This window comes from Triturus cristatus, chromosome 3_1 (genome assembly GCF_964204655.1).
Source record: "Triturus cristatus chromosome 3_1, aTriCri1.1, whole genome shotgun sequence".
NCBI lineage: Eukaryota > Metazoa > Chordata > Amphibia > Caudata > Salamandridae > Triturus > Triturus cristatus.
In genome coordinates, this window is record NC_140583.1 from 637,979,118 (window position 1) to 638,123,296 (window position 144,179).

The 144,179-nt window shown below is 45.3% G+C and overlaps 1 protein-coding gene across 1 annotated transcript; it reads left to right on the forward strand.

Annotated features, from left to right (window-relative positions):
* The first annotated feature begins 31,347 nt into the window (after window positions 1–31,347).
* On the forward strand, window positions 31,348–102,965 carry SNAPC5 (small nuclear RNA activating complex polypeptide 5). The gene is made up of 3 exons (XM_085644618.1): window positions 31,348–31,658; window positions 89,867–89,944; window positions 101,916–102,965. The coding sequence occupies exons 1-3, from the start codon at window positions 31,569–31,571 to the stop codon at window positions 102,042–102,044; spliced, it is 297 nt and encodes a 98-aa protein (XP_085500744.1). The 5' UTR covers window positions 31,348–31,568; the 3' UTR covers window positions 102,045–102,965.
* The last annotated feature ends 41,214 nt before the right edge of the window (window positions 102,966–144,179 follow it).

Sequence of the window (144,179 nt, forward strand, 5' to 3'; positions counted from 1 at the left end):
CCACAGTCAAGTTCATGGCAGGAGGCCAGGCCTAGACTTCACTCCTGCCCCCACTGCTCAGTTACGTGTCTATCGTAATGAAAGGCCAGACCTTTTGGCTTCGCCATTCGCCAATGCTTGTGTGCCCTGGTTCTCTAATTAGTTCATTTCCCACATATAATAATTATTGCAGTCTGGTGACCGATTTATACAAAGTGTATAAGTTTGACGGGTCTGAATGACACGACCGAGGCCCGCGAGCTCGTAAAATGGCGGCGACGCCAAATAACACTGCCCTGCATGTATCTGAAATCTCCAGCTGCCCGGGCCGCGCTGTAATGAAATGCATGACTAGGGCAGATAATAATAATTGCGGCAATAGCTGGTTACAGCTCCCAGATCAGATGATTTGGTGCTGTCAGGAGTGCACTGTCCAGTGACACCCCAGGAGGCGAGCCGCATCCCCGACTGCAGTGCAGGCCCTGATTGGAGCGGTGAAATATTGCCGGCGAAAATTAAAAGGTCTCCGTGTTAGACAAATATTCATCATTTCACAGCATCATGACTTCATAATTAAGACCGAACCCGTGCAGCACGGTAGCAAGAAAAGAGCGAGTTAGACTGTGCCCTCTCCATACAGCGGCCATGAAAGCTGCATGCTAAGCATTGAAAAAAAATATATATATATCTCCGTCCTCTGAAACAAAGTTTTTTTACATATTCATTATCCAGCATTTTAGACACTTTTAAGTATCAAGCACTTTTGCACATATGGTTTGCACATTGTGACTGTATATGAGAGCTACGTTGTCGAATCAAGATAGTTGATATAGCCATTTGAGGTCTGTAAACTTTGTACTTGCAGTATTTGCACAGACATTGTTATTTATTATCAACTATTTATATATAATATGTATTAATATTTATATTTCTGTGGCTTTTAACTGTACAAAATATGACTATTTTTACGAGGTGCTGCAGCACGGTGATTCAAGCATGTGTGCCATGATATTTACGACAATGGGTATATGCTGTTGTCATCTCAGGTGCACCATCAAATAAAATGATTTTACTAACTGAGGTTTTAATACATGACATTAATGTATTAATTACCCAAATGTGTTTTACTAAGTTTGTACAGTATGATTATGCCACAAGAGAGAATGTTTTTTGTCACATGCACAGTCAGGTGGTGGTACTATCACCAATAAAAACTCTTAATGTACGTAATGCGGTCATGTGACCAAGAGCTAAGTGGCCCGAAACGCGTCATGAAGGAGCTTTGCACTCAACTTGAATAAATAAAAGAAAATCTGGCACCAGCTCAAGAAGTTGTCCGTACCTGTTTTTGTGCGTCCAATGCACAAGGGAGTGTAATTCGATATAAGTATATATATTGGAGAGCTCGCCTTCTATTCCCACAGGCCAGAGCAGCGCTCTACGGTTTGATGGACCGAATGACAAAATGATGAGCTCTGGAGATAAGTTATCTAATCATTTCACGGTGATCGATGGGCCACTTATCTCGTCTAACTTCCCTGCCTTGCTTCATAGCCATTTCTTAATACACATTTAGTCACTCTGTGTAGTTTTGGAGAATTACCTCGTGGACCCTCTGCCGCACTCAAAATTCTGTGTGTAACTGTCAAAATAATTCACGATATCCATATCTCCCATTCTGATGAAACGGCTGATATCCGGATTAGCAAGATAATAAAACTGATCAGGCTACAGTTAAACAATTTCGGCTGAAGGATCGTTCATTTATTTTGCAGGTGTCACTGACTTGTCAGATCACGGGGTCAGGGTAGGATGAAAGGCTCTCCCCGTCCCCGGTAACCCTCCGCTGATTCGGGACTGAAATATTTTTCATGATTTGCCCAAAGTTTTCATCAGAGCACTGCCGGAGAGCATTACCAGAGCGGCCTGTATTGTGACATTCAAATCCTGGGAATGACAGGTTATTAGTGGGAGAGAACTGGCTGTACATACATTAGGCAGCATATCTCTGACCTGTAATTTGAACTGATGGCAGCATTGTAATTGAGTGAGTAGAAAAAAAGTGAATACTTTATTAAAACACAGGGAGATGAGGGAAGCATTTACTTCAGTACTATTGGTCAGACTTCCCGGCCTCCCCCTCCCGCATACGAAAATGAATGCCCAGTGTAACTTCGAAAACATTCTGTCTGTATTTATCATTATTTTTTTTTTTTTATTTATTTATTTTTATTTTCAGTGGCAGAGGCATACAAAATACAAGGATGAGAAAAACATTTTAAACAATGACAATCATTCGCATAATTGCTGATACATTATTAACAAAACCAAGTAAGAAATAAATGAAAAAGAAGAGAAAATAAACCGGTGAGACATAGAAAACATAAGATATCTCTTTTTACAGATGTGGTCGTTATTAGATTAAATCCAGTTATCAATAGGAGACCATAGTTTCCTAGCAAATATCTTCTTTCTGTGTCCTTTCAATTTGTACACTGCTTTATCCATTCTATAAACATTTAACAACTTTCCCAACCATTGCTCGAATGATGGTGGATCAGCATCTAACCATCTTGAGGTAATACAAAAACGGTAAATGGACATTCCAATAAAAAGAAAATGTTCTTGATCAGCAGATAAGCTCTCAGATGGAACATATAAGCCAAAAATAATCACAGATGGACATAACTTGATATTAGTATTAAGCAAATTAGTCAAAAACTTTTCTATCCTATTTATATATACAGTTAGTTCAGAACAGCTAAAAAACATATGACATGAGTCTGCTGCTAAAGTTCCGCAACGACTACAATTGATACCCTTCGTAGCTTTCCATTTGGCCAGTTTTGCCGGTGTATAGTAAAGATCTAGAGATGCCATGAAATGTTGACTTTTAAGAGAACTGTTGATTAATGTTTTATTGCTAATCTCAAACGCCCTTGCCAGATCTATCCCTTCTATACACAGTTTCCTTTCCCATTTCTGGGCTTGTTGGTCGAGATCATCATGCAGCCTGTTGACCATTAGTTGATAGATTGTACCAATGCGACTATCCCTCCTGCCGCTCTCCATAACAACATTGGTCTCCATTGCGTCACTATATAAGAGGTTTTTTTTTTCCAGAAAACTACGAATTTGTAAGTATTTAAAAAATTCGTTTCTGGAGAGACCCAATATATCTTGAAGTTTGGAAAAGGACATTAGAGCCCCATTTTGGTACAGTTGCCCAATTGAATGAATCTGTCCCAGACGAAATCGATTCGTGGGGATATCTTGAGAAATACCAGATAATGAAATATTGCAACAGATGGGTGTATAAAAATTATATTTTGAGATTATCCGTAAAGCTTTATTAATTTGTCTCCAAACCAAAAAAGCAGAGAGAAGAACCTTAAATTTTGTTTTTTTGTAATAACTCGGCTCCGTAAATATCAATAAACATTGGCGCACATGAGCACCCATAAGCATTTCAAAAATGGATGGCGACATAAAGGTTTCGTTGACATGATCATAAAATAATAAAACCTTAATTGTTTTAAGAGTTATAGCCCAATAGTACATTCTAAAGTTCGGAAATCCCAACCCACCACGCCCTTGCGGTAAGGTGCACCATTTTAGAGATCTTCTTGAGCGGCGATACCCCCATAAAAATCTGGACAGCATCGTATCTATTTTATTAAAAAGGGACATAGAGAAAAATAGGGGAATGGTGCGAAAAAAATAAAGAAATTTTGGAAAAATCAACATCTTAATGACATTGGTCCGTCCAAATAAAGATAAATGTAGATTATTTATCCTTTCTAAGGTTCTGTTAGTGGATATGAGTAAAGGATCCAGATTTAGTCCAACAATGTCATCTATTTTAGATGATATAGTTACACCAAGGTATGTAGCAGTATCATTTAGTAGAATATCAGTGGGTGTACCAGTTTTAGAATGTACAATTTGGGTTTTTGAGATATTTAATTTGTATCCAGAGAATTTACCAAATTCACTAGCAATTTCTATTATTTTAGGTAAGGCGGAAGAGGAATCAGAGGTTACAATGGCCACATCGTCTGCGTATGCTAAGACTTTGTGGTCTATCTCATGGAGTCGGACAGGTGGAATACCGGGTTCTATAATTAATCTATTCAAATAGGGTTCTAGATAAAGTGCAAATAAAAGTGGAGAGCAGGGGCACCCTTGCCTGGTCCCCCTGGTAATTGAAAATGGACTAGAGATATCCGTGCCTAATCTTATTACACCCTTTGCATTAGAATAAAGTGACTGTATAGCTTTAATAAATTGTGGTGGAAAACCCTTCCATTTTAGTACAGACCAAAGGAACCCCCAGTCTACTCTATCAAACGCTTTTTCAGCATCGAGTAGAATAACTCCGACTGGGGATTCCTTTGCTTGAGCCCAATCCAACAGTGCAATAACACGTTTAACGTGATCTGTAGTGTCCCTGTGTTTAATAAACCCGTGTTGAATATTAGAAACCAAACCCGGCATAACATCGTTTAGTCTATTTGCAAGAATTTTAGAATAAATCTTACTATCAGCTGTAATCAGGGAGATGGGACGATACGAGCCTAATTCCTTTGGATCCTTGTTCTTTTTGACAAAAACAACTATAGTAGCTGTGGACCAGGAGTCAGGAGCTTTGTCTTGAAATGCTACATTAAAAATTTTAAGCAACTCTGGTTTCAGCAAGAGTCTAAATGTCCGATAAAATTCAAGAGGAATCTGATCGGGCCCCATAGCTTTACCAGCTGCAAGACTCGTAATAGCCCTTTCAATCTCTTCCCAGCTTATTGACCTAGAAAATAAATCTATATCATCTGTGCACAAAGAAAGTTGGTTAATGTTTTGTAAATAATCTGTGGGATTAAGAGTCTTGTCAGTTTCATTGTTAAAGTCGTTATACAGCATCTTGTAGAAGCCCTGAAATGCCTCTAATATTCCTTCCCTACTTTCGTGAAGGACCCCATTTGTATCTTTAACACATTGTATTTCGTTAAAAGAAGATTTTTGTCGTAAGCGCTGTGCTAGAATTTTTCCCGTACGTTCGCTAAATTCGTAACGTTCCATTTTATATTGTTTAAATTTTGCAGCTACTTCTTCAGCAATATGTGTACGAAGACCTGAGCGTTCAATAGTTAATCGTGTTTGTACATCCTCTATATTAGCATTGTTTTTACATGCGGTAGATAATTCCAGCTCGACCTGCCTTATCTTGTTTAACCTGTCCCTGAGATCTGTTTGGTTTTTTTTCCTCTTATAATTTGCAAAACTGATTGTCTCGCCACGTACAATAGATTTGAAAGAGTCCCAGACTACTTGTGGAGAGGCAGTATCGTTATTTATTAGAAAATAATCTTTAATAATATTAACCATAAATTGAAGGTATTCTTCATCTAATAATAAATTTCTTTGAAATGACCAGGATCTAGTGGAGTTTTGGCAATCAGTAGAAAATTGCATCTCAGCAATTATAGGATTATGATCTGAAATGACTTGTGGTAATATCTCAATACGAATTTTCTCCAAAAAAACTGAGGATACAAAAAAATAGTCTAAACGGACAAATTTTTGATAAGGAGTAGAAAAAAAAGTATATCCGGGGTCATTATAATGAAATTTATTCCAGACATCAGTTAACCCATTACTTAGTACCAGGTCTCTAAGTGCTTTATAAATTTTAACCTTTCGACCCGTATATCTCTTCTCTGATTTAATATTCCAGTCGGCTGACATATGTATATTTAAGTCTCCACAGACTATAATCGGTTGTGTCCAAGTGGATAGCTCTGTATTCATAGTGTTAAACAATTCGGCATCGTCCAGATTGGGACCATAAATACAACATAAGGTAAATTTGCAGCTTCCAATTTTTAGCTCAGCCAGTCCCCATCTGCCCCATTTATCAGAGAGTGTTTTTAAACATTTCCCTATTCCCTTTCGCATGCAAATTGCAACGCCTCTTTTGATACCCATTTGCTTAGATGTAATCAAAACTTCCAATCCCAAATTATTCAGAAGAAAACGTTTATCCCATGAAATGTGAGTTTCCTGTATACATAGCAGATCAATATTCAGCACTTGGAGCATTGTTCGGAACATAGCAATCTTCTTTAAATCATTAAGACCATTGATATTAATAGTACATATTTTCACCTTTTTATACATATCAAAAGTGATAGAAAAAAATTATCGACCATCATCACAAGTATTTGCTCTTCAATGTTATCATTTAAATGCCTTATATTCATCCCTGTGTTGAACACCTCTGCCTTACACCCCCACCACCAACCCTTGCCCTTGCCCACCCCCACCCTTGTTCCCAGAACCCCTCCCCCCACCCTCCCCACTATATGAGGCACAGGAACTATCAGTTCCTGAAGCGTATGGATGCCGTGTCCCTAGCCCGTGGCGTCCTTACTAGAGAAAAAAAAGAAAAGAAAAAAAAGAAGAAGAAAAGCGAGAGAAGGAGAAAGTTCAGAAAAGAAGAAAGGAGAGTATAGAGATAGAGAAACATAATGGTCCTGCATTCAAATAATTATTAAACAGTATAATTATTACGCTCAAGTTCTAGATTTATCATACTATACATCGAAGATCTTCTTGTTTATTCAAAGAGATTCCAAGTACTCCTTAGCTTTGATTATAGAAATAAAGTATTTTGTTTGGCCCTTGTATATAGTCTTTAGTTTTGCAGGACCTTGAAGAAATACTGCTACTTCTTTCTTCTGAAAATCAGGAATTAGTTGCTTCAATTGCCATCGTTGAGCCACAGTAGCTTGGCAGTAGTCTGGTCGCACAAAGAACTGACAACCTAGACCATCCGCTTTCTTATCTGGTCTGGCGTTTACAAATATCACTTCGCGGGCAAGGAAATTATTGAATGACACCAGAATGGCCCTAGGATAGTTTTCTTGACCTTGTCGTGGTTTCCTTGTTGTGAAAGGGAATCTATGTGCTCGTTGTATTTCCCGAGCCCAATCCCAATCAGTAATTTCAGGAAAAGCATCGTTTAGTAAATTAATGATAAACTTCCTCGGGTCCCCTCCTTCTTTATTTTCAGGGATCCCCAAAAAACGCAAGTTGCTTCTACGGGCCTGATTTTCCAAACTAGCTAGTTTGTCAGATAGGTCATCCTTTTGTACTTTGAAATCTCCCACTTCTTGTCTTTGAGCCATACATTCTTCTTCTAGTACAGATATCCTGGCCTCTGCTTCAGTGACCCTATCAGCAGTCTCTGAGCATAATTTGATTGCACGTCGTACTGCGTTTTTGACTTTGGCACATGTCATTTGCGTGCGTTGATTCTCGGCCTTACTCTCTGCTCTATGACACATCATGGTATCAAATATTGTTTTCAGTGTAATCTCTACGTTGTTCTCTTGCTGTAGACTAGGATCAGGTATAGCATTATGGCTAGACCCCGGAATATCATTGGCAACAGAAGCGGTGGATATTAAATTAGAAGATAGGGGATTCATATTGTTTGGTGAATTAGAAGCAGCCTCTTGGCTCATTGTGCGAGAAGATCTCTTCTTCCTCCGCTTCTTTTTTATAATGGTTGCCGCATTAGTATTATCAGGACTCATACTGATCTCACCCTCAGAAGATAGGCTCTCACCACTAAAGTCTGCCCAGTCTTTATTAAGACCCGTCGCTTCATCGGATGAGAGTTCTGATAGTGAATACAAATTTTCAGGGAGCTCTTGATTATGTTGATGCCCAGTAGTTTCTTTTACACTTCGTGATTCGCTTGGTGCTTCATTTGATAGTAATACCAGCGATGGAAGAGAGCATGCTCTATTGGTGATAGCTCCACCCGGAGCTGGAACTGCAAATCCCATAATACCCTTCCTCGAAGAGTCGGTCGGTATCAGAATGGGTATCAGAGTAGAGGGATTATTAGAGTTATTCTGATTATCACCGCTTGTAGATGATTGATTAGCAGACTGTGCTGCGGTTATATCAGTGCTTTGATTATCATTATCAATTATTTTCTTTTTTGCAGCATGCTTTTCAAATAGATCTGGTAAAGTTTGTAACGCAGAGCTTTTTATGCCGGGTATTTCATTAGATTTAACAGCAGCCCCCTTATTAGAGTTCTTACCCTGTTTGGTGATGGTTTTACCAGGGATCAGTGGTGTTGCCTCTGCCATCTCGGTCTCCTCGTTCTCTTGCTCCACGTTGTTCAAATCAGACCCAGGGCCGGTTTTTCTGTTGCTGCGTGTGGCAATAGAAAGTGGAAGTGGCGTCCTCTTTTTCTTCCGTGAGCCACCTCTGCCGGGAAAAACGCTGCTCTGTGCCCAGCACAAGCAAAGTGTAGCATGCCACAGCGGAGACCGCCGATTGAACTCAAAGAAGTTTAGCAACATTCGTAAGCTCTGCCTGACGCAAGGATAGTTTGTAGCAAATTGTTATTACTATATGCTGGAATAACGCGATGTGATTATTTCTTCTCCGTTTTTGATACGTTTTGTCGCCGTGGCTCTGTGGCTTTGTCTGACCTGCACGAGCCAAACTCCGGTGAAATCAAAATCAATTATTGGACACTTTCCCCGCTGCTAGAATCTACTCGGAAATGGTCGACGCCTCTCTGCCTCTCTGCCAGCGCGGAGCTTCGGATCCAACCCTCCGGTCAGGAAATGGAAAAAACACCTTTCAGGTTTCGCGCTGCTCCGTTTTCCGTCTCTCCGAGTAGCCCAGCCCAGCCCGGGCGGCTCCACAACAGCGATAGTAGCAGCAGCTGGCCGATACTGACCAACGTGTTCCACGGTCACCGTCACCAGGTGAGATGAGCCCAGGTGAAATGAGCCCGTTTAGCTGTAATTATCCATAACATCGACACGAGAACCCCGTAGCCGGTTTTCGCACATTTAGACTCGTAGAATAGCTAGATTTCTCCTTCTCTGACGATGGAACGATAGAACGCCAGGAGCGAGGGAGCTAGCTGCCTACACAGCCTTCCCCACGGCAGCCATATTTGCCTATCCTGTCTGTATTTATCATTAAAGGCAAAAAATGGGAGTCTTATTTGGGTAGATTTGTCTCGACGCCATGTTTTCACGAAGTTTCGATAAATTGAGAACTGGAGCCACGTAGGTGGGAAACACATATTGTATTAGGACCTTGCATATTTTGTGTTTTCTTTGCTTTGTAATTTGTTGTGCAAGTATTGTTGCAGCATTTTGCTCAAAGTATCACAAGGGCATGTTTTTCTGCTTTTTACTCTGAATTGGAACATTAGTAACACAGCCTACCTGTTTCAGTGATCATGGAATTGTACCTTCAGTAAACAAGACGTGGCAATGATAAGCATCACTTCTATATATAATTAAGGACCAATCATTATAATGTGTGAAACACTGAGTAACACAAGAGGGTATTTACTGTTAATAATTATATTGAATTTGGAATTAAGTTGAAGTAAAAAAGAGCTGATGTAGTGAAGTACAATGAATGCACATTTCCTCCCTCTGACTCAGCTAAAGAATCTGCAAACAGCTATTGTGGCAACAAAGGACAGATCTTGATTTATTGGGTTAGGATTTCCAGACTTTTATGTTGACAGATCAAATGTATATGTGTGAAAATTCATTGGTGGGGAATGTGCTCCTATTTCCACAGGCGTTAGTTGAGGGAAATTAGTGGGAACCGGGGCATTCCTGGAAGGTCGTGGCCATCAGGATTGTTGTAAACACCTATAAAGTCGGATCTTTAAGTGGCGGCTGCTGAACTTTCCTACAGTTGGGAGTAAAAGGTGTTGAAATTCTAACGATCGAGCATAGCTGCTCTGACTGCCTCTAAGAGGCAGTGTATTTGGGAGCAGTGGTAAAGTCATTCTCCATTAATTTTTCCTATATCTTTGTCTACATCTTGTAACTTGTAACTCGCTGATCCTCATGTAAAGCGCTCTGATACCTCCGGGTCTAGCCAGTGCTATTTAAAACTCTGCAAATAAATAAATCAACATCAGGTAAAAATTGAAGCGTTATGTTTTCTCCCCCCCAGTCTTTGTTTGATTACCCTAATGTTTCAAAAAGAAATTGTTATATTTTTATTTTCAGCACCTGGTAAAGCCTGAAACATTAACTGGAGCGGTCCACTGCCTAATTTGTGGGCAATTTTTGGACAGAGAACAGGAGGACCCAACCTCCTTTGCTGCTCTTTCATCCCGTCTACGACCCAGCAAACAACAGTGTTAAAGGTAAGGAAACTGATGATATCTTTTTTTAGATTGGAATTAGGGCTATGTTTATGGTCACTGGTCACTCTAGATGGTGGTTGGGGTGGGTGCACATTCTGAAGATTGTTCTCTCAGTATATAGCATTTACTAATACTGAGCCTTAGCCCTGTGCTTTGGGCAATAACGGTTGTTAAAGGCACTATCTATTCCTTCCTTGCCTTGTTCAAGGCCCTCAAACAGTCTCTTTTGCAGTGTCTTCAGCAACCACTATGGCACACAGAGGCAGCAGGCAGTAAGGCTGTATTTTTAGCAGTCCTGTTGTCCAAAGGGGAGCTTTGGAGATATATTGCGATAATGCACATGATAGATGTACTTATACTGAAATTTGATATTATTGCACCAAATCTTATACGTTGTACTTTGACTATTGACAGGCTTGTTTCTATTGGTAAGGACAGCATCGACATCCATGATGAATACGGTAGAACAATTAATTACACGGTCATTCCATGCACGGCCACTACAAGATAAACTACATATAAAGAGATTAGGACCTGATCGGCCAGACCTACAACTACAACAAGTTACCCAGGACAGAGGAAAATTGTACACACGTACATTCTCAAACACCTGGTACACAAAAGCTGAATGGCTTACAGGGTGTCCGTCAAGAAACAAACTGTTCTGCTTCCCCTGCTTGCTGTTTAATGGTGATTTTCCTTGGACAAGAGAAGGAGTGATAGTCTTGAAGCATCTGTCTGAAAAAATCAAAAAGCATGCACACACAAGAAAGCATATGGAAAACATAACAAGACTGGGAATGTTGGGAGACACACCGATTGAGCAGCACATAAACAGTGCATACCGCCAAACAATACAGAAACACAATGAAGCAGTTGATCGGAATAGGCACATACTATCAAAAATAATTCATTGCATTCGTTTCTGTGGTGCTTTCGAACTGGCATTGCGAGGCCATGATGAATCTGAAGATTCCACAAATCCAGGAATATTCAAAGGCCTTGTGGATTTAATAGCAAGCATAGACAAGGAAATGGAAGCACATTTAGCAACTGCTACAGTCTTTAAGGGCACCTCTAAAACTATACAAAATGAACTCCTTGAGTGTATGCTCGAAATTATGAGAAGCCATATTGTCCAAGAGTTGCAAAACACAGACTTTGTGGCTATTCAGGCTGATGACACCACTGATGTGGCCACACAAACACAGTCTGTATTAGTCTTTCGGTACCTGGACAATGACAATAATGTTGTGGAGAGGGTCTATGGTTTCACTCATTTAAGAGACTCTACTGCAGAAACCATTACTGCAGCTATACTGCGTCAACTGAACTTCATTTTTCCAGAGGTGCACCAAAAAAAAAAAACTTATTGCACAAAGCTATGATGGTACGTCCGTAATGAGTAGAAGCCTTGGTGGAGTACAGAAAAGAATTAGAGATGTGTACCCTTATGCTCATTACGTGCACTGTTACGCCCAACAACTTAATCTTATTATGCAGCAGGCAGTATCAAAGATCTCTGAGACACAAATTTTCTTTCAGGATGTAGGAGGCATGGCAGCATTCTTCTCACGTTCCCCAAAAAGAACGGAAGCACTTCAGGAGATTGTGGACAAAAGGGTTCCAAGGGGATCCTCAACTCGTTGGAACTTTAACATACGTACAGTCCAACTAATATATCAATATAGGGAGGACCTTGTGAAATGTTTTCATAATATAGAAGTCAATGTAACCTTTGATTTCAAAACTCAAAGTGAAGCCCGTGGCTTTGCTAGAACACTAGAAGATAGAGAGTTTCAGTTCTTTCTGTTTTTATTTCAAGACATAATGTCAGCTGTCGAAAATTTATACAATCAGTTACAAGCACGAGAGATCGATACTGTCTCTGTGAAAAGAAATACCGCTATGTTTGTCGAGCGCATAAGCATAGTGAGAAATGAGGTTGACAATTTAGACAGCAAACTGCCAGAGGCTTCAATTTTTGCAAACCACAGGAAAAACATCACCACTCTGGTCCGAAATGCAAAGGAGATATGTGACATTGTAATTGTGCATGCACAAGAACGTTTTGCTTTCACAAAACATTTGGTGAGTGCCGCATTATTGGAAAGTCAAAACTTTGCAAAATATGGTGAATCCTTCCCTGAGCATGCTCTGCATGAGGCTGTGGAAGCTTATCCTATGCTCAACCAAGAGGACCTCAAAAGTGAGCTGACTGTACTGTACTCAATGCCTGTGTACCGAAATGCCAGAGATGCCAGGGCTTTGCTGACTTTAATTCATAAACTTAATATGGAAAAGACATTTACAGAGACAGTGACTTTACTTAAAATTGTCATAACCACTCCTATGACAACAGCAGAGGCAGAACGATCTTTTTCCGCCTTAAAGAGGATTAAGACATTCCTAAGAAACACCATGCTTCAGGAAAGACTGAATGCTTTGGCAATGCTCTCTATAGAGAGCAAGTTAGTTCAAAATATCTCTGATTTTAACGTTCAAGTAATTGAAAAGTTTGCTGCTCTTAAAGACAGACGTGCTGATTTTAGATACAAAAAGTAAACATATGTATGTTCAATGCTGCTAGTTTCCGACCACCTGTTTAGTTGTTTGTTAAATAAAAAACACCTGTGAGGTACTCAGAAATGCATTATATCTCAAAGTCTGTTATGAAGCTCTGAATAAGCAGCTACCTATGTTATATGACATGATCTCTTTATTACTGTAATAACTGCACTTTCTTCATTGCTTTATTAACCTTTCTGCTTTCTCAAATTTGCTTGAAAATGCACCATTTTTCCACTCTTTTTTCAAAATTTTCTCCGGGGGAGAACGCCCCCGAACCTCCCTAGGTTGTTCGGGATCGCTCGCTACGCTCGCTCGCTATGCTGAAGTATGCCAAACATTTTACGCCCCACCACTTTCAAATGTCACCGTCCGCCACTGCGCAGGCATCACTCCGATAACCATCTGGAGAAAAATGCTCCTGCAGCGCCAAAAATCAATTGCTGTTTAGAGCTAGATAGCTGCATGGGTGCGGAGATTGCTGTGTTCCAGGCGCGTGGCTGCCCTCAGAAACATAGGAAAATATGGTCCTGGTGGGCTACATATCGGGGTATTAATCTTCCCCCGTTCCTTCCCAGACCCCTTGATGAGTAAGCTTCCCCAAACGTCCTTGGCCACGTTACATCGTACTCAGCATTCTTACTGTTACCTACACGTGTACTCATCCACGCACTTATACTGTATGAGGAATGGAACTGTCTGCATAAAGTTTTGTTGTTATATAAACATCTGTAGTAAATGTGATTTATACGTTTGGTACTTTGGCACGATCCTGTCTAAGGTGTAACTGTCGGACTGCTACCCAAATGCTACCAATAAAAGTCAATAAAATATGTTTTTAAAAAAATCAATTGCTGTTCCTCCTAAAGTACTTTTGGATGTACGCTGCCTCTGATACAATGTAATCCAAGGAAAGCCTTTAAAGCAGCCTCCAGGTGACAGAAATACTACTGCGTACACAATATCTTTTCTAAACCAACGAGGGTCCAGTCAAGTGGCTACTAGGTGCACTTTAATTTAGATAAAAAAATCTCCCTTGCAGGCCGCACTTTACAAGAGAATAAAAAATATGAATTACAAAAGTGCTGTTACATGTTCTACTACTGCGTACGCAATATATTTACTTTTGTAAAGAGGCTCCACTCACACGGGATACTAAGTGCATGTGCAGTAACAAATTGATTATTCGAAAAAATAAATATGTGCACATTTTGTATGCACAATAAACAAATATCACTAGTACAAAATTGAATAAAAGCATTTGATACAAAAGCACATGTAAAACAGATTTACACAGAACACAAAAACAATTACAACGCTTACAACACACACACACACACATTGAAACACATTCCACTGCATTACAATGATACCATTCATCACATATTAAAGGCGTGACCTGTTGGCTTTGCCAGTGCTTGCATTGGCATAGCTAATAGGTCTCGCCATTGGGACCTTATAAGTGTTTTAGCCATGTAACAGTTGATGTTGTTGCACCAAGGATATTGTGCAGCATAACTAAATACTTAAAAGGTCCCAAAAGCGAGACCTATTGGCTTGTTTGCAAAGTGAGTAGCTGTGGATGTTGAACCCTAGCTCAATCACCAACAGATCAATCAAGGTTAGCAGAATTCCCCTCGCATGGGGACCACGGTTTGAACTGTTCCTGTTGCAGGAACTAGTCACAGCCACGCAAGTGGCGTGGTGTTTTTATCGGCACAAGTAGGGTAACTGGATTGTAGGAATTTTGAGGATTGCCGCGGATTACGGAAGTTTCCATCACATAAATGTAAGCAAAATGTGTCATTTTAGGCATAGTTTGAGGTTTGCAGGGCATTGTGGGTAAGACACCTCATGGAATCCACACAAAGCACACTACCCTGGAACCCCCTGGTAGTCTAGTTTTTAAAAATATCTGTGATTCGTAGGTTTCCAAAGGTGGCGGCCGAGGATGGCCCCAAATCCAGCAGCTACCCCTATTGCTGATCTCTCCACATTTCGCTTTAGGGCCTTTTGTGTCAAGGTCTCTTGGCCTACCCACACAAGGGAGGTACCATTGTTATCAGAAGACTTGGGAGAATGCTGGGTGCTAGGAAATTTGTGATTCCCCGCAGATTCCAGAGGTTTCCTCACAGCCATGTGAGGAAAGTGTGTGCTTTTACTCAAAGTTTGCAGGTTTCAGGACTTTGTGGGTAAGAGAATGTTGGGGAATCCATGCAAAACAGACCACCCGGGACTTCCCCGGGTGTCTAGTTTTCAGAACTGTCTAGTTCTGGTAGGTTTTTCCAAGTGGCAACCTACCCAAGCCCAACAGGTGCAGCCATTCACCATTGCAGGTGGAATGATATTGGGAGTTAGCCAGACTCTCCTGACCCATAGGTAAAAACAACACCCAAAGGAATCAAATGTCCACTCATTTGCCAATGGGATGGGATTTCTTAGTCTGCAGGGGAGCAGAAAGACTGTTGAGGCTTTAAGGGTGAGGGTGGGGTAGATGTTAGGATGGGCAAGACCCACCCTATTATTTTATTTAAAAAAAATATATTCCTACCATACAGTGGACTTTCTGGCACTCGGGCAAATTGGGATAAACCTCTTGTCTGCCACAGACTGGTTTGTTCCTTTTGTAGGGGTGGGGTGAGGCCAATGCCAGAATGCAATACCCGCACCACTTTCTTTTGCCACAATGGCAATATAACTGGTGTCAGGTGGACTTTCTACCCCCCGGGGGCATATTTGGGACAATCTTCCCAACTAGGACAAACCTCCTACCTGCCCCAGGGTACAGAAATACACTATTGCCCCTTCTGGGGAGGGGGTTATGCTCGATGCCAGGATAGGCCACACTCTCCTTTTGTATTGGCTCTTTTTGAAATGTCTGGTGTTTAGTGGGCTGTCTCGGGCCGGTTGAAGGCAGAAATTCTATTGGGCTGCGAGGTAGGGGTGAGCAGCCCCCCCCCGCCAAAAAAAATAATGCATAAATATAGTCCCTGGTGTCTAGTGGGCTTACTTCCACACCAAGGGCGGCAGAACGACTGTCCCGCTTCTTGTACTGGTGGGGGCATGGCCACCCCCACGGTGTGTAGCCTCTACCCTTATACTCTTTTTAAGCGATCCCTGGTGTCTTGTGGGCTTTCTGCCACCTGGGGGCAGATTGGGGATAATCACCCATGTCTGCCCTCCACTGTCACTGTCGTTTTTGGGGGTGGGGGTGTTGGCATGGCCATGCCCATAGTGGGCAAATAGACTCTATAGAGCCTACTGGGCTTTCTGCCCCCCCCCTCCAGGGGACATATCAGAGGTAATTAGCCCCATCTGCCCCTCATGGGGAAGAAAGACCGTTCTTAAAGAGGGTGGGGGAGCACAAGCCCTTGCCTAAGGAGCCACTCCCCCAAAATCCCTGGTGTCTAATGGGCAGATCCCTGCTTGGGATCCACTGGTAGATATATAATTGGAATGGGGGAGTTTCTCCCATTTCAACTGATACCTCCCCCACCCCATTCAATGCTTAGGAGGCTGAGATATGTTCCTGAGCACTGATGCAGTGAAAGTAAAATAAGCCCATCGGCAGGGCGAGCTCGGGAAGCTCTCCTGATCACCCCGAGGTTAAAAGATAATAAAGCAATTCCTCTAGCACTCACACCAAAGGGGCCTTTATTTACCTCCCCAGTGTCGGCCACTGGCCAACAGACACACTGGGGAGGCAGTCAATCGACACCTGCACTAAAGGGGCAAATAGTCATTGTCAATAGAGTATTTTAAATAAAGCATTTAAATTCAAGCAGAAACATGTGTCTTTTAGCACGATCTAGAGACCACATAATGAAAATTAGGACAAACACAAGGGGTTCTCTGACTCCAGAGTCCAAGAGCAAAAGCTTCAACTTGGGGAGTACTTGAACATGAAGTGACTTGCTTGGGAATCGTAATTTCCATGCTCCCAGAAACTTAGCACAAATTTGCAAAAAACATTCCTGGGGAGCCGACACATTTCCTGAAGATGCCCCACAACACACTGGGAGAATGTTAGTGGTGCACCCGCCCATTCTAGAGCACCACTGAGGCAATAACAACCTATGTAAATGGCCCCTTGTAGGGCATTAAGGGGTGCTGCCTTGCTGAGCTGTGAATATGTGATTAGTGGGTTGCCGCTGCATACTTTCTTTCGATTGTGGCCTTGTGCCACATGGTACGCGTTTTGTTTGTTTATTCTGAGTGCCCCTGTCCTACCTGGGGCACAAACAATCATGGTCATTCGCTAGTGGCTGGGGGGGTTAGCGCCAAGGCCCTGTGACCCAATGCACAGAAACTGGCAACTGTTTTCCTGATCCTGCCGCAGGGGGAGCAAGCTCCTTTTATGTGTGCATAGTCCCCTGCCTGCAGGGAGTGCAGGCAGGGACATATGAAGCTGGTGCATCTGCCCCCACAGACATGGGCACGGGGGGGACATGCTTCTGCCGTTTCTCTGTCCCAGGGTATGAGGTAGTAGAACATCTTTACAATGGGCTCCAGGGAAAGGGGTCCATGGTGACAAAGAATTATTTTGTGCATAAATCCATTTAAATGGGCTGTTTTACCAGAAAAAGACATTTGGAAAACAATTGACAATGATATTCCTTTCTTGTTGGTCTAATGGATTAACTAGTGGCTCTGAAAATACTAATAGCACGAGTTCCGGACTGTTGGGATCTAATATCATTCCTAGTTCTCCTTGGTCCCACCAACCAGGTATTGATGGCCCCTTTACAGCAAATAACTTGCACTCTGCACTTCTGTCCCCAAATTACAATTTCCATGGGATCCATGTTCCTCTGCTTACACCTACCCAACCATCAAGACTAGGCTGACAGCTAGCTTTGATCGTGTTGTCCGCCCAGGCTCAAGAGAGAAGGTCTGAAGCATTTCTCGAAAATCCCAGGACTTGCCATTAAGACCTGTAATCCTCCACACCTTGAGCTGGAGAGTGCCATCCATTGTCAAGTGGTGGGGATTCCTAAAGGGATCCTTGAGGAGATGCAGAAATGGGGGTAGACGGACTGGAAAATTCCAAGAAAGTTCCATCAGAACTGGAAATCAAACCTGCAACTTCTAAATCGGGGTCACCACCACCAGATCCGCTAGCTGCCTACGAGTTTGTACAGCGAGTCTCATGATCATGGCAAAGGAAGGGAAGGTATAACCTATCTCTGCCGACTAATCCTGAAGGAAGACATCGGTTGCTACTGCACTTTGGTCTGGTCTTCAACTGAAGTATCGGGGAATATGATGGTCCAATCGTGACGCGAAGAGGTGCACCGCGAAAGAGACCTTGCTGTCTGAAAGGGCGTGAAAGAGGGCTGGAAGTAACTGCCAAAGACTCGCATCTCTTAGGTGTCGTAATTGCTATCAGCTACCTGGTTGGCTGTGCCCGGAAGATGTTCCGGCATCACAGAATTGGGGTTGTTGAGGTAGTATACCCAAAAGCTTTTGGCCAGATCTGAGGGCTCTGGACCTCGTGCCCCCCCCAGATGATAGATGTAGCAGACTGCCACCACTGTGCCCATTTTTAGAAGGACACAACATGGCGCACGTTCCTAGGTCTAGCACTTCACCGCAAAGGAACTAGCCATCAGTTTGAGGCTATTGATGGGCATGGACTGTTCAGCAGCCGGCCATCCGCCACCGATTAATTTTCCACAGCGCGCTCTTCAAACAGTGCCACTGGTATCGGACTCAACCATCAGATCCAGCTGTGAGCCAGAAACTGGGCACCTGTTTCAGGCCTACATATGTGTAAGCCACCACTGTAGATCGTCCTTGGCGTCGTCCATCGGGGAACGTGTTGGGAGTATGTGAGTCCATGGCATAAGTGGGACACCTTCAATCGCTGTAGAGCCCAGAAGTGTAGGGGCTCGGGTGGAATGGCCTGAATAGAGGACGACATGATGCCTACTATATTTTCTCCCGCAGTGTAGGTTGATGATCTGGACAGGGTTCTGCGTACTTCGTGTCGTATCTTGTCCATCTTCCTGGATGGAAAACTCAGAGTCGTCTCCAAGTAAGCCCAGAAATGTGAGAGTCTGGGATGGGGACAGGGTGGATTTTTTACGAATAATAATAAACCCCAGGGATTGGAGAAGAGAAATGGTTTTTAGCAGGTGTGTCAAAAGCGTCTGTGGGCATTGGTCTTTAAGGTGCATATCGTCCAGGTCCACTATCATGCTTATCCTGTTGGCCTGTAGATGTTTCACCACGGGTCTGAGGACCATGGCGAAACACCAAGGCGCAGAGGATAGGCCAAAAGGGAGGGAGTTGAATTCAGCGGTCTGACTCTGCCGCTCGAATTATATCAATCGACGATGTGGTGGGAAGACTGGAATCATCAGGTAAGCATCCTTGAGATCCAAATTACCAGCTAGTCGTTAGGTCTTAGGATGTCTCGAATGCGGTGAATGCTCTGCATCTTGAAATAGCAAAAGATCAGCCATTTGTTGAATTCCCAGAGGTTTATCACTGGGCGGGGGCCCCATCCCCTTTTTCAACCAGGAATAAGTTGCTGAGGAAGCCCGAGGGATGAGGCGTGGACGGAGAGATGGCTCCCTTGGAGAGGAGCTCCTGGTTATCTAGTTGGATATGGGCGGATTCCATCTCCAAGAAAAGAAGGGGTCAAGGATGGTAGGGTTGGAAAGGGAATTCACAGAACTCTATGTGGAAACCCTGAACTATCTGCAGGACCCAGGCATCGGATGTCAGAGTTTTCCAAGTGTACACGAAATGAGCCAAACGGCCCTACAAATACCTGTGAGAAATGACAGAAACGCTCACCGTGTGTGTTGGTGGAAGGGTCTCCTCCTCTGGAACCACCTCTGGATCCTCTGTGGCAAGGGTACCCCCCTGGTAGGGTAGAAACCCCATATTTCTGGGGTGTCCTCCCATTGACCCAGCTTTGAGGTGTGACCATAATGTAGGCTTTAGACTATAGACGCCAGCCCCTGAGAAAGCCTGTGAGGTGAAGATGCGCTTGATCAAGGACTGGGCCTTGCCCAGGGAGTTGAATGTAGAAACAAACCTGACGAGCTCTTTGATGAAAGGCTCTCCAAAGAGCCCGCCCTGCTTCCGAGGTCGATAGATCTCGCAGCTTTGGAACTATATTGATTAGGAGTGATCTGCACCTCTCAGTAGAGATGGCACAGTTGATGTTGCCCGTCCTTCACCATATCAAAGATTTTTGTCAGGGGACCCATCTTGTCCAGGAGCTTATCCTAGTATGACCAGCAGGGGCAGTTGTTTCCTTTTTTTGGGTCCCTGATGTGCTTGGCCAGTAACGTGGCCATTCTTTGGTCTATCTCGGGTGTTGAAGCCGATTTGGCATCCAATGACGGGTGGCGGCACTCCGCCATACGGCGGTTACGTACCTCTTTATCTAGGGGCTTGCGCATCCTACCCGCAACACTTGTAGCAACCTTATCAGCGTGGGTCCAATCAAAGGAACAAGGGTGCAGCCGTTCCTCAGGGTCTAGCATATCAGACTCCGTGACACGGGCCACATCGTTAAAAGGGACAATCCCCGTTGAGGAGGTAGCCGATGGCCGCCATGACCTATCGCGGTCTGAGTCCCCACTGGACCCTGTAGGGGATCCATCGGAGGCAGGGTGTGAGAGAGGGGGGCTGGCCCCCAAGTGGGTCTGGCATGGGAGGTGGAGACACAAGGTTCATTAAGGCCTTTTAAAGCCTGGTGAAAGCATTCAGGTCATCCCCCTGCAGTGGCGTCACTAGGGTTGGTGTCACCCGGTGCGGGTAACTCATGGTGTCACCCCCTCACGACTTACCACATGGACCTCCTCCGCCCCGAGTCCACTAGTGGACACAGTTGGCAAATAACGGGACCATACAGAATCCTTAGTAACGTTTGTAAATGTAGGTCCTATATTTACAAAATGTGCCTGTTAACAACAGTGTGATAATGACTCATTAATCAGGTTGTACAGTGGGCTACCTGTTAATCAACAGTTTATTGGAATTTATAATATCATAGGTATGGTACTTTTTACTGGTGTGGTGTTCCCACTATCCAGCAACACGATATATCAGTGGTCGAAGTGGGGGGAAAAAAGTTGGGGAACTGTGGGCGGAGAATCAGAGGGCGGGAATAACCCAAGGATTGGATCAGTGGGCAGAGCCAGAGGCGTGGCCAGACTGCGCAAACATCCCAATTTTTTGTATTTGTTTGGTTTCACTGCCCAGTTTTATCAACCAATGGATACACTTGATTATTTACGGTTATAATGAGTTATTGACAGTAAAATGTGTTCACAAAGTGGGATATGCTTCTAATCACAGAATGTCCCCAAATACGATAAAATGTGGAAGCACAAACTATTTGTCTCCGAGCCATGGAGTTTCTGTCATCAGCACTTCTCCCTTTTCCAAAACAGCAGTTCAAACATGAATGGCTAAAAATCCTAGTTTGCAAATGTTTTCTAAATAATAATGGCTCTGCCATATTTGCCGCATAATGCAAGATCTGCAGCATGATCTGACCATTTAAACTAATAAATTGTTTGTAGCTCAAACGTATCAAAAGTTAATAAAAAATGTGACTTGTGTTGCTGCGGAGTAGATGACAGTTAATAGCTCACTGTTCTATGTTAGGATTTTAACTTATAAACTGCAAGTAACAAAAGGATCTCTCTAACAAAAGCAGTAGCCCACTGGCCTATTTACATTATGTGCACTTTGTGATCTGCATGGTACATGTTCTTTGCAGCAGGTATATTAACCCTCTGAGCTACCTTTCCATGAGTCAAATCTTCCATTAGACAAAATTCCGATCTCTCTCTAGGAAGAACATTAATCACCAGAGTCATCATGACATTTTTATTGTTACCGAAAATTACTGGAGGCAAGGAAGGAGGCAGCAAGCGCTTTTAAAACCATAATATACTTGCAAAAATGATGCCTCCACCTAAAGTGAGCACCGGTTGCACCGCCCTAGAGCTGGCCCTTCTCAAGGGTCCGGTGATCTCAGTGACAGGGTCACTGTTCTAGGGTGTACTGGATCTGCAGGAGTTTGCGCTGGTTCTCGGGATGTCTGCCGTCAGGCTGCCCTGGACGTAAGGGGGCTAAAGGCACTGGTAAGTCTTTCTTCGGAGGGAGGGGCTATAGGCACCTCTGAGCCATCTCTAGAAGTTTCTTCTCAAAGGACGTCACCACTTACGAAACCGCTTTGTGGATAGAGGCATCTATTGCCTCTCAGAACTCATTAGTCCCTGGGAAGAAGGAGATCTCCAACTCCTCAGTTTAAGAATCCTAAAACTCTTGTATTACATGTAAGTATGGGTATACACCTATAGAAGGCAATTTTACACCTGGGGGTACCCAGAGAACCGCTTTGTGGATAGAGGCATCTATTGCCTCTCAGAACTCATTAGTTCCTGGGAAGAAGGAGATCTCCAACTCCTCAGTTTAAGAATCCTAAAACTCTGGCATTACATGTAAGTATGGGTATACACCTATAGAAGGCAATTTTACACCTGGGGGTACCCAGAGAATCAGGTTAGCGAAGTGCTACGAGTAGGTTTAGAGGATGGAGGCTATGAGCCTCACAGGACACCACATGCACTCTGTGATTGACTGGCCTTAACTGGTGCCGCCTTGGTTGGTGTACGATTAGGAGGAAAGCAGGCTACTGCTAAAGCTCAAAGAAATTAAAACCCCTATGCGGCGCTCACACTCCAGGCAGTGAGGGGCACGAACACATACACTAAGTGGTCAGAGTTACTCGGACTGACTGAGAGGGGAAGTGTTGATGCGCAGTCGGTTGCGATCGAGTTGAGGTGAAGTGCAAATGCACGCTCTGACCCGCAGAGGTAGGGAGAACCGTGGCACAAGAGGTGCACGCCCTCTAGCGGCGGCAAAAGACCGCTGCGTACTGGCCCCACGGCCCATTCAAAGTTGAGGAAATTGACCGAGGCAGCAGCGAAAGGAGTGTCGGACCGGTCACGCGGTTGACTACCACATAAAATGTACACTGTAAAAATACAGTACAGTACAATGAAAAGCAATAATGAGAGAAAATAAATGACCGAGGTCCCAGTACATATCTTGAGGGCTGCTAAAGCAGCGAAGAAAGAGGGGAAAGACAGTTGACAGGAGCATATGAAGGGGATTCGTGTTCCTGATTGGTGGATAAACCTCTTCCTTTTTCCTGATGGTTCATGGGAAACGATGTTTTTGTTTGGTTGAATAAGGGTGCTACCTATCTTGAGTATTGTTACAGTGCATTATAATGTGGGCCCTAATCATTTCAACTATGTAAATTCCCAAATCTACAGGTTAGAGACAATTTCTTCAATGCGGAGACAGAATCTTCAATCTTCTCATTGGCACCCTGCTTCCTATGATAAAAATTATACCGGTCAATAGCAACACATACTGTTAAAGAAAAATATTTATCTAGTTCTTCAAAACTGTAATGCTTCTAATGGCCTAGAAAGCATGGCAGCGCGAGCGCGCTAAATAACACACGGGAGCCGGTATAATTGTGTTACACACGCGGCTCCGACTGACTTGCCGAGGCCACGCCTCTTTATTTTAACTCGCTAGCGTCTGACGTCACGCGTCAGCGCTAGCGCACCTCGGCAGCGCGGAAGTCTAGAACGCCTCGCGCGTGCCGAACACTACACTCCTTCCAACCTTTATAAACATTAAGCAAAACATAAAAGCAAAACGATGGGTCTGTTACCAGTCCGCCAGTCCTTACGGGTCACACCATATAGTCCGCCAGCTGGGATGACGGTGCCGGGTTCCTCCTCAGGTTGTAGCGGGACGGGCCGCCTCTGGAAGGGACCACCTCGGGGGTTCTGCGCCTTGGGGTGTTCGGCTCTACCCGGGCTGGGGAGCTGCCAGGCGGGTTACCCCCTGGGGTGGCTGGGACGGGCTGGGAACCCCCATCCTTGCTCCGACCGTCCTCCACTTCCTGATCTCCTCTCGGCTGGTCGGGATCCGGCACCTCGGGCTCGGCCCCGGGACGTGGCGGTGTTCCTGGGTGGACTTTTTTAAAGAAGGACACATCTCGCGTGACTGTTTCCGCGCCTCTTTGAGCGGTCACCATCGTGCCTGTCCGGCGGGTGACCACCCATGGTTGAGGTTCAAAAGGAAGTCTGAACTTGCTGCCTGGGTAGCGGTCCCTCACGTATACTCGATCCTGCTGTTGTATCCTGGACTCCTTCGCTCCTCTTCGCAGGCTGGCGTGGTCGTTCGAGCGCCTCCGGTTGGCTAATGTCTTTTCGTTGGTGGCTTGTGCCGGAACCCAAGTAGGGTGGTGTGGGATCGTGTCACTTACGATTCTCCCCATGGTGGCTGTTCCTGGCGCTGCCTCGGTCGTGACATGGGGGGTCAAACGGTATTCGCGCAGGAAACTGTAGATCGCTCTCTCCAGTGGAGATCCCTCAGCCATGGCGATGCAAATGGTTTTATTGAGTGTCCTCATAAACCTCTCTACCTCTCCATTGGCCTGGGGCCATCGTGGTGTTATCTTGCGGTGAGTGATCCCCCAGCTCTTGAGATACTCTGCGAACTCCTGCCCTTGGAAAGGCGGTCCGTTGTCGGTCTTGACCACCCCGAATATGCCGTGAGTGGCACTGGTTTTTTCGAACTTCGCGATCACCTCCGTGGCTGTCTGGCTCCCCACGATTTCGACCTCTGGGTATTTGGTGAAGTCGTCAATGATGACCAACGCATAACGCCCATCGGGGAGAAGTCCGAAGTCGGCACTCACGCACTCCCATGGTCGCCGAGGATTGTCTTGGGTCGCCACTGGGTGCGGGCGCTCCGGCGGTCCTGCGGCTTGGCACCACGTGCAGGTTCTCACCGTCTGTTCCACCATCGCATCCATGCCTGGGAACCATACTTTGGCTCGGAGCCTGCCCTTTGCCTTTACTACTCCTTGGTGTCCCCGGTGGGCGAGGTCCACTGCTTGTTGAGCGAGGCTGGCCGGCATGATTAGTCTTGGACCCCGCAGAAGACATCCTTGGGCGTCAACGGACAGCTCACTTTTCACCTTCAGGAATGACTCTAGTGTCAGCTTGGCTTGGGGTGTCCGTCTGTTGAGCGAGGCTTGAATTGTCCTCCAATCCCCCGATCTGACGGCCTCCGCTGCTGCTCTCACACATTCATCGCCTTCTGATGCTTCTATTATTGCGGCCAGGCTCATTGGAAGGGGTCGTGACCGCTCCGTCACATACCGGACATACTCCTCCGTATCCTCGGCCTCCTCCTTCTCCTCTGACGTGGCTTTCCGCGGGTGTCGTGACGGGTAGTCCGCTGGGTTCGTGGCCCCTGGTTTGTACTCCACCCGGTAGTCGTACCCTTGCAGTTGGAGTATCCATTTTTCAATCCGGGGCGGCGGCTTCGAGGACGACCCTTGGAATAGAGGAATGAGCGGCTTGTGGTCGGTTGTCACTGTGAAATGATGTCCATACACGTACACATGAAAGTACCGGCATGCCCAGTGGATGGCGATGGCTTCTCGCTCGATTTGAGAGTACCGCTGCTCTGTTTCGGTCAGGGACCGGCTGGCGTAGGCGATGGGGGCCCATTCCTCATTGTCCTGGCGTTGTGTCAGGACCGCTCCCAGCCCAAACGGACTCGCGTCGACTGCCACGTTGGTGGGCTTTGCCGGGTCAAAGTATGACAGGGTAGTGTCCGCGGATAGGGCCGCCTTCGTCGCTTGGAACGCCTGTTCCTGTTCCAGGCCCCACTGCCACGTGGTGGATGACTTGGTCAGCTCCCTGAGGGGTTTAGTGAGGTTGGAGAGGTCCGGAATGAAGCGGCCGCAGAAGTTGACCATGCCCAGGAAACTCCGGGCCTCCGATATGTTCGTCGGAGCTGGGGCATCTTGGACATCCTTCACCTTATCCGGGTCTGGGGCCACCCCTTGGTCCGAGAAGGTATATCCGAAGAAACTGATCTTATTCTGCAGGAACTGACACTTCTCCCGGTGCAGGGTCAGGCCTGACTCCTGAATCCTCTTGAGGACCCCTCTCAATCGCTGGTGGTGCTCCTCTATGGTTGACGCGTATATGAGCAGGTCGTCACTCACGTTGAGCACGCCGGGGAGCCCACTGAGCACCTCTCTGATGGTATTTTGGAATACCTCGGCGGCACTCGAAATGCCGAAGTTTAGGCGCCGATATCGTCTGAGGCCCACATGGTTGGAAAAAGTAGTGATGTACCTCGAGTCCGGATGAAGTGGTTGCTGGTGGTAGCCTGACCGTAGGTCCATCTTTGAAAACCACCTGGCCCCGTTCAGCTCTCCCAGGATGTCATCAATAGTGGGCGTCAGGTGTCGCTCTCTCTTGACCGCAGCATTGGGGAGGCGCATGTCCACACAGATGCGGACTTGTCCTGGCTGCTTCAGCTTCCTGGCGATGACGATCGGGGATACCCACGGGGTTGGCCCACTGACCTTTTCGATGATGCCTTGTCTCTCCAGGGCCTCTAGCTCCTCCTCCACCTTCTGCCGCAGGTGGAAAGCAATCCGCCGGTGCCTCAGCGCCACTGGCTGGACCGACGGGTCGATGTGTAAGGATACTTCCTTTCCTTTCAGGCATCCGATGCCTTTGAAGACTTCTCCAAACTCTTCCAGGATGGTGTCCAGTTCTTCCTCCAGAACTGCCATGGCAAACGATATCAATCTCAACTCTTCGGCCGATTGCCCGCTCAGCAGCATTCCGCTGCCCTCTTCCGTGACATAGACGGTGGTTTTGATGCTCCTCTCGCCATGTTGTAGCTCTGTTTGGAAGCACCCGATGAGGGGAATGGGTGTCTTCTGGCCGTATGCGAACACTCTAATCTTCGCCTCTCTCAGCGGGGGTTTGGCTCGCAGTTGGTGGTAGACGTTGGCGGCCATCAGCTCGATGGAGGCCCCAGTGTCGATTGTCGCCTTTACCTCTTGTTGTTGGACTAGTATGCGACATTTCGGAAGTCTGCGCTTCTTCTTCTGTGGTTGATGGCTTGCAAACACATAATGGACTGGGTACTCTCCGGTGTCGTCGTCCATGTCTTCACTGTCTGCCTCTTAGCGTACCGCATGGGCTGCCTCCTTCTTGGCTCTGGTGGACCGGCACACCGCCGCAAAGTGGTTCATCCACCCGCAGGCGCCGCACTTTTTCCCTCTGGCCGGGCAGTCTTGCAGGCGGTGGGGTTGGCCGCCACAGTACCCACAGTCTTTCTTCTTTGCCTCCGGCTGTCGTTTTCCTCCAGCTTACCTCCCTTTTGGCCGCACTACGTTCACCGTTTCCGCCACTTGCACTTGCTCTGTCTTCACAGGGCGATGTAGGGCTGCCTCCATGTGCGAGGCTCTCGCTTGCGATAGCTCCTTCGACCGTCCGAGGGTGAGGATGTCCGCCAGGGGCTTTCCTTCTTCCTGGAGGACCGTGACGCGAAGCTTAGACGAGTAACACCCCTGTATGATCTGCCCTCGGATCTCTTCCTGTTCGTCGCGGAACCCACACGTGCTGGCTAGCTCCTTCAGCCGGCCATGGAACGCATCCAGAGATTCGTCTGCCTCTTGTTTGGCCTGACGGAAGATGAACCTTTCATAGTCCCTGTTCGCCATGGGCTCAAAGTGGGCGTTGAGCGCGTTCAGCAGTGTGTGGTACGTTTTCGGCGTGGCTTCCACGAGAGTTTTGTAGATGCGGTGGATGTCTTTGCCTCCTAGGTGGAGCAGCAGTGCTCTGCGCCTTTCCCTCGCGATGCCAGCCCTTTCGAAGTAAAATTGCAGGCGGTCTGTCCAATCCTTCCAGCGCGGGGCGAGGGATGACGGGGCACCATCAACGACAAACGGCTCAATGGCGGGGATCGACGCCATCTTGGCACGTGCGCAGCACGCGGTGGAAGCTAGCTTCCTCTCCTCTGCGTCGACGCCACCAGGCGTGCACTCCCTCCGGGCGTTGCGTGTTGGCCTTCCTCGCGCTGCTGCACCAACTGGTGGGCGCGCCTACCTCCAGACGTCGTCCGCGGGACCCTCAGGCGCTTCTGGTTCGAGGCAATCACCCCCGGCAAGGGCCTGGATCAGGAGGAGGGCGCGGCCGTCGTCAAACACCTCGTGGGGGCAGGTGCGGCATCACCTGGGCGAGACATACCCCTTCCAGGCTGTGGATTGGGGCACCGGGGCACACACAGCGTCACCTCCGATGTCAGGATGGACCCTCCGGGCACCTGCAGTGTTCCCCACCAGGCCTCACAGTAGGCTCAGCCAGGGCACCACGAGGGGAGCAGCACACATAGGCTCAGGCACCATGGGAGGACAAGGTGTGCAATGTGGAGCACCCAAAATAGCACAGCAGGGCTCAATTGACCCCTCGTCGCCAGTGTAATGCTTCTAATGGCCTAGAAAGCATGGCAGCGCGAGCGTGCTAAATAACACACGGGAGCCGGTATAATTGTGTTACACACGCGGCTCTGACTGACTTGCCGAGGCCACGCCTCTTTATTTTAACTCACTAGCGTCTGACGTCACGCGTCAGCGCTAGCGCACCGCGGCAGCGCGGAAGGCTAGAACGCCTCGCGCGTGCCGAACACTACAAAAACCATGAGAAAAAACACCACCTTTATCAAACGATCTTTTTTTTTTTTTGCTAAACAGTTGTAGATTTTGAGTCCACCTGGACCTAAACAAAGCAGGAAGATGTTTCCCCCCACTTATGGAGAAAAACTGTTATCATCAAAGGTCGCCAAATATTCCACACAATATTCTTTCAATTCCTCCCATTTCATTGTAGGGTCACCTTCTGTCATCATGTAAGGTTGGGGCAACAGAAGGTGTAACTGATTAATTGTGGTTAAGAATAACAGAATAACAAAATGTACCAAAACAAGACTACCACACCACAATAGTACCACACGAAACTAGCAGGATGTATGTTTTGGATACAGTGCACACAGGCAGATGGCAATTCCACAGAAGGATTAAGTGTTGACCAGTGTACACTAGAGTCCCAGTTCATCATATGAAGATTCCACTTTATCTTGATAAACGAATAGCATGCTCCCAAAGCGCTCCAAAAAATGCAAAGAAGCTTGTTAAAAAGTACAGCAATCATAATTTGACTGCATAAAGATGGCAGACAATGTTGCCTTAGGCACATGAATGCATGTTCGACAATGTATCAAAACCTATAGACAAACATAAAAGGCCTGCCAACGTTGCGTCCACATGAAAACGGCGTGCTCCTGACTTGGTCAGATAATTTAGGGCCGACCTAAGATGGCTTCCCTGGCCATCTAGTGTTCAGAGGCGTCGGGTGGGAGAAGGACGCGGGGAGCTCACCCAGCGCGCTCCAAAGACGTTGCATTAATTGCAGGCAACAAAGAGTTGACTGGTGCAGCGCAAGGAAGCCCTATGCTGGGAAAAGCGGTAGGAGGTACAAAAGTGGATACAAGCCTCTTAAAAATTACCCCAAGCGACAAAACATACCTTCCAAGCGGGAGGCCTGAAGTCCGCTAATGAAGATTAATCAAGGACGATCAATGTAGTCCCACATAATTATCCAGTTCTGCGTGGGCCGCAGGCTTGATAGTTCGTTTCCAATTGTAAAGTGTCAATAAATGGTCATAACATCATTTTCCAAAATTTTGATTATGTCTTCTATAGCCTGTAAGGAGCACAACCATCTGCCGAGCTGCCAGTTACACTCTGCTACATTCCACCTGTCATACGGACCTCTGGAATGTTAGCAAGCGCAGCTAACCAGACTCCACTATAACATGCGGATTCTGATGTTTATTGCACCAAAGTCGCAGAACACAGTTAATGCCGTATGCTATTCTCCGGTTACATGTTAGCAGGTTTGACATACTGAAATTTAACAAAAATTGAGGTATTTAATGCACAGTTATCAGATGTGTTAAATACAACCAAAATTATAATTCCGACCTATGCGCTAACAGGGGTTTACGGAAGGGTCGGAAAACAAAAATCCACTCGTAATGAGGCCCCAAGTCTCCTGGTTCCATGTTTCTAACAAGTCCATGACACCGATTAGGTGGCAGTGATTCTGATGACAAGCCCCAGGGGCTGCCCAGTCAGGGTAAATGCTTCTCTGTTGTGAGCCGTCCAGGTTTAGAATGGGCAATATGCATGGTGGATAACGATATTTACCATTGCTCTTTCAGAGTTAAGACTATTTCAACTCTATTTTGATACCAGAGTTGTTCATTTTCTAAAATGGTCTCTTAATACTGCCAACTGACACAGCGCCACTGTGTATCAAATTATTTCGGCTCCTTTCTCGCGGTCACCCGGTGATGAGCCAAAGTCATACGGAGGCAGGGAAAACGAGCTGAAAACCACTGTAAAAAGTGGATTTCCAGCTTGTTTTCTGAGGCTGTAAGCAGACGATGTCCATTAAAAGGTGTGAAAACGCCGCAGGACATTTGCCACAGCTTCGATGACACTTTGCCTTGGTTTTTTTTGAGAGGGGGTGAGGGGCAGAGTGCCTCTTTGATAACTCTGGGCACCAAGGCCCACCCCCTCCTCACACGGTGAAGTAATTTTGTACGTTTATTTATTTATGCGTTTTTATATAGCGTGAACTTTACCCGAAGGTGTCAGAACGCTTTACAATACAACCAGTTACATTGCATAAGGGCTTCAGAGTACATGAATTACATAAAAGATACGAAATAGATAAACTCTAAACTCACATAAGAATGGTAGTAAGTACATACATCTACTACAGATACCAGTGGTTAGAGTTACATATATACAAGTTGCGAATTCACTCAAGATTATATTTTAAGAAAAGTTGAGGCGATTATGGTTGGACAAATATATATTACATATTTACAGAGCAAGAACTTCTTGCCATTGCTGGGGTTTTTGCGGTGCTCATTTATCCAGGCCTTCAGGGTGTTGTTGCAATCACAGGCGGCGATCTAGGGCCTGGAGGGATCCCCGAGCTGGTGGTGGACGGAGGTGTAGAAGGCCGGGTTGTGGGGGGCGAAGACGGCTTGTTGGGCCTGTTCTTGAACTCGTGCTGGGTGACAACTATTGGAAGGGGGGTAGCTTGGCGCTGTAGGGCATGAAGGTTCCATAGCCGGTGTGAGGGAGTTCGTAAATGGAGGAAAGGTAGTCATTGGTTCGGTGCTGTGGGAGAGAGACTGGATTAGAGGGAGCCGGCCAGTTTGCGATGCGCCACGAAGTGACCCCCTGAACGGGGTAAATTGAGTTGGCAGGTATGGTCTCTTAAAAGTAGCAACACCAAGCAGTCAAGGCCAGGTGGTGGTAAAGGGATTAGAACCCAAATATTATGAGGATAGTAATTAAACTGGAAGTGCAGTCTCCGGCCGGATTTTATATCTTAAACCAGCCTAATTTCGATGGGGGTGTGAATTTCTCCCCACGTTCCCAAAAAAAGACTACGCTGTTCACAGTTCTCCCTGGTCCCCCAATAACGTATTTTGGTCCCACCGCGCGCGCAATGTGTCCTGCGATGTGATAATGGGAAGTTCGCCTCCCTTGCCAGTCTCTTGTTGCAGAGCACTGAAACACAAAATACATTTTCCGCTGATTGGTCCTCAGCCGGGTTTATCTACCGTAGACACTCGTTGCTGGGTTGTAAGTAACCAGCGTAGAAGTTTACCGAACTTCCCTTCACTCGCGGTGGGTGTCAGTGAATTAAGTCTTTTTTCTCTGTCTCTGGCTCGGTGACGTTTAAGTCACGTGTCAACCCCAAACGAACGATGGTGTTTACCGGGAGGCGTCTGGGGTTTTTGACTGGCGGAGAGGTGGGCTGCTGACTCCCGAGGGTGAGCCGAGGGGAAGAGGATGCTGAGCCGCCTCCAGGAGCTAAAGCGAGAGGAGGAAACGCTTCTCAAGATCAAAGCAGCATTGCACGATCAACTAAATCGCTTAAAGGTATGTATTTGTACTGAAAATAGTATAATTCCTAAACAAGGGTCTTTGTAAATTATATGGGCATGTGATGAGCGAAAGCAAACTCCCGCAATTGTACCCTTTATTTACCTTGGGAAGTCGCACTACCGCGATTGAGGCACAGATGCAGTCCTCTAAAAAAAACCTCTACGTACTTTGTTATTGTCTTGTGACAGTCAGTTCCATATACTCTGCTTCTAGCCTTGTTCTTTGGGTCTTCAAGTTACACTCTTCAGGAGTGATTCGCACTGACTTAGAGGTGAGATACCTATCTCACCTCTAAGTCAGTGCGAATCATCTTTCTCAGGGAAAAAAAGTATCTCTTTGTGTTTTGCCCCTTTTGGAAAGGCCACGTGCTGGTAGAGAAAAAAATAAAATGTGTGTAAATTGCTCAGCATTCTTTTGTACAATGACGAGCACCCCTCTTACTTGCTTTAATCGTTTAGCAATTATTTAGGCAGCTCCCTAGTGATTTCTTCATGTGTTTTTTTTTGTTTTTAGGTCGAGCACTCGAGACCTTTTGTATATACTTATTATATACTTATATTATGTATTTTGTGGGCTCTGGAGATCAGCCCTAGGACTTGTCTTGTCTGCTTCCGCTTAGGGACTTTTTTTCTGTTCAACTGCCTCTATTTAACTGATAAAATACCAGAATCACTTTAGCATTGTCTAGATTCCGGTCCATAGAAATTGTCTTCCACGAGCACCTGTAGACAATAATAGTTTTTTCAAATCTTGTATTTTCAGTGATATGACCACCGAAGGCCCTGATTTTATATTAAAAACAGAGCTTTGGACTATACCATTTCCTGCTGAAAGGCAATATTTCTCTCCATTTGTTCCTATACCTGGCGTGTCAAGCAGTTTGTAGCTTACTTTCCCTCCATGTTAAAGAACAGATGTTTCAGCACCCAGGTTAATGTGCTGCATAGCTAAATACATATGAGGTCCCGAAAGCGAGACCGATTGCATTGCAAATGCTTGTTTATTTTAGGTTTACATTTCAAGACGGAAAACGATTAGATTGCACTGTTTTTCCATTTTTTTCCTTTACTGGCATGTTCATAAGGTCATAGCCCAGGCCAGTAAACAACAGAATGGCCAGGTGGCAACTTCAAGGTCAGGACAAGTGCTTGCTCAAACCAGGCTGAATCCAGGGCCGGACTGGCCATAGCGGGCACCGGGTGTTTCCCTGGTAGGCCGCTAGGGTGGGGGCTGGTTTTGGTCCCCTGGGGGGGCCGGTTTTGTTACCGGGGGTCGGCAATATCGGCCCCCGGTAACAAAATCGTCTGAAACCGGCCCTCGCAAACTTCACGGCTGCACTCCCCCTCACTGCAGGGGGGGGGCAGCTGAGCAGTTTGCCAGGGCCGGTTTCTGTTCCCAATCCGGCCCTGGCTGAATCGCACACCTTATGAGGAGGGCTAGTAACAGAATTTAAAACGTGACTTTGCTTAGACCTCTACTTTGTGCTGAGCTGCTTTTTGACTGCTGAAGAGGATGCAGGAAGTTATTTAATCACAGGATCACAAAGCCCAACCCACCTGCTGAATAGCTCCTGAAGTCTAGCCCCGTACATGATTAGTTTACCCAGTACAAGTTTTTTCTTTGCATTCTGGAGTATGTAATGCTAATGGATCAATAGGACTCCAAATCCAAGTATATAAAAAAACACATGGACGAGCATCTAAACCAGTCTTGAAAACTTGAGCGCTCTCTGCTCAAACATGTAGCAGACATATGCATCTCATTTTCCATATTTTATCTGGTCACATGTGGTTATCAATTCAGTGCTATTGTCATTCTGTTTTAACAAGTGTTTGATGTTTCTTCACCTTATCACATTTATTTAGTTTTTAAAAATCATTTTAGCGACGTATTGTAATAGCTTTTTAAAGCCCTTTCTACCCCTGTGAAAGGATAAAAGCGTTTTATGGCGAGTAGCTTGCTACTCCAGAAGCCAAGGTTAGTTCTTTATTTGGCGTTTTGTTTATTGGGGTTAGGCTTGTGTTTTCAAAATTCATCCTTCTATGTATTTACCCCCTTTTGTTGTGGAATTAAGTTAGATTTGATTGCTAGTGGGAGATTCAGGGGTATGCTACTTTGTGTGAATGGGCAATGTAGAGAAGGATTAGAGTATTGATAGACTGCAAGCAATCATTTATCAGTTTCTAAAGATAGGAGGTATTGTGGGAAATGGATTAAGATGTGGGCAATTCACAAAAATAAAAATGGAATGAAATTCAGAGGTCATGCAGTATTATCAAGTTGAAAGAAGAACAGAGCAACTTTGGATAGGACTCTCATCCTACAAGTATTGGTTGTAATTAGGGCTCCTTGTTTTCCGTTTTTACTGATTCATACTGATAAATGCAAACCGAAAACCATTTATTTTCCTGTCTGTATTTATTTTAAAATGTGGATAAAAACGGAAATTGGGTTGTTTTTTGAGCGATTCTAAATGCTGTCAATCATGACTACTGTTGATCGAAAGGTAAGGGGGTTTTAAAAAAAAAAGTCGCACTATCGTGATTGAGGCACATATGCAGTCCTCTAAAAAAAACCTCTACGTACTTTGTTATTGTCTTGTGACAGTCAGTTCCATATCCTCTGCTTCTAGCCTTGTGCTTTGGGTCTTCAAGTTACACTCTTCAGGAGTGATTCGCACTGACTTAGAGGTGAGATAGGTTTGCCATCTCTCTCAGGCGAAAAAAAAGTATCTCTGTGTTTTGCCCCTTTTGGAAAGGCCACGTGCTGGTAGAGAAAAAAATAAAAATAAAAAGTGTGTAAATTGCTTAGCATTCTTTTGTACAATGACGAGCACCCCTCTTACTTGCTTTAATCGTTTAGCAATTATTTAGGCAGCTCCCTAGTGACTTCTTCATGTGTTTTTTTTTTTGTTTTTTTGTTTTTAGGTCGAGCATTCGAGACCTTTTGTATATTATTTTTTTTTTTTTTAATAAAGAGCCTTAAACAGCAATAGTTATGCTCATTTTAATATCATGCACATTTTAATATCATGGTTGTGCATATTTTATGATCTGAGTATGTTTATATCCCTGAAACCTGTCAGTTGTTCATGCACGAGTGCATATTTATCGGACAAATAAAGTAGAAATGTACTCATTTCAGATTCATTTTTTCACAAAACCCCAAATAAATATGGGTAAATACATATAAAATTAGCAAAAAATAAATATGGATAAATACAGACGGAAATGCCCAAAAAATAAATACCATATAACAGGGAGCCCTAGTTGTAATCCATTTCATAAGCAATGTCTAACCAACGGTACCTTGGTATTGTCTCTACAATCAGATTCCTCTTAAAATTATTGTTATGGTCTGGTTCCTGGTTGGCAGTGCCTAGAAATGGTTTAGGTGGCAGAATTGCACTTTACCTGTTTCTGAAATATAACGGCATAAGTATATTTCCTTTTCAGGTATTGTATTCTGTTTGCAAAACAACTGTTCAGATTAGATTTTTCACTTGGGCTCCAGAATTTGAAATATAACTGCATAAGTATATTTCCTTCTCAGGTATTGTATTGCTGTTTGCAAAAAAACTGTTCAGTATAGATTTTTCACTTATGCACCAGAATAAAAAAAATGTCTGAATGAGCTACTCCTCGTGCCCGTTTCTGAACAACTTTTCTATGGTCTGCAACAGAGAGGAGTGTGGGATCCTATGCATTTTCCCCACTAGATGCATCATTCCATGTTGGCTATCCATCCTTTTCTGGATTCCGCTTTGCATTTTGGCACTTTTATTTTTTGCAAGGCTTCAAGTATGAGAAGGTTAAGAAAGATAAGCTTCTACTTCGAGAAATAGAATAGGGGAAATACTTTGAGAAATAGGACAAATGGAACATCTGTATTGAGGATGAGTGACTGGCATAGGGGTGGGGAATGATGTACCTTTTTGTATTTTAGATATCGTGATATTTGCCATTGAGTCGAATAGTTGAATAGACAAGCATTGGTAGTGTCAGTTGGGCTTGCTGACCTTTACATTCATCCAAGACTAATTGGTATTGCCAATGCTTGTTTATGTTAGTCTTTTAATGCCTGTCAAGATCGATGTTGTATCTTCTACATTTCCGCAGCAGTTTTTCTAGTGACTAATACGTGGCACTGAAATGCAACAAACTGAGGTTGTTTCAAGTGGCTCGGTTTTCTTGGATGCAGTGGAGTTTGGAGCAGGATAAATAATAATCTTCTGACGGCAAAACCAAAAATCTCATGTTTGTGGATCAAACACAGGAAGAGGGAAGCGCAAAATAATAATGGCACTGATTGTCACGAAAGCCACCCAGTCTCGAGTAACAATTGGATTTGTGGTGTATTGTTTACAATGCTGTGTTCAACAGACAGCTGGAACTGTCTGCAGCAAAACAGCAAAAATGAGTGGGGGGTTAGTTTGAAGAAATAAGGGAGGCTTGACTTCATACAAATTTTGACTTGCATCAGTAAATGAAAATGCTTTTTTCTCAATCTATATGTTATGTAATATGTGTGAGAATCCTGTAATTTCTGGATGTTTCTATTGCTAAAGAGTGGAACCTCAGGCTTGACAAATTCAGTTAGCGTTACTGTAGGGTGACTGATCCTAGGAAAATACTTTTGATCCTGAACTGGAAACCAGGCATTTGAAAGCTACATTTATCTAATATCTGGTGTGAATTATTAAGAGTCTGCATGCTGGTACTTGCAGTTTGTTTCTTATTTATAAGTTCAACAGATGCTACAGTACAAGCATCATGATGTTAAAATGAAAACAGAAGTGCAGGACTACTCTCATCTATCATAGGACACCTTTAGATTATACTCCCAAAATGCATCCATACGAATCTGCAGTGATGGTGTTTTACTTAAAAAATGTAAGCCAGGCTTTAGTTTCTGTAGGAATGCCCAGGACTAAATGTCTTTTTAATGGGTTGGAAGTTCTTTTTTTCTGCTTCTATAGCAGTCGGTAACCTGTCCGGTAGTGTGATTTTACCGGGAATGTCCCAGGACTTGGGTACTAATGCACTCTAAATGAAAATTTAAGTTAATCCCTGTGTACACTTGATTCTCGAAGGGTAGCAACGACTGTGTGAACTTTGCATTATTCAAGTAAAGATTCAAAGTACCTTTACCACATTAACCGAGAGGTGGAGGGTAGGCCACTGAAGGTCTTCCCCACCCCCGAGAATTTATGAAAACACAAAATTGAATACCGTAGCATCAGAAAAGACGAGAGAGACACGATGTGGTGTTTCATAATCGTACAGCAACCATCAGGAATCCACAATTTTTGGATGTCACAGGACTTCTGCTGTGCTTATGAGGAAAGTCATCCTTTATGGAAGAGGAAGCCTCACACACATAACAGTGTCATGCTTCATCATCAGCATCCTCTCCCCACCCTGGTGGGTCAGTGCCACTGGGGTGGACTCAGCCTCCTCGAAGACATAAAGGAGGGAGGTAGTTCGTTGATTAAAAACTACTGGACAAGGCGGGATCCACACTATATAAAAATATCTCATAGTTCCTTGGTATTTCACCTTTATTGGTGGGGAGCCTGGGTACATCTAAAACCAAGAATGAGCAGGTATACAGAGGATTGTGGATCAAAACAGTCTCCTATCTGCCAACATATTTCTGTCCATCAATTATACCCTAGCAGGTCTGTGACATTCTTCAGGACTTATGGATCCCTTCACTAGCGTTAATGGCCTCATAGACAATTGTTGCTATACAGTATAAGCTACCTTTATCCCAGGATATCCTACCTGACACTTTTGATAGGTTAGCCCTAGACTTTAGCAGGTATCGGCTTCATGGTCAAGGAAAGGGTGATGTCCTTTGGAGTCACACATTCGTCAGTTGGTACACCACACGGGGTTACCTACTTGTAACCTTTCCCGACAGATTCAAAGTACACCACCACTGTGACTAGTGTAATGTCCTTCACATTTTGCTTTCATATGTTAAAGAGACCACTCAGGCGTATCAAAAGTTCTTTTTGAGAAGGGCAGGTCAATGTCACGTCTTGAAAGTGACATCAGGAGATGGCAGGTGGGGTGATCACTCAGATATTTCAGTGATTTTTCTTTTTTTAAAAACCCTTATTAATTTTATAATCATTAGTCTTCCTTCAGTTTCTTTATGTGGCTTTAATAGAGGCTCTGTAGACCTAAGTGGGGTCAGGGTTCCCGATTTCCAGACCAGTCATGGAAAGTAAACACCTCTGAGGGCAGTGTTAATGCGCAAATTGACAATGATGCCGTTCGTAGGTCACGGTTGTCATGAAAATCAAAGTTGGAATTTGTCATATTCTGCTTCTGGTTCTGTTTACAAAATTGAAAATAATTATGTTGTAGGTAGGCCATTGTTCAAATCCATATATGCAGTATGTTCATGGGTGAGGACCCATGGGGGTGAGAATTACCTGCTTTGTATTGAGTGGTTCCGTTCTCTATCGTTTATTTCCGTGAACACACCTTGCAACTAAATAGTTGCTGTTCGATAAATAATGTTGTACACAACTTGATGATCTCCTGTGGTGTTATAATGTTGCGGACGCGCTCCCTTACTTGGCGTCTTCATAGATTAAAAAGTTTTATTGCAGGAAATATTCCTGGGAAGACATGGGGACGTAGCATGATTATGTGGTGCCCTAAAGTTTTCAAATGTTGTAGTTCAATCAAAACTCTGATTGGGATTGAAGGCTATGGCATTGGTCAAGTTGGTTTGGCCCATTTGACTCTAACGTAAGACTCAGGGGGATGAGGAAAAATATTGTCCAATTCTGGTTTGGAAAGGAGACCGTTATGCTATGGGGTTGGCCTTTGTGATGATGATGGGCCAGTCAGGGAAAGATGCAAGATCATCAGACAACAAGCCTTCTTAATGTTGATGTCCTCGAATAAGTTCTGGCCAGCTGAGCAGGAAAGACTTTGTAGCTCTTGGGCAGCTCATCACCTCGAGACGAACTCTGCATGCAGTCTGCTAGGCCTTGCTTGTGTCCTCATGCTCCAGCAGTACACATATGCTGAGCTCTGCTGAGCTAGCAGCAGTGCTTCTTCTTGAAGGATGTTCATGATTTAGATTAAATATGAATCGGTGCAAACCTGCTCTTGTAAAAACTTTTTCCATAATTGTTTCAAAAAGAATGACTTGCATCAGGTTGCAGGATCCAATCTGTTCAAACTTGCTCTGCCTTTGCTTTTGAGGGTTCCCATTTATTCCCGCCACCCTTCTTATATTTCTTTAAATGTTACATTTAATAATTTGTGACCAATGTGTCAATTTTCTTGATGCTTTTCACAATACATCAAAGCTTGAACTCTCTGTGTAGAAAACTATCTTTAATTTTCTTATTACAATCTGGTTGTGACTGGTCACTTGCAGTAAGACAGTGATTTTGATACTCCGCTGCAATAGTTTAATAAAGTTGAGTTGTGACCTATTAATGCCTGCTGCAAGAGCCAACAGACCACGCAAGAAGAAGGCCATGGTGTAGAGTAAAAAATGTCCTAAGAATTAGTTTCAATTCCATTAAGGGCACAGAGAATTATGATTTTATCTAATTTGTCTCAGTAGCCATCTAAACCATATAAACATCCACATCAGAAGACTACATATCTCTTAGTGACAAAACAAATCGAGACAACTAATAGCAGGGCAGTCAGCACCCATATAACAGACCTCAAGTAAACAGTATGTCCTCTTACTATGTACAAACAGAATCTATCTTAGATGCCCGTTTCCTAATTACTGAAAGCCATGCTTCTGCTCCATTTCTTAAAAAAAATTAAGAAATATGTTTAATATTGTAATTGTCAACATACCTCCAAACCACATGTAAACTAAATATATTAGCACATAGCAACCATCCTAACCTCATGAAATATAATGACTCCAGATTAGAGGAATTTCATTAACAAAGAACAGATACTTACATTAAGAAATACCCAACCCAACTCAGTTGTCATCATTTCTTTTCTTGAAGGGTGTGTATGCTGATTATCAGAAACAGGATGGGCTACTCCTCTCCTCTGTGTCTTTAATAGAAGTGAAGCTTTTCAGCACAATAAGTCTGCCTTTTGTTAATCTAAGTCAGGGCTGGAAGTGAGACGTATGCAAGTTTAAAACGTACCTGCCACCAATCACGCAAGCACCATCACTGACTTGAAATGAAACGTTAAAATAATTGAGGACCAATGAGCCCCTGTTAGAATATCCTCTAGTCGTCGGCTTAAAGAAAAGCCATAAGATGCCTCAGCACGTCTGGTAGAGTTTGCACTGAAAGCAGAGACATCTATGCCTTCCTAACTTATAACCCATTTTACCTGTATGGCAATAGTCGGTGAGGAGACTGGACCAAAAGGTTTCTGGGTGGAAATAAGCCGTTGATGAGGTCTCGGATCCTCCACCATCTTCTCGTAGGCCTTGAGGCACCTTACCACACAAAGTTTAGGGCAATTCGGGAAGCTTCTTGGGCCACTCCTCAAGTATTGGATTTTATTCTCCCTTAAATGAAGAACATGACCAATTCAGAATGCTTCCTAGTTGTGATCACCAATGCTTGAATGTCTGAGACTCTCTTACAGGACATGAGTCAAGCAACATGGCTAACATGCCTGAAAGTCTTCTCCTAGAGAGAAACTGATTTTCCACCCAGGACAAAATTACTTTATGGACTGAATTTGCATCCCAAAGATTGGAATATTTTGGCTCTGGAAGAAGGGAAAGATGACCCCCGGTGGCCTCCCCCCACACCCTTCATTAACCTGCATACGAAAGAATGATTGCGAATGGGGAGGCCATCAATTGGCAAATAGCCCACCGAAATTACTGATCTTTAGGCATTGACCATTCTGCAAGTGAAACTATTGCATGTCAGCTCGGAAAGGAAATTCAGTATGTTAATAGTTCTGGACCCACAGGTTCAAAATCCTGTCCCAAGTGCCAATGGGACCATGTTCTCCAAAATGATTTGTATTGCTTAACTGTATACTCTGAGCAAGTCGTCCTGATGTAGTCCATAGCTTGAATAAAAAAGCCTGGCTTGCTAGCGTTACCTGAAATCCTCCATGCCATTAGGCAAATTGATCTCATCGCAGTACCATCTGGTGAGTTGCCTCAATTGTCCCTGAGAATGTTCGGACAATTGGGGGTGAGGTGTTTTGTACAATCTCAAGAAAGCTCCAGAAGAACTGGAACCAAGCTTGCGCTCTCAAACACCATCAATAGGACCACCTCTGCTTCCATCTCCTTACCTGACATGATGATGGAGAATGGAGAAAAGACATTGGTGAGATCTTGCCTCCAATGTTGGTGAAAATGTCCGATGCCTCCACTATTATATCTGGCCTCCAACTGTAGAAAAGTGGCAATTGGCAATCTAGTCTAGAATAAAAAAAAATCATTTTCTTTAACCCCTGAAACATATCCTTGTCCAGTCTTCATGAACTGGAATCCCTCCGGCATCTGGCGTTCCAGATGACAACAGTACTCTGCTTTCCTGACAGATCTTTGTCTGACACAGAAATCCGATTGTCAAGGCAGAAGTGTCAAATTCTTGGGCATCTATGCCAGAGCAGTGTACCTTGTTTCATCCAATCTGTTGATGTGTCACACTGCCTTTACGTTGTTCATCTTCGATACATCTGAGTATGAAGCTTTGCACTTCATCATTCATTTTATTGCGAAAGACCCTGCTAAAAGTTCAAGGCATTATGTGAAGATTCTGTTCTTGCTTGAAACACTGACTTCCAGTAATAATACCTCCTGATCGACCCCCCCCTTCTCCTGCCCCCCCCCCAAGTGGACTTGCGCCTGACTCGTATCACTAGATCCAGAGAGGATCCGGAAATAGCTCCATCATTCCAGTCCTCCATGTGTTCCAACCTCCATCGAGTTTCATCCTGGCCTCCAATGCAGTTGTATCTTCTCCAAATGGGTTAGGCCTTTATAGTTATGTTATGTTATGTTACAGCGTTCTTTTATAGCGCACGGCTACTCGAAAAGAGTGTCCCGGCGCTTTCCACCTGCATCTCAGAATAAAAATAACACAACACAGCAAAAGAATGAGAAAAAGAACTGAAACTGAAGCAATAAGAACAGCCTAAAGATTTAAAAAGCCAGGTCTTCAGGCTCTTCCTGAACTGGAACAAATTGACAGTGCTGCGCAGCGAAAGAGGAAGCGAGTTCCACAGCTGTGGGGCTTTGCAGCTGAAAGAGCGCCCTCCCGTGCGGGCCTTCCTCACCCGAGGGACCACCGCTTTGTAAAGGGATTCCGAGCGCAAGGAGCGGACTGGTCGATAGAAGGCTAGTCTCCGCCGCAGGTATCCAGCCCCTGATCCAAACAGGGCTTTGTGCATCAGAGTCAGGGATTTAAACTGGATCCGCTTCCGGACAGGCAGCCAATGTAGCGCCTGAAGCAGCCCGGAAGCTCGGGCTCGTCTACGCAGGCCAAAGATAGCCCGGGCGGCAGAATTCTGTACCACCTGTAGGCGCTGAACTAGGTAATCAGGGAGGCCAAGGAAGAGGGCATTAGCATAATCAAGCCTCGAACCGACGAGAGCCTGCACAGTAATACGCCTGTGCTCCTCAGACAGCAGGGGCAGGAATTTACGGAGCATTTTCAAAATTCCATAACAGGTGCCAGCCAGACCCAGAATGTGTGTTCGCAGCGATAGCTGGTTGTCCAGCTTGACACCCAGGTTTTTAGCCACCAAGGAAGACTGTGCAGGAGGGCTCATGTCGGACGGCCACCAATGCTGCCACTCCGGATCGACACCGCAACCAAAAAACAGAACCTCGGACTTGCTCGAGTTGGCCCTTAGACTGTTACGTTGGAACCAGTCAAAGACCAATGTAAGACAGTCCCGAATTCTCCCTCCATCAAACTCCTGGTCTTTCCCGCATGTGAAGAGGAGTTGCGTGTCGTCGGCGTAAGAGATGATCTGGGCCCCATATGCTTCCACCAAGGCCGCCAAAGGGGACATAAAGATGTTAAACAACGTGGGGCTCAACACAGATCCCTGTGGAACCCCAACTCCCAATGGCGGCATCTCGGCAGAGCTCTGGGAAACCCAGACCGTCTGGCGGCGGCCTTCAAGGAAGGATGTAAACCACCTGAGCGCCGTCCCCCTAAGGCCGATGTCATAAAGCCTCGCTAAGAGCGCCCTGTGGGGGACGGTGTCGAAGGCCGCCGATAGATCTAACATGACCAGCATCGCCCTCCCGCCGACATCAAGAGTCTCCCTGATGATCTCAGTGACCTCTAGCAATGCCGTTTCCGTACTAAAATTAGGACGGAAACCGGATTGAGATGGATGGAGCAGATTGTTAGCTTCCAGAAAGCGCGACAGGACACCGTGGATGTGTTTTTCCGTGATCTTCGTGAGGGCCGGAAGAAGTGAAATTGGCCTATAATTGGCCAGAACCTCGACATCGAGACCCGGTTTCTTTAGGAGGGGGATCACCATCGCTCTCTTCCAAGAGCTGGGGACCCTCCCCTCCCTCAGCGAGGCGTTGAGGATGGGATTAACCAGCGGATTCACCACCTCCGCCATCCCAGCCAAAAATTTGGCGGGGCAGGGGTCAAGTGGCGAGCCAGATTTCAAATTGGCCAACAGCTGCCTGGACACATCGCTGGAAACAGCAGGAAAATCAGACAGCACCGCCGTCGGTGTGTGCGGAAATCCGCACCCAGCCCCGGTGACGCCGCTTCCATCCTCCGGTCCTTCCACAAAGGAGGCCTGAATCGCCTTGATCTTATTAGTGAAGAAGCCGGCCAGATCACCTGCCCACGTATCTGAAGAAACTAGAGGGGGCGATTGGGAACTAGGGGTCGTGAACTCCTTCACAATGGTGAAGATCTCCTTACAGGAGTTCGCGGATGCCTCGATCCTCCTAGCCAAATAGTCCCTCTTAGCTCCCAGAATGTCCCGATGGTAGGCCTTCACCACCGCCTTGTAGGCGAGTTTAGCCTCCCCATCATACAAACGTCGCCAGGCCCTCTCGGCCACCTTACATTGGCTGCGAGCCACACGAAGAGCCTCCGTAAACCATGGTGCAGATTGCCGTGCCACCGTGGATCGGAGGGCTACCTTGGGGGCCAGATCGTCCAGCCTATCAATGAGCCACCGCTGCAGAGCCTCAGTGTCGCTATCCAGATCGCCCGAAAGATGGCATGGGTGATCCAGAAGCGCCTGTTCCAGCATGTCAGGTGTCACTCTGTGCAGCGCTCTCGAGGTCGGTCTAGACAAGACTGAGGCACTGTTATCCGACCGCGCACTCTCCAGCACCGAAAATCTGATCAGCCTGTGATCGGACCAGAGCACCGGCAGGGTGTCAACCTCCGTAAGAGGGACAGATGAAAACACCTGATCCAGGGTATGCCCCTTCTCATGGGTTGGCCCCGACACGAACGGTAACAATCCCAGTGGAGATGTAATATCCAACAGTTTGACCGCATCCGAGTCATCCGCTACGTCAAGGTGGAGGTTGAAATCACCAGCCATGACGCAGTGCTGTGAGGTCAGCACCAACTCAGAGACAGCTGTCTGCAGATCTTCCAGGAAGGAACCCAAAGGGCCTGGTGGCCTGTAGACCAACAACCCCTTCAGGGCCTGGCCCGGGGACAGTCTGAGCGTGAAGGCGAGCGACTCAGCGCTCCCGATGGAATTAAGAGGAAGAACTGAGCAGGAAACGCTCTTTTTCACCACTACCGCCACTCCCCCGCCTCTACCCTTCACTCTATCCTGCCGGAAGATATTGTACGCCGGAGGAATGGCTGAGAAGACATCCGGATTGGAAGCCTCTCCCAACCAGGTTTCGGTAAGTAGCAGGCAAAGGGGATTTTCCCTAACAAGGAGATCGTAAATATGCAGGGCATGGCAGCCTACCGACCTTGTATTCAGCAGCAAACAAAGATGCTGTGCGCCAGCCGTTGCAGGGCGAGGAACATTAACATGGGTCCAGAAAGGCGTCCAGCCACAACACGGACAACGGCGTTTACCCTTAAATCGCCCCGGGAAAACGGAACGGCAGGAGCTAGAGAGGCCCCGCAAATCCCGCAACATCACAGAGGTATAACAGATCATCTCAGCCAGTGTGTCACCGGACCAGCTTCCCCCGCCGCCCCGTCGCCTCCGGGACGCTGACGGGCAGGACTCCGGCACGACTCAGGCTAAGCGAAGGCGTCCACCTGCGCGTCACGCTGCGCGTGAGGGTGCGACTTTAAATAGGCTCTCCAATCAGCCCTGAGCGTGCGAGTCCGCTCCAAGATGGCGGCCGCCGCTGGCTGAGGTGTCCCAAACAAAGATGGCGCCCAAAATGACCCCCAGGACCCGGACCCACCGAAATGGTGGTGCTTGGCAGGCAGAAAATGCCGTTTTTTAAATGCAGGTAAGGGGAGAGAGGGGCGCAGGCTACAGGCAAGCAGGCTAAAAGCAGGGAAAAATCAAACAGAAAAACGAACCTAAATACAAAAACCAGGCAGCATTAAAATACTCTGTGCTAGTATCAGCGCGAGTGCAGCGATGTGGTAGATGGTAGTCACAGTGAAGCCTGGACTTTCCAACAAATGAATAGTCTTCTGAAGATTACCCATCATTTGTTTCATGAGAAGGAAGTCTTCTAGGTATATGACCCTCCAAATCTCAAGGCTTCTTACACTGACTTCAGTATCTTGGTGGAGCACAAAGTAGCTGGGGAGAGACCAAAGAGAAGAGCTACCAATTTGTACACCTGCTTCCTCCACACAAACTACAGGAACCTTCTTTGCAGTTTAAAAATGGGCACGACGGATAGGCATTGTACAGATCAATCCTTGCCATCCTTGCCATCCAGTTGTTAGAAGAATGTTTCTGAGGTGATGAATTCCCCCTTCATTTTTTTTGTTGAAGTGGTAGTAAACCAGCATCTCGTCAAACTAGTGAAGATTGAGGTGTGAGCAGTACCCTCCCCCACCCCTCCTTTCTTCTCCACAAGGAACAGATGGCTCATGAATCCTTTCAGGTGCAGCTTTGTAGACACTATAGCTCCTTTGAGAAAAAAGGCGTTGACGTCTTGGTCTTTAAGATAGTGGTCTTCCTCTGACTATGTTAGGGGTCTTGGATGCCTTGATTGCCTTGGAGTCTTTAGAACTCTATCTTAAAATGCTGGATCATCTGAAGAATCCAAGCCAGGCCTCAAAATCTACTTGCCCACTCACAATGGCGAGACAGATTTTATCAGGTCGACCTACTGGTCCATTCTGGTGAGTGAACATAATCTGGAAAGGAACAGGTGTTCCGTTTATTCAGAAAGTGAATGAGCAATAAAGACTCCTTTAAATCTTGTTTTTATCTTGACGCATTTGCTATCTGCTCAAGGAAAGAGGTCAAATGCCAGTTTTATTTTTCTTTCTCTTACTATAGCTAGACAATTTTGTCTCTGACCATCATTGTGAAACAAAAGGCTGCAAGATGTCATTTTGTTTTCTAACACGTAACATTTAAATAGCTTTTAAATGAATAGTATAAATATTTCAAAATAGATCTGTAATTACAAAAGCAAATTTTTTGTAATTGAGAAGTGTGATGCAAACAAAGATTTAAAATGGAGCAAAACCAATCCAAACGCTTTGTGGTGATGTGCAAATGACAAATATTGACAAACTCAATTTCTAAACCTTGTTTGTACACTATATAGTTTTATCAGTAAAACCGCAGTGAGTGGGAAATTTTGTGGCCATTTCAATGTGAAATCTGCTGAAGGCAAATGAGTATGCTACCACTTGATGTTTTAGTTATGTATTTATTTAAAGTGATAGGTTTTAAACATGATTTCAGAAACCTGCCTGCCCTGCTGACAATGCTGTTAATAAACTAAGAGACAAGTTGAGGGTCATGTGTATTCTACATGTGGCTAGATTTGTATTATATATGGAGCAAAAGTTTAGTCTGTTAAATCAAATAAAAGTTTTTTTATTGTACAGCAGACATGGTGAACTGGCATATTTGAAGGTGCCCTCATATGCGATAATGAAAAAAATGGCAGTTAAGTGAATTAAAATATTTGCCCATGATCACATCATTTGGAACCAGTTTATGGGTCAAGCACATTACAATTAGGTCGAGTAGATTATTTAAGTCATTAGTTCTGCAGGTCTAGTAAAAGGTTTATGATTTTTTTTCAAGGCCCGCAAGCTTTTTTAGTTATGTTGCTATTTGTGAACAAACCAGCTCTGCCTCTCTCCCTTCCACTCGTGACTGGGGAAAAACGGTAATCTCTCCCTGAGGCACCTTCAGGAGCACTGGTGGCACCTCTGAAAGTTCTATGTCTCCCCCTCGACCGCTGCCAGTCACCCAGGTGGGGAAGATGCTGAAAGACAACCTTTGGTCTTGCCACTGGGTAGCCCTCTTGGGAATCTGAACTCTGTGAAAGGTTGGCATTAGAAGTCGGTCGGTCATGCACCCCTCACTTCTACCAGCCCCTCCTAAAACCTTCTGGTTAAAGGCTTTTTTTGATGGATTGCTGAGTCTTGTCCAGAGAGAATTTGAGGATGAAATTCCCCAGTTCCTTGATGAGGGGTCCCCAAAGAGAACACAGTCTGCTGCTGGGCCTGCCTCTGAGGGTGCTAGCTCACACAGTTTAGGATCACTTTTTATATGGCGCAAACCGTGCCGCTCATTAGATTTAGCATAATTTGCTTTTCCTAAGAAACGTATAGCCCTTTGTGCCCAACTAGACAGAGTATCTGGAAGAATTAGATTGTGGATGACTATGACCTCTTTGGCCATATCCAAAATTTTGGTCAGTGGGTAACCAGATTGAGTCGCTTGCCTTGGCAAACCCTCCAGGATTGGTCGATTTTTCTCCCCTTCCCTTTTTTTTATTTTATTTATTTATCTTTGACAAACTTGTCCAGAAAGGTGGGTGTCTTTCTATTTCAGGGGTGATGGCAACTTTGCCCTCTAAAGGTTAACTTGAGCATTTTCACCAGAAGGCATTTTCGGACCTCTTTAGAGTTTTCTGCAACCTATTACTTCGAATAGATTCCAGTGGAAAAGTCAGAGTCCTACATCTGTATCTCTGGTGTTATGTCTTCAGGATCTAACATTTCGGACATTCCTGTATCCAAATAAGAGCCCTCTGGTGACTTATCCTCCTGTAGGGGACATTTCACCTGTGCTTTCGAGTGCCGTGGTCTACTAGGGTGTGGCTCATCCCCAGACTCATAGCTATGTTCAGAGCTGACCCTGGCTTTTATGGATTTTTGGGAGGAGAAATTGTTTCATCAAAGGGGGCATTCCAAGAATTGCCTTCTTCTGAAGGGGTACTTGTTGCAGTTCTGCGTGTTTTAAAAAAAATGCCTCTCGCTGGTGTTCAAAGGCGTTATTAGGGGGCGGAGGGGAGGGCGAGTGGGCAAACTTGAATTTGCCTTGCATGGCACATTCTGAAATCTGTGGGGTTCAGAGGTCCAGAGGTCCTAATAGGCCCCCAAGTCTTCCTCCTGTGGGAGATTAAAACCTCAAGCAGCTGCCAGGGTTAATAGCGGTCTTCTCAGGTACTCGAAAGTAGACAAGAGAGTAATAAATAGCTTCAACCTGGCCTCCCCCAAAGAGGAGTAGATATTGCTCCTCAAGGTTTTCCTCCTAGAAACTTGGTTGCTAATAACCTGCCATACGTAATTAAATAACTGTACCTACACAGCTGTGAGGAAATCTAGAACAGAGGACATCTAGAACTCATAGTAAACAGCAGTGTTAACACAAAGTCTCTACATGCCCCTTAGGAATCATTGGAGCAGTATCTATCCTAGCAAGGTGATATGATTGCATTAATCTTGGAGAGGATGTGGCGTTCGGCCAGAGCTGGCGACTTTGGTACTCTGGAACTGGGTTGAGTCTGTGCGTCGGCTCAACATCCTGCAATTCCTGCTAAATCACTTACTCTCTCCGCCTTAAAAAAAAATGTATGTGACCTTGTATAAGGTAACTGCTGCACGTGTAGGAAGCTCCAATACCTGCTAGTCAAGTTTGCGCTATATATAACTGCAAACAAATGCATACTTATCTGAATGGGTATCCAGTGCATACAGTAAGCGGTTGTAAGAAGGGAGGACCCAAACTGCTGCTAGTGTCCTCATGGTGCGACCACAGTGTCACCCAGCTATCTGGATCTACACTTCACTGAAGCATGTATGTCCGGCCTTCTAGAGCTCTGAGCCCACGTTCTCGTCCTTTGACTGACTAGGTAGCCGGACACTGGGTCACAAGCTGGCTTGAAATGCATGGATCCATGACACCGCTTTTAACCTGATAGATGTATAGGCTGTGAAGATCTGACCGAGGCCATTCTTCCCCTCAAGGGGAACGTCGCCACAGTGAGAAACGACACAAATAGCTGTTAAGGAAGAAAAGAACATTAACGAACGAGGCATTAAAAACGCGCCTAGTCCCTTGATAAACAGCACCTGCGCCTGCAGATTTGTTCAGTTATAAACATCAAGAAAAATTCACTTATCTCACTGCTGAGCATTGAAGAGTTAGCTTTTTAACTCTGGTGATCATTTTCCCTAAAATGAACAGTGAAAGATCGAAAGATTTCCCCCATTGGTCGTATGAACCTTTATTCGTTGACCTGAATAATTGAAAGGGAGAATACATCAACGATATGTTTATAACTTGTGTAGCCAATGTGAATCCACAATAAGGACCAGGAATTGCCAAATATAGTTAAAGGGTTTTATTTGGATTGCCAATCAATCCCGTATATATGTAGATCAATAATAAGTACAACACAATAGGTAAGCTGAAATATATCTGTTGATTGAGGCGCGATAGATTGAAATTCAGAACTGTGATAGCCATAATTCTACAGAAACTAATGAAGGTAAACAGGTGTTCCATAAAGAAACTTCCCTTCGCTCTTCTAAATGTGAGTCAGATATAGGGTCATCTATCAAGGGTCTCTAAATCGGGAGCATTGAAAGTATCAGCATGATCAGACTTCAGCGGAAGTCTTGGAAAAAGGAAGTACATGTTTAGTGTAAATCTGCACACTTGCAAGAATAAGGCAAGCAGAGAGGTTTTTCCCTCAAAGTCTAGAGGGAATCTTCGTGACTTCCAACTGTGAGAACACCAATTTAAAAGTAACGAGAGACTCAAACACTCTTACCTCATTTCACACACCAGGAACAAATAAAATGATTACTTGAGCTCATTTGCAACATCGCTTCAGTTTCCCAACACATCGAACTGAGACTGCAATTCTCAACCTTGAACATCCCTACATCCTGGTACAGACTGTCTTTTTACCTATTAATTCTTCACACTCACTGCCAAGTTCTTCCCACATGACTCTATCAGCAATCTTAATACAGCTAACTCTAGCTAAGGAGAGTTGTAATAATATCCCTGCAAAGAAAAAGAGAACATGCTGGCAAAGCAAAATGCATTTCAGTTGTGGCCTATTTAACTAAGCATTTAATGCGTACTTCAAATACATAGTTATAGATGCAGACATGTAACTTGAAAAAATAAATGCAAAACTTGAGTAAAAGAGTACAGATTTACATATGCAAATATAGCTTGAACTACAAGTGTAAAAATATGAAAAAAGAATGCACGCTTTCATGTTTAAACTGAACATAAGTGCACATGCTTATAAATCTCTACAGTGAATACATTTGATAAATGCGTTTAAATGTCTTGCACACGTTAATAAAGCTAAGGCACACAGTGACTATGTCAGTTATATGTATGTAATTGCATTTCAAATTAACATATGAATCTTCTCAAATGAGACCAGTCAACACTAACATATTTCATCTAGAGGTTTCTAGGTATTCATTTGGTCATAAATCTGAACTAACTCTCCTTTAGTTCCACATCCATTCTCCTTCTTCGTATTCCCTTTCTTTCTTGTTCCTTTCTTTTCTCCTTCATAAACTTGTACCCTTTAAAGATTACAAACAGACAGCTTGCAGAAAGGGCAATTATCCCAGGGAGTCTCAAAATAGAACTCACTATTCCACTTCCAAGGTTTCCAAACCATTTGCCTACTGCAACAAATCAATTTCCAATTGCTTCCCAAGCACCTGTACCTTCCAACTCTTTTAAATCTTCCTTTAAATCTGTAATGCTCTTAATGTATCTCTTCACCGCCACACTTTTGTCGGATATATAGGTACAGCAGTGCTGAACCTTTAGCATCTTGCAAACTCCGCCCTCCTGTGTGAGAAGGATGTCTAACGCAAGGCGATTCTGTATCACCATTGACCTTATAGCTATCATTTCAGTGTCCACGGCTAACAATGAATCTGCAGTACTGCTAGCTAACTTATCAACCATAGTGAGTAACTTTCTGTTGGAAAACGAGGCAGCATCTGTGAGGCCTGCACAAATAATATGACTACATTTGTCCTTCACTGGGAACGAAACACCCAATTGTAGCGCCTGACTCTGAGGGTAGCGTTGCAGAGCAGTCTGAGGCTTACTCAAGGGAGGTGGTGTGGGCTAGTAATCGCCATTTACAGGTGCACAAAAATAACACTCCATAATTGATTGTCCAGTCTGTACTTTGCCTTATAAAAGTAAGAGTACATTTATTAAACACACACACTACTCAATACCATACACCAATTTACAAATGTACATAAGCTGTTCGAATTACTTTGTGACATTGCATAACATCTCCACCCCTCCCGCGGGGGGGTGGGGTCTAGTACCACCACTCCCATGTATGCACATCAACTTGCCCCCAATGCAGTTAGTTAAACATAACCTAGAGCGAGGGCCCTGGCACTGGCACCATTCCAGTGGCGACCCACCCCATTACCTCAACAAGCATTAAAAATGCAATAGGTCTCGCCCTGGCACTGGCACCATCCCAGTGGCGACCCACCCCATTACCTCAACAAGCATTAAAAATGCAATAGGTCTCGCCTTTTATTTAAGTTAAAGCCATTTGCTATGCTATACAATACCATTAGCAAAGCAAATGGCTTTAACTTGATCAAAGGCAAGACCTATTGCATTTTCAATGCTTGTTTTCAGCTGTTATCTCCACTTGGGAAGAGAGAGGAGGTCTGGTGCAAGAATGTTTAAACTCTCAGATTAAATGGCCTGTTGCTGTTCAAGTGCTCCTTTTTCCCCATAAAGCAAAAAGTCATTTTTGGGATAATTTCAATCTGGGACCACCAAGTGGTTGTCTTTGGTGGCATGCTAAAGATGCTGTTGTTAATGATTGTAATGTTCGCTGCCATGGGGAAGGGAGGGAGACTGAGCTGGTGTTGCTTCCGTGTAGACTCGAGCCGCTGGGCCACACTTCTGGGCTCTGCGTGGGAGCAGTGATACGCAAGAAGAAGCGCCATATTTGTTATATAGATGGACCGGTATGTTCTATTCATACTCTCGTGTAAACTACTTTGAAAGTGTATATACTGTCAATAATGCACCTCCTGTACTTCCTGTGAGCTGGCCTTTGCCTAATGGACGTCAGAAAAAACAGTTTCTGTCACCTAAAAGGTGAAGTCTAGGTTTCAGGGAGGATTGGTTCGGGAGAGTAGCTGCAGCTTGTGGCAAGCCCGGCGCTTCCATAAGGCGGGATAAGACACCACTTAGTAGTTGCACCAATTTAACCCACTAGAGCAGAAAACAAGGTTCAGATCTCATCACAAGACGTGCATGGTGCATTGTGGGCCATTCAGTGAGGGGTCCCTGAGTGTCACAACCCTCCTGGCTTGTTTATCATGGGGCAGAACAGCCACCGCCCTGGGAGGGGAACCAGCAGCTCATACCATTATGGAGGCCAAAGTACAGTCCTGTCTCGAATCGAAGGATGACCAGGCTTCGGCGATATCTCACAGCAGATCATGTTTGAGGGCTCTGAAGGAGATACCCGGAAGAATGCGAGGGCACATGGAAGGCGCTCCCAAAGCCCTCCAGGGTGGACCTTTGTGCACTCTAAGATTTGTCATCCTGTCAAAGAGAGGATGTGGTGAGAGGATGAGTGGTAACTGCCAGAGCTGCCACCTTGGAACTGAGGAACCATGATCAAGTCTCGACGTTGTCTCAACATCCTGTGATTTTGGGCAAATCTCACTGTGCCTACAAAAAATGAATGTGTCCTTGTACAATGTAATCGGTGCTCATGTAAAGCGCTCGAATACCTTCGGGTCGAGCTTGTGCTGTATAAAAACTGCAAAAAAAAGATTGCAGGGAGATTGGGGCACAACAATCAGCTTCCAGATGCTAGGACAGGAGAAGTGCTTGCCTCGGGGCCCTCTCAAACCATGGACACCCACCCATGAGCTGCCACCGCACCGGACACTCTGGAAGGCCCATTCAGTGGTAGCCGGCCACTTGGATCTACAGCCCACTAGATACACCCCCAGGCTGACCGCCTGAGACACTCCCTGGCCCCTAGCTTCCTGTCTCTGTGCCCTGTTCCAATCTTCTGATTCTCCAAGGAGGGCACTGAGGGGTGTCTCCTGCTTTCAGTGACCAGAGGAATGAAAGTAGTTACTGTGCTAATCTTATCAAGAAGAAATATCAGAAAATACGGGGCCGAGCAGTGGGAAGGAGGGGGCAGCTCCACCCCCCAATGAGCTTTATTACCTGGGAGCTGTAGTATAGATACCACTCCTCAGACGAGGTGTCATTCTAGCGTCTTGCTGAAAAGAACTGAATTAGGAGACTGACAGAGTCCCTGCAGAGTTCCACTGAGCTACTGCTTCATAGCTGAAAAAATGTCAGTGCTTAATTTGTAAAAATGCGAGTCCGGTGGACTACGTCCACTTCAGATACATTCACCTGCACATGTATCCCGCACTTAAAATTTCGCCCACTGGTCCGCTTTTCCCTGTGGCTCGGTTGCCTCCCTAACCGCAGAGCCGGTACACAGATATTTATTTATTTAATGCATTTTTATATAGCGCGGACTTTAACCGAAGAGTGAGAGTAGTGGAGCGGAGGAGGAGAGGCAGGTCCATTCAGGACACGGGAGGAGTGGACGAGAGCGAGCAGAGAGGAGTAAAGGAGGGAAGTATACTGACGAGGGAGATTGCAGGGCAGTGAGGCTTATGGAGGGAAGAGATGAAGAGGAGGGCAGAGGCTAGTGGTGATGAAAGGGAGGATGAAAACATTGGAACTCTCCGAAAAGAGGACAGCAGGGGAAAAGGGGGAGCGTCGATGGGTAGCGAGGGGACGGGCTAATGCAGGCGGGGTGGGAGAGTAGTGGAGGAGGAGAAGGCGGGATGGTAAGTGAGGTAGGAAAAAGTTAAAAAAGAAAGAGGAGTGCGGGGAGAGGGAACAGACCTGGTGGAAGTCACGAGAAGGGAAGGGGGAGAACAGCTGGGTTCAGGAGATGAAAGGACGGGAGAGAAACATAGGAAATGACAGTAAGGGTGTCTAGTCAGGAGAATGCGCGAGGGCGATGGTGGAGGAGTAGAGAGACACGACATAGAGGAGGCAGTGGAAGACGAAAGTGCATTAGAGAGGAAAGAAGTGGGGGGGTGTCAAACTCCAATACCTTTGGGTCGATGTGGCGCTAAATAAAACTGCAAAAAAAAACCACACAAAAAGCCGCTTGATAAATAGAGAAGAAAGTGTAGAAATGAACGGAGAAAGAGACAACAGAAGATGTGAGGGAGCGAAGACAAGAATCGGGGAGTAGAGGGTGTGAGGTGTAAATGAATGAAGGAGGGATGGAGTCGAGACGGGGCGTGGACGAAGGAGTTGAAAGAAATCATACAGAATTTGAACAACAACATAAACGGAGAAAGTGAGTCATTTATAGAGCGCTTTATTGGCCTCGAAAGGGCCTCTTGGTGCTACCGTTGAAATACGGTTGAAGGAAATAAATGGCTACAATTGAAAGCCACATCAGAGAGGAGGGGGTGAGTTTTGCCAGATGAAAAGTGGGCGGAGAAGAAAGACATCACGATGAGAAAACAAGGAAGACAAAAGTAGCGTGTGTCTTCCCGTGGGCGGGAACGCGGGCTTTGAAGCGGCAAGGGGCGGGGGAGCGCATTCCAGGCGGGGGAGCGGACGCTTTGAAGTAGGTGCACGCGCCAGTAGGCTGAAGCGCTTCCCAAAAGTGGATTGCATGGCGGCACGATGCACGTGATTGTGCGCGTGCTCGCTATGCAATCCACTTTTGGGAGCACTTTTGGGAGCCCCTTACTAGAGTCTTGCATAGCGATTGCTACGCAATAGCTAGGCGAGACCTAAAAAGGGGTAAACCTGCCTTGGTGACACATGACCCTGACTGAGCATCTCCTACTGACCATAAAGTATGCACCTCTATATCTTAAGGGCTAGCAGTCTGGAGTCTTCACTTAAGCGCAGCAGCAAGAATCCATGTTTACGCACACTTTAGAATGACAGTACTCATTACCTTAGTGGATCATTTGAATGCATTGCAATCACAGATGAAATCACAGGATTACGCATATACAGCCAGACACCCTAGCAGGACTGTCTGACAACATAACCCCTCTTGGCTTATGGCATCACCTTACACCAGCACATCACATTAAACAAATGAACTTCAGTCCCTCTGAAAGAAAAAACTATTAGTAAATGCATTTCGGTGCAGTTACACCACTTCACCTCCAGGGGGATGCCCTTCTCCAGACATCCCCCAACTCAGCCCTTCACTCCATGATGCACATCGTCGTACACCCTCAGCTGTAGAACATAAGTTCCAGCCCAGAAGGTGATAAATGCTGGCTGAGCCCTTGAGGGGTTATTCTTTCAGATGCCCCATGAAACTTATGGGGGGGCTGTCCTCCTTTATGCTGGGGGAGGCTGCGGTGCTCCTGCAGCCCCCCTGCACTTCTTTTCACACATGAGGGGGACCCCCTCCTCTGTGGGCCACCCAGCGCCAAAAACGATGTTCTCCCCATGCCTTGCAAGGCATTATGGGGCGCTTCGAGCTCCTGTCTATGCATAATAGATGAGCGGCTCTCCCGCTGTGCCGGGGAGAGCCGTGCTGGTGGCGCTGGTGGCTTTGCCGGTTCTTCCTCCTTCGGTGGGGGGCCCGGTCCCACCAGGACCCCCAGGTGATGATTGGCGACTCGCGGAGCCCACCCCTGGCCGCTCCTTCCTGCTTCTGGGGCCTGGCCCCTCGCGCCTCAGTTCTTCAGGTTCGGGGTCCCACGTGGGACCCCCGCATGCCTCCTAGATGGAGGGCAGCCTGGGGAGCCCACCCCCGGCTGCCCCCGCTGGCTCCCCGCCCGGCCAGCACCCTCGCGTGCTGCCGCGGGAGCCGGCCCGACTCTTCTCGTCTGCCCGCAGACACGCCGCACCCACCTTCTCCTCACTCGGGGCCCGGGGATGGGGTCCCAGGCCCTGAACATCTTCGGGGGTGCGCGACGGCACGCCCCCTCGCGTCTCTTCGGCGGGGGCCAGGGTGGGCTCCTGGCATCCCGTGAGGGAACCTTCACGGGGTGCCCAACTTTCCTTCCTTGGGGGGCAGCCCCCGGGACCTGACCCACCCTGGGGGCAGTTTGCAGACCGGCGGCGGAGCCCCACGTGCTTCATCGTCGGTCCCGTCAAAGGTCGTGTACCTTCTGGGGGGCATATCTCAGCCCCCAGGGGTGCGATCTCCTCCATTTTCGTGTCCTCTTGCTACTGGTGGCGCCCCCCAGCCACTGAGCGCACTCTCCTTCGCCCTCCGGGTCTCCAAGAGGGTGCCTTCTGCAGGGAACGGTCTTCACTGGCTCCCTGCGCCAGCCTTTCGTCTGGCTCTCCTTCGGGGCCTCACTTCTCCTTGCGCAGAGGCCACTGTTCCTGCACACCGGTCCTGGACTCTTCTTCTGGTGCTGTTTGGGTCCTGGGGGCAGTCAGGGGGTCTCTCCTTCCAACTGCCCATTGCGCCAGGCTCCAGCACCTTCAGCCTCCGCCGACCACACCCCAGAGAGAGCTTCTCTTCCTGTGCAAGCACTTTTTAAAAGTTGAGTAGGGGGCTGGCAGGAAGTCCCTGTTGGTCCTATCAAACAGCGACACATCACTTTCCTGCCCCTGCTCCCTCCTTCTTGTCCAGCCTCTGGGTTTGTTCAAAATGGCGTTGTCCAGTGTCTCTGGCCACATGGCCTCTGAAACCCAACTCCTTCCCTCCTTGGTGCAGCCTGGTGCTTGGCACCCAGTGACAGCAGTTGATGGATTGGCCTGCAGCCCCACCCATCTTCTCTTCGTGGAGAGGATGCCCTAGCTTGGGGAAGAAAGGTTATCAATCCATCCAGCTGAGGTCAGCCCTCAGCCTGGGTCTGGTCATGGCCGGCTCAGAGAAATATGACAGTTCTGGATGACCCAAAAGGAGTACAAATATGACTCTGCAGAATACTTCTTTTCACATTTGCTACATTGGACTTAAGTGCGTGTCTGCAATCTGTAGGCCTAATTGAAGTTAATCTAGCCCCTGGCTCCACATTCCCATAGGGGAATAAGGCAGTGAAAACACAGTAAAACACACTGACTTTCCCTGGCATGTCTCTTCCATCCTGAGTTCACTGTGGGAGAGTCCCAACTTATGAGGCTCTCCCACCGTAAAAGCTCAACAATGAGGTGCTCAAAAAGCGAAAAATCCAGGTGGCCCATAGTGTCAGAACCACCTTCTAACACTCTTTAATCTTAATATCATGCAAACTACTTCTATAGAAGTAAACAGTGGCCCAAATATGTTTCCAACTATTTCAGAACCAATACTACTTCTTTTGGTTCTAACTTGTGATCCCCATGCAGGATCATCTAAATGTTCTACATGATAAATCTTCGGGAAGGCTGTTGCCAAGTAGCATATGCCATACCAACCTCGGGATAACGTAAAATATGCGTGATCCCCCCACAAATATAATGAACTCCAGGAATAACAGGATCCTGACTTCTCATGAAAAATGGCAAATTTCCTCCATATTCAAAAATGTGATCACAATCCCTCTTTCCCATGAATTTAGTGTGACTTACTTATTTACCTCTAAGTATACATAATTTCCCCTTTTATTTCCAATCTAAAGTTATTGCACGCTTAACACCTAAATCTTGATGTTTTAATTTTTCTTTAGCCCACCCATTTCTATACTGTTGATCCTTCTCTGTTTTCATTCTAGCATCCATTGCCCTCCTCCTGTCTTCTACGGAATCTAGAAAGTTATTTTCAATATTAGTTAAGGAACAGGCCAAATTGTGCCTATGAGCATAAACCGTATTTAACGTTACTGTGGGTTTGCAGAAACGATCAGCTGTGTCCATCTCTTTACCATTGGGGTGACAATTTGAATGATTAAACATGGGAACTTTAGAAGGCACTAAATCATAATTTGAAATAGAATCCTGGAAATGATCCTTCCCGTATGAAAGACTCCTATGTAAGAGGAATGTGATGATAGGTAATCACTTCTGCAACTGATGCTGGTAACTGCGTACAGACGTAGCAGACCTTAGCATCTATAATGTAAATGCAACTTAAAATAACCAGTTTAGGTGAAGTCTCCTCTTGACGAATCTTCATGTAATGTTTTTAAATCAAATGTATGCAAACTACGATCAGTAGGAATCTGGGCTAAAGGGGTAGTCTTAGACCTAATCTCGACAGAATTGGGCAGTGTAGGTGAATATATTCATAGAAGCAAAACAATTAGTCCCACAATTACATCTATTAATACACCTCCTAATATGAGCCTACGTCTATTATTGCTATTAGCTCCCATGATTTCACTGAAATCAGACCGTTGAGTAGAAAATTAGCAGCAAACTGGTTTCTTACATACGTTTCTACTTATGCAACTGGCAAAGCAAAGTCTAAAATTGTATGATGAAGTTATTTACAAAGTCTTTGTGAATCTTCTCTAACCCTACTCCCTCTTCTTCTCCTTGACACCTGTACGCTCCTTCTGCAGCATCGGGCCCAGGGAATCTTCTTAATTGTTTTAAACAAAGTTCATTTAATTGTCTCTACTAAAAGCACAGACCAGAATCCTGATTGTCCTATGGGATAATGCAGCATACACATTCTGCAGGCAGATTCAGTCTCTCTGCTGCCTTCTCAGCCAGCTATCGCCAGTTCCCACTCAGCTTACCACAGCACTAGGCCCTTCGTAAGGGGCTGAATCTGGCTCAATCGAAATCTAAGGCCAAGACTCCTGTGTCTCAACCTCAGATGTCGACTCATCAAGACCTCCCTCAGGCTGAAGATATGCTGTGTCGGGTTCTTGTTGGGTTTCTGTAACTTGTTCAAACCTTTCCTGTTGCCTTTCAATTGTGATATACACTTCTGGGAGAGGTACTGTCACATCATCAAGGGAACACTCCACACTGCAAGTGTGGATCCAGTTGGGGAGACCTCTACACTTAACAGCAGTGTTCGTTATGGGAATTACCTGGAATAGTCCTGGCCATCGAGGATCCAGACACGTTTTCCGAATGTATTTCTTCGCCATGCTACTGAGGTCATGGCACTGCCCCTGATGCGGTGGGGCGGTTGCAGCTCCAACCTCGCGAAACACAGAATGCACCACATCAGCCAGCCCTTTGCAGTAATCCAGAATCATGTAATTTGTAATGTTCTGAAGTGCATTTGCAGGCACTGCTGGTAGTGTCATTCCTTGATCCATGATGGTTTAATGTGGGGACAGTTCTGTCCTCCGATCAGAAATGCTGCAGAGACTCCTTAAGAGGCAAAGCATCAGGCCACTTCAGAGACGTTGATGCACACACTTTGGCCAACCTGTATTTCAACGTTCAGTTCACCTGCTCTACTATGCCTGAAGCCGCAGGCCGATAACTCCAATGTAGTCTCTGCTCCATTTGTAATGCTGCACACAACAATTTCAGGAGCTCATTATTGAAGCGAGTTCTGCAGTCTGACTCCAGCGAAGTCAGGGAACCAAACCTACGAATAAGCTTGCCCAAAAATAACAGCCTAGTTACTGTGAGGCTATTATTTCTCCTGGTTGGATATGCTTCAGCCCACTGCGAGAAGATACACACAATCACCAGGACTTCTCAGCCCGTTGCAGCCCGGCATCGCCATGAAGTCCAGCTGCATCCGGTTGAATGGCCATCCTGATCTTCCTGTATGACCTAATGTCACTGTGATTGTTTTCCCTACATTAATCTGCTGGCGCACAACACATCAATACCACAATCCTTCATCCGTCAACCTGAATGTGGGGTTAAACCAGTTCTGTCAAAACAGTCTGACCATGGCATCCTTCTAAAAATGTGCAGGACTGTGAACATATGTAGCCGTAAGGGACAGCAAGCTGTTTGGCAATACAGGTCTTCCTGTCTACTGAAACCCGAATGTCATCTTCTCTTTTAACACAACCTGCTCTGTCCCAACTCTTCTACCTCTGGCATTTCTCGGGGACACTGCAATGGTGTCTTGTTTACATGCATTTTGGTTATCTGATGCTACTACCAAGGCTTCCATATACGGCACTAAGACTTAGTTACAGGGTATTATTAGGGACTCAAGGTTCTTTTTACTGATCTGATTAAAGGTCAAGTGACTTTCCTTCTACCCTTGTGGAACTCTGCACCATGCCAAAACACGATTCTGGAACCAGAAGGCACAGAGGTACTGGCTGTCCTCATGCAAATGTATAGTGAAAAAGGCTTAGCACATATCTATCCCAGTAAACCACGCAGCCTCACATGGAACCTGAAATAAAATCACTGCTGGATTCAGCACCTCTGGGCAATAAGGAACAACTATGTTATTATTCTCACTCATGTCCTGCACAATACAGTACTTACCGCTAGTCTTTTGCAAGCCGAAAAAATGCCTTGTGGTTTCGTTGACTCAATCACCAGGTTAATCCCAGCAATTGTTTCAGGGGTAAAATTGTACTGAGGAGTTCTTGGGTATTCAGCATTAGGTTGAACATTTATACAGACGGGCGCAACTCCTTTTATGAGACCTATGTCTTTTCCAGAGAAGTCCCAGACTTCTGGCTTCACCATATCTGAGACAAATCTGTCATTCTGATGGCAAATCCTCATAAAAGGGTACAGTCCAATGTTTGGCCCTGACTCACCTATTTGAAATCAACATTTTTGTGATGTGTCTGAAACTCCAGTCCTTTCGGCGTGCAACAAATTGTGCAATTTAGCTTCCACAGCAAATCTAGTCCTAAAAGATTCACATAATTAGAACCACATGCCATGAACTGATGGCTCTCTTCAAAGGACTCTCTTTTAACAGGCACTTCTTGAGTTACTGGGTTTGTCATTTGTTTGTTTGCAACTCCTACAACTTGGATTCTTGTTCCAGAGAGGGGTAGGTTTGGAACTTCCGCTGTTCTGACAGAGGAACTGGTAGCACTAGTGTTCAATCAATCAGGGGGCTTTTAAAGCACGCTACTCATCCGTGAGGCTCTCAAGGTGCTGGGGGGTGGTGGGTGGGGGAAGTGGGGGCCGCTCTGTGTCAGCCGAAAAGCTAGGTCTTAAGGCTCATCCTGAAGGCGTGCAGAGTCGGGGAGCATCTGATGTTGACTGGGAGCTCGTTCCAGGCCTTGGCTGCGACGTAGGAGAAGGCTCTTCACCTGCCCTGGTTTTGCGGATGGTGTTTCTGCTTGGGCGAGGTCGGCAGAGCGAAGGTTTCTTTTGGGTACGTGGAAAGAGACTCTTTTGTTGAGGTATTTGGGTCTGATGATGTGGAGGGATTTGCAGGCGTGGGAGAGTAGCTTGAAGGTTAATCTCTTCTCGACGGGAAGCCAGTGGAGGTCTCGTAGGTGTTGGGTCATAGCCTCATGTCGTGGAGTACCAAGGATGAGTCTGGCCGCGGTGTTCTGGATGGTCTAGAGTTTGTGTAGTAGGGATTTGGATGTTGATCAGAAATGATATGGAGTGGCTATTCACCTCCCCTTCCACAAATGGACCACTCTGGTCTACTTCTAGGAAAGCGCCTTGCATGCAAAGCTCTGCCAACCTACCCCCCAGGTACCGTCCTTGTCAAATTATAATTGTAACTCTCAAGTGTGCCAAAAATAGGAAATTGCTGAAATGGATTCTGGTTCTGAAAGGAATTCTGTTTAAAATTCGGGACCTGATTGGAATTAATTGTAGGACCATTTACATTTTGCTGTGGAATTGGAGAGTGAGGAACTTGCATCAGTGGAACTTGTTGGACATTAGGACCTAGTGTCCTTTGTCTCGACACATTTTGTGGCTGTATGGCGTTGTTAACCTGTGTCTGTACAAACCCTGAATTTTGAACCCGATTGAGACGATTTTCCTGCCTCTAGTGCCTTAACTTGTTTCAATAATTACATGGTTTTGATATCTTTAGTGTTGCAGCATCAGTTCAAGTACTCTGGTCAATCGGGACACTGCGTCCTCCACCCTGTTGTGGGTAACCATTTCTCCCTTGCATCGCAGGAACTCCTGCTGATCAACACCTTCCATAGCACCAACATTCCCTACATACAGTTGACTCTGACTTCATATCTGTGCTGCTTTCATTTGTGCCATCAACTTCTCCTTCAACCGCTGCTGTTTAATCTCCAATTAATCACCGCAATATTTCGCTTTTCCTTGGATTTTAGATTTTCCATTCCACTGTGCTGTTTGAACACTTGCAACAATCTCTCAGAAAAAGAATGCACAGTCTCTTTAGGCTCTTGAGTTCTTCTATCAATCTTAGCTCACTTGATATCCTTCACCGGTATCTTCCCTTCCCTGTTGATACATTTTAATCCCCAACGGCGACGGGGCATGAGATCTGGTTTCTCTGTCGCTCTTTCTCTAGCCACTTTACATTCTATCTACAAGTCACTCATCCCCACAATGTCAAAAAGGATGTTCAAATCCACTCGCAATACCTGTGAAATCTTCACAAAGCGATCAACCTCTGTGTACCCCTCCACTAGCTTATTTCTTAACCCCTTCCCCGCTCATGACGGAACCACTCCGTCATGAGCCACGGTTGCGCTGTGCTCATGACGAAGTGGTTCCGTCATGATGTGGCCGTTGGCGGCCGCTCCGCCCACGCGGCGCTAATTCCCCGCCTGTGCGGGCGATTAGCGCAGTGGGCGGAGACGTGACGGAACCACTCCGTCATGAGCACAGCTCAACCGTGGCTCATGACGGAATGGTTCTGTCACGAGCACAGCGCCACCGCGCTGCCCCCAAAACCCCCCCAGCGCCGCGGCGGAGTTCCTGCCGCGGCGAAGGGGTTAATTAGTGGAAATTATTTGTGAATGATGCAAGTCCACTCCTACTTCACGGCACCTCTCTAAATGGCAAATTTGAAGCACCTTCTTCATCTATCAAAGATGGAGGTGGATCTCCCTTCACTTTATTCTGATCTTTTTTTCTTGGTCCTTCTGCCTCCCCTCGCAACTAATTCACTTCATTTCTGGATGCTATCAATTAGTTCTCTAATTTGCGTTTTCTTTCCTGACGTCCTCCTATTGATCGTTATTTTCATCAAAACATATGCAGTAACCTTTCTGTAAAGGTTTGGTCCTACTCAAATCTACATCATATTCTCTGGTTGACCCAGACAGCTTATCACAAGCTTGTCCTGCATGCTTAGTGACATCTTTGCACATTTATACAAGTTCATTTTCTTGATAGGTATCTATTAGGGAAAGGTCAAGGTTTCCTAATATCTTCTCATCCAATTTTAATTTTACCACATCCGCTGTATTCTCCCTTCCTGGAAATTGGGGTTCCCTGCTCAATCCTGAACCCTCACCTTTTCTTGGGGACCCATTGAAACACCTAATCAAATCCGCTAATTTCTGTGAATTTACACAATTTTTAGACATAAAGTATTGGCTAATATCCCTTTCTGTGGACTACTGAAATGCACTGAGGTGAATTCTAAATAGGTGGGAATTTTGTCACTGACCTCTCAGTTGGTTCTTCTACAGGGATAAGTCCTGACTGATTCATTGCTGATGACACAGGAGCGACCTATGTTGAAGTCACCAAGTACAGGGCCACAGGAGTTGTTCCTGTGGCAACACGGACTGTAGTTGACGTATTTACTCCAGTAGGAACTGGCACCGTTTCTGATCGACTCAGGTTTGCACAAGGCAACTGTGGAACCAATTGTAAGCAGAGAAGTTATTGCATCGGATGCATTAGAAACAGTAGAATTAACAGAGGCACGGTTCCCTGAACTCTCTCATACAAGGTTCTGACTCGTATTCACTGGGGCGGTTGCTGCCTCTAAGCTTCCACAGGTAACAACACCACTCATTCTTTCAGGTTGGGTCAAATTATAAGGAGGTGGATGGGTCTACAATAACACGTCCAGATTGTCATCACTAGAATCACAATCTTTGCCTGAGCCCTCTGCACTCAGTACTTTATCCTCCTTTTGTCTTTTTCTCTTTCTGAAGTTCCTCACAGGGTTTAACCTAGTTCCCTCAATTATGTCAGATCTCAATTTTTGTTGTTCCATCCTACCTAGCTTAAGCACAACTTTGTACTGCCTTCTTGACTCTACCCTGGACCTTCTCTTTTTCTGTAAAATAAGCTGCACGCTTCCAAGCATTAGGTGCCTCATATTGTGCGGCTTTAGGAGATAGCTTCATCTCGTACAATACCCTTCTCAGATTTTCAATAGTTCTCAAATTAAATGTGCCATAGCTTGGAAATATCAAAGCCCCTTCTTTTTCAGTGATCTAAATACCATTGGCACAGCCAAATGCACACGTGGAGCCCCACATTTATGGCCATATATTGTCCTGCCATGCCTCCTGATGCCGCCTCTTTTCCTTCTTGAACAGAGACTCTCACATCTCCCCTGACCAAATCTCAGATAGTAGATTAAGCAGTAATATCAACAATTACAAATAGAATTTTTGTGTCAAACCAGGAAAAAAATTCTTTACCCACTACTCTTGTTCGGCAATAACCACGCAGCCCTCTGTGACGTAATCAACCAATAACATGCACCACTAACGCCAACCTCAGCGCAGCACTGACGTACTTCACACGCAGAGGTTGACCCTCCTTTAAAAATTTTGACAAGCGCACCCTTTCTTAACACTAAGCAAACCTAATTTCAACAAATAACTTTTGTCTGCTCCACTAAAGAAATCAAAGTATTCAATCACACAAGAAATGGTCCAGAGCGACACTTTCTGACCTACTTGGCGACAGACACTCTCAGGTGAATACCCCTCTGGTCGATGTTTCACTAATCCGTGCAGGTTCTCCTTGGCACAACAGGATCCACCACACCCATTGCACCTTAATCTCACACAAAGATATGTCCCTATCTCAATTGGGCAGCCGATGGTACCTCACGACTAGCACCACAAAGCTGAGCAGACAAATTACAACACGCTATATCTATCCTGGGATCTTAGGCTATGTCCAGTCTGATAACTTCAACTGCTCGGAATTCAGTACATTCACATCTGTACCACAACTAAAATATCATCACATCTCACCATGCAATCTCAACAAAATACTGCCAGCCTGACATACACAATTACAACGTGCGACCCTATTAATATTCGCTCCTCTGCTCTTACAACTCTTTTCCGAACTGCTGGAACGCCGTTGATCTTTCAAATCAAGACATGGGCTTTAGGGGCTTGGACTGGGTTTGGGCAAGTCTAGAATTTCTACAGGGTATACTCTAACTCCCTTCGCTTCATAACAAATCATCTGAAAAAGCTACGATCTATATATTGTTTTTGTCCAGCTATAACCATTCACTGTATGAAAGAGTGGATCTCTGCATGTTACCACACCTGAACTGCAGCAGTTCTTGGAAGTCAGTTGCATAAAACGACTTATAATAGTTTTTACTACAGAGTTCTAGTGCATTTAAATGTGTTTTAATTTTTTAGTTCAGATTGTGTGTTTATTCTACATATTTGCACCCATTCTCTTTTTAAATGTTGAAAAAAGACCATCAGAATTTACCGTTTTTGGTGAAAGGGTAATGATATGACCATGAATTCTAAAGAATTAAACACCCTCCTATCATGCGTTCTAAAGCTATTGCAAGCCATTTCAGATTTTCTTGAAGTTCTGACAGCGCTGTGCCATTGCTCCTGTTTGCCTGTATGTTCACAAAACTCCCGATGACATTTAGTATCCTTATAATGGCGTGTAATAGTCTACCGTAAGCTTCTAGTTGTGCGTTTCTTTTATTTTTAAGTAGAATAATATATATATATATATATATCTATATATATATATATATATATATATATCAAAAGAAAGATGATGGACGAAATGCTGAACAGTGTCAAACGTTCACCCCCAGTCCACTCTGGGACTAAATCCATCATTTTTTTGTTTGTTTTTTTGTTGTTGCTTGCGATGCCATTCCATTTTCGACCTAGCCATATGCAAATCAGTCTTGACCCTGCTCCTCATTGGAACAGTCCATCCCTAACTGCAAGGCCCTCTCGGACTGGAAAACAAGCATCCTGGTACTGGTTTCGGGATATCACCCTCCTCAGCCAGGCTACCTTAAATCAAGTGGCGTAGCAAACACGAGACCCACACCTGGGCAACAATTGCAAAACCGAGATGATGGACTGAATGCTGAACAGTCAAACATTCACTCTCAGTCCAGTATGGGACTAAATCCATCGTTTTTAGTGACTTCCAACTCCTCAGGATTTATTTCCATTTGCTTTTTAGTACATTCAACTCATTATTTCCTCATGTTTATAATAGTGTGATGAATGCACATTTCTTGAATGTATCTTAAAATTTCCGCCCTGCATCATTCTTGGCCTACTTTGATACCAAATGTTGACTCTTCTACCATAAAATATATGGCCTTCCTCATAACATTATCAAAGGGATGCTAACATTTTCCATATCTTATATCCGCTTGATAGATATATTTGGCAACCGTGATTCATTTACCTGCTCTATTTGAAAAAATTATACACATTTACAATAATTTGGCCTCACATTTTTCTTGCATTACATATTATCAATAATACAACTTGGATAATTATAGACATCACGTGTTAAAACTTGTTTTCAGTGTGCTTACTTTAACCCCTTCGCTGCTAGGCCTTTTTCCCTCCTGTGCTAAGCCTTTTTTGGGCTATTTGGGGTAGTGCGCGCTTAGGCCCCTGTAACTTTTTGACCACAGTAGGTATCCACGCCAAATTTGCGTCCTTTTCTTCCAACATCATGGGGATTCTAAAGGTACCCAGGGTTTGTGGATTCTCCTTGAGGGTTCCCAGAAATTAGTCAAAATACAGCAACATTTTGGGGTTTTTTGTGAAAAATGGGGAAAAGTGGCTGCAAATGAAAGCGTCTGGGTTTTTCTTTGCAAATGATATCAAAAAGGGTTTTTGGGGAGGAGCTTAGCGCGCATCCAAGATGGGTCGCGTGAGCACAGGGCTCCCCGGACCCTCGCCACTCCTCGCAATTTATCCTGATGATATCCTGATTTCTTGGACGGACTTTCGAAGGTGAACCTAGACTGAGTCCATAACTCTTTCCAGAATTTAAATCGGACTTGGGCGACCAAAATTACAGCACTTTGAACTTTGTGGAGCGTGCACATCGTGTCCCGGGCGGTAAGCCCAAGCCTGGCGCGCCCCCGAGGCCTATCATCGCTAAACTTTTTCATTTCAGGGACCGTGATGCGATTTTGCAGGCTTCGAGAGTGCACGGCCCGGTGAAATTTGAAAACTCCTCTGTCAATTTTTTCCCGGACTTCACTCAACTTGTTCAGAGACAGAGGATGGGCTTTCAGGGGGTTAAGCGACGTCTCCGGGAACTGGGCTTGAAGTATGCTATGCTTTTCCCTTCCAGGCTTCGAGTGGAACATGAGGAACGGACCTTCTTTTTCGAACGACCGGACAATGTGAGTGACTGGTTGAATTCCCTGCCTGGTCGGGGCGATCGAACGCGGCACTCTGGCGGTGCCGAGGATGGTGAGCCTCCACAGAAGTGACCTTTCGGTCCCTAACCTTGACAATCGGACATTGCTCAGTTGGGTTCTACTTCTTTCGTATATTCTGTCTTATAGTAGTTCGCGTCTGGGTGGCGGGTGGAGACGGGCCTCTCTCCTCCTCCTAAGTCTTTTTGTAGAATGGGATTGTTAGGGCGACAGGCGCACTGCATTTTGGGGTGGTTTTATAGTCTGCAGGGGTGCAGGGAGGGGGGAGTTGTAACGGGTTTTGGTTGGGGTGTTTGTGTTCGTGTTTTCTCAAGGCGGCATATTGGTTCTTTCTTTGCTTCAGGTGTCCTGCTCTCTGTGGGGAGACTCCTGCTACTTTTGTGGGGATGGGGGGTAGTGGGTTGAGGTTCATATCTTGGAACGTCAATGGATTGGGGGATCGTATCAAACTGGGTGTTGTACTGCAATATTTGCGTCGTTTGACTCCTGATGTTGTACTCCTGCAGGAGACGCATTTGGTCGGCAATGTGTGTCATGCTATGAATAGGTGGGGATACCGATTGGTTGCACACTCCGGGTTCACCACTGGTTCCAGAGGGGTTGGTATTCTGGTCCGGTCTTCCCTCCCACTAGAGATTGATAATGTCATCCTTGACGACAGAGGGCATTATGCCGCCCTAACTGGTAGGTGGGAGGGTAAGACCCTTTCCTTAGTCACGATATATGTTCCCCCAGGCCTCCAGACCTCCACTTTCTCTGATGTTGGTCGGATGTTGCTGGAACTCCCCGAGAGTCTTCTCCTCATGGGTGGGGACTTTAACTCTGTGCTATCCGGCGATCTGGATCGTCACCCCCCCCAGGGCCCTTCCCGTTTCCCAATCATGGCTTGGTGGGTTTTTGGACACCTTTGGTCTGGTGGATTGCTGGAGGTTAATGCATCCGACGCAATGTCAATACACCTTCCACTCCGGGGCTCTCGGGAGTAGATCCAGGCTTGATTACTTCCTCATGCCCGTGGCCCAGTCCACCCACGTTGGGGAGGTTCGACACTTGGCCCGGGGCATTTCAGATCACTCCCCTGTGTGGCTTCTTTTCGACACGGGGACGCAAGCCGCGGGGCGGATTGTCCCTATTAACCCTTTGCATCTGCGCAACCCCAAGACTCACGACAGCCTCATTAAGTCGCTCGACCACTACTTCCTGGAGAACGAGGGGTCTGTCTTGTCCTCAGTGTCCCTGTGGGAAGCCTTCAAAACTGTTATTCGTGGACAGGCCCTCTCTTTAATAGTTGAGACCAAGAAAGCTAGGAATGGGGAGGTCGTGAGGCTGGAGGCCGAAATACTGGAGTTGGAGGCTGAACTAGACTCAGGTGTCACCCAGGATAGGCTCCACGCCCTTAGCTTGAAACAGTTTGTATACAAATCCCTTGTTACTGATGCTGCCAAGACAATGTACAGGGAACAGCAAGGTAGACTGTATGATGTTGGGGATAAGGCGGGTAAACTGATTGCGTGGCTTGATAAGAAGGAGAGTGTGAACCGTGTGGTCCCTGTGCCTCAGAATTCCGACGGTGTGTGTGTGACTGACCCTGGCGAGATTTTGGAGTGTTTTGCTGACTATTTTCGTGTGGTCTACTCCCCGGTGTCCGACAGAGATGAGGATGACTCTTGTTTCTTGTTGAGGGACATTGCGCTGCCTTGCCTGTCTGAAGAGGATCGAGAGTGCATGGAGGCATCGTTGTCAGCCGACGAGATTGCTGCCGCGATTCGTTCCCTTCGTTCTGGTAAGGCTATGGGCCCCAATGGATTGCCCATTGAATTGTACAAATTGCGCCCGGATACAGTCGCACCGTTTCTCCGTGATATGTTTTTGGAGTCGCGTGAGCTTGGTTCCCTCCCTAGTGACCAGCGTCTGGCCACCATAGTTGTGATTCCTAAGGAGGGCAAGCCTCGTGATCGTTGTGCCTCATAAAGGCCTATTTCCCTATTGAATGCTGAACCGAAGATTCTCGCCAAGGTCCTCGCTAATCGCTTACTCGCTGTTATCTGTGACCTGATTCATCCGGATCAATCTGGTTTCATTCCGCACCAGAACACTGCTCTCAATCTGCGGCTTTTGCATGGCGTTCTCGCCAGGGCGGAGTTTCTTTCCGAGCCGGCCATCTTGGCTTCCTTGGACGCCACGATGGCCTTTGATACGATAGAATGGCCATACCTCTGGGCCACTCTGGCGGAGTTCGGTTTCGGGGCGGGATTTATTAGTTGGGTGAGACTTTTATATACGGATCCGCTAGCTCAGGTTGTTGTCAATGGGAGGGTGTCCCAGCCCTTCTCTCTCGGGAGGGGTACTAGGCAGGGGTGTCCGTTGTCCCCCCTGCTCTTTGCTCTCGCTCTAGAACCGCTCGCAGCCTGGCTCCGATGGGAACCGTCGATAAAGGGCATTCAGTGGGCCCCTGGCTTTGAGGACCGAGTCTCGTTGTACGCCGACGATATTCTTTTGTACCTCACCTCCCCGCGTGAATCCCTTAATGTCCTCTTTGACGTCCTCACTTCTTTCGGTAAAAACTCCGGGCTGATCATTAATTGGTCTAAATCTTGTGTGTATGTTATTTCCGGTGGCCTCCCCCCCCCCCCCCCCCCCCTTGCCGCATAGGTTTCCCATTCAAACTGCGCAGTCTTACTTCAAGTACTTGGGGGTCTACGTATCGCTGGACCCGGCGGTCCGCCATGAGCATAATCTCCTTCCTCCTCTCCGTCGATTGAAGTTGGATGTGGCTCTGTGGCGTAGGCTGCCGCTGTCGCCAGCGGCACTTTTTAAAATGATGTCCCTGCCCCGATTTCTCTACGCACTCCAGAACTCCTTTGATATTATTCCGGCTGCCTACTTCCGGGTGGTGGAGGGTTTACAGAGGAGACTTGTTTGGGACGGTCACGCTTGTATCGCTCTTGCAAAACTGACTCTCCCCTGGTATGACGGGGGCATTGCGCTCCCGGACATCAGGAGGTACTATTGGGCCTCCCAGTTGTCCGCTATCAACCATGCTACGTATGCACCCGGTCCAAATCCGGCTTTCGAGATGGATAAATATCAGTTGCCTGGTGGCAACTTCAACAGAGCGCTCTACTCTCGGACGGCTGGGAGGAACCTAACGGGACCCACTAAGATTGCAGTACGTGTGTGGAAGGATGCCAATGTGTCTGTGGGATGGAATGATCGCCTGACACGAGCGACCCCCTTGTTTGCATCGGACAGATTGGGATGCCTCTGGACAACGAAAGGTTTTGAGAACTGGGATACGATTGGCATTAGCAGAGTGGGTGATCTCTGGGTGAAAGGTGCGGTCAAATCCTTTGCGGTGCTTCAGAGTGAGTATGAGTTGAGTGAGAGGGAGTTCTTCAGATACGCACAGGTTCGCCACGCTTTGCTGTCGGTCTTCAAGGCCGGTACCACGGTCCCTGCAGCTTCACCACTTGAGGACCGTATACTTGATGGTCATCTGCCCGATAGTACGATTTCTTTGATTTTATAAGAAATTAATCAACAATAGGGCGGACCTCCTCGTGCGTCTTCGGGAGGCCTGGACCGGAGACTGGTTGGAGTTGGATGAGTAAGACTGGCAGTCTGCACTGTCCTCCCCGAAAGAGGTCGCCATTCCTGCCCGTCTCCGTCTCGTCCAGCTCAAAATTCTTCACCGTGTTTATGTGACGGGTCCTCGTTTGGTTGTGATGGGTTTTTCTTCGGATGGGCTGTGTAAGCGCGGCTGTGGAATGAGCGCCACCTTCCTTCACATCCTTTGGGAGTGTCGCGAGGTTGCGACTTATTGGCACCGTGTGCATGCGGTAATGGAGTGTGTCACTGGGGTCGCTCTGTTGCCTGAGGCTCGTCGATGTTTGCTGAATGTATGGGAGCCGAATGTTTACAACGTTGCCCAGGCCCGGTGGGCGGCCCTTGGGAACATGATTGCAAAGAGAGATATCGCGCAGCTTTGGGGTTCCCGACGGCCTCCCACCGTGTCAGTGTGGCAGGAGAACATGGACTGGTGCATGTTCAGAGAGAAGACGGTATATCTTGTTCGGGGCAAGCCCGGGGCGTGGGGTAGAATTTGGGGTCAGTGGAACGCCTACCGAGGTAACATTTGTACGCCCCCTTTTGAAGATACTTCTGACATATCTCTGTCCCCCTGATCCTGAGGTTCCCGGAATACTGTACTCTTTATGCTGATTGTTCTGACTTCCCCGCTGCCTCCCCCCCCCCGGGTCATCTCTATTGACCTCCTGATTCTTTACCTGGTATGGTAGGGTCCCCCCATCGGCGTTTGACACCGTCTAGACTGTTTCTCGCCTTGAGTTTTGTTTTCTTGTTTCTTTGTTCGTTCTTTTCTTTTAAAATTAAAATATTTGTATCCTGCCTAACTTCTGAGTTGCCGAGAATAACTCTTGTAATCCTGCTGCGCCTCTGGAGATCAGTCACTTCTTTGTGACGTCAAGTAATTGGCATGCATATCCTAGCGGCCGGCCCTGGTGGTTGTAGGCCCATGTTTGTAATGCTGGTTTTCTGCACAATAAAGTTTTTTTTTTTTTTTAAAGTGTTTGTGGGGCTTAAATCGCCATTTCTCCAGCTTTTAGGGAATTACAGATTTTTGTCAGACATCCAACATTTTTTTACACAGTTTTGACATTTTTCTGGGACATACCCTATTTTTGCTATTTTGTGTGCTTTCAACCTCCTTCCAGATAATGGTAGAAATGGGTAGAAAAGCAATAATGGATCCTGGAAAGCTATACATTTTTGAAAAGTAGACAAAATTCTGAATTCAGCAAGGGGTCATTTGTGTAGATCCATCAAGGTTTCTTTATAGAAACTAAACAGTTAAATATAGGAAAAATGAAAAATTTGTTGAAAAAAGCAGCCTTTTGAGTCAACGTTTTCACCTGTAACTTCTTCTAATTATGACATCTCTTTGAAAGCAATGTACTGTTAAATCCGGTGGACCTTCCTGGTTGTGGGGATATATAGGACTTGTAGGTTCACCAAGAGCCCAACGAACCCAGAGTAAAAAACTGAGCAGCATTTTGTAATGTTTTTTTTTTTTTGTTCCGGGTATATAGCAATGATTGTGGGAAAATGTATACATGGAAAAATCGGTATGAAAGACACCTATGTATTTCTGAAATGGGAACAAATTACAGAGTTTAGAAACAGTGCATATTTGCACATTTTCAAAATTGGGAATACTCATACTTTCATGACAATTATTGGTCATTTTTCAAAATGACTTTTTTTTTACACAATGTCTTTCATTTGAAAGGGAGAAATGCATCAAAAATCAATAGGTAATAACAGTTGCTTTACAAATATGAACTACCCTAAGTCTCCGGATAAAAATGGTACCTCACTTGTGTGGGTAGGCATAGTGCCCACGACAGGAAGTGGCTCAAAACCTAAGTTGAACACACCACATTTTCACACTGAAAATGTACACTTTTTTTGCGAAGAGTCTAGCTGTAGTTTTTGAACCCTAGCCCTGCCGGCACCTAGGGAAACCTAGCAAACCTATACATTTTTGAAAACTAGACACCCAGGGGAATCCAGGATGGGGTGACTTGACTGCCTCCCACCATGGTCTGTTACCCAGAATCACTTGCAAACGTAAAAAATTGACAACAAAAACACATTTTCCCCACATTTCTGTGGTGGAAAGTTCTGGAATCTGCGTGGATCCACAAATTTCCACCCACCCCGCGTTCCCCAAAGTCCTACGAGAAAAATGGTTCCTCACTTGTGCGTGTCGGCCTAGTGCCCGCGACATGAAACGGCGCAAAACGCAACGTGGTCACACCTCAATTTTGCAGTGAAAAATGACCCCTTTTTGGCAAAGTGATTAGCTGTAGTTTTTGAACCCTAGCCCTGCCGGCACCTAGGGAAACCTACCAAACCCACACATTTCTGAAAACTAGACACCCGGCGGCTTCCAGGGAGGTATGGCTTGCGTGTATCTGGTGTAAATGGTGCCTCACTTGTGTGGGAGGCCCAATTACCCGCGGCAGGCAAGGGCCCAAAACGTAGTGAGGCAACATTTGGGATAGACAATGTTGATGTCGCCTCACTACGTTTTGGGCCCTTGCCTGCCGCGGGTACTTGGGCCTCCCACACAAGTGAGGCACCATTTTTACTGGGGGAACGCTGGGTGGTGGTAAATTTGTGTGAGCCCGGTGATGCCACAACTTTCCCACACCAAAATGTGTGAAAAAAGTGATTTTTTTTTTCAGCTAAAATTGAGGTTTGCAGGGTATTCTGGGTAAGGAAACGTTGGGGGATCCACGCAAGCCATACCTCCCTGGAAGCCGCCGGGTATCTAGTTTTCAGAAATGTGTGGGTTTGGTAGGTTTCCCTAGATGGCCGCCGAGCACCGGGTCAAAAACCAAAGTGACCCCACTTGCAAAACCAGGTGGTTTTGCGATAGGCCATTTTGATGTCGCCTCACTACGTTTTGGGCATTTGCTTGCCTCGGGTACTTGGGCCTCCCACACAAGTGAGGCACCATTTTTACCGGGAGACCTTGGGGAACGCTGGGTGGTGGTAAATTTGTGTGAGCCCGGTGATGCCACAACTTTCCCACACCAAAATGTGTGAAAAAGGTGATTTTTTCAGCTAAAATTGAGGTTTGCAGGGGATTCTGGGTAAGGAAACGTTGGGGGATCCATGCAAGCCATACCTCCCTGGAAGCCGCCGGGTGTCTAGTTTTCAGAAATGTGTGGGTATGGTAGGTTTCCCTAGATGGCCGCCGAGCACCGGGCCAAAAACCAAAGTGACCCCCCTTGCAAAACCAGGTGGTTTTGCGATAGGCCATTTTGATGTTGCCTCACTACGTTTTGGGCCCTTGCCTGCCGCGGGTACTTTGGCCTCCCACACAAGTGAGGCACCATTTATACCGGGAGACCTGGGGGAACGCTGGGTGGTGGTAAATTTGTGTGAGCCCGGTGATGCCACAATTTTCCCACACCAAAATGTGTGAAAAAGGTGATTTTTTCAGCTAAAATTGAGGTTTGCAGGGGATTCTGGGTAAGGAAACGTTGGGGGATCCATGCAAGCCATACCTCCCTGGAAGCCGCCGGGTGTCTAGTTTTCAGAAATGTGTGGGTTTGGTAGGTTTCCCTAGATGGCCGCTGAGCACCGGGCCACAAACCAAAGTGACCCCCCCCTTGCAAAACCAGATTAACTATTGTTCCTACAGCGTGAGAATTTTGGAATAATATTGCAAAGAAAATGTGGCAGACATTTTGAGGTTTGCAGGACATTGGGGATAAAAAAAACTTTTTGAATTCACAAGAGAGACATCACCATGAACTCCCATGGGTTTTCGACAATATCTACAGTTGGTGGGTTATTCTTACATGGAAAGTGTACCTTGGCAGAGAAACTAAAGACAAAGATTCCTGCACAACCATCTATTCCTCAAACACACACACACACACATACTAGTTGGATTTGGCACGAGGGCGAGTCATGGTTCAGTGTATTAAATTTTATTAACAAGAGATTTCACAAAAATGAAATGCACTGTCAATAATTAAATTCACAAAAAACCAAACCAATGACTCTCAGCTCGTGAGCTGTAAAGCCACGTCAAGGCACCAACCACTTTACAGGCCATTCACACACCTTTCATACGTGATACAAACAAGACCATTCGCACCACCAGGCACAAAAGCAACACTTTACAAAATTCACCAAAAAGGGACCAGGTACACCCTGCTTCAGAAAGACAAATATTACTGCACAGCCATCTAATCCGCAAGCACACACACATACTGGTTGGATTTGGCACGAGGGTGAGTGATGGTTCAGTAGATACAATTGTATTAGCAAGTGATTTCACAAAAATGAAATGCACTGGTAATAATTGAAAGGGCGAGAAACTGAACCATTGACTCACAGCTCGTGAGCTGTAAAGCCACGACAACGCACCAACCTCTTTACAGGCCATTCATACACCTTTCATACGTGTGAGACATACAAAACCATTCACACCGCCAGCCGCGGGCCCATCACATAACAAAACTCACACCAGCGCCATTCAAGGGCCCATCACTTTCACACGCCCACAATCCAGACACAGCAACTACACAGGCTGATGGATTGCGTGGAGTGGCACTCAGCTAGCAGTGTGTGTAGTGACCAGCAGAAAGTCACCACTCACACACAGCCAGCCGAGCACCAGTCCACACACACCGCTAGCAGAGCGCCAGTCTACGCACACCGCTATCCAAGCGCCAGTCTACGCACACCGCTATCCAAGCGCCAGTCTACGCACACCGCCAGCCAATCGCCAGTCCAGGCACACCGCCAGCCAATCGCCAGTCCAGGCACACCGGCAGCCAATCGCCAGTCCAGGCACACCGCCAGCCAAGCTCCAGTCCACGGACACCACCAGCCAAGCACCAGTCCGCACACACCACCAGTCCACGCACACCGCCAGCCAAGTACCAGTCCACGCACACCGCCAGCCAAGTACCAGTCCACGCACACCGCCAGCCAAGCACCATTCCACGCACACCGCCAGCCAAGCTCCAGTCCACGCACACCACCAGCCACGCACCAGTCCATGCACACCGCCAGTCCACGCACACCGCCAGCCAAGCACCATTCCACGCACACCACCAACCAAGTGCCAGTCCACACACACCAACAGCCAAGCGCAAGCCTACACACACCGATATTACATTTAGGAGTTTTTTAGAATAAAATACAAACACAAACAAATCGCAAATAGATACAAATCTTCTAACAGAAAATCAGCAACTAAATACATTGCACTAACACCAACCTTCAAACAGAATCAAATTCTCCAAAGAATACAGACCAGGCAGTTCACTTTACCACTCATGAATGCTCCCAAAAATTATTTCGCGTGTGGTACGCTCTAAAACAAGCAGGGACACACAGTGCAGGATGAGAAGGACAGTCGGAGCAGTACATACGACTCTCCTTCCGCGTACCTCTTCACCAACAGACTCTACATCTCCTACTGGGAAAATCTTTTGAGGGTGTGGGAGGAATGTGATCAGGAAAGTGGCGATCTTTCAATCTAGCAACATCCTCCACCACTCCAACTCTAGGAACACTTGCCTGTTCCACTACAACAAGGCTGCCTATTACAGACTCCTGAAACTTAGCAAAAGTCATCTTTGACTCAGGGCAAGAATCCTGGAACACAACAAAAGCATTAAACATTGCCAAGTGGAAAAGATGGATAGCCAACTTCTTGTACCAAATGTAAGCCTTACGAAGAGCAGTGTAAGGTTCCAACCTCTGATCTACTCTGTCAACACCACCCATGTGCCTATTATAGTCTAAAATGCACACAGGTTTGCGCGCTTCAGCGACCTGACCCCAAACAGTCACAGGTGCAGTGCTTTCATCATGGATGGTAGTCAGCATGTAGACATCTCTCCTGTCTGAAAACTTCACAGCAAGAAGCTCCTGGCAACGCAACGCACTGCCCCCGCACAAGCTTTTGACAAACAAGTTCTTTCGGGAAACCTTTACGGTTAGAGCGGATTATGCCACAAGCAACAGTGTCCACTTTGGCCAATTCCCTGAACAACCGCACACCAGTGTAGAAGTTATCTACATATAAATGGTGGCCTTTGTTAAAAAATCCTCTACCAAGTTCCCAAACAATTTTCTCAGTCACTCCAAAAGTGGACGGACAACCAGGGAGGTTAATCCTAGATTCCTTACCGGTGTACTCCCTGAAATTAGAGACATATCCAGTCCTACTGTCACACAGCATATACAGCTTTATTCCATAGCGTGCCCTCTTACTAGGAATGTATTGCCTAAAAACCAAGCGGCCCTTGAACAACACCAAAGACTCATCCACTGCAATTTCTTTCCCAGGGGCATAAATCTCAGAAAATCGATCAACAAAGTGATCAAGGACAGGCCTAATCTTAAAAAGACGGTCACACTCAGGGTGATCTCGTGGCAACGCTAAACCATTATCAACAAAATGCATCATCCGAAGCAGAAGCAAATACCTGTCACGACTCATGACTGCCGGAAAAATAGACGTTGCCATCAAGGGACTGCTAGACCAATATGAAGACATTGATGGCTTCCTTAGCAAGCCCATCAAAAAAGTTAAACCCAAGAACTTCTTCATCTCTTCAACATTTGTGGGAGTTCACCGGGTAGCTCTAGAGTATGGCTTAAGACTGGCACTGTTGTCCCTCAAAAACTGTTCGGCATACAAATTAATCTGCTCAACAATCTCTGCCAAAAACACATCGTCCATAAACAACTGAAAAAAATTTACCGGCAAAAAGTTTTCAGTATTCGCTCTAGACCCTGGAACACCAGTAAACTCTGGCACCATGCCAGGGGCAACCCTTAGGTCATCACTTTCAAAGGGAAGCCTTGCAGCCCCAGCCTGCAGCCCAGATGCCTCTTTCCGCACTACACCAACGGGAAGCCTTGCAGCCCCAGGCTGCAGCCCAGATGCCTCTTGCCGCTCTATCGGCACATCAGTCTCCTCCTCTAACACAGGCACTTCATCCGCACTAAGAGTATCTTCATCATCCGATGACTCCATACGGAGAGAAAACTCACTGCCAGAATCGTCCCCTGCCTCCTCTCCCTCAGATGCAGAGTCAGTCTCTGAACCATGGTCAGAGGAAGACTCAAACAGCAAACCAACAACCTGCTGAGCAGTAATCCTGCGGCTAGCCATTATACTTACTAAGATAGACTGCACAAACAAGTCAACAACAACCAACAATGTGCAAACCAAGTAAGTAAAGAAATGTGTACCTTTATCACAAAGATCAATGTACTCAAAAACTATACAATTCAATTACAAGAGACAGCTGCACTCACCAGAAACCAACTCTGCAGTGACACAGCAAAAGCCAACGATATCCAACTAGAAAGAAGAAAAAAAAAAAATTACTCACAAGACATCAAAATACACATCGAGCACCAATGCAAAAAGTTTTTGACACTCAAAAAACAAACATACTGCTATTATTACACCATTGGCAAAAAAAATTCATGCAGAGAAATCAAACACAATTACATTGTACAAAAAATGTTTTCTTACCAAACTACACAAACAGCAGAACCACCAGTAACAAAACAGCAAACTGAAAAGAGCAAACGCCTTCACCTAGAACAAAAAAGTAAAAAAAAATATTACAATTGCAATTCACAAAACATATAACATTAAACATTATAACATGCTATGTCACTACCCAAATGGTCAATCGGGTTGTGTGCCAGGTGGGGCAGAAAACAGCAGGAAAAAAAAAGGCTACTCTGTCCCGGGGCGGGTGGGCCAAATGCATATTATAAAAAATTGCACCCTGGAAGCAAGGGGTCACTTCTATTTTTATTTACACTAATTCCCTGGTGTCTAGTGGGCTTTTCTGCCCCCCCCTGGGACCAGAAACGGCTACACAAAAGACCGATCTGCCCCCAGGGGGGGCAAAAAAGTCTTGAAAAAAATTTGGCCCCCAGGAAGCGACCCTTGCCCAAGGGGTCGCTTCCTTTACGCAAAAAAATAACATCCCTGGTGTCTAGTGGGCTCTTCTGCCCCCCCTGGGACCAGAAACTGCTACACAAAAGACCGATCTGCCCCCAGGGGGGGCAGAAAAGTCTTGAAAAATATTTGAGCCCCCAGGAAGCGACCCTTGCCCAAGGGGTCGCTTCCTACAATAACAAACACATCCCTGGTGTCTAGTGGGCTTTTCTGCCCCCCCTGGGAGCATAAACGGCAACAAAATTAAACCGATCTGCCCCCAGAGGGGGCAGAAAAGTCTTCAATAAAAATTGGTAGCCCAGGAAAGCGACCCTTGCCCAAGGGGCCGCTTCCTACAATATCAAACAGATCCCTGGTGTCTAGTGGGCTCTTCTGCCCCCCCTGGGAGCTGAAACGGCAAAAAAATTAAACCGATATGCCCCCAGAGGGGGCAGAAAAGTCTTGCACACATAATGGGGCCCTAGGAAGCGACCCTTGCCCAAGGGGTCGCTTCCTTTATTACAAAAACGCATCCCTGGTGCCTAGTGGTGTCATTCCTGCAGCACGATCGCGACGCTGTGCGCGATCGTGCTGCAGGAATGCCCTGTATTGAGACATCAGGGGAGAGGAAATACTCTTTCCTCTCCCCCGATGCCTCTATACTTTGAAAATCACCGCTGCGGCCCCCGCGTCCCCACCGGAGAGCTCCACATACCTGTAGCTGCTGCTGGGACGCCTGGAAGCAAATGGCTTCCAGGCGTCCCAGCGCTTCCTGATGACGTCGGCGCGCGCTGACATCATGGGGAAGCATGGGGGGGCTCGGGCTTGGCAGCGGAAACTCTTCCGCTGCCATCCCCGACTGTGGGGGCACGATCGATGCCCCAGGGGGGGAGCGCCAGCGCTTCCCCCAGGGGCTGTGCTCATGGCGGAGCGGTTCCGTCATAAGCACAGCCCAACCGATGCTCATGACGGAACCGCTCCGTCATGAGCATCGAAGGGGTTAATCATTTGAAATGTTAAAGTAAATATTGTCTTGTTTCAGATTGGTCAAAATCTTGATTTAAAATAGTTTATTCACTTTTTTCCTGTGTATATTAATTTTTCCTTTCGGCATTCATTGAGACAATCCATAGTTGTAGGATTTCTTCATTCGTGACTGTAAACAAGGACCTAATCCGATGTCCATACAATCTGTGTTTTATTTTGTTACATAAATGCCCAGTAAACAATATATTCTATTTTATTACCTTACTTATTTTTCCAGTTATTGTTCCCTTCTGAACACACAGAATTTCCCTGTTTTTTTTTTTTTTTAGAAATCTTCCATCTTACTTTATCATGCTGAAGTAGAAGTTCCTACACTTGATACATATATTTCTTTTAATCTTTCTTTCCTTTAATCATCTACAATCTTGCACAGATTCACTAGACTGCTTTACTTTGGCAATCAAAGTGTATCTCCATAGCTTCCTCCAACTACTGGCTGATCCATATGGACTCCTTTTTACAGTGTCACTTTCATCTCCGCCAATTAGTTCAAAACTGGGGTGCATGATATTAATATAGAATAATTTGGCAAGACACTGTTTGGCTTTGTGTTTCATTAGTAATTATTTCGGAGCCTTTGGGCTTCCTGCTTATATAAATATTTCCATTCTTCTTTACAGCATTAACTGTTCTTCCTCGGGGGACCTTGAAATAATTATGGAGGTTAAACAATGTTTACTTTAATGCTTATATCCTTCCTCGCCAGGAAAAAACATAGATGTTGCCATCTGGACAAATCGTCCACTGCTGTGGTCTCAGTGCAGCATATCGCTGTTCAGACTTCCGTACCTGATTCTGTACACCTTCATCTGCCTTCATTAGCATTCCACTACACTGCCATTCTCTGCCTGGTGAGGAGTGGGCCCTTTTCTGATTCCCACCCTCATTCCCCACAGGTAGAGCTGCTCCAGGAGTGCTTCTTTTGTCGTGCAGTGATGTGTCCCTGTCTGCATCAGTTTGATCTGAAGCTTGGTCACTGTCATTCATGCTATGCTCTGCACCCTGTACAGTGTCATTCAACACACATTTCCTGTAAGCATCACTGAACCTCTGTCATGATTGCCCACCTGTTATTTGTTTTCTAGATATGTCCCTTCCTTGTACAGAAATTTGCACCTCTGTCTCTCCACGTGGATGCCGGTGAAGCTGAGGCTTCACTCTCTTCTTCCTCCATGGCTTCCTCTGTGTTTCTACTGGTTCTACAGCACTATTCAACTCGTATCTGACTAAGTCATTGGCATTTTGTCCATGTGAGTAAGGATTGTTCCTTTCCTTGGCCATTGTTGCACTTTTCATCTGTCTGTTGCTCCACACACCACTGTAGAGCACTTCATATTCTGCACTACTGCTCGACCCAACAGATATGAATGACTTCTCCTAAAAATAAGCACTTTTTTGGCAGGTTGAACCAGTGTGGAGGAACTTCATCTTATAGCATCATATATGCTTTCCAACTTGACTTTCCTCTTCCTAGTATTAATCATTGTGCAGGGTTACTAAAGGGTTTCTAGTATAACCTGCAGAACAACATTGGCAAGAACAGGAGCTCAAGTAGTTTTGCAGGGTAGGTGTTCTTAGCACAATGTGAATGGGTATTTTTCTGCTATCCAAATGAAGACTAAGGGCTGTGCCTCAGGCAATTTAGTATTTATTCTGCATGCTTCTGGATGATGAATTATGGCACTCTGAAGAGGAATCACCATTTTATGTAGCATTCATAATGTCCCGATTTATTACACCATTCACCCTGCGCTTTCTCCCAACCACACCACTCACTGGCACTCCTTAGACATTACCCTTACAGGAGGAAGCAATACTCTAGCTGTGAGGGACTGAACTGGTTTTACAGATGGGGCTAGCAAGGTGTCTTGACCGTAGAGCTGTAGGTACAAAAATATGTCACTCTAAACATTTAATTGGCTGTCATAAACTGTCCATTTTTCTTCTCATTGGAAGTAATGAGGTGGTCGCAACCATTCTCGACTAGGACCTGAGATTCATTTGTCGGAGCAGCCCTGACAAATTTACCCTTGTGAACTCCTACATTGTGGGGTTCTTTGGGCGAAAAGAATCGCAGGGTAGTCCAAGGAATGTGTGGAATTTCATCCCTAAAATTGGCTTGGGTAAAATCTGGTAATTTTTCAGTTATAGCTGTGTGTTAAAATAAGTATTGTATCCATTTGCCAGAAAAAATATGGTGCATATATTGGTGAAAAATATGCTGTCGCTCTGCCTTGAAACCACTTCTCGAGCTAGCATATGTTTATGCTACAGATGAAGTATTTTCTACACCTGGGAAATAGATAGCCAGTGTTAGATTTATTTTCTCACATACTGCATGGATAAAGGTGGGCAGCATTGGGTAAGGGTAACCCGTTGTAATTTCAAAATGTGTACCTTTAGGAAGATTATAACAGTGTGTTCCTTTGCAGAGCCAAATAGTAACTATATATTTTTGTAAGGATAGTACCAAAGAACCAGTTATTAGGACTTGTGTTTTGATCCAAGGGACAATTAGCTTGCTTCCACTGAAAACTGATTTTGCTAGAGAGATTCCAAACCACTTGTGTTAAATCTCTCCATCAGCGAATAACTACAAATGCATTATTTAATGGCGTGTCTATGCACCAAGAAGTTACAAAATCCTGCCTCAGAAGAATATCATCCCGGTGCTGTGTAATAAGGTCTTCAAATAGATACCTCTCCAGAGCAAATGATGCAGCACATGGACACTGTCGACCTCTCTCCCATCCCCACAGCGCGAACAGCAGCACTGTGCTCTTAGGAAATGTTTGCTTCTATCCTCCCATTGAGCTTAACAAGATCTGCCCCCATTGAATATAAGGGCTATTTTTTATTTTTATTTTTTTGGTCTAGCCTAGGCTGCTTTAGCTGTTGTCAAACTATTGTGTACCATATAATACGTAGAATGGGCTTTCGGTCAGCCCTTTGCTTGTGATTGTATGGATTTCTTGTCTGTCTCGCTTCACTGCTTCTGATTAAATAGCTTTCCTCCCTATTTTTGTGTGTCCTGCCCAAGAAGTATTTTGGATTTCCTGTGTTTTGATTGGATGACATGCATCTTTCCAATATCGACTTCAGACCTTGCAATGCATATGTAGGACTATTCTTTCCTTTCTTTTCCTTTCTCTTTCTTCCTGCTCCTCCTTCACCCTTTATTAAAACTCCCCTTCCAACACCCCCCACCATTGGCCACTTCCCCTGGGTCTCTCGTGCTTTGAATGCTGCCAGCCATTCCAAGATATCAACCTACACATGAATCCACATCAGCCATCTTTGGATGCATTTCTAAACTCGTAACAAAATTCTGTTCAATTACTGCATAGCAATGGAAAGGCAGCTAGTAAAAAGTAAACTCGCACCAAAGCTAAGAGATCAGGAATCATTCAAAATAATATTAATAATCTTCTGAGCGCTTTATAGGAGTGTAAGGAAAAGAGGGTATTAGGGCCTGCCTCAATGGGTGTGTCTGGTCGACTTTCAGAGGAAAGCTGGTACCCTACAATTGACACAAATGATTTTGTGAAGCTTGAAGGCCATTCACACCAGGAATGCCACACAACTGGGTGGCCTCTCATTATTGTTTTACAGAGTCATTGCTCCCAGCCGAGTAAGCTACTGGCAGCCCTCTTAAATACATTCACATGTTTCTGGGGCCGCAGCCACACATTACTCTTGTGAAAATATTAGAAGAATGTGCACCCACAGGCCCATTGCACTCCTAAATAGTGATACACAGCTATTAACCAAAATCTTGACCACTAGACTGGGGAATCAAATGCTGAGGTTGATAGATCTAGATCAAGTGGGCTTCATCAAACAAAGGCAGGGAAGTGATAACCTTCGGTGACTGGCCCACCTAATTAAGAAAGTTGGCAGAAAGAAGCTGCTGACTGTACTGACTGCTACTATCTGAGTGAATGAGCAGTGATCACTCGATTTTTGTTTTTTTTCTACCTCTTCCATCCAGAGTGGCACTCAACAAGGCGGTCTTATCTACCCCTTCTTTTGTCCTGACAGTGGGTCTTTACTAGCCGGGAGGGTTAGAGCTCAGACACAAATTACTCCTCTTTGCAGATTGAATCCTACTACCCTTGATGGATCTAGTCTGCTCCCTTCTGGAGGTGCTTGAGGAACTAGATCAATTTTATCAAGGTTTTGGCTTAGTAAGCAAAATCAGTGATCTTAAACTGAATGGTATGCTCTGAGTAAGTGGCTGACCTGCAATCACTTCCATCGTGGGAGATGAGCTCAGTCCAGTAATTGAGGTTGAGTACAACAGGTTGGAGAACTGGAAGGATGCTAATTGGCAGGTTCTATAAAATCAGAACTGTGAAGATCCGAGATGGTGGGTGCTGTATTTTGAACTTAACAATCAAAATAAACCATACAAGGGTCCTGTATGTCTTCATAGGAATACTGGTCGGGGAATTTACTTTAGTCAATTTGGCTCTACAGTGGTTGGTGTTTGTTTGGACTAGGGGAAGGGTGTTGTTTCTCAGTGGGGTCGTTGTTGCTCCCAGAGAGGGTGAGAAATGGAGCGTGATGCTTGTGCCAATCTCCCGCAGTACTACAGCATGGCACATCTTTGTAGTGGTTTAGAATGGACAGTCAAGGAGAGTGCGAAAAATGTCTCCTCTTGAAATGGGCATTAGTGGGGTGCTCCCTGAGGAATTTAGCCTGGTAAAGGAAGACACATCTCTCACAGAATGCCTATTTTGCAAACCCTATGAAAACAGTACTGGAATTGTGGGACTTATTGGCTGTGGGGATTGGTTAAGCATGTTCCCCATTCACTTCCATCCACAATAACCCAGATTTCATCCCACCCCTACAGGAGATCATTTTCGGTGAAGCAAAAAAGGAGAAAGCAAAACCGTGGCAGACTTACTGCACCAGGGGCATATCAAATCATTTACATGGTGTAGACTACACCAGTGTTGTAACGGTGGCCCCTGCGGTGCGGGCGGGCGCCGAGTCCAAGGGGGCCGTCTCTGGCACTGTGCATGAGCAGCAGGCTTGAATAGATCTGGAGCGTGGGGGCCCTTCTATAACTTGTAGAGGGGTCCTCTCAAGTTTCATTACGCCACTGGACTACACCGTATGGGAGATGGACTGGATTCAATGCTGCAAACTCGGGCACTGGGCCCTGTACGTCCCCGCCGATCTAATGTTACAGCTGCCCACTTTGTGACGCATACTATGTCTTATTCATGATGGAGTGGCCTAATTTTCAACCTACACGGAACACTGCAGGAAAACAGCAAACTTCAGAAGTATTTCAACTAGCAGAGGTAGGAGATGGGTCATGTAGAAGTCATGGCAGAACCGCTGGTCTGCCATTTCCAAAGCATACAGTAGCATTCCAAACAGCAAATCTGTTTATAAAATGTTTTTCCTTTGGAACCTGCCCTCAGTAGACTTGTATCACATCTTGCCATTTATACTAGACACTTACTGGCAGTGTTTAGCAGAAATGGAAATCCTACTTCAAATTTCTTGGTTCTGTTCCGTTGCTCAAATATTCTGAGAGGATATTCCCTGTCACGTTTAGAGTGTCCTAGGATTCCACATCCCTGCTGGCCCAGCAACTGTAACGTTAGATCTCCGTCATCCGTTAATGAAGGAGACACACTTGCATGGCTGGTTCTTGCTTCTCCAGATGCTGGGGGCAGAAAAACAATTAATTACACCGTTTATAAAAAAAAAAAGAAAAATAAGGAATCCCCTAACCTAGCCATTTAGTTGCAGAAACCTAGCCGAGGAAATGCTTACACACGTTGCTTTTTGTTTCTATATCAGAGCATCACTGTCACGAGCGTGCACTGTGCCTTTCTTTCACTTGGCACACCAAATGTTTTCACAATGATATTTAGATAAGTCTACTTATGTTGATCATAACGGTGTGTTTATTTGCGTTTGAAAATTGTGGACTAACATTTACTGGTCCCACCTTTGTCTGATGAGTATGGTTACTTTTCTAGGTAACTTTTGTTTTTTTTTAAGTAATTGAAGTATTCATGATTGAAACCATTGTTTTATGTTATAGCATGCAATTTAGACCAGACTTCGGGAAAATTTAAGGCACGACGGTCCCTTCTAATAAAATACTTTACCAACCAACCCAGAATACCTGTGCTTCTCGCCTCCAGATTTAGGAGCCCAGCAATTGTTTATCTTTTAAACCTAATATAGAGCAGCAGAGTCCACCAGCCATGAGCTTTGACCACACATCATGACACGCAAATGCTAATAGCTCTGTACAGACCCGTAGGCGGAGGGAAGCCTGATAGTGACAGAGTGGTATGGGAATTCAATTCGCCTCTCAGTCTTGAATAGCTCTAGTGCAGGGGTCTCCAAACTTTTCAATAAAGAAAGCTACTTTTGTTCAACAAAAATCACCTCGAGCAACTGTAAAGTGGAGGTAAAGAAGATGCTGAAGCAATATTTTGTCACTCTTCATAGTTTATTCCATGTAAAACAGGAGCCTACGGGAGTGCGTCCTTGTCCGGTGTCTCGAAGTCTGCAACTGCCTGGCAGGAGCAATCTGCACACACCAGACAAGAGCACAGTTGTCGGCCATATGTGAAAAGTAAATACAAGCATATTGCATGCTCCAACTTCACAAATGAAAACTATTCCAGAATACAATACTTGGGGAGGTGTGGAAGTAAACAAAGGACAGACAATGCAAAGTACAATCATTACATCTTTTTTTGGGGGGGGTAGGGGAAATAAGCTAATAAAGATGAATAGCGCTGTACTTTACTGGTACACAACTATTACGTGATCCCCTGGAAACCGTGTCAACTATCTCCATGGGAGCATTAATATTCAGAGTATCTTGTGAAATACCTAAAGTGACTTCAGAAGAACAGAAGAATTTCCTGTTCATCCACCCTATCAGTAGAAGTTGAACCTAGGTGTGAGTGCAAGTCATTAACAAGAGTCAACATTCTTGTCCTTAGTTGATAGCATATCACACAACAAATGAGAAAAATCATCTGTATTATTCTCAAGTATATTTTTGTTTGACAAAATCCTACTTTCCTGGTCAGACGTAAGCTTGACTATTGATCTACTCTATCACCCCTTTTTATCCAAAAAGAGTGAACCTTTTGAAATTTTCAATACCTGAACGGGTGGCGAAAACACTGAAGCCCCTTTTTAGGTCTCTCCTGAGCCAGCGCGCATGCGCTGCTCTGCAAGACATTTAGGAAGGGCTTTAAACTTTGGAATACATGCTCGTGCGTGTGCTTTTTTTTTTTTTCCACCCGCTATTGGCCTTTGCATGCGTCTTTCTAAGAAAGACAGCATGCAATTGGCCAAAGGCGGGTGCATGTCCTGCCTTCACTCCCTTGTGGCCTAAGATGCTCGGGAGCGAGCATCAGCACCATCTGTTCCCAATTATCGTGCACGCGTCTATCGTTTATGTTAATTGGAAACATGGTGCTCGCGCTGACCCTGGCGCACCACTCCCGGGCTTGTTATGTTATCGATTTCCCTCACAACCTTCAGCAAGACTTTTGCCTGTTCACGTAATTATTTTTTTATATAATTTACATAGCAAAAACCCCACTCCAATGTATCGGAGCGCTTTACACAAGCGCTTTACACGAGCACTAGTTGCATTCGTTTTCTGCGGTCTCAGTCTCGTGTTTACATCATTATTATTATTGCCGACTAAAGCATTGTGCATCATATAGATTTGTCGTTATGAAGGACAGACTCTGAAGAGTAATTCCGTTTTTGCTGGTAGGAATAGCACACCTTATTGAACAACCCCTTCACCCGGGTGGTGTTAGCCATTTCTCTGTGTCTGAAGCTGAGGGTGGAGTATTTCTCGTGTATTGTTGTCAAGGGCCAAAGCACAGAGGTTCCAACAGCCAAACCCGCCACCATGTGCAGCCCCCTGGAGAAGCTGCAGACTATCTGCCACATTCTGAAGTTGCTTAACTACACTGTCTTTGATTGCAAGTAGCTGCCAGATAGCACCTGTTTTGTTTGTTTGGACAACTACTCACGGGGCACTGGCGTACTACAGATCTACGAAATCCAGCACGGAGAAGTGCAACTGCGGAGAAATAGGTCAGCCTCAATGAGTTTGTTACGCAGGGAAAGTGGTGGAATACAGAGATCAGCACGCATGAGGGGTTCTGTAACTATTGACAATTCAGTAGAAACCTGGGCAAGCGATTTGAGGGGAACTGAAAGTGACCACTCCTTGGGCCAACCTTTTCTCACCAGGTTCATTACAGTTTGAGGCACTTCTTCTTTTTTGTGGGTATCTAACAACTCCTTGTAACATACTAGAACATGAGACTCAAACAGGTCATCAACACTAGCCACAATGCATTCTACATTATCCTGCACGTTCTCATTACAGTGTTTTGCAAAGGTAATCAGGAGAGACAATCAGCCCTAACATTTCGACCCCCAGCAATATATCTGATAAAATTATATTAATGTAAGCGAGACAAAAGTCTTTCCAGTCTTGCTGAGGCCTTGCCTGTTCCATTGCCATTTAACAGATGTAATAATGGTTTATGATCAATGAAAATTTCAAACTGTGTTTCCCTGAGAAATGTTTTGAACTTTTCTACAGCCCAGGAACAGGCAAGAGCCTCTATCTCTTTGCCATGTTGTAATGGGACTCCACCTGCTTTAAGCTTCTGGAAGCAAAACCAATGGTATGCTCCTTGCCTGAGATCCATTGACAAAGCACATCACATTGAATAGCTCTAGTACAGGGATCTCGAAACTTTTCAATAACTAGAGCTACGTTTGGTCAACAAAAATCACCCCAAGCTACCTACATTATTAGTGAAGTACACTTCAGACAAGCATACATTAGTTTCCACCCTATGCAAGATTACAATATGTGATGCGCTCCGTGCAGGATTGTCAGCAGTAATGTAAAAAAGGCTTTGTCAGTTTGGGAATACCTCTACAAGGGGAATACATAACAGCAACGGATGCAATCTACCCTAGCACAAAGAGATGAATGTTAGTAATAAGTTTTCCCAATGCTTCATGATTTATCATTTAAATATTCGCTTTCAATATATTTTTGACAATAAGAGATCTGAAAATACACATTTTCGCTTCAAATACACCCTTTTCAATTTAGGTATACATATTAATGCAACCAAGCAAATGTTTTTCATTTAGTATGCTGTGCTGCACACAGAAGAGCTACTCGCAGGTAGCTGGAGAGCTACAAGTAGCTCAGGAATTAATCATTGGAGAACTCTTGTTGAAACCAAGCTCTGTTTTACTAAGTTGAAGAAGAGCTATGTCTATGAAATTAAATAATTTCACTGTAATTTGAACGTCTTCACCACTCAGTGCAAATCACTAGGCCGCCCCTTTTTAATAAAAAGTGGTTTAAGTCATTTCTGTTATTTTAGTTTAAAAAAAAAAAACACAGGCATACAGTATGGATTATTGTTTCAAACTTGTGGCCCCAAATTCCAAAATAGGTATTTTCTTCAATATACAGAATTTGGCCCCAGCTGTTTGTTTAGGTGATGCCATCATTGATATATTTCAATTTTTTTAGGTCCAGTCATTGTTGATGTAATTGAAATTTAGAATAAATATATATGCCTCATGAAGCGTACAGTTTGTACTTTATATGCTGTGTAGAGCTGATGTATAAAATGTCCCAGAAGTTCTCGCCAACTTGAATCATTTGTTTGCTGATTCTTCTTCTTTAGTTAAATGGATGCTACATTTTCTGACCCATTGTATTGTGCTCTAGGTTGAAGAATTGGCTCTACAGTCCATGATCCGCTCTAGAGAAGAGGTTTCACCGATAGAGGACACAGATAAGCAGCAGGTGAGTCTGATCACAGTCATAAGGGCAGGTTCTTTCCCTCCACCAATCTTTGAGAAAACTGGTTTATATTGATCCACAGAATCACTGTGGTGCTTACGGGGATGTGTTAAGGGACGAAGGGAGTGTAGAGCAGTGTTTTATTTTTGTAACTGATGTGTCCACCAACACATCCTTGTCAGGAGTTAACAGGATCTGATGTCGGAGACTTCCTCAAGGAAGGCCCAGAACAGAATGCTCCATAGCTTTGGGCCAGTGACTGAAAGACCCTACCCCAAATCAGAGTACCACACAATGGAGAAATGAAGCGAATTTGCAATTGTGTGGAAATAGGTCATTTACCGTTTATTGCTTAGCTAATTAGAGGGTGGAGGTGAACCCTTATAATGTTTCGTATGAACCTTGCGATGAGGAGATTGAACACCAGATATTTTCAGAAGAGGGCTTCATGTCCAAATACTTTAGGTGCTAGGATTCGTCCTTGTCCATTAAGCACTTGTGACCTGTTGATCCTTTTTTGTTGGTTTCAGTTACATCAGAAAGTCAAAGTCCAGTTTAGATTGGGCTGAACTGGCCATGTATCTCATTCGGCATTTTCCTGAGGGGTTGGAGCCGTTGGAAGCTGGTTTTGATGGCCCACGGCTGGTGAACGTCTGTCACTTACTCCAGCTTTCTAGGGTTTCTTGTAGCGACACAAAAGGAGCATAAATGCAGAGAGTGTGAGGCAGACGGGAGGCAGATGCAGATGAAGAATGGATAGATGGAAAGAGATGGGAGGAAGGGAGTAGTGCCGGTTTGAACTTTGTTGCAGAGCTGCTTTTGATTCCAGCCTGGCCTTGGGTCAGACTGGTGTTGTATGGATATGGGATCTTCTTTGGGTACTCTGGCAAATAGCCGGAAGTTGTTAAAGTTGTTGGGTGCCATTTTAATTTGTAAACGTCAAGCTGCCTGTTGCAGAGCCGTCTGGGCTCAGCAGTGGGCTGCACTCTTTCAGTACCCTATTGCTGCCTTCTGGCACAAAAGAAACCTGGCAGAAGCAGCATTGTATGAAGGTGTTCCCAATACCTTATTTGAACTAGGCTTCAGAGCCTGCAGAGGTCTGACCCTAGGGATGACACCACTCTGATCCCACCGGTGTCAAAATTAAAATGAAATATTTTGCTCCAGAGGAGTGGTGGTAATGCCAAGTCAGGTTGGGATGGGTGGAGGTACATTAATTTGCCCTTGCAGCAGGCAGGAGTGGAGGAAACTGTGGAGTGGAGCAAGTGAGTGGTGTGTGATGCACATAGAAAGACCCTTACAATCTGGTATTCCGAGATGAAGGGCTGTGTGCTGCGAGGCGGGTAGGGTGGGGTGGGGGGCGGGTGCAGCTTTGGAAATCATGATAGTGGAGTTGGCAGCTCATTGGAGGTTCGCTTTCTAGAGTACAGGTGACATTGGAAGGAACTAATATAATGATAAGTAGGTGGCTGGATCTGGTCTAATCATCTTAAGAAATCCGAACACAGTGGTGCTTGTTAAGATACACCAATGACCTTCATGGAATGAAGTCCTCTCCCTAAATCGAGACTCTCTTGTGAAGAGGGGAATCCCTGCCTCTCCCCCAGTAGGGTATCCTACAAAGACTTCATTAAGAACTGTTGGCATTGAAGAACATCTGGGCACAGGAACCGAAGCATTAGAGATGAGCACAGGCAGACAGAAAACCTAGGAATTGCAAGAAATGGAGAAAGACATGTGTCCACAGATTCACTTGTTCGTGAGTATATAATGCCAGCAAGAACCAGTGCTGAGGAAGCTGGATTGTCCTATGAAAAAGCCAGATAGCTGTGCTGTGCTGCAGCTGTGTTGCTGTTTCGTAAGCAAGAGTGGTAAACCTTGCAATTGGGGCAGAGTTCTGATGGATTGAAGCAAGAGGCCCAAAGCCAAGTCTGTGGTGAGGAGAAGAAATAAACACATGTGCATACTTTAGGGTTGCAGTTGTAGCAGCACAGTTTTAAAAACCACTCCCTTAACAGGGTCTTTACTCTGCTTCAAAGCCTCAAGAGCTCTAATGACCACAATACTCTACTTGGTCTGCCCCTGTGCTTTTCCTAATTCTATATGGACTGGGTTGCCACATGACAGTATGATACGGGAAGTATTGGGGTTTTACATTATTAATTTCCTTTGGAATTAACAAAATATTTTGGTCCCCAAGACCCAAATGCTCTGAAAAAGGTGTCCATTATTTAGAAGCAGTTATTTGGACCAGACTTTAAAACCTGGGGTGATATGGCCTTTTTTGTTGCTTCAAACAATGGCTGCTTGTTATCTTAAACTTTCTATGGAAGTTTGGGCATTCTCACACTAATTATGGTACAGTAATCCGGTAAGGTTAGCATCAAGTAATTGGTTAGTTCAATGTGGTGATTCTTATATTCCTGAGAAGGTTCCTTCTGCTCTTCCATATGTTTTTAGTTGGTCTTTTTACGGTCCCCTGATGTCTAATTTGCAAAGGTGCACTGTTGGTTGAACCACACAACGAGGTTTGTCATTGTTTTGGTTATAGGCAGGAAGAACTCCCAGTTTCACAGGCCATGGAGACGATGTTGTGGGCTCGGGAAAGCCACCTGTAATCAGTATTTCAGTGTTTGAGCCATTAAAGCAAAGACTGATCTCCTTCATCCTCTGTTAAATGTGGGTCTCGGGTAGTTTGATATAGTATTATTCTCTTGATTCATGTTATATAACAGGATGTGGAGCTCTGTGGAGCTCATTTATATTATAGCTGGAGTTGGTAGGAGCATCTACCTGGGTAATCAAGCACAGCAGCAAAAGCAGGAAACCGTGGTGACAGTGGTTAATTTGAGTCGCTGGACCCTACTGTCACTCATTCGTGGGAACTGGGAGTTAATTTTCACCATTAAAGAAGTGACTTAATTAAGTGTGGCTGAACACTAGTACCTCCTTCTTAGATGGTGGCATTGCCTGAAAAAAGCCAAAGCCAGTTGCTGCCTCCCCTGAAAGACCCCCCTCCAAAGAAAAGAGCTGTACAGCTGCTTTGCTATCCTATGGTCTCTAAGACTGTCTAAACTAGGCCTGTGTGGATTTTCAATTACGCTGGGGTAATCAAAGTATTTCTGCGTTACGCTTTGAAGCAGAATAGCCGACAATAACACAATTACACACCCCCTTGTGTAGTTAGGAGTAATTGGGGAGCGGGGGTGAAATCTTACCAGGAGAGCACATTTAGCAAGTGCCAGCGGCTGCCCGCGCTGCTGTTTTGTTCTGTTCCATTTAACGTTATTTCATTGGCACAAAATGCATTCTCGCATCCATTTTGGGTGTGGGAATGCAGTTTGGATAGGAAATTAGCGTTAAATGCTGGGAGTAAATTGAGGAAACTTCCTACCCTATGTGCAGATTTAGCAAGCGTGAGTGACTGTTCGTTCTTGCTATTAATGTTATGTTGCATTTAACGCTATTTCTTAGTGCAAAATGCATCCTCACGTCAGTTTTGGATGCAAAGGGGCATTTATGCTCTAAGAAAATGGAGCTAAATGCAGAATTACTCCTCTCATAGTTTTTGTGTAACTCTACATGATTACCCAGGATTTTGCTTCTTACACCCACCCACAGTCAAAACCCTGAGAGAGCTGTGATTGTTAGTCATCAGGCAGTGTTCCTCGCCTCCTAACCTAGCTCCTTCAGCCAAAAAGATGGTACGTTACCCTGGGCTCCCACATGAAACATTTAAATAAGCACAGTTAACACTTGCAACACCCTCGACCTTGGCTGGCAGAACTCCTGGTGGCCACTGCATGACAGTATACAGATTTCAGCAGGGTCTGGAGGCTCACTGATCAGCATGCTTGATTGAACTGTTCTGTGTGGTTCAAATATGGGTGCTGTGCTGCCCAGACCACAGGGGGTGTCCACGACTTAACTTCTCACTTTGGTGTACCGCACAGAAATAGTTTCTGGCCAGCAGCACACATGGCTGAGAGCGGTAGGGTGTACAATTATTCAATGACCAACTGGCAAGAACCTATCCCAGCACTGCACATTCAGGTACCACCAGTTATAGCAAAAACACACCCACTTTCTGAAATCTATACCAAGATGCTTCTCAGTTTGAAATGAAAGGCATATGCAACTCCATTCTTATCCTACACCATGTCAAAGTTCCTCACCTTCAAGATGAAACCGAATATGCATGATTTCAAGAAACACTGCCCACTGTTAATATTCTATTAGCCCTGTGTCTGCTATAGAGGTACCAATCCCTTCCCCACGGATTATGGCATACTGGCTACTTCCCCTATACCTGCTCTAGATTGCCATCTTAAGACGTTAATTTTAGTAAAGCACCATAAACAATGTTCAGGTCGTTCGGTTTGTGCTGTGAATTAATGTTAATTCTTTATTTATGCAATACAAACGTATTGTAAAACATAACAAAACATCATACTCTGTAGTATAGAGCGAAAGTTTCTGGACTGTTAATGCATATGAAAAAGGCTTGGGTTTCAATAGTGCAGTGTGACTGGGACCCAAGGGTGTGAGGGGTCAGTTGCACCCCAATTATGAATCTATTTTACTACACCAAGGGTTTGAAGGGGCCTGTAATTCTTTTTTCCTCTTTGGAGCGCGTAGTACCCTTACTGAACCACTGCCAAGGAACCAACTCGGACTGCTATCCTAAATTCAGTAAACCAACAAAAGAGAGGGGGACCGAGGAGCGAATAATGGTCCAGTGTCCATGCTCCTCTAGCATAACTTGAACTACCAAAATTTTATATTACCTTGCACGCACCTTTTCACCCTCTTAGGGACCCATACCCCACACACCCACAGGCACCATCCGGCATTTCCCCAAAAAAGATCTCCGCTAAAGTGACCCTTCGGGGGACCCGTTGGGCATTGCAGTGCCGGGCCCGACGAGGAGCAAATGCCCGATGATGAAGCATGACATCCTTCGGGGTGTGTGAGGGCAACAGGAGAAAAGGCCTTGTGCTTTCTCCTTCATGAGGGGGTCCCCATTTATACCTAGGGCTTTCCCTCGTTTTCCTTCTTGTTTGACTTCTGGTAATGGGCACGGGGTATTCCTCGTCACATTACCTTTGGAACAGTGTCCTTTTTTGGTAGTTCATCCTAAATTCAGTACCATAAATTGGTAATAGAAATATTCAATTATTTGCTACTCTTAGAAATCACATAAATGCAGTATGAAGTGTAATGCAAAAAGTTTTTTTCTTTTTATTTATTCATTATTATTCCTTCAGGGAGTAGGGGTGTTCCTTGCTGCCTTTGGAAAGTATTTGCACTCTACTGTGTCGGCTGGCCTCCATATACAATTCTGGGTTTTGGCAAAGCTTGGACTTAGCGCACAATTGGGTTGGTCTTTGGGGCTATTCAAGGATCATATTGGGCAGTGAGGTAGATGTCTGAGAGCACCGCTGGTGGAAGTGGGCGTCCCTTGTGGTGGAAGTGGACAGTGGTATAACAGAAACAAATAAAATTGAGCACAAGCAATAAAACAAAAAAAAAAGTTCATACAAATTTAAGAACTGCCCGATGGAAATCAAGTATGATGGGTTTGCTCAGTAGTGTGTTGGTGCCAATAACCGAATGCTTTCATCTGAGCGGCATTACTGAAGTGCGGTAACTATGACCTCAATATCTTTTTCAAGTCTTTTGAAAAGAACTTTATAAACAACTGTATCAAGTGGGTAGATGTGTATTATGCTCCGATTTTCCTTTGTTCAATACCTTCCTACAAACTTTTGGTGTTGGCACATAACCTCACCCTTTGGGGTGATATGTTGGAAGAGGAGGTTGGTGATTGTAATTTGTCAGATCCTAAGTAATTTGCTTTTTTGTTTTTACCAATGCTGTTCTAGTAGCGTTTTAGAGCCTCAGGACTATGCCCAGTTTGTGAGCACATGTTGATAAATCTACTTATGTCTTTAGCATTTGTGCCAATCTATTTAATTCTTTTATCCATTGAGGAAGTGTTGATAGGAAGGCTTGGCACTTTAGTTCTTCCAGCCACCTTACAGATCTTTTCAAGGCTCCGTGTCATGTAGGCTGCAAAAGATGTTTGATTCATGGAAATAGGGAGGCACTGGTGGATTCAAAGGGGAGATCACTGGTTTATCTTTGGTATCAGCCTTAATCTTTGGTATTTTACCCACCATGAAAGCTAGTACGTTTTTGCAGTGCAGTGTGTAGAAGATCATTCTTTGCTTCTGGATCTATCGAGTGTGTGATACGTTGGAACAGTATTTTCATTTGACTTGCGGTCTTTCTGATTTGGGCAATGGTTTCAACCCTCTGATCTGCTTTGTGATACTGCCAGATACTTTAAAACAGGGCTTCTTCTGTGTATTTGTCATCCTTTGTCTTTTGCTGTATGTAGTGTGTTTGAAATAACTACATGTGGCTTTGATAGGCCACCAAGGGCATTTATTTCACTTCAGCAGATCAACCCCCGGAGTTTACAGAAAGCTACATTTTAAATATGGACTCCGTCACATAGCCTTTTGCATTTAGCTATTAGCTGTAGTGAATGTTACTTGTGGCTCATATTCAGTTTCAACTACTAGTTTGTTAGATGTGTAATGGGTTTTGAACTGCAGCCCGCTTCCTAGAAATTGAACACAAACCATACACCAGCCAGGACATCCTTAGCAGTGACTTCCTGATCTTTCATTTTACTGCCTTCCTATTTAACATTGAGGCTGGTCTTTGGAGAGGGGTAGGAGCTTACACAGCTGTGGGGAATATCAGGCTTTCCCCCCCCCATTTTCAGTGTGATTGCAAGTCCCAAACGCAATAGCATTGTGACTTCCTGCATCCAATTTTCATTGTGATGTACGTGGTATGCTTCTTGCACAGAATGGGTTTCGAAAGTTACAGCATAATTTTGGACTCTGTTGGAGATGGGTGGTGCGCGTTTTAAAATGGGTGGCTACAGACTCCATGCCCAGGCCATGACATGAGTAACGGTAGGTGTTCTGATTATGAAGCTGTGAGGGTATTTATTTATTTACCTGCCCCTTAAGTTTGGGCAGGATACCTGATCTCTGTGGTAAATTCATATTGTCTGCCACCACGTCTGGATCCTTTCACTTGTGATAATGAATTGAGGTGAACATGGGGGGGGGGGGGGGGGGGGGCTTGGACCCCAGGGTGTGGAGGGAGGGGCACTAAATATGTAGCCTCAAGATGATTGGTTGCTATGACAGACAGCATAGGTATTGACATAGCAGTCTTCTATTCTGTGCTGCACATCTCTCTCTCTCTCTCTCTCTCTGCTCAGGATGTTGTATTCTGTGTGTCTGGTTCTGATTTACAAATCTCACATGGGTTCAAGAAGAGATCCTTTGTGCTAACCCCACAGGTTCAGAACTGCTTAGGCGGATCAACTTGTGGTCTAGAAGAGGGCATAATTTTCACAAATACAGAGGCCAATGGCCTGGCTACCAACACCTGAAGAAAAGCGGTGTGCTGGATGTTCTTCGCCAGTCTGTAGTCGGGGGACTGACACCCAGCAAATGGTAACTGATGTGTTGAATCATCAAGAATCCTGTAATGTTTTGGACTATCGGCTATTACCAAAGGTCGTAAGCTCTTACAACATATTGGGATGCTTGATTCTGAGGGATCAGATTTAAAGCAAAATGTATTTGAAACGGGCGAATGTATGAAAATTATGATGTCACAGTAAATGACATTGCAATAAGTAATGCAATATCCTTATAAGATTCCTCACTTATAATGTGGAACTGTCCTATTTTAGAAAAACAGGTTATTATAATCATGTATAAATTCAAAGGAATGTTTTTGTGTGTAATTCAACCCTCAAATTGCTGCAAAGGATACTATATTTTTTAAATGTGTGGAATTCGAGAATCCATTTTAAAGTATGCTTGGTGAGTAAACAAATTGTGCATGATGCATTTGTTTTTAAACTGCCACATTTGTGTTTATGCATGTTTGCTTAGTGCTGTTTTTGCTTGGTCTAGTTTCAAAGCACAAAATCACTGCACCTTTAGAGGTTTTTTTAGGTAAAGGAAGGTTTAAACCCAGATCTTTGCGATTGGGGGTGAATGTTTGCATTGTTCAACATTCCGCCCATCATTTATTTGTTCCTTTTGCTTTTGTTGCCCTAAGTGGGAAGGGTATGACCAGACGTGGGTCCTGTGCTCACTGCGCCACTGGATTCAAGCTAGCCTGGCTGATGATGGGTGATGTCCCGAACCTGGTCCCAGGATGCTTGTTTCCAGTCCAGGCAGGACCTGGCTTGGCAGATCGGTCTGGACTGTTCCTATGAGGAACAGAGTCAAGGCTGAATTGCATATGGCCGGGGTCAAAGTGGTGTGGTGAGCAAAGAACGATGGATTAAACCCAGATCTTTGTGACTGGGGGGTGAATGTTTGCATTGTTCAGCATTCCGTCCATCATTTGTTCCTTTTACTTTTGTTTAGCTTCAAAGCACAAAATCACTGCACCTTTTAGATTTTCGTTTTAGGTAAAGTAAGGTTTATTGGTCTGAAGTTACTTTTCAGATGAGACATTCATAGATAGCGCCATAATGGATCACTGTTAAAAATTAAAGGGATGGTACAAGTGGGAAGGAAGCTTAAATCCATCCTGAGGTGGGGTTACATGTGCAGTGTCTGTAAATGCATGTAGCTATGGTCCTGGGGCAGAACTGAACACCTTTTTGTCATCCTGTATAGGGAACAGAGCACTCTCCAAAAAGTAGTATTTGGGACACTGTACACCTGAGTCGTCCTCCTGACTTTTGCCCTGCTTTTTTGTAATTCCTGTGTATGAACTATACCACTTGCAACCCTTCAAGAGTAAGCGTTGACTGCTCTCCATCGCAGTTGAGACTCCATTTGAAACAGAGGTGCTTGGTGTTCCATGATCTCACAGTAGTATCTGGTACCTGACAAGCACCAATTGTTGCTATAATGCTTGCTCAGTTACCCGTGAGTTCCATAGTCCTTAGAGAACAGATTCACCATGCAGACACAAAATTGCTATGCATTACTTTCATTCTATGCATTCACTCAACCAATTTAGCCTCGGTTATAATTATGATTACCTTGAACATTACAGAAGTAGTTCCACAGTGATGGGATGTTTATGTGGCCATGTATAATCTGTATCTTGAACCTCTTGGAGAGATTTTGAGAAAATCTGAACTCCTTTACCATCAATATGCAGATGATACCTATGTATACCTAAAGATTTCTTCCCCTGAAGACATCTGTCTTCTTTGCTCCACCTTTGACCTGGTTCAAAAACGTATGTCCAACTGCCACTTAAAAATTCAATCTTACGAAAACAGAACTTCTATTAAGCTCTCCAGAAAAAATACAACCTCCCTATCGAAGATACGCTGGAATCGCTCTCTCTGAACTGGAATCCGACCATTGGGGAGAATGCCAAATCGTTGGATTTTACCCTTGACAACCATCTGAACCTCCAAAGGCAAAGCTCCACTGGCGGCATGTGCTGTTTGCCATGACTGAGGCTGTTTTGGGGCCTCCGACCGTGAATTCCAGAGCAGGACTTGAAACCTGTGGTCCAGACACTCGTTCTTTCCAGGCTAGATTATGGTAACTCGCTCCTCTCTGGTAGCCCTAAAGTGCATCAAGCTCCTCTGAGAGCAGTGCTCCATGCTGCTGCCCGCTTTGATAGGCCACAGGAAATTAGACCACTTCGCTCCTATTCTTCGCTCCCTGCAATGCCTACCCATTGATGCAGGAGCCCATTTTAAGACTGCATGAATTGTTCATAGGGCCCTTCTTAGTTTCTGAGCCAGGTAGGAAGGAGTAGAATTCAAAGTCTCAGGAGTTCAACGAAGAAACACTGGGTCACTCCTGCTGACGTTTAGGATGAAATCTTACTTGCAGGACCGCTGCCAGGTGGTGGCTATGCTACCCTGGCAATCAGACTTCAGATTTATCCAACACTGAGTGCTGCAGGGCTCGGCGCTCAGTCCAGTTTTGTTTAACATCTATAGAAAGCCACTAATTTTGTTAATAAAAATGCACAACATCTCTGTAATTAACTATGCTGATGACTTGCGGGAGATCCTTATTCTCAATTATCAGCAGGATGCAGTAAACGTATTCCAGACCTGTTTAGTGGGCATTTTAAAATGGATGAATGTAAATTCCCTTAACTTAATTGCTGCTCAGGAAAAAGGTTACGATGCCTTTACCCCCAAATGTTTGGCCCTGCCTACAGAGATGGAGATGTGCTCTTCTGAGGTTGTTCGTTACCTTAGAGTTACCTTTGATTAATATCTGTCCCTTGAGAAGCACGCTAATAAAGTGGCTAGTGGTTGTTTAGCACTGCTTCGTGGCCTTAGAAAACTGTTCCCAGTGCTACCTGTAGACGCTAAGTCCTTAATTGCACGGAGTGTTCTATAAAGTCAACTTGATTATTGTAATGCTCTGCTCCTTGGAGCCCTTCACAACTTGGTCAAGAGACTGCAAAGAGTTCAAAGAGCTGCTGATAAACTAACACTAAACAGACCTCGAAGATCCTCCGGATCCAGTTCCCTTTGGGAACTTCAGTGGCTTCCAGTGGAACATAGGATCTTCTTTTAGTCTATGTGCATTGTGTGTAGGGACTTTCAGAAGTAGGGCCCTGTATTGCTGCAACGAAAGTGCTATATAAAACTCAAATAATTAAATACATAAAATATATGCCCCCGGAAGGTCTCTACATTCTGCTACCGCTAATCTTATTCAGGAACACAGGTTCCGAAAGGTTTGATTTTGTGGACGAACCTTTTCGGTCAACGCTGCTCTATGGTGAAATAAGCTCCCGCCCACAGATCTGTTGGAATTCAGGAAAGCCCTGAAGACTTGTTGTTCCCAAAACAGTAGTTGCTTGCATTAATATATGTCCCTGCATTAGTATATGTCCCTGTCCTTCTCTCCTCTAAACAGTTCCTTGCTCAGCGCTAGGATACAAGTCTGGGCACAGTGCACTTTATAAATGCTATAAATAAATGACCTAGAAATCCTAGCCAAGAACGCTAGATGAGATGCTTTCTCTGGTGATGCAACACGGCTTTGTAACTACCTTCCACCAGCCTTTAGCTCAATGTCTTGTCTGCTCACATTCAAAATGGAACTTCAAATCCTCCTATTTGAGAGACACTTTGGTTAAAGAGGAATCACTGTGTATCTAAAATATTGACTTGACCTGTCCCTTGTGTTAAGAAATGTTTGTTTACTCTGCTCTAGTGGTTTCTTACTACTGATTACCAATGATGTTTCCCAACTACATTCTTCCCTGTAATGTCTCAGTTGGTATGGTATGTCTTTATCTTGTTTTTCTGTTGCTATTATAAGTTTTAAGATGTTAACCAGAACTTCCTGCTGTCTTGAAAAGCTCTGTAATGCCTTTGAGCCAAGCCAGCACTATATTAACCCCCTGATAAATAAAAAGTAGCTGATCCTTTTGTAGTGCAGCGCACAAGCTACTTATAAGTCGGGTGAACAACCCCACAGTGTTCCGTTTGTTGGTTTCTTCCATGACGCAAGGCAGGCCCTAAAATAAAAGGCTCTACCGCACATGCCTGGCACTTGGAGAGCCAAAACCAAATTGATATCGAACTCCATGTGTTCTTATTTATGAGCTGCGGCCCATGCCAGTAATCTGGAACACAACCCCCTAAAAGTAAGTCCTTATTTTCCCGCTTCTAAGTGCAAGCAGGAAGGTCGTATTGAATAGCAGATGTATGCCCTTTAAACAAATGCTTGTCTTTTCCTCCTGAATTGAGATTGAGACTATAATGTGAACGTTCAGCTTTGCTTTGGAGCGCACAAAAATATACAAACTGTCGTACTCGTATTGCAAAACGAATGAAGAAAGGGTCCATGCTGCAGTGAGTGCTGAGTAACTCGGAGTACTGATACTGATGTTCTGCTGTTCTTGTTTTAATTTTTTTTTACAGACAATGGTGCAGGTGGACAACGAGGCTGTGATCAATCGGACAGAATTGCAGTTGAGCACGCTAGGTCTCCGCCAAAGTGAGGAGGAAGAAATGGAAGAGGAAGAGTCAGATTCTCAAACGGACAAATGATCATTATTAGGAACTTATTCATCCTTCCTAAAGAATGAGTGACATGTTAAATTATTTTTCACAGAGTTGCTTTTGGGATGGGGTGAGCCCTAATGAAATGCAGATAACAAGGGTATAATTTGAGTGCCGTGGGGATCCGACTTCAGAACTGGATCAAGGTCAAGTGTGCACTGCCTACATGCGTGTTGGAAAGAAATCCAGGCAGTATTATACATCATGGTCGTATTTGCTGATCTGCTTTGCACATATGCTTTGATGGTCTGCAGCTGCAGTTTATGGAAAAATACTACCTACTCAGTCACTGGCAGTAATGCAACTCCGCTGCATATTTCAAACCAAAGTTAGTGGTGCAGTTTTTAATTGCTAATCCAAGAATGCAATAATGTTTCAACTTCACATGACCACATAATCAAGGTCTTTTGGTTAAGGTTACCAGATGGCTCCATCTCTCTGAGACACCACTTTTCCATTACAAATAATTGCTTTTCGGGAGTTGTAGTCTTGGTTCATTTTATTGATCCAATTGGACCAACACGCCTAATAACAATGTATATACTTCCATTTAAGCTGTACCCGAATCTTGCCTCCGTTTTAAGCATCCTCCTGTCTTTTGCTGTTTTACATTACATCCTTATTAGCTTCTCTTTCAACATGACATATTGGGGCTTTGAAAATATAATCCATTATTCTACTTTTGAGCATCTACCCCTCCATGACTTATGGAGAGTAACCCTTGCCACACTACCTTAATACTGAGTTGTTCGACCAGCTCTACAATGCATTACATTGTGCCATCCAAGCAGTCTTAACCTTGATTGTAAGGGATCACAGAATGGTAAAGTTTCATGCTTATTGATTTCACCCAATACTTCCTACCAAAACTGTCCATCTACTTTCGTAATGAAAAAGCATGAAACATTCTCTGCTTTTCCGTATGTTTATATATTTATTTGCATAATTGAATAGCGCTTCCTGCCCCATGAGAGTGTTGACATACCCAACAATGAAACTGCAGGAGGTTCCAGGTTAAATAAAAAAATTGGGTTGTAAACAGTAAGTGAGGAAGAGGCATAAGAAAAAGCCCTATTGAAATGAATGATGGCATTCTGAAGATGGGTGAATTGATTTGAGTATGAGGCTGTGTGAGGAATCGTGTAAAGTGATGTGCTATTGCATGTTTCCTGGTAGTGTGTTCCAAGCTGAGGTAGCAGCTCCCGAGGAGGGTTTGTTTGCAGGCAGAGTAGGGTTTGAGCATTGGCACTTCTAACAGAAATCGGTGTTTAATTCTCACTGTCAGAGCCTCTTCATTTGGTGAGACATCCGGTAAGGTGGGTGGTGTTGTAGATGGCCTTGTGGGCCAGGCTTTATAGTTTGAATTGCACTTCTGCTGTGATCAGGAGCCTCTGTAGGACCCAGAGAATGGGAGTGATTTGGCTGAACTTTTTGGCTAAGTGAGACGGCCTAACTGCTGAGTGTAGGACCACTTTAAAAAAAAACAAAAAAAATGTAAATGGGCAATGGAATCTCCAGCCAGGGTAATGCCCCCAAACTATAGTCTAGAAAGGACTAGCAAGTGGACTACTGTTCCTAGATGCTCAGTTGGGATGAGGTGCCATACTTTCTTTGAAGTGTGAAGGTGGAAGTTGGACACTTTGCGTGCTTTATGTGTGGGATAAACGGGAGAGCAGAGTTGGTTGTGAATCGTATGAAGGTTAGGGCGAGAATCCTCTTCGGTTAAGCACATTTAGAATGTATGTAAATGACTTGTCTGAATGGAGCTCAATACTTATAATTGCCAACCAATCTTCTGACCAAAGTTTTGCATCCTGGCCAGGCTCCCACTGAACCATTGTTTCTGTTCAATGGGGCATTTACTAATTCCCTTTTGGGCTCCTTAGCCATGCCCTCTGCAGAGCCACATATCGATAGGCAGGTTGCCCATCTCCATCCCCCTGTGCTTAGTGTCTCAACCTTCCTAACTCTTCATCCCACTCCAGAGGGTTCAAGCGTCCACCAGCAGGGTCAATTTGAATGCTCTCCCTACCACCCCTCCCCCATACTGTGGGTCCAAACGAATAGAGACTTTTGTCAAAATAATATTTTCCTCCACGGGCCTTGTTCTAAAATCTGTCAGTGCCAGATGTCTCCTTGGCCATTCTACCCATGTCCTTTGGGTTATGGTAATTCAAATGTTACTGCTGTTCAAGACAACTTTCCACCATCTCTCATGCAAGCTATTCAGGACTGCCACAATGTGACATATTTTGTGATACATTCTGGACTAGACCTGACTGATTGCCTAGAATGTGCTATGTGCACCAGTGGGGCTCTCTGTTGCAGCGTATGGATTAGACCAGTTTCTCTGGGGACATCGGTGCATCTTTAATGGACATGCTGTTTGGCAGCTCCCGCCTTTTTGGGGATAAGGCGGACTCTATCTTCGACCATTTTAAAGAGGGCAGAGCTACTTTGTGTTTCTTGGGTCTGTCTGCTCCTACAAGGCACTTCCATGAGCAGTTTCGAACTCTTGATAGTTCCTTATAGGGTACCCTGTCTGTCAGACTCCTCTTCCAGCACACAAGGCTTTTCAGCCTTTCCTTGGCCTTGGCTGTCAGACCACAGGGACAGTGTGTGGCTCAATCCCCTGTCCTCCAGCAGCCGCGGCTGCAAAATCTCTTTAGTGTGTACTTTCTGGCACACAGACACTCCGACGTAGGCAAGATGCAATATGTCCTTCAGAGTTGGCAGGCTATCACAAGTGGGTCCTTCAAATTGTCTGTCTGGACTATGCAAATCCCTTCTGCCCCACTGCACCTTCCACTGCCTTCAATCAGGGTGGATGATGAAGGATCCGTTTGTCTTACAGAAGGAAGTGCGTGCCGTTTTGCCCACAGGGACCACATAACCAGTTCCTCCTGATGCCAGAACCCGCTGTTACTCCTGCTTCTTCCATGTGCCGAAGGACAGAAGCCTTAGCTGATTTTGGATCATCACCCTCTCAAGGCCTTCCCGCGAAAAGACAAATTCCAAACACTCATGCTAACCCTGGTCCTGTCTGCACTGGACCCTAGAGACTCGATTGTGGCACTGGACCTGCAGCACACTTCTTTTCACATCACCATCTTGAATACTGACCGGTGCTACCTGCAATTCGCGGTGAGCCGGGAGCATTTTCATTTTGCAGTGTTCCCCTTTGTCCTCACCAGGGCCCTTCGGGTGTTTGTGAAAGTGGTTGTCTCTGCACATTCATGGAGATCAGAAGTACCATTCTTTCCCTACCTCAACAACTAGTAGTTCAAGGCAGACATAAGATTGTTGGAGTTCACTATCCACGAGCCGAAGTTGCACCTGACTTCTTCACACACTTCCTTTCATCACAGCCATTCTGGATGTGGTATGGTTTTGTGCCTTGCTGCCTGTAACGGAGAGTTAAGGACATTAGGGCTATGATTCTGCATCTGTCCTGTATCTCAGTGTGGATGACTCTGAGGCTGCTGGGATTGTTGGCGTCTGGCATCCTGCTGTTGACGCATAGAAGATGGCACAAACGGGCTGAGACCTAAAACCCAATGGGCACAACGCCAGGGAAATATGGCAGATCATGTTCTTATTTCTGAGGACACTACAAAAGATCTGCAATGGTGGCTGCTGGACAGCGATTGGATCAGTGTCAGGGCCCTCTCATTACCCAACACGGAGCAGACAGTGGTCACAGATGCATCGCTGCTGGGTTGGAGAGGCAATCTGGGAAAGACTGTCTGGAAGAGGTGAAGATCGCAGGCCTCTGGTGGAGACTTGACCTCACATCAACTTATTGGAGTGAGGGGATTTCTTTGGCGTTTAAGGCCTTTCTGCCCACCATCAAAGGAAGGCTAATGGAGGTGCTCACGGACATCATCACTGCAATGTGGAACTGCTACATGTAGGATGGGTGGAGTCCTGAATCCTGTGCTGACAGGCTTTGCACCTCCTAGAAATGGCTGGACCGTCAAGGGATTTGTCTAGTGGTGAACCATCTGGTGGGATCTTTAAACACCAGGGCAGACAAACTCAGCCACAGGAGCCTAGCACATCATGAATGACAGTTGTATTGGAGGTGACACAGGCCGTTTTTCAGCAAAGTGGAGGCTAGATCTTTTGGTCACCACCGAGAATGCACTATGTTCGCACTTCTGCACACTGTAGTTTCCAAGGCAGATATCTCTCGGAAACACCTTTTTTCTAGAGTGGCTTTCTGTGTCTTCCTTCTACTGCCTCTCGTGTCCTGAATTCGGGAAAAGATCCAGAATGACTGGGCTCAAGTCATCCTAGTGGCACCGGATTGGGCCAGTAGAGTCTGGTACTCGAGACTCCTATTCATCAGCATATGTCCTCCGATCACGCTGCCCCTTCAAGAGGATCTTTTGTTGCAGGGCATGGTGTGGCACTTCGGTTTGTATATTTTGCATGTCTATGCTTGGAGATTGAGCAGTGACAGTTGACCTTCGACCTGCATACTGAGGTTGTTGATATGATCTTAGCAGTAAGGAATTCCTCCACAAAATCAGTGAACACCAGCTGTTTGGATTGGTGCTGATAAATTGACCCTTAACAGGCAAAGTAGTCTGATGTTTTGCTGTTTGTTCTGTCCCTAGCAATGCAAGGATTTGCCTTGGGCACTGTTAAGGGTTACTTTATCGGTTCTTTCAACCTTCCTGTGGTTGCCTGATCAGCCTTTGTATTTAAATCACCAGTTGAGATCTGGTTTATGAAAGGTTTACAATGTCTGTTTCCACTGAAGCCCTTTGTGATGTCTTAGTGGGACTTAAACTCACTTACTTGATGTGCATCCCATTTGAGCTGTTGCACAGTGGTCCCTTGAGACTTATGATCTTAAAGACCATCTTTTTCGTTGCAATAACATCAGCTGGAGGCGATCAAAGTTTTGTCTCTGTGTAAATGCACCTTCCCTGATAAGTTGGCTTTTTGGACCCAGGGCTTCTTTTCTTCTGAAAGTGGTTACTCCTGTTCACATCAGCCAGGCCATCACTCTTTTGGTGTTCTTTGCTTCCCCCTCATCCCTCTGAGGAGAAAGTTAAGTTTGGATCCTAAAGGAGCCTTGAATTTCTATATCGATCAGACCAAGTAACACCATGTGGGTAACCAGCTCTCTGAAGTGTTTTCCAGAGCAAAGAATGTAAAGCAGTGCAAAACTGGCACACCTCGAGATAGATTGTTCTTTGCAAAAAGATTTGCTACGCACTGCTGAAAAAGCAGCCCCCATAAGGATTGTGGGTTCATTCCACCAGGGTCAAAGCGGCTATCTCTGCATTAGCACATGGGGTGCCTGTCCTGCTCATCTATTAGGCAGACACGTGGGCGTCAGTACACAGAACCACAAAGCTCTAATGCCTTAAAAGCCTGGTTCATTTAGTGGGGCATTTTGCCCTCTCAGTCATGCAGGACTTTTTGGTTTTGGCCAGTTCAGACCCGCCACCTTGAGAGGAACTGCATTGTTATCTATTCTACAGTTAGAAATATCCTTCAGAAGAACAACTTACTTACCTTTTGGTCACAATATTTCTGATGGATATTCTGTCTAATCGGATTCCTCACCGCCCTTACCACCTCCTGTTCTGTCATCTGGACTCCTTTCCATTTTCAAAGGTCCCAGTCTAGAAATCTGCAAATTGGTCATACCAATTTTCTGATGAACTTCGCATCTGAGGGGATGGACAGTCTAGAAAGCAATTGATGTCAGTGCGCATGGGTGGCGCTTATATGCACTTCCAATCATCACTTCCAGAGCAGAATGGCAGTGCAGAGCAGTATGAAATTACCTAGCGACGCCCAAGAACTGTTCTGAAAGTTTTCCGGATCAGGTCTGTTGCCGGCTGATTATTCACAAGGGGAGCAATCTGCGGTTATATCGAGCATCCACCAGAAAGATCTTTACTGAAGGTAAGTAACTTGTTCTTCTGATGCAAAGTATTGAGACATTAATTAAGTAATACTAATTTGGGTAACAAGGCCTGATACTTGAGACTAGAGAAAATGTAATTTGTAGTGTGTGTGTTGTAGAAACATTAATTCCTTCTTGTATAACAGGAGCAGCAATGCAAGCTTGTCTTTGGTAACCAGATAAACACAGCATTGGATGCAGCTGGTCAAACTTTCTTTGTATGCAGAATGAATGCTGCTCTCGTGGGCGCATCATTGCACCCTTTACTCATAAGAGTGCACTGTTGTCCACGGTTTTGTAATTATTGCACTTGAATTCATTGAAGTCCAAATTCAGCCATGTAGCAGTGTGTGATCTTAGAACAAACCACTGGATGCGTTTTTTTGCAGATATTTTTACTGAATTAAGTGTGAGATAACAGAAACGAGATTGTTCTACAGTGGTTAAAGTGTGAAAAAAGGGAGACTGTGTAGGTGAAACAACTTAGTAGCAAACGGTGAATAATCTAGATAATACCCCAAAATAAACGCATACAGTAACTTCTGCTACTTTTTTTTTGTTTGAGAGGGTAAGATTCCTTGAATTGGTTATTTTGACAAGAAATTAATCATAGGGAAGGATGTTTGTAGAAGACAGACGAAAATACAAACATGCAAGGCTTTCTAGTGTGCAGAGTACATGAAAGGCCTTCTTAGGAGAATCGGGAGTATGAGATACCAGTTCTAAGGTGTACACTAGGAAAGGAAAGGTCTTTTTTGCTATTGACGAAATGGCAATGTTTTATGGTTTGTGCATTAAGGCCACCCAGGTATGTATTGATACCTGTCTTGCACATCTCCAGTTTCAGTAGTGTTTTTAGTCCTATGAAAACGATGCGTCTTGGAGGAAATTATCTATTTTCTCATTTTTGTAAATTGTGCATGGTGCTGTTCTCTAGACAAGCCTTAGTGAGGCTCAATGTAGTGTTGGCATAAAGCACTTATAAATAGCCTTTAGGTGCCCTAGCCTGAATGGACGGATCACCTTATAGTTCCACATTGTGTATGGTAAATCACCTAACACTTTTTGGCAATGCCAACACTTGTTGAAGGTAGCAGTACTAATTTGTGTACTCTTGAGACAGTAATGAAATGAAATGAAATACAGTGTTTAATGGAGCGCACAGCTACTCAAGCTAGAGTGTCCTGGCGCATAGATAGCGGAGAGAAAATGAGTGGAAGAAGCCAATTATTGATTAAACAAACATGTTTTTAGATTCTTTCAAGCCTCAGGAACTCTGGCAAGCTGTTTCATAGTTTAGCACCCAGAAAGCCAGAAGATCGAGCAAGGCGAGTTTTGGGCACAATGGCCAGATTGGCGTTAGAAGAACCCAAGGGTCTGGATGAAGAGTAGTGATTAGCTCGTTAAATTAAGTACCAGGCTTCTGCCTTGTGGAAGGCTTTAAAAAAAGATGGTCCTAGCTTTAAAGTCCATCCGCTCTTTAATACGAAGCCAGTATAGAGATTTAAGAATCGGGGTCATACTAGCTCTAGGTCTTGATCTCACGATGGCTCTAGCCGCTGCGTTTTGAACCACTTGCAGACGCTGGGTCAAGGATTTAGAGAGACCAAGGTACAGGCAGTTGACATAGTCAAGTTTCGATGTCACAAGAGCCTGCACGACAATCCTTCTACTCTCAAGCGGAAGAAGCGGTATTTTTTTTTTTATATATATACGGAGTATGCCGAAGCATGCACCAGAAAGATATTGGATCGGCGAATGCATCAACAAGGTTTTGTCTATGATTATTCCCAGGTTTTTTACTTTCTCTTTATCAGCGGGATGGGGCGGCAGATCCTTGGTGCACCTGGCCCTCCAATCGGGTGTTTCTAGTTTTCTGAAGAAAACCACTTCCGTTTTATCCAGTACCGTATATCCTGTAGAGTTTTAGAAGTCTGGTTTGTGCCAGGGGACGAGTCTTTAGATACTCATGCTAAGCGCCGTATCTGGACTCCGTGGTCTGAAGGGGGATCTAATTTCAGTTACTGTTAGTTTTTTTGTATTGTTTTATGATGTTGAGATAGGCATTCTAGTTGAGTTATTAAGGCTTTAATTTTTTTAATTGGGAAATAGGGAGAGTACAATTTTTCTGTACTGTACTCTTTTGTCTACGTTTCAAGCCTCGGGTCATAGACAATATCTAGTAGGATACATTGGAGTGGAAATTGTGCTGCTAGTGTTTGTGACGATGGTGTGAGCAGGTATCGCTAATTTATTGACCACAAAGGTGGTCTCCCTGAGTTGGATAGAAGTCATAGCCCTCATTGTTTTACCAACAAGCTGTTTGGTAGTTATCGTTTGTCAAAGTTTACACTGCCAAGTTCTTTCCTGAGCCTCAGATTGTGGAATGAAATTCTTGATTCTTTCTTTTTTTTTTTTTTTCTTTTCTCCAATTAAATTTGGAAATTATCTTGTCCATGAATTTGACGGAAATGTTGATTGCTGTGACCATCTTAATTGTTTCCATTTTACACCACCAGAAAAGTATTGGGAATCCAGAAGTCTAAATGTTAGATGTTCATGATCCCAAGATATTTAGATAGTCAGATAGCAGTCAGAGGCCTGTGTTTCCAATATTTCTGTTGAACATTTGATACTTAAGGCATGAACCTTAGATTTGTATCGGTTTAGAGTACACCCAAATGCATCTGAGTATTACAAGATCATTTCTAACTATTCAGGAATTGAAATTACAGGGTTAGTCTTGCATTCCAAAACATTAATGATCTTTAAACTGCTGTTTTTATGCTTTATCTCCAAAGGGAATTAATTTGATTGTTTCACAGTATGTCCTGTGAGAAAAAAAAAACTCCGCTATTTGCTGCTGGTTGCAAATTGTTCAGCACATGAAATTACTCTCATCCTGCTTACTTGCGCATCTCTCAATATAATGTACCTCATGTGTGGGTGATAATATTGTACCTGACAGAATCAGGGCAAAAACAAAACCATGGTAAGGGAAGGCACTTCTAAAATGTATTTGACATGCTTACATATTTTGGCTTATTCCTGTCTCATCCAGTATGTCCATCCACATACTCTGGGCACTGTTTTTATTTGAATGACTATGCATATGCAAGATGGTAGGTTAGTTGCTACCTGCAGCAATTTCAAACTTTCCCAGCACATATATTTGAGGGAATAGTGATTTTAACTGTAATCTGATATTTGCAGGGCAGTACTGGTAAGGAAAGTGTGTGCTATTGTTGCAAGGTGTCTGGTTTGTAAATTTCCATGAGTGCCAGGTGAACCCCGGGTGAAAATCTTTGACTTGCCACTAGACAAATTCCAGTTTAGTTAACGAGACTCTGTTAATATAGCAGTTAATATACTCTCTTCATCTGTGGTGCAGAAGCCTATTTACACATGTGGGTTACCATTTTATCGGAGGGGTGTGGGATACAGGATAGAAAGGCGAAATCATGCTTCCTCCCATCCCCACGCCAGTAGTTGATGTTTTCACGGCACATCTTCCCCGCCTCCTTACTTTCTTCTAGTTCTTCAGCATTGGATGCTTTATGCTTGAATTGTTCCCTGTCACGAGGCAAAGAATTTTCGGTGGACAATATTTAAGCAAAAGTGATGATGTTTAGTAAGTTTAACATTACTATAGTCATGTACTATATGCGGTTACTCCATCTCATTATGTAGCTCAAACTCTGGATACGAGATGAAGTGACTTAGACCTTCTCACAGTGGTTTTCCTAGCTCAGAAGCAGTGGATATACAAACTAATGGCACAACGTCTATCCCCAAATCTACATTGCCCCCATCCCATCATCCCGGTGGGCGGACCTGTAGCTTCGTAAGACGTTCTGTGTGACTCATGCTTTCAGCCTCATTGTTCTAGAGAAGACATCCCTGCTTGTTGCTTCACCTGGTTGCCTCGTAACAGCTGGTTAGAGAGGAGATTCAGAAACTAGCCATAGCACATTGAAGTAGCAATGGTAGGTTATTTCCTTGAAGTCTTGTGACGAGATCTTTAGGAGTGGTGCATAGTCTCCCTCAAATAATTTGTCTATGTTCCAGGGTTGAGGTCACTTTCTCCATAGTAGGGGGTATCCCATATTTAATCTAGCCAGCTCCGAAGGATTGGGACTTACTGTTTCCCACACAAGTTCACGAATAGCTTGCAGCACTGTTACTTGAGCCAAGGTGTACTGCTTTCCTTTCGGAGAGATAGCATTATACTGCGGAGCGCCGGAATTAAGGTTCACAGAATTGCCTCGTTATATTTTTACATTGTTAGTGACGGTTTTTAATGCTTTTAACCTTGCCCAATTGTTTACTCACACTTTTTGACCACTGTGCTCTGGGGGGGGGGATCTTCAGTCTGCCTCCTCATTCTGCCACGAGTGTTCTTGCTCGTTTGTTGCGGAGGGAGGCATATTCCATTAGGTGGAGTCAGGCAGCTTCTGATCGCCCAGCTGGGAGGACTTTCTGATCAGTTGGCGGTCTAGTGTTGCGGCCAGCACTGCTATTAAACGCGCATGCTCATGCGGACGTGCAGCGGGCACGCCGTTGCTGCGCCAAAGGCAAGCCTGTCTGCGCCCGTCGCCAGGCATGCTGCCCAATTTGACCTGGCTAGTCCAAAACCTACTACTTACTAGGCTAAAGTGCTGCTAGAAATTAGAAATGCTGTAAGCCACAATAAATGCAGAGGCACCATAACACCATCAGAGAATGAACAGGATCATCCCAGTCAAACCTGTATGGCATGCATGCAGCTTTTCCATCCCCTCTCAAGCAAATATTATGGCTGCCCAAAGAAAGCGAAAATGGACAACTCCATTGGTGACCACCCCAGTTGACATGAAGGACAATAAGGGGCTACTGCTTAATGCACGATCTCTCATTAAGCATATAACTGAGTTTGCGATACTCATTGAGGACCAGGAACCTGACTGGGTCTTCATAACTGAAACCTGGGCAAATGCAGCTTCAGGACCCAATCTAATCGACCCTATCCCGGATAACTACTCTATCCAGGGTAGACATGATGGGTTGTACAGGTGGGGGGTTAGCTATTGTTTTTAAATCCCAGTATAAATGTATTATTGAGCCCGACCAGAATATTCTTACATGTGAGGCCATTAATTTTAAACTCATTCTCTCAGCCACCTGCACGTTTGGAGGGTTATTGATTTATAGACCTCCCGGTCCTAGGGTGCCTTTTCTGCAAGAGATCAAGCAACGTCTAGAGTCAGTCATTGTCAACCGCTCACAAACAATCCTAGGGTACTTTAACTTCTATTTAGAAGAAAGGGATACATACTCGAACACCCTTATAGAAATGCTTGCTAGTTTGGGCTTCGCCCAACTAGCAACAGCCCCGACTCGTAAGGCAGGATATACGTTGGATGGTATCTTTTCCAATGATACGCAAATTACCTTCCAACATATAATACCCATTTGTTGGTCAGACCATAGTGCAGTACAGTTTGATTTTCCTTCTCCCAGCATCGAGCAGAGAACAGAGACCCTCCCAGTGTCCTAGTAAATTTAGAAACTGGAAAGGTGTCTCAGCCGCCACTCTGATCAACGCCCTAGAAAATATTCCCTGCATTATCCAAGAGGACTCTAATCTTGGAGCTGAGGCGTTTGCCACATGGCTAAAATCTGTAGCTGATATAGTGGCACCTCTTAAATCATATACTCAGGAAAAAATGCCGCCCCTCGGCTCCATGGTACAACGACAAACTCAAGCATTTAAAACAATGCTGTCGTTGTGCTGAGGGAGCTTGGAGATAAACTTTAGAGGATCAGAACAGAATTCTATATAAAGCTAGGGTTAAGGAATATAAATGCGCACTTGTGGAAGAAAAATCCATGTATTGTACGTGCATAATTGATAACGCAAGATCCACCAAAGAGCTGTTTCCGCTGGTACAACAGCACTCCTCTTCTCAATCGTTGGCAGAACCTGACACATCACAAATCTTCTGCAATCAATTAGCTACCTTTTTCCAAAATAGGATTTCGGATATATATACTGGTTCCGAGTCAGATCCGGAAACGCCCACTATAAATTCGACAGTCGGCAGTCTTACCAAATACGCTCCGCTGATGCCTGGTTGTGAATACAGAGGTCTTTCAAAATTCTCTGACCTCACGCCACCTTTTCTTGTACATTATCTTATGAGAACGCACTCAGGCTCTCCAATGGAGGCATGTCCACCTGCAATTCTACATATGGCTGCTGACTCCATAGCAGAAACTCTCTGTAAATTAATTAATATCATCATCTATTCTGGAATCTATCCTCCTACTTGGAAGCAAGCCATCATTAGACCTCTTTTGAAAACACCTAATCTGGATCCCAGGGACTGTAAAAACTATCGTCCCATCTCTCTGCTCCCTGCTACAGGAAAAATCCTGGAACTACCTCTTAATAAGCAGCTCATGGAAACTTCAGAGCCTCAATCTTGGCTTAACGATTCGCAGTTCGGATTCAGAAGGCATCATGGTACAGAAACAGCTTTAATATCAGCCTCGGACTATATCGGGCGTACGGTGATGAAGGACAAGGGGTAGTGCTAATTCTCTTGGATCGGTCAGTAACATTTGACACCATCTCGCATATGTTACTGCTGGACAGACTCCGGAGTCTTGGTATTTCTCAACAAGCACTTGCCCTCCTGTCCTCATTTCTGACCGGGAGATCCCAAAGGGTGAATTTAAAATCCTTTCACTCGGACTCCTATTCTCTACCTTGTGGAGTCCCGCAGGGGTCTTCCTTGAGTCCCACCCTCTTTAATCTGTATGTGGCACCCCTCGCAGCGGTAGTCCACTCTTTTGGACTGGAGGTAGTGTCATATGCGGACGATACACAAATCATGGTTACCATCCCCAAGGGGCTGGGCTCACTGTCAGAAAATGTCCTTGGATGTATGAGCAGAGTGGCAGACTGGATGTCCGCTAACTTCTTGAAACTTAATGGGGAGAAAACGGCGGTGATGATATTTGGATCAGGGGCAACCAAATGGAATAGTAGCTGCTGGCCTCAATCTCTGGGATGCTTCCCTGTCCCGAGCGAAAAGGCTAAGAACCTGGAAGTCCTGATGGACCCTGAACTTAGTTTCAATGTCCAATTGAATCGTACCATTTCTACATGCTCCTAGCTCATAAGGATGTTTAAAAAAAAGAAAAAATCTTCCCTTTCATCCAGCGATCAGCTAGAATCTAGGTAGTACTGGCCCGGGTAATGTCCAGACTTGATAACTGCAATGCTTTGTACCTGGTTGCTAATAAGAGCTTACAGCATAAACTCCAGATACTGCAGAACGCATTGGCAAGACTCTTTCTGGACATTCCCAAAAAATAATCTGCCAAGAAGGGTCTAGAACATCTGCATTGGCTTCCCATTGAACAACGCATCATTTTTAAATCTTTGTATGGTCCATAAATCATTGCACGCCCCCTACCCCTTAAGGCTGAAGACTATGTACAAATGGCATTCTCCCAGCAGACTTCTACGCTCCTCGCTTCAAAAGCAACTATTGGTACCAAGAACCAAGAGAGGAAGTGGGGGGGATAGGGCAGTCTCAGTGGCAGCAAGCAAACTCTGGAACTCCTTACCCCTTGCTCTTAGATCTATCCCTCTTCTGCTCCCATTTAGAAAAGCCCTGAAAACCTGGCTGTTCACAGTCAAACGGTGAGCTGGAGTTATTTCGCTTTTTTTTCCTAGACTCTGTGGTATGTATGGCCTTTCTCTTGCGCCTTGATGCCTTCGGGTGATTGCTGCGCTATTTAAGAATCAAATCAAACTTCTGCGGCCTATACAACTGCTCCTCCCTAAATGACATGCCTAGAATAACGTGTGTGTGTGTGTGTGTGTGTGTGTGTGTGTGTGTCTGTGTGTGTCTGTGTGTGTGTCTCTGTGTGTGTGTCTCTGTGTGTGTGTGTGTGTGTGTGTGTGTGTCTGTGTGTGTGTGTCTCTGTGTGTGTGTGTGTGTGTCTCTGTGTGTGTGTGTGTGTGTGTGTCTCTGTGTGTCTCTCTCTCTGTGTGTGTGTGTGTGTGTGTGTCTGTGTGTGTGTGTCTCTGTGTCTCTCTGTGTGTGTGTGTGTGTCTCTCTGTGTTTGTGTGTGTGTGTGTGTCTCTGTGTCTCGGTCTCGTAGCAAATACTTTTTCTATTTCCGGTAGAGAGAGTGCCTGTAACCCCTCCAGCACCAGTCCCCTTTCCTTACGTTCCACAGCACCGATTTCTCTGGTGTTACCAGTATGTCAGTGTTATATATTGTGTTTTTCCCCCCTTAATGTTGTGTACAGATGTGTGTTATGTCATGAAGCCTTTTCATTTCCTATTGGAGTGCTCTCCCAAATTACTCCTGTGTCCCAGCTTTTTATCCAATGGAGACTGCTCATGTAGTAGTTTATACAGTACTTTCACTTTGTGGCTATTGCGGTGTTCTCTCTTTTCTCAAAGTATGCAAGTGATCTCATTGCCTCCTCCCTAACCCCCAGTTTAAGAACCCAGTGTTTGCCATGTAGATAGCAGAAGTGTTTTTTGCTTCAAACAGTGTACTGGGCTTTAATGGCTTCAACAGGTTTAAACAACCTTCATGAACATTGAGCTTCCCATCATGCATCTGGCCTTCCTCCATTGGTGGATGTCATTTGTCTTGTAAGCTTGGGTGAAACCTGAGTTTTAGCCAGTGGGAGAAAATGGAGAGGGATAGGTGGTGAGAGCAAGGCATTTGCTCAGTTTGTCACAGATCTCCAGGGTTGTTCTAGTGATGGGTGAGGAGTATAGAGGCTCTAACGTGTTTGGGGTGTCAAAAGCAATAGAAGGTGACCCCTCTTCGCACGTAATCTGTGAATCACCATTATTTGTACACCCACTCGGCTACGAGTCAGAGTTGTGTTTCCCAGAAGCATGGGTAAATAGAAGTGCCATACCACCTTGTGAGGCCAACCTCTAGAGGAGTCTACTAGCAACTCTGTTTCCCCTGCTGGATCAAGCGGTTATAGTGGTGCTAGGCAGAGTAGGGAAATTCTAGGAAATGATGAAGGGATCTAGGTAGGACTTTATCTCAATTATAGATGCTCCACCCATCCATATAGAAGTGGGAGTTGTGCCATCTCTGAAAATCAGATTGAGCTTCTTTTGAAGTGGAGGTTAATTAAGAACAGTTATTTGTGGTGTTCTGGACACTGTGTGACTGCCCAGTAGCTGACTGGTTTGGTATCCCATTCAATTAGAAATAGCTTGGTGAGGCAACGGGTGAAGCAGCAATGCCTCTGACTTTGAAACGTTGGTTTTAAAGGACGCTAATGCTCCATAAGTCTTTAATTCTTTCAAGAGGTTGGGGACCAATGGCATTAGGTCCATAGGTAACACTGATATCCTCTGCGAACCTAGACAGTTGAAAGTTATCATTGCCAATTTTGACTCTTGTCGTTGCGTGTGCCTCTGTTGTCCAGTGGTTAGAATGTAAGAGCTAAGAGGAGTGGTGATAGTGGGTAAACCTTGCCAGTTCTTAGTTTAATGGCAGTGTGTGTTGATTCTGTTCCATTTACCCTCGTATGGGAGCTTGATAACTTGCCTTCCTTGATAAAGTATGGCCAAACCCTATGTCTTGTATCACCTAGATTCTGTAGGTCCAGTTTCCTTTATTGAACACCTACTCTGTGTCCAATAAGAGCAGCAAGACCTTTTGGTTCTTCCTCTTGCCATTATGTGTAGCATCTTTTATGGGTTTTCTCCACATGACAACGTGAGATGAAGCCCTGGTGGTCCAGTTTCACTATAAAAGGGGGGGCTTAGCCTTGCAGCCAGGATGCTTTATGCTCATGTCTGTGAGTAAGATAGGCCTGTAGGAGGCATATTCGGATAGGTCCTTACCCTGTTTAGGAACCACTGCTCTGTTTCGGCATCCAGCATATTACTAGTCTGCGATCCATACTCCCAACTTTGCTTCAGAGTCTCACTAGTGATGGTGCAAGTGAGACACAGAAAGTTTTGTAAAGCAAATTAGAGAAATCATCTTGGCACTGGGATTATCCCAGTTTAGAGGCTGTAGATGGTACTCTGCACGTCTTTCTTTGTAATGGGTTTGTTGAGCTCCTCTTCGCTGGTGGATGATATCCGTGTAAACAGATTTTATCAATACTCCTTTGTGTCTTTATCCAATGTCTGCTCTTCAGTGTACAATGGTTGGTAAAAGTCTCTAACCGAAAATCGAGCAATATCAATTGCTTTTACAGTGTTCCTCCTAACGGTTCATAAGCACCGTTAAGGGGTCCAGAAAGTTGTTTGAGTTTGCGGTATACCAGCGAAGTCGCTTTTGTGTTTGAGTAATCTCCTTTCCATTTTTGATCTCCTGGACTCTTACCATGTGGGCTTAGGCTCTCAGTTGTGATGCCAGTACTCTGCCTTCTTTATTCCAAATGTACTGGTATTCAGCCTTGTTGAGAACAAAGGCCGATAATTGGTTGCGGAGCAGTAGGAGTTTCCTCCACACCTTCAAGAGGGTCCATTAATGTATCTCCTCTAGTTCTAGTTGCTGGCCTTCCAGGCATGCTATTGCCTTGGCTGTCATTTTAAGGTAAGCTGCTGGTGATCTACAGTGGCCTCTTACCACGGCCTTAAGTAAGTCCAAAAGTGTAGCCGTTGTGCCTTCTTCTCCTGTGTCGTTTACTGCCATGAAATCCTCAATCACTGGGTCTGCTCATGTCATAGGGAGAAATTGAACCTCCAGTTGGATCTTGTGTGGGGTGCTTGCTGCGTCATAAGTGATAGTGTGTTCGGTGCATGGTAGGAGGGAGTAGTTTGCCTTCATCAAGGTGTAGTCGGATTCTTCCCCATGGATTACCCTCCAGATATCTACTAGGCCTTGCTCAGCCAATTTCTGAATCTTTGAAATGCCCTTTCCTTGTCCCCAGACTTCTGATGTGAATGATCTTCAGTGCCTACCATACTAATGTTTAAATCTTCATTCACTAATACGTCCGCTTCGATGTGTGTGAAAATGTCAGTGATGCCAGACTTGAGGACTTTTTCCTGATTGGTGCTGGGAGCAAATATCACAGTTATGTTATATTTGCCCCACCTTCTCTGGATCTTCAGGAACCTCCTAGTCTTGTCTGCCACAACCTTTTTAATCTCCACCCCTAAAGTTGGTGCTGCAGATTATCATATCCCCAGATTTGTTTTCAAGGACTGAGGCAAAGGACTGTGTAGGGAAGGGTATTTAGTGCAGTTTTTTTGTTTGTTTTTAAAAGTAGGTGGGTCTCTTGAATGAGACCAATCCCCTTCTCTTAGCTGAAGGAGGGTGAGGAATGCTAGCCTTTTTGCTTGTCATTCAGCACGTTTATGTTAAAACTCACCATTTTCAACATGTCAGTTTAACCGAAGGTCTGTGTATTAAGTAACGTGGGTTATCTGCCTGCCTGTCTTTTTGTCCATTGCTCCAGGAGTAATGCTATGTCTAGCTGCAGGTGAAGTGAAGTCATTATTCCTATGCCTCCCACCCAAATAACCCCAAACCATGAACCAAAGAACTGGAACTCAAGCCCCTACTCGTCCTGACTCCCTCAGAGCCCCTCCTCCCCCAAAAAACCACAATACCTCCCTCTCCAAGGAGTATCACTAGTCATTTTTGTCCATGGCTGGTTCCTTCCAGGTCTCGCCCTCTCTCTCATCAGCAGGCCCATCCCCACTGGCTGCCCATAAGCATTCAAGTTTGATCGAATATAGGAACCACTTTAGGCAGCTCTGTTAGGTCGAACCCCACCCCCGCAACAAACTCTCACTTCTCTTCCATCTATGCCACCGAGCTATTGTACACCTGGAGTTACCTCAGATATTGCTCTCATTCTTGGCCAAGGATGGTGTTCTCTAACAGCCGCCCAGGTCGACCTTGCATATCAGTTGTCTTTTGTTGCTTGTTTCTCCTCTCTGTAGCTATCTTTGAGTCTCATTAGGCAGGCCCAAGATTGTGTGTACCTTGTTCAGGGACCTAAGTGGGCACTTTTGGTTCCCCCAATTGAAGATAAGCCTGAACAAGTGCCCCATGGATACGGAGTCTCCCGTCAGCAGAGTTCTCAATGCCTTTTCAGATTGGGGGTGGCCAAATCGTGGTACCATTTTTAGTCCTTCAGAGGTTAACAATCCCATCTTTCGGACAAGGTTTATGTTTTCTTTTCTCTTTTCCTTTTCATCATGGGAGAGGATTCGGGAGGAGCATCCTTCTGCAACATAGCTCTGGCCTCTCTGTGAGCGGTGTAGGTAAATCGGTGGGTCTGCTGGGCGATTGGAGATGTGGTGGAGGGGATTTTAAGTGTGTTTTTTTTTTTTTTTTTGGTGTGTTTTTTTTTTTTAAATGTCCAGACCTTTGGCTTCCTTGGGTAGGCCCCAGCTTTACGTTTTGGTCTTCTAAGGCTAGGATTGTGTTGCCAACATGATGTAGTACTTTGGAGCACTCATCAACCATTGCTTTTAGATCTTACTTCTAGTCTCCCAGGTCATCCATTCCTTTCTGTAGGTCTTGGAGGCATGTCTTCAGATCATTCCTGAAGGTGCCCTCATTTTCCTTGACTCCCTCAAGAATTGCTCCAGGATCTCCCCTAGGAGATGCCCATTTGTTCTGTCCAAGTGGCAGGGTCTTGTCAACTTAGTGATTTCTTCCTTTAAAAAAAAAGTTTATCCTTTAATGAGGTAACTGGCAGCTCATTCCTTATCAATGGCCCCTTCTGACCTCTAACCACCATGTTTTTTTTTGTACAGGGCGGATTCTATATCAGACAGGCATTGCCAGGCAACTGAGACTAGATGCATTTCTTTCAGGCCCTTTCAGTCACCAAAATCTAGCCCTTGTGCTTGAAGATTGCCTGTGCTGCTCAGTGACTCTGTTATCCATTGACACAAGCCCTCCCGCTCCAAGCTGCTGAACTTGTTCCTTCAAAATTGCTGAGGGCAGTTCTTGTAGATGGTCTGTGTTTTGTGGATTGTTTACAGCGCTACCCCCACAGCCCAAGGCTGCTGTGTGGTAGTCCAGTGAATTGTGTTGGCTGTTGTGAACTCCTGCAGGGCCCCGGGCCGAAGCTAGTTTGTGCTGTACAGAGCTCTGTGCCTGTTGTTTACTCTTGAGAGTGTAGCTCACATTGCTGAGGCCACAGCAGCTTAGAGCCCTTTCTTCACTGAGCAGAGATCTCCTCCATTTCACTTTTTTACTAGAGGGAACTGGGGCAGCTTGCACTAGCGCATGTGGTTCCTGTGATTCAGCACTTAGGCGGTACCCCTAAGTTTTCTTCAGGCAACATGGGTTGGGAGGGCTACATGGCTGCCTTTTTCTCTGTGCTGCTCTGTCACTGATTAGGCATTGGCTTTTATCCCTCCTCCGGGGTCTTTGGAGCTTCCCTAGATGGGTTCTGGATTGCCCTTTGTTTGGGGTGCCAGTGGGACCTTGGTATAGGCAAATGTCCACGGTGAGGAAGTGGAGCATTATACCACACATAGCTTAGATGTTTAAGCAACAAGTGTGAAGTTTCAAATGTGGTGGTAGGTAGTCACAAGTGAAAGATACAAAAACCTGAGAACGTATTATGGATATGAAACCTATTGCTTCTCCAATATTTGATCCTTCATGGATTCATATGCCCAAATGTGAAACTGAGTAGGTAAAGAATGATGACCCTCTCTTTAAGACCGAGTGCACCTCCGGCTTTGAACTGGAGACAACTCCCACTCTCAGGACAATCATAGTCCAGAATCGTCAGAAAACAGATTGGAATGACTGGCAATCAAGAATGAGTGGGAAAGTGGCACTAGAAAGTGAAGAGGCAAAGGACGGAGACAACAAAAGGACAAAGGGAGAAAGAACCTGGTAGAACTGAGAAGTCCGTTTCAGGACCGGAAGGATTTACAGGCTAAAGGTAAGGCTGAGACAAAGAAAAGATAACCGTGGTAAACACAAGTAATACCCAGGGTGCAGGGATGAGCTGGTCAAAACAACAATTGATGGACAGAATGCAGAACAATGTCATACATTCACCCCAGTACAGAGATCTGGGCCTAAATCCATCGTTTTTTTTGCTCACCATGCCATTCCAGTTTGAACCCAGCCATATGCAAATCAGTCTTGACCCTGTGCCCCATGGGAACAGTCCAGCCCGAACTGCCAAGCCAGGTCCTCCCTGGACTGGAAACAAGCATCCTAGGACCGGTTTCGGGCTTTCAGCCCTCGTCAGCCAGGATAGCCTGATTCCAGTGGCATGGAGAGCAAGGGACTCACGTCTGAGCATACCCTTCCCACTCGGGGTGACAAATGCAAAAACAACAGTTGATGGACAGAATGCAGAACAATGTCATACATTCACCCCAGTACAGAGATCTGGGACTAAATCCATCGTTTTTTTTGCTCACCATGCCATTCCAGTTTGAACCCAGCCATATGCAAATCAGTCTTGACCCTGTGCCCCATGGGAACAGTCCAGCCCGAACTGCCAAGCCAGGTCCTCCCTGGACTGGAAACAAGCATCCTAGGACCGGTTTCGGGCTTTCAGCCCTCGTCAGCCAGGATAGCCTGATTCCAGTGGCATGGAGAGCAAGGGACTCACGTCTGAGCATACCCTTCCCACTCGGGGTGACAAATGCAAAAACAACAATTGATGGACAGAATGCAGCACAATGTCATACATTCACCCCAGTACAGAGATCTGGGCCTAAATCCATCGTTTTTTTGCTCACCATGCCATTCCAGTTTGAACCCAGCCATATGCAAATCAGTCTTGACCCTGTGCCCCATGGGAACAGTCCAGCCCGAACTGCCAAGCCAGGTCCTCCCTGGACTGGAAACAAGCATCCTAGGACCGGTTTCGGGCTTTCAGCCCTCGTCAGCCAGGATAGCCTGATTCCAGTGGCATGGAGAGCAAGGGACTCACGTCTGAGCATACCCTTCCCACTCGGGGTGACAAATGCAAAAACAACAATTGATGGACAGAATGCAGAACAATGTCATACATTCACCCCAGTACAGAGATCTGGGCCTAAATCCATCGTTTTTTTGCTCACCATGCCATTCCAGTTTGAACCCAGCCATATGCAAATCAGTCTTGACCCTGTGCCCCATGGGAACAGTCCAGCCCGAACTGCCAAGCCAGGTCCTCCCTGGACTGGAAACAAGCATCCTAGGACCGGTTTCGGGCTTTCAGCCCTCGTCAGCCAGGATAGCCTGATTCCAGTGGCATGGAGAGCAAGGGACTCACGTCTGAGCATACCCTTCCCACTCGGGGTGACAAATGCAAAAACAACAATTGATGGACAGAATGCAGAACAATGTCATACATTCACCCCAGTACAGAGATCTGGGCCTAAATCCATCGTTTTTTTGCTCACCATGCCATTCCAGTTTGAACCCAGCCATATGCAAATCAGTCTTGACCCTGTGCCCCAGCTGGTCTGCAGAACACAGTTGTGAAGCATGGATTGATGGCGGTGTATTCCTTTTATAGTGTTCAGGTGCCTGAGCTTGCTCAATAGTATGTTCCTGAAGGTGTCTTGCTCATTTTCTCCCCTTACTGTATACCAGTGTGGGGAGAGCAGACACTGCTTCCTTGCACATGTGCAGACTTATGGTATTCTCTAGAAAGAAGATGGTGTTCTTCATCAACCATGTATCTGCCGATATCCTCCATGGCTCCTGGATTAAGATAATTGACTGTGATCCAGGCTGAATTGCTGATGAAGGCCCTGCCTCTTCATGAACTTCTTGGGGAATGAACTAGGCCGGACACTAAATTAGAACTACAAAAGCAGTATCATAGAACATAATTCTGTAGATGGTGGGCATATTGTTTAACCTAATGAAATTCATTGTGCAGTACCTGCTGTCATTTATCAGCTTCAGCTTTTGGCTGAACATCAAAACTTTAGTGCCTCCTGAATGTGTAAGTCGAGGTCCAAATTTCTACTTTAGAAATGTATGTTGGAGAAAAAACAGTAAAAAAAAAAAAAGGGGGGCTGTAGTAACTGGCATTCCTCTGGAGTGCCCACTTTCTGAAGCAGTGGTCAGCCAAGGTTTGGCATCGCAGAGGATAAGATACGCTGCGATCCCTTACTTTGAAAGGATTTTGACCACTGTTCGATATGCTTAGGGAAATTAATAACCGGTCAGATTTTATAAACATTTTTTTTGTCTTGTCGCTTCTTACATAGGGTTTGGAAAGACTTCAATCAATCAGACCATAGTTGTATGGTGCGGCTTATCACCCTTGAGGGTATCCAGGTGCGGGTTTGTGGAATAGGCAGGTCTTGAGCTTCTTCCGGAAGTCTGTCAGTGAGGGTGCTGTTCAGAGGTGTAGGGGGGAGGGTGTTCCAGGACTTGGCAGCGAGGTGGGAGAAGGAGCGCCCTGTGGTGCAGCAGATGCACGGTGTCAGGGTGAGGTGACTGGAGCAGAGGTTGGTTGGTGGGAGTTCAAGTGGTGATTCATGTATGCAGGTCCTTAGTCGTGAAGCGCTTTGTAGGCGTGGGTCAGGAGTTTGAAGAGGCATCTCTCCTGGATGGGGAGCCAGTGGGGGTCTCTTAGATGCTGGGTGATGTGGGTCTTTCTGGGCAGGTTGAGGATCAGTCTGTCTGCTGCATTCTGTATCGTCTGAAATCTTCTCATGAGTTTGCTGGTGGTGCCTGCATAAAGTGCGTTGCTGTAGTCCAGATGACTGTTGAAAAGGACCTGTGCCACTGTTTTTCTGGTGCTGATCAGGAGTCATTTGAGAATCATGTAGAGAGTGTAGAATCAGGCTGAGAAGATTGCGTTGACCTGTCGTTTCATGGAGAGTTTGCTATCCATAATAATGCCAAGGTTGCAGGCGTGCTCTTCGATGTGGGGGTGGGTCTGAGTTTCCGCTGGCCACCAAGAATCATTCCTGACTGTGGTGTGGCTGCCGAAGATCAGCACTTTGATTTATCTGTGTTGAGCTTAAGACAGTTGCCCTTCATCCAAGCTGAGACGTTCTTCATGCAGTTTTGAAGTTGGACTTCTTGGTGGTGGGGTCAGCTGACAGCGAACGGACGAGCTGGGTGTCGTAGGCGTAGGAGATGTTGATGTCGTGGGTTCTGACGATGTCTGCTAGTGGTGGCATGTAGATGCTGAAGAGCGGTGGACTGAGAGACGAGCCAGGAGGGACTCCACAGATGGTGTGCTTGGGTTGTGAGTTAAAAGGAGAGGGGTGGATTCTCTGGGTGTGCCCTGTAAGGAAGGATGCCATCTGCGAGCATCCTCTTTGATTCCGATCTGGTGTAGACGTTTGATGAGTGTGTGGTGGGAGACCGTGTCGAAGGCTATGGAGAGGTCGAGGGATCAGGGCAGCCGATTCTCCTCTGTTGAGTAAGGTGTGGCTGTCGCAGCTATCCGGTCAGTCTCTGTGCTGTGGTTGACTCTGAATCCTAATTGGGAGGGGTCCAGCATGTTGTTTCTCTCTAGGTGTTTGGTAAGTTGGAGGTTGATGGCCTTCTCCCGGACTTAGGTGGGTGAGCGATAATTCTGGAGATAGGTGGGGACAGTGGAGAGTTTCTCGAGGAGGGGTCTGATTTCACAGTACTTCCAGTCATCGGGTAATGTGGCTGTGGTGATGTATGCATTGAGGATGGTGGTGAGCTGGTGACTGATCTCATCCCTTCCGAGGTTGAAGAGTTGATGTCGGCAGTGGTTGGAGAATGTTCTTTAAGGCAGTAGTTTCAGTGCGTGGAGCTATTTACATGTGGTGAGCAGGTGGTCAGTGGAGGTCTTTGAAGAGCTCAGTGGGTTTGGGATTCAAGTTCCTGTAATTGGTGACTATCTTGTTGTGAAAGTGGTCGCAAAGTTCCTGTGAGGAGGGGATAGAGTTTTCGGTGGCTGATAGGCATGTGATCTCTCTACCGATGGTGAAGAGTTCCTTGGTCTGCTTGGTGCTGGCCTCGATGAGGTTTGCCATGGCCTTCTTTTTGGCGTCTCTCAGTTGGTGGTAGTTGTTGAGGGCAGACTTGAAGGTGGCTCGATCGGTGTCTTTTCTTTCTAGTTATTTGCATCTGCGTTTCTCCGCACTGAGTTCAGGGTTGTACCAGCTGGCATGTTTGGTGGAATTGTGCGTTTTTGCTTGTTCGGTAGAGGAAGCCAGGTCAGTGGGGCTAGTGATCCATGTGTTGAAGTTCTCCACTTCCCGATCCAGGTTGGTGGAGGCGTCCTGCTGGGTTATGCTGAGGGCGTCGGTCCATTGATGCCATGTGAGTTTGTTCCAGCTGCGGAAGGGGCTCTGTGGCAGTTGGAGGGTGGGGGAGTGCGAGGTGGACCAGTGATAATTAAGTGTACAATAAAATGGTCAGAGCAGGTGAGTTGCGTGGTGTGGCTATAGCTGACTGTTGCTGGACATGAAGATAGGGTCCAGCATGTGTCTTGCTCTTTGTGTTGGATCTGAGACCAGCTGTGTGAGGCCAGTGTTGTCCATTTGTTCCAGGAGGTAGGTGGAGTTGGTGTCTATGGGGTCGTCGAGGTGCAACTTGAGATCTCCCAGGAAGACGTAGTGTTCGGAATCGAGGGCGAATGAGGTGATGAATTCTGTGATGCCGTCGCTAAGGCCTGTTTGAGGTCCCGGAGGTCCTTTGATGGTGGATTTGTGGTCGGTGTGTAGTTGGAAGTTCAGGTGTTCCATGATTGCCAGTGAGCCACGTCTCTGTGATGAAGGTCACATCGGGGGCAATGGTGGAGATGGTTTCCCAGATTTCAGTGCTGTTTTTGCTGAGTGATCTGGTGTTGATCAGGCGTCATCAGAGTGGTTCCGGGGGAGGGAGAGAAGGGGGCGGGGGGTAGTACCAGCCTACGATTGGGTTGTGGCGTAGGTTTCTGAGAGGGCAGTCAGTCCTGGGATGGACTTCTGCTGCTGTCGAAGGGTGTAGAAAGAACATCGACACCTGCTTCTCTCCATTGAGATTAAATAACTTTGGCATTTTGTACGTTGAACGTGGCCTAAAGGAACACATCTTCTGTGGCAGTGCTTGTTTTGAAGCCTAGCCAATGGCTTTAAAGGGGCTTTTGAGTTTTTCTAGAACTATGCTGTAATGAAGAAGGATATATCAGCACTGGTGCAAAAGTCTAACAAAGACCCTTCATAAGTTCCTAGATCACCCTAGTAGTGGAGGGTGAATGCTTAACAGATAGAAGTATGTATCCTTGAGATTACTGTTAAGGGCACTCAAACTGAAGAATGTTTGGAGCCTGGTTTTGAAAGGTGCAACAACTATGATAGGATGTCCTGCATGGCATCTACATTGGGCTGACCGGACCTAGCAAAAATACAGAGGGGCAGATTTATTAACACTATGTGCCGATGATAAAAAGTATTTTATTTCCAGTGCAAAATATTTATGCGGTGAAAAGCAGCCCCAAAATAGTAGCACTAATTGTTCATTGAGCTGCTCTGACTTAGTTTGCTTCAGAGGGGTGTCCCATGAGTGGTACCTGGGCGTTCCCCCACTACCACACTTAGTATTTGACGCACCCGCCCATTTACTGATTTTGCTAGACATAGCATTGCACGAGAAAATATCACCTCTCTGAGGCAGTTGCTAGCAAGGAGAAATGTTTTTATTTATCCTAACATTTCTCATGTTGCATTTGTTCTGCACTAAACTGCACAAATCCAATGAGTGAAAAGTTTTAAAGTTTGTTTATATTGGAATGGTATCCTTCCAGTTCAAAACCTATGCCAGACAGTTCGCACAGCTCACCTTTTCACTATAACGCAAGGTGTGTGCGTGGTACTGGGCATTTTGCTTGGATGCCAGCACTGGGGGAAGAGAACTGCCACGTCATATATTATGTAATATTGATCTGCAATGCTCCCTGCACTTAGTGTAAGGCTGTGTAGAAGCTTTGATCGCGACACTGTTGCCTTATTTTCTTTTGTAAATGGGATGCTAAATCTTTTCCTCTTTGAAGCATGCATCTTTACTGTGAACCGTGCTATTGCAGCAAGTAATCCCAAACGCAGAGGACATTGAAATGGTTACCCCCATTAACATCAACTATACAACTTGCACAGAAGATCCCACCTGACTACCATATGATACAGAACGTTCCCCACAACAAACCGATATTAGTCCTATACAACAGTCTCTTATCAGTCCATATTTATGTATTTCCTCCTCAAGAAGGGCACCAGGAGAGCCAATTGGATCCAGGATAATGCTCCTGTATTCTGCCCACAGCTGCCAGACTTTGGGGGGTTTCTGGGGGCAACTTCTCGCTTGGTAAACCGCGATTTCCAGGCCCATACAATTGTCTAAACCCTTCTTCCACACCCCAAGGGTTGGGGGTTCATCCGCTTTGAATGCCTTGGCTATATCCCTTTTTGCCATAATTAGCTCCAGGAACAAATGTAGCCGTTTATATCTGTCCCTCCCTCCGCCCCCCTATGTCATCCGTGCTATGGCGAATGAGCAACTTGGGGTCCAACGGGATTACCCAGGAAAGGACCTCTTCCAGGTAAGCCATCACACCTCATCAGAACTGCTTCAGTGCTGTGCAACTCCACACTGTGTAGATGAAGGTGTTATCAGCTATCCTGCAGTGGAGGCATATTGGGGATTCGCCACAGGTGATGTTTTGTGTAAAAAGCTCTGTGGAGGTATTTCAATTGAATCAAGCAGGGACGGGGTGAAATTGCATCCTCACAGGGCGCCCTCCAGGCCTCTCCATTGGTCATTGTATAGATCTTACATCTGCATCCCAAGCCGCTCTAAGTGAAGGCAATTATTTGTGACAGTTGTTTAATATATCTTTGCTGGTTTGTGATCGCACAAATCCCCCAGTAGTAGTTTTCTTTCTAGTGGGTTAAATACCAGAAGGGTCGCAAGGTCTTTAATGTATGAGGTAAGTGCATGGTGGAGTTGTAAATATCGATGGAAGTTGGCTTCGGTGTAGTTGATTCTGCATCTCTTGGAAGGATTGCCAGATTGTGCCCCGCATCACATCTCCCAAGGGTGGCGATTCCGATGGTGTCCCACCTCCGAAAGCCCACAAGTTGGTTCACTTGTCTTAGCACATTGCCCAGCCATAATGTCCTTCACTCTGTAAGTTTCCCCCACCAACCCATCCATTGCAGGGAATGCCTCCACAGGGTTGTGTTGCTGGTGGAAGGGACTTCAAAATGTATTGTGTGGCAAGGGTTAGGAGGTAAAAGTATAGGGCTAACTGCTTGGCATTAAAGGAACATCATTAGGAGTACAGAACTAAGGGGTTGAGGTATAGGTATTAACAGAATGTGTTTACGAGTTTTGGGTATAAAATTAAGATTGAGGGTTTTTGGTTAAGGGGTATAGGTTTAAGTTGTGGTATGGGGATAAGGATATAGATGTTAAGGGTATAGGATTAGATATTGGAATTATTGGATTGGGATATAGGAGGAAGTGTTTATGGTAAATGGATTGGGGTCATGGTGTAAGGGTTTGGATAAAGTGTAAAGGATATATGGTTTGGGGTATAGTGTTAAGGGTGTAGAGGTGAAGGGTATGTGTTCAGTTTAACTATCGGGTAAAAAGTTAAGGATATATGGCTTGGGGGGGAAGGGTTTGATGCGTTGGGGGCTAGAGGATGAATATCTAGTATCTAGGCTTAATGGTACAGAGTAAAGTGTATATGGATAAGGAGATAAAGTTAAGGGGTGCATGTGTGGAGTTTGAGTTAAGCCAATGGGATAAGAGGAGGAACGTATAGGTTTAGGGTCTGCCCCTTACTGTCACTGCTTCTGAAATGTTTGTTACGACAATTGGTATCTCTGCCAGTTGTGCAGTATGGACGTATTATGTGTAAATTGAGCAACCGAGGGGCATAAAAAAAAAAATATATATATATATATTTCTCATTAATTGAAGTTTTGCAATAAAGTACATGCACCATAACCAACCCAGTGCAGAAATGGAGGTACAATGAAACCGGAAAAGGAGCAAAGACAAGAAAGAGGAGAAGAACAGGCAAAGTTAAACATTGGAGTTGATCACCCATGGGAGCAAGAGTGGGTGACCTTTCAACAAACCCCATCTACAAATATAAGGTATGGTACATCAGTTCCATAATACTTTCAATGTGTGTTATATAATAATACTCTGGTTCCAAGTCTCAGGGCACATCCCTTTCCATAAATCGTCCAGGTAGGGAAGTGAGCAGCTTGGTAAGTGAGAGTCGGGCTCAATGGGTAGAGGTCTGGTGGGGACTTGAGCTCTGGAGAGCTCAGTAAGTGAGGAAAGATAGGCAGCAAAGGGAGGCCGAATATCTGCTGGGCAGGAGCAATAGGCAGTTGTTTGTGATTATAGGTTACATCCCGGAGACCTGTATCCAGATGCAGCCCCAGTGCATCGCAATTCTGCGTTTGGCCGTAAGTAGCAGCATGGCAGTGGGGTGCCTGACTTCACTGGGAATATTATTAACATAGCCCAAAAGGGTTGTTGCTAGGGTCTTAGGAGGGCAAACGTTGGCTATCAAGTTGATAGCATGTTTCTGGACAAAGGTCTGACTATCACTAGATACTCTTGTGCTAAGTGGAGAAAGGAAGCATTATCCCATCCGGCATCCTCAGAGGTCCATACGATGCATGTGTGCAGGAGAGCAGTACTTTTTGTGAAGGAATTTGATGTGCAGTAAGCAGAGCGAGCTTTTGGAAGCCCACAACAGTACTGCCATTATGTGGTGGTGAGAGGTGGGTTGAGTTTGGCTTACTAGCTGAGGTAGGCTTTAGGAGTATGTATGCAAAATTTCTCCTGCATGTTCACATAAATGTGTATAATCGGTTCACGTAGGAATGAGTATCATGTCTAGAGCATGAAGTGTGCGGGGAGGGGGCTGCGAGATACGTATCGTGCAAACCCAGGTGGAGGCATATCAGAAATAAGTAAAGACCTCAAGGGTATTTTTGGGAGGTCTAGCAGGTGTTGCAATGAGAGAAATTGCTCCTACGGGTAAAGATCACCAATCCTGTGCAACTGCAATCGATTCAGGTGGCACGGTCTGTCGTCTGCCGTCAACGGAAGGTGTGGATGCCCATGTTTGGGGATGTTGGGCTAGTACAGGCAATACAGACTGGCATTTTGGTGCAGTCTGTCCCATGCCCAGATCTTGCCGGAAGGAGTGTCGATTGGCAAACGAGGGTGGCCAACTGGTAGATAGAGGGCAGAGTGCCATGTTGTCCGTCTCAATGGCTAAGTGTTGCTAGAATGGATACGGGTATATCTAGTAGTGTGCAAAGTATGCTCGAGTACAGTAATAATAAAGTTCAATGTCTGGGGCGCAGAGGCCACCCTGTTCGAAAGGAAGGTTCAGTGTTTCCCAGGTGATTCTCACCTGTTTGCTGGCCTAAGCCAGTGTCACAAGATGCGAAGTCTCCAGAAGAAATGTGTGAGAACGGGGGATGAGAATGTTAATGAAAAAGTAGAGGAATTTGGAAAGAATGAGCATCGTATTTATTTGAAAGGTTTTATAAAGCACGAACATGACCCCAAAGGGTATCGGAGCGCTGCACAAACAGTATGTAAGATGAACAAGTAAAGGTAGTACATTAATACATGTAGTTAGGCAGGGGAGCAGTAACATGAGAAGGAGCAAATCAGGCAAGATTAAGTAACAAAACATTGAGTATCATTGAGCTTTAAAAAACAAAAACACAACTGCAACTTATTGATTTCAGGACTATCTCCACAGGTAACTGTTCAGGGGCAACCATTTGACTTCTCTTTCGAATGTGGCATTTGAGGGGTTGGATCTGATTTCAGGAGGAAGAGCGTTCCAAATTCTTGGAGCAAGACCATCTTGGCAATAGCAGTTCTCCCCGCTGTGGATAGTGGCAAGTGATGCCAAATTGACACTGTATTCACGTGCCACTCCATTAGCCTGCTATAATTATCTTTCCAGATGTCTGTAATGTCCCTGCTGTATCATATACCCAGATAGAGGATTGTCCCATCCTCCCACTGCAGTAGGTAGTCAATAGTAAAGTGATCGGTCACCACAGTACGGGGGAACAGCATGAATTAGCTCAGTTTACATGAAGGCCAGTGATACCACCAAAGCGAATGACTTTGCAGAGCACAGGCGTCATGTTGTGTTGAGGGTCACACAGATGAAGGGGAGTCCCCTTTGTGAATGATACTGCCGCAGGTGGGCTGCCAAGGACTCAATGGCAATAAGAATAGATGACAGTCAGCCTTGTCTTTTGCCCCTAGTCACGGGGAAGGGGGCTTTGATTTCACCATGAATACCCATCACCACGCGCTTGACTGCATAAAGAAGTTTAACCCAGCTGATGAAGCGAGGACTGAGTCTCAGGCCCTGCAGCAACTGGAACAAGAAGGGCCATTCCAAGGAGTCAAATGCCTCGGTGGCATCAAGGAGGTCCGCCGCCAACTTAAGCTGAGAATTGATGGAGAGCAAGAGTGCAAATATTGTGCATGAATTAGGGGGCGTATTTCTTCCGGGTACGAACCCTGACTTTGCCAGGACAACGTCCGGTAGCAGTGGTGTCAGTTGGATTGCTAGCAATTTGGCAAGGATCATGTTGTCAACATTAATAATTTAGAGCGCGCGATAGGAGTCTCACTTGGACGGCTTACCTGGTTCCAGAATCATCAGTTTCCGCTTCGGGTAGTGTAAAGAGAAGGCTACTGGTGCGCCTTGACCTATTAGAATTAGACTTTCGCACCCTCAAGCTTACTTTCTTTTCCTTGGGATACGCGAGTATTCTTGCCTCAATCAGACAGAAACTCAGTGACCATGATGAGGAGGCTACTCGAGAGACGCACTACCTCAGCAAGGAAGCCGAGCACGGGCAAGGTTGCTTGGTCTATGGTCTGGCAATTGGATTGTTAGTTGCTCTGAGCATAGTGTAGTACCATGTATGTGCTGTATGGTGTAAGTGTGCTCTGCAAGAATATAAAGGAAAATAAGATACATTTTCCCCTCAACCCACCCCCCCCCCCCCCTCCTAACTGGTTGAGCCATGCATATCCCGGCCCCCCCACCCGACATGTAAACTATCAAAGAAGATAAAGGAGTACCTACCTCATGGGTCCTTGCAAACAACCCAGCAATAAGCGGCTGGGAGACTGAGGTTAGAAGATAATGGTGGTATCGGAGAATTGTAGTTGCTGAATGAGTGGTGTGTCAAGCTTCAAATAGTCTTGTACAGTGCAATGAGCGCGGGCTGATCTGGGTACTGCACACCTGCCACCTTGAATGCCACCCTACTGGCAGTACTGGTCCCCATTGTATCTACAGGAGAGAACATGAATAGTCATTGTCACTGAAATTGCCACTTCGTGTGGTCCCTGGCTCTGCCGGCTGAGCTCTCTGGTGGTTCCAAGTTTGTGTGGGAACTTCAGGACCGCTTTATGTAAGCAAAGAGAGGGGTTTTGCTGTGGAAGGGCTTGACAAGGTATATCAAACTTTCTGGAGCAGTCTCTTGGCCAGTAGGAATTCTCAGCGGGCCATCTGTCCCTGTAAATAAGCACATCACTCTCAGCTGTGCTGACGCTGCAATGAGCAGTGAGCGCGCTAGACTGCAAACCTGGGAGACCGGGCCTCGCCGAAGAGCGAATCAAGCCTGATCTCAACGTAGGTGTCTGTCCTGTCCATGTCAGTTGACTCCAGTATTTCCATAATTTGTAAGTTGTTGCACCAGGACCAGGCCTCCAGATCCTCATTCTTATTTTTTATCACCTCCAGAACTTTTCCATCCATAGGAGATGTTCATTTGTGGCCGTGTGTGCATCCTCAACCTCCGACACTCACATTGCCAGTTGATTTGATGCATCTACCATGCTTGTCTAGTCACTCCTTCATGTGATTGAGCCCAGGGATAAGGAGGTCTATCTGTGTCTATTGTTTGGAGGCTGTGTTTCAGGCCAGGAAACATGCCTTTAATGTCCTAGCCGATAGAGAAGGCAGCCCCGCAGGAGCGTCCTGCTATGGGGCCATAAGGGTCAAATCGGCAGTGTCCGCACCCCATCGAGTCTGAAAGAAGAAATTTGGTTGCTTGGAGTCATGTTTACCCATTACGGATGGGGAGGGGAAGTCCTTCCAGAAACAAAAGGAATAGGTGGCAAGAGTGGTATGGGGATCCTCTGACTCTCCAGCTGGGCCCCACCTTACCCCTGATGGTACAAGCAGAACCAAGCCTCCACCACCCCACAAAATACCCCACCTGCTAGGTACACTAGCTTGCCCAACTCAAAGTACCCTGGGGCTGCTGCGGCGGCTCCAGCAGCCACCAGCATGTTTCCAGGCCACTCAACGTCTAATTCTGGCGTAGAAACACACTCCGGTCCGCAGATGCAAAGCATCCCACGAAGGCCCTTCTCCCAGACCACCAGGGAAGAAGGTCAAGAGGTAAATGTGTAATGGAGCGGGTCGTGCTGACAACTCCCATTCCCATTAGCACAGTAGCGGCAGAGAGAGATCCGAGGCCTCAAGGGCCCGCGAGGTCATCGGCCTCGAAGTCCTTGACAGTTGTGGGTGAAACAGCACTTTCCCTTGGACCCCTGAGCATGACCAAGCTGAATCAATCTCCCTGCGTGACCATGGGAGCAGTTGGAGCAATACCCCACACCAGAGGCGAACAGCCGAGCGCTGGGGATGTAACCGCATGGCCCCTCACCTCCCTCCCTCCCATCATGGTCCCAGGGTGGCTCGGAATGCACCCCAGTCTGCAGTGGTGTGCCATCAGGCCCAGGAGTCACAGCCAAGCGGGCACGCCTCCCAGCTCATGTATGGGAAAATACTAGATGCCTGGTCCCTGAATTTGATATCATTGAGAATGTCTGAAAACGTGAACTTCCTTGATAAAACAAATTAGGAATTTCTTTAGTGTGTCAAAGCTAGAATCTCTCCGAAAAGACTTGAGGAAACGTCAGAGAGGCTTAAATGTAGCCAACTTTTAACTATCAAACATCCTTTCTCATGCCCCAAGAATCCTTTTGGTTCCCCAACATCCAACCCACACATCCAATGTGGCTAAGGATTGAAAAATGATATATCCCCATATATTCTCTCAAAGCTCATTACCCACCACATCCAAACCGAACATTCTAAAACCATTCTAAAAGACACTTAAAGCACTTTTATCTAGATAAAAACCATGACAGCAAACCGATTAATTCAAACCTCATTGTAACCGTGTTGAAACAATGAAAAACTGTTATTCAAAGACATTTCAGTCTCCGGAAGGACTGAGGTTTAAACAGCATATCCAAAATAGCAGATTTAGATATTAACCCGATTTACAGACGTAATATATGCTTCCAAACATTGACTTCTACAACTAAAAAGTCTTCTCCAAACTCAGCTAAATACACCCCCAAGTCTTCCAATTTTATATTTATTTACGGTGTCTTGTTTCATAAAGCAGGCACAATTTGTGCAGTGGTAGATTTCTCACAGTGCATATACTTGGCCCCCTTCATAGGTCCTACTGGACCTCTGGCTGCACAAACTAGGACTCTTTTCAGAGGACAAATGCTGGAAATGTGCGGAATTCACAGGCAACTTACCTCGCATGTTTTCATAGCAAGTTCTTTGTAACTATCTGGCAAAGAATTAACCTATACATGTGGTTCCCACAACCTTTGAAGTATTTGCAGCCAACCCTGTCCCCAACTTACCAATGAATGGCTGCCTACTTATCGACCTAATGCTAAAACTGACCACAAGCAATCCACCCATCATTTTTTGTTTTCTTTAGTGTGCCTCCCTAAGTGCAACATGAATGCCCAGGCGTGGGTACCATGCTGACGGACCCAATCTGCACCCTACTGACAAGACCCAAATAGGGCAATATCTGGTTGCTGTCTGAGGTATTATGGTGGGCAAAAAATGGATTGCATTGTGAGCCAGAGGAAATTGCCCGTGGCTGAGAATATTTCAAGCAATCTACCCATCACATTTTTGTTTTCCCCAGTGTGATATTAGCCAAAAATCGCATTTTATCAGATCGGAAATCCTCTAACTGCTGTATCCACACTTGGTGATTCTGAATAGTTAAAATACAATAGTACACCAAGATCTACACAAAACTCCAAACCACTGTGAAATAAGTTTCACTTACACATACTCCAAAATAGGCACTATGAGATATGCTGTTGAGGCTGTCGGCTAACGGTAGAATAAAGCATTACCGGTAACAACAATAAAATCTCATTCCCTTGCACACACATCCTATAGTTAGGGCTCCCGGTTTTATGGTATATATTTTTTTGGGTGACATTTCCGTATTTATCCATATTTGTTTTTGCTACTTTTATCTGTATTTATCCATATTTATGTTAGGTTTTGTGTACTAAATTAAGCTGGAACAAGTATATTTCTACATTTACTTAACCAACAAAAAGTATGCACGTATGCCTGAACCGCTGACAGGTTTGTGATATAAACACACTCAGATGATAAAATCTGCACCTTTAAGAAAACATTCTAATTTTAGTATGAAGTTTGTGCGTATCTACTGCTGTTCAAGGGTGTTTACTAAAATTCCTTTATTTAACCCCATTACCTGTCAATCTGCACAGCTATTGGCCTGGCAGTCATGATTGACGGCATTTAGATTCACTCGAATAAACAACTCAATTTCTGTTCCTATCCACATTTAAAAATAAATACAGACAAGAAAAAGAATGTTTTTTTTTGTCAGTATTTATCAGTAAAAATCTGTAAAAACTGAAAACAGGTAGCCTTACCTATAACGTACTCTATCAAAACTTTACAGAGTTGTCTCATCTCGACAACGTCTACGCACTTAACCTGCTTTGCCCCTTTTTGTCCACCTCTCTGTCATTACGGTTTCTCTTCAGGTCTCAGTTACCAATTCCGCATTGCTGTATTAGCTGTAGCTCACCTGTAGACATTCACATATAACTGTTTATTATAAGCATCAGCTTTAATACTGACCTATTGCATATATGTTAATCTGTATGATCCGTGATCCAGAAATGCAGTTTATACTTTTTGCATATAAACTAAATGCAAAGTTTGAAATAAAAATTACGAAGTGTTGCTTTTCCCAGTAACACTGTCTTAATTCCTTTCAGTGGGACAGGGACACACTTCAGTTGTGAAGTGATGCAGTCACAAGTGTTAAAAATGAACGAATTCCATTTCGCAGGAAAAAGAAAAAAAATATCGAATGAACAAGGTACAATCGCCGGAACTGGTATAAGAATGCTTGTATTTCGTTTCATAGAGGACATAGGAAGTTTGGGCTAGACTACTCTTGCTGGAGCAGGCCAGTGCTGATTTGCATGAGGGTGGGCCCTCTCTCTAATGCACAGTAAGCAAATAGACGAAAATGAATTATGCAAAATAATTAGATATAACTGAGATTAATTTAAGCATTCTACCCAACACTTTGCTTTTTTTCATGGATCTCTTAGTGATGGTTTTGATCATCTTTGTGGCATCATCTATATGTTTATTAGAATGACTTTGCTAAATGGCATTTTATGGCATGCCTAAAATGACGTGGGCCCCTTGCTCACTTTGCCACTGGTTTCAAGCTAGCCTGGCTGATAACGGCTGATTAGCAAGAAATCGGTCCCAGGATGCTTGTTTCCGGTCCAGGGAAGACCTGGCTCGGCAGTTCGAGCTGGACTGTTCCCATGAGGCACGGGGTAAAACTGATTTGCATATGGTCATGTCTGAACTGGGGTGGCGGAGTGAGCTAAAGAATGATGATGGATTAAACCCAGATCAGTTGACTGGGGGCGAGTGCTTGCAATGTTCAACACTCCGTCCATCATCCCCTTTGGTTTTGCTTTGTTCGCCCTAAGTTGGCAGGGTATGCCCAGACATGGGTCCCTTGCTCACTTTGCCACTGGATTCAAGCTAGCTTGGCTGATGATGGCTGATTAGCCAGAAACCGGTTCCAGGATGCTTGTTTCCGGTCCAGGGAAGACATGGCTTGGCAGTTCGGGCTGGACTGTTCCCATCCCATGAGGCACAGGGTCAGACTGATTTGCATATGGCCATGTCTGAACTGGGGTGGCGGAGTGAGCTAAAGAATGATGATGGATTAAACCCAGATCAGTTGACTGGGGGTGAGTGCTTGCAATGTTCAACACTCTGTCCATCATCCCGTTTGGTTTTGCTTTAAAATGTTTATTGCATCTCGTGGTGGAGGCCAGTCGTACCTTTGCATCATTGCCCTCTTAGCAATTTGTTGGATAGCTTATATTGTTAGATCTCAGCGCAGCCTTCAACACTGTCAATCACCAACTTATGGTTCATAGACTTAAGGAGGCGGATGTGGCAGGAGTTGAGTTGAACTGGCTCCAGTCCTTCCTCGAAATTCGCTGCTTCTGCATCTATGAAGGTGAAGCTGCCTCAGAGCATATCCCTTTGCAGTGTGGAGTTCCCCAAGGATCATCATTAAGTCCCCCCATGTTTAACATTTACATGCGTTCTTTGGCTGAATTGGTGTATCCTTGGGGGATCCAGATCGTCACTTACACCGACGACACACAATTAGTGGTATCCCTTAGACAGAAGGACAAATCTGAGCCTGGTCTCACATCATGCTTGGGAAAGATCTACGAATGGATGGATGGATGTCATTTTTGAAACTGAACGGAGCCAAAACAGAACTTATGCTCCTTGGGCATACTGTCCCTGCCAGTATTGTTGCATCCTGGTCCAGCTGTCTGGGCCCCCTACCTGTACCAAAAAACAGATTAAAGAGTCTGGGAATATGGCTCGGCTGTAAGCTAGATTTGAAAGAACAGGCTCGTAAAGTTGCAGCTAGTTTATGGACTTATCAGGATGATAAGGAAGATCCTTCCTCTTCTTCCTTTTGATGCTAGACGGGTGTTAGTCCAAGCGCTGATACTCTTGCGACGACTATGCAAATGCCGTGTATCTAGGAGCACCCCAGGGAACTGCCAACAGACTACAAATTGTTCAGAACTGTGCTGCCCGCCTATTAATGAACATCCCTAAACCCAGTTCAGCCAAGCCAGCCCTTACCAGCCTGCACTGGCTTCCCATTCAGGCCAGAATTAGCTTTAAGGCGATGTGCATTGTTCACAAAGCCATCTCTGCAAAAGGCTCCTCATTGATCCAGTCCATGGTTCATCTTTATCACCCCAATAGGATGCTGAGATCTAACCATAAACGCTTACTCGTAGTGCCCATGATTAAGTGAGTTTGTACAGGAGGCCGGCGGTTCTCATACAATGCAGCCAAGTTATGGAACCGAATCCCTGAGCATATTCGCCTGGAACCTAACTACTTTAGTTTCAGGAAACCGCTTAAAACCTTCCTTTTCTCTTGAGCTGTGCTTTGTTGACTGAGGCGCCACATTAAGTGCTGGGATGCCCTCGGGTAGCCATGTGCTATATAATTGCGAGGTCATTCATTCATTCATAGCTGTATTTGCAGCTTCCGTTGAGGCATCTATATGGTCTTAGAAGGTCCTTAAGAATGGTTGTGGCTTGAGCACAGCATTCACTGGATTACTTCTCTAGGAAGGGAACTAACTCGCAACAGATTTCTCTATTGAACATGTACAGTATTGGAGTTGTCTGGGCCACTTTAAGGAGCTTGCAGAGACATTGATACTTTTCCACATAGTACCTCTTATCCTTGCAGTCTGGAGGAGTCTGTCTATGGGCAAAAATGGTTGCATGATCTCCTTTGTGCTGCTTCTGAGATCACGGAGTTAGTCTTTACAGTTGCAGACCACTCAAAATCATCAAGAGGTTACTAGACTGCAGGTCTAGTGACTTAAATAATCTAGTCAACTTAATTATAATGCTTTTGACCCATAAACTGGTTTCAAATTATGTGATTCTGGGCAAATATTTAAATTCACTGTGCCAACTTTATTATATATGATAGTACCTTAAAATACGCAAATTACGCATGTCTGTTTGAAAAACACTTTAGTTTGATCTAATAAACAAAACGTTTGCTCCATATGTAATACAAATCTAGCAACATATAGGATACACATGACCACCGACTTCCTATTAGTTCATTAACTGTGTTGTCATCAGGGTGGAGGTAGGAATGTTTCTTAAATGATGTTTAAAATCTATCACTTTTAATAAATGCATACCCGAAGCATGAAGTGGTAGCACATTTATTTGCAATCAGCAGATTTTCCACTGACCTGGTTTTATTTATTAAACTATATCGTGTGCGATGTTTGGGAATGGAGTTTCTGCAAAGATTTGTCATTTGCACATCACCAGGTAAAGTGTTCAGATTTATGTTGCTCCTCTTTAAATCTTTGTTTAATTCACTCTTCTGAATTGAAAAAATATTTTATTTTTTAATTCCCGATATATTTTGAAATACTTGTACTATTCATTTACAAGCTGTTTAAATGTTGTGTTAGAAAAAAACCTGACAGCTTACAGCCTTTTGTTTCTCAATGATTGTCAGACAGCTCACTTGACAAAAACCTCTAACTGTAAAAGAGAGGGAAAAGTAAACACCCTTTTCCAGGATAGAGCAACAATTAGTAAAACGTCAAGCTGACATTTCACCTATATCCTTCCAACAGACAGCAAATGTGTCAAGATAAAAAGAAGATTTAAAGGCGCCTTTATTGCTTGTTCACTTTCTGAATGAACAAGACACCTGTTCCTTCCAGCTGACGTTCACTTGCCAGAATGGAAGAGTAGGTGCTAAATATAGCTTTACCTGATAAAATCTGACTCGCCATAGCAAGTAGATTTTGGGAGGCCTGAGTTGTCTTATCTTACTTTACAAATTATAGAACCCCTGGCACACAGCACACTAGGAAACCAGATGACTATCCCCATTGAGACTTGGCAGGAGATTTACTAAGATTTTGCGCCACGTTTGTGTCACAAAAGTGATGCAAAATCTTTTTTTTTTTTTCCTATTTACTTTCCAGCGCGCTAGACTTGTTTAGCGCTGGAAATAACAGAAAAGTAATGCAATATGGGGAGCTTCGCATTACTTTGCACCATGGGGGCGTACTAAGGGTGGAGCATGGGCGTTCCCATGCAACCACTCAAGGTTTCTCACGTTAAACCCAATTTACTAAATAAAGTAGATTGGGTTTAGCGTGAGAAAATTGTGCCCTTTTCAAGTAGGCGCACGGAAGGAGAAATGCTTTCCTTTCTCCTTCCTTTTTTGACTTTGCATGCGTGCTGCACTGTGCAGCACACATACAAAGTAAAAAAAACTTTGCATGTGTCTGGGCATGGTATTTTGTACAAAACCTACACTAGACTAATGCACACACCCTAGCGCTAAGGTGTGTGTGTGGCGCATGGCAGCTGTAATCAGCCCCGGTGCAAGGAAAAGGGGCGGAGAGAGCCATATTTCTGTAGATATTGTGCTCTCCTGCTCCCTCCCTGTCGCACAACACCGTGCAGCCTCGTGGGGTCTTCGCTGCGTTGCGTGACTTGTTGGAAAATGTGGGATTTTCACTGGCCCGGGTGAACAGCAAAAGGGAAACACTCGCCAGGTGAACAGCAGAAGGGAAGAAACTCGCCACTAGATTTTAAAGAAGTCGTTAGTTCTTTTATTTTGTCCTTTTTATACTGGATATCTTTCTTTCATCGCAGAATACACAAAGAAGGGAGGGAGAACAAACACAACAACTAGAGAGTCTCTTCTTCTCGCGAGGTCGTCTTTTCCGGGAATAAACAAAATGGCTTCCAGTGCTTTCTCTCAGCAAGGCTCTTGGCGTTGTCCCACGGCCCCAGGAATTCCACATAGGAGGGAGGAAAAACAACAAAATAGCCGAGATTAGGAAAAACGTCCTTGTTATGGCCTTTGTTTAGTGCTACCACCACCAAGGAAACGATAATGGGTGCTAAAAAAAAAAAGGGACGGGGAATCACATGTAGGGGCTTTGTTTGGGGAGAGTGCATACAAAAAAATCATACACGCGTGTTTATATCCCCATGCTGCCACTGCCACACCACACCAAAACTATCCCCTTAAGGCCACTTGCCTTGAGCCACGGCCCAGGACCAGGGCTGTGGCCCGGGGCGTCCTCTGCTGTCTCCGGGCCGCCGGGTTTCTCCACAGTGCACTCTGCTGCAGGGGTTCTTTGTCCTTCACTGCTGGGCTCTTCTTGTGCCTTCCCTCGCTCCGGTTCTCCCGCTGCTGCTTCTCCTCGCTCTGCTTCTCCCGCCGCCGTTTCTGCCTCTCTCCTCTCGTGCTCTGCCTTCTCGCTTGTAATCCGCCTTTCTTGTTGGTTGGCCCCCGATGACGTCAGTCGTTCCTCGGCGAGACGGGCTCGCGCAGCTAGGCGGCTGTGTTCTTCCGCTCTCCCTTCGGCGTCTCGGTCCGTTCCCCTACACTTCCGGTGTACCGGCTCGCTTGGACTCTCACAGTAAATCTTCCCCAAACTATTCTATGTGGTGGACACAAATTACAAATAGTAAATTGGGGGTTACTGGATGCTAATCAGACTATGTGTAGTTAACGGGGGACACCTCATGGGCACAGTTTCTATAAGGGTCTTCACTGTGCACCATGATTCCAGGTTCTCATTATGGCTATTAGATCTTACTTGTATGCAAGAATGCATTGATAATAAAGAGATGCTGACCCTTCAATAATATAGCCTGCCGTAGCGGGCTATACCGGCTATTAAAGGCCCACTTCAGGCTCCCTGAAGCCTTTGTTCACAGCCACAAAGAAGCATTGGAATGTTGGAGCTCCAGGCTTATACCAGCCATTATAAGCCCGGAGCACTCCATTGTTTTCAATGGAGCTCTCAACATTCCAATGTTCTAATATAGCCTTATAGCCCGCCGTAGCGGGCTATACTGGCTATTAAAGGCCCGCTGCATCGTTAAAGGCCCGAGCCGAAGGCGAGGGACTTTAACAAAGCAGAGGGACTTTAAAAGCTGGTATAGCCCTGCTACGAAGGGCTATAAGGCTATTAGAACAGTCTGCCACTAGAGGGCAGAATGTTCTAACAAAACTAAGCCTTCAGGGAGCGCGAGGGGATTCAAATCCCCTCCGGCTCCCTGAAGCCTTTGTTCACAGCAAGAGCTGTGAACAAAGAAACATTGGAATGTTGGAGCTCCGGGCTTATACCAGCCATTATAAGCCCGGAGCACTCCATTGTTTTCAATGGAGCTTCCAACATTCCAATGTTCTAATAACCCTTAAACTCTTTCCTTGGTGTGCCCTAGCAATACTGGAGCCTCTTGGCTAGTGATACCCTTTACATGTAGTTTTGGATTATTTCCAAAATAACACTATTTGCAGTAGTCATGACGTTAATATGGTGACAATTAAAGTTGTATCCGGAAAATGGCCTGAACAATTTTGCAGGTGTTGAAGTTATTTATGTAATAGGCCATTTAAAGAGGGACACGCAGGTTTCTCTGTCCCGTACGTCAATCCACAGATTCATGAGGACAATTATGAGACACTAATTACATGAATTCCTTGCAATTCATGTGTTCTGTTTCTGATGGTAAGAGAACACTGGCATGTTGCTAGCAAAATGGTGCCCATAAACTTGATATAAAGGAAAAATCTCAGTGTAGCCACTAAGCACCAAATTCAACGTTGACACGTCAGACTAAGACTTTTGGTTCACAACTTTGTTTTTTAACCATAGTGTTTAGTATTTGAGCCATAAACTCTATTGCAAGGAAAACAAACTCAAAGTTAAACATGCTGAAACCAAAATCGTGGTATGTGGAGCTAGAAAAAACTGTGCCACCAAATTCACATTTTCTATGAACAATAGGACTTTGGAAAAAGTGGCAAGCCTTAAACACCTGGGCATTCACTTTAGTCAGCGTGGTGCAAAATTTATGCCAACTCTTACATACGACTCATTGATATTTAAAGATCACACTTCCTCGGGGCCAAGATGGTGGTCAAATCAGATGCTCTGTAAACGAGCTTCGGACCGAGCCCGGTAAATATCCTGTGTCCCAGCACTTATCCCCACAGAATAAGTGCAGTGGGGTGTTGGAAGTCCTGCAGAGCTATTTGGCCCCATGTTGTAGCGGAAAAACGCAAAGCCTTCCCAGTTGGAGGCAGGTAACGGATGGACGCAGGAGTTGACCTACAAGTTTGGAGCCCCTGCCTGACGCCTGCAAGGAGCGTAACGGAGAGGTATACGCGGCTGCATGTACTGAACCTGCCACCGGAATCGTTCCGGACATGCTGATGCCCTGGTAAGGGCGAAAATCCC

Bases quoted from the DNA above. Each gene is read 5' to 3' on its own strand.
- SNAPC5 (XM_085644618.1), top strand. From the start codon at position 31,569: ATGCTGAGCCGCCTCCAGGAGCTAAAGCGAGAGGAGGAAACGCTTCTC. The intron at 31,659-89,866 runs GTATGTATTTGT...ATTGTGCTCTAG, and splicing joins ATCAACTAAATCGCTTAAAG to GTTGAAGAATTGGCTCTACA. The intron at 89,945-101,915 runs GTGAGTCTGATC...TTTTTTTTACAG, and splicing joins AGGACACAGATAAGCAGCAG to ACAATGGTGCAGGTGGACAA.